Below are 122957 nucleotides of genomic sequence, written 5' to 3'. Positions count from 1 at the left end.
GTAATTAGTAAGGAATAAACAGACTGCTTGTGTGTCTGTGAGCGATGCTGTGTTGCATGTTGTTTGACTGCAGGTGGTTTAGTGTCTGTTATAGAAGGAACTGAGGTTTTGCTCAGTGTTTGTGTGTGATGGCTGTACATGCACACTGAGGGTCAGCTATATGGTCACTGTGGGCTCTTCACATTGGCCTGCTGAGTTTGCTTGTCCCTTTGTCACATCTGAGCTGATGCTACCATCAGCAGAAAAACACACACACACACACACACACACAGACATTTGTGACTCCCCTCACTCACATTCTGACCAGAGCAGAGCCACTTTGATCAGGAATGTGCTCACAAAAAGAATTTTACTGTGATATTATTTGCAATTTGTCTACGTGTATCTTGCTCTCTGTGTTGTAGAAGAAATCAAGGAAATCCTGGGCACACACACACACACACACACACACACACACACACATAGAGAGACAGAGAGTCTGGGCAATGTGCTGACCTCAGTAAGCCATTCCTAAATGTTTATTGTTCAATGCAGTTAGAGGAGAGAGGACGGGATACACTCAACTTTCTGTTTTGTTTGATGTATCTTTGCTTCCTTTAATCACACAATGAAGAGCACTTTAAAATAAACTATTAATTCAGATGTTCAGAATAATTTAAATAAGTGGTAAAATGCTTCAGAATAAAAAAAGAATACATCGAGGACAGTGGAGATAATTCAAATGGGAGGAACAAAAGAGCCTGGTACAGCTCAATCAAATGTATTAACAGCCTGACTCCCATAACACTATTTTAATCATCTATGCACATCGCTACCTGCCAATTACAGCCTCAGTGTTGCTAGTGCTGCCAAAGAAGCCTTTCAGTCAGTCCCACTTCCCCTTCACTGTTGCTTTTATTCACTCATAGGTTTTTCAAAAATAGCAACAGGTGCTTTCATTTACAAGTCCCAAAGTAAAAACCAGACAGATGCATCACCACAGCTCCACTTGGCGTCACCCAGAGGGTGACTCGGTTTTAGGTAGAAGACTGCTGCCATTTGCAAGTGACTCTACAGATTTGTTCCTCTACAGCCTCCATGGATTACAGCATTTTTAAAATCAATGAAGCAGCCTGATTAGATTTCCAACATGGCCACCCTCCTCCTACTGTATTTCAAATCCTGTGTTGATATCATTGATCCAATTTGTCTAATCACCATCACACTTGGTATTCAAGTTTCAGGAAATGAGATTACTAAAATGCATTTCAAATGAGCACAGCACAGAGTGGAGACACTGGACAATTAGTTGGGGGCACTGAGACAAACAGACAAAGTTTTTCTGTCTAAAGTAACATCAAATATAAACTGATAAAAACATATTTGAAAATGAAATAAAACCTCACCTGATACAAACACCACTGTACTACACAATAAAAGGCAGGAAAACAACATATATAACATAAAATATTTTTAGTTTTGACTAGTTAATTTTATTTTTCTGGATAGTGGCCCCTTGAGCACCTGCACTTCTCATTATGCCAATGAATTTTTGAAACAAATGTCATGCAAATGTTTCTACTAAATGAGAAATGGCTTTAGGAGTAACTTTTAAGTAACACATTTTCTCATTTATTAATTCTTGTGCCTTGATATTTTTTTCCAACATATAGACTTCCTACAGAGGCGTAGTAACACAGTATAGCTGTTTGCCCTCTTTGTGTTTGCATGAATCATTGTATGTCTGTGTGTTAACCCCTCTGTGGCTCACACAGCAAAACAATGGAGTCCAAAGCAAACTGCTGACATGAGTCCAGGCGTGGCTGCCCCCTGGCCCCTAACACCCATGGGTGTATATATACCGTTATACACACCATCTCTGCAGACCAATCACTGGACACCTGCGACACACAGCTCACCAGTTTGGGTAGGTCAAATTAGTTAAAGTAGTTAATACAGTACAGTTTCCCAACCTATGGACATGATGAAGTCTGGGCCTCTGATTCAATTTATGAAATAACACTGGGGAGATCAGAGAGAAGACAGAGCAGCATTTTTGTTACTTGTACTGGAAGTAAGAGTCATTTAAAATCAGCATGTTAAGACCAATCAAGTAAAAGAAACAGGAGGGTTGAGGTTATAGGTTGATATTATACTGTAGTATCATAGGAGCAACCTGGGAGTTAACTGTGCAACACAGGGAACAGTGAGTAAACAGTAGGTGTTTATTTGTGTGAAAGTAAGACGGTGCTTTAATTGACTGTGTGTTTCCCTGCAGGAACCGCTGCAAAAAAGGACAAAATGGCTCTGACAAACCCCATGCCCATGGGTCCTTGGAAGGTAAGCATTACATGATTAGGCACATATATGTGCAATTGCATCTTTCGAATCATTTCAAAGCTTCACTGTAAGGGTGTCCTGTTTACGTTTTACAGATCACTGTGTACGATCAGGAGTACTTCCAGGGCAGGCGTATGGAGTTCACTGCCAGCTGCCAGAACATCATGGAGTGTGGGATGGAGAACATCCGCTCCCTGAAGGTCGAGTGTGGAGCGTATGTATCAAAAACTAAATGGGATTCTGTAGGGCTTAAAGAGTCAGCTGAATTTACACTTTCCTTGGTTCCTGACCTTATTTGTTTTAACTTTCTGTGTACAGCTGGGTGGGCTACGAGCACTCCAGCTTCTGCGGTCAGCAGTTTGTTCTGGAGAAGGGCGACTACCCTCGTTTTGAGGCCTACAGCGGCAGCAACTCCTACCGCATTGAGAGGATGATCTCCTTCAGGCCCATCTGCTGTGCTGTAGGTTTAACATACAACACAGACACTGTCCTTAGCTCACTTTACGTGGAGCTTCATAACAAGCTCCTTTCTCCTCCTTTGTTCAGAACCATAAGGAGTCCCGCATGACCATCTTCGAGCTGGAGAATATGATGGGTCGTCAGTTCGAGCTGTGTGATGACTACCCATCTCTACAGGCCATGGGCTGGATGAACAAAGAGGTTGGATCCATACACATTCAGAGTGGAGCGTAAGTGTTGAGCAAAATGAGCAACAGCTACAAACTGAATGAAAATGCTGCACAAGAATCTGCAGTGAGAACTTTCAGCTACTTACATCAATATTTTCAACTGTGTTGATTATTGAAATGTTCCTCTGAAGATTAAATACAATGTTCTTGTTTATTTCTTTAGCTTTGTGTGCTACCAGTACCCTGGCTACCGTGGCCACCAGTACATCATGGAGTGTGACTGTCACGGGGGAGAGTTCAAGTGTTATCGTGAGTTTGGCTCCCACGCTCAGACTCCCCAGATTCAGTCCATCAGGAGGATCCAGCACTGAGAAGGGAGTGTTTCCTTTGCACCTCTTTATCTCCTCCTCCTTCTCTTCTCTTCCTCCCCCTGCATCTTCTCTTCCTCTCCCCCAACCTCCACCTCCCCAGCTCCATTGGTCCAACTAGTCAAAGCAGGATCCTGGGCTGGACTTCAGGTTCTAACTGGCATCAGTTGTTCACAGCACTTTTTGTATTTTAAACACAAAAGAAAGGAAACTTAAGAAAGACAGAAAATAGGAGTGACAGAATTGAGAAAAAAAGTTCAGGCCTCATCTGCAGAGGTTCCATGCAGAGTTGTGAAAACACCTCAAAGTGTTTGTGGTCTTCTACATCCACACAACAACCAGTTTTGCTGTTACTGTGATATCCATGACTGCCTCTGTTCAAGACTGAATAAAAAGAAGCAAAGAAACTATATTTACATGTACCTCAGTCACACGTGTCTTTTCTTTCTCCGATTAGCAGAATATTAATCAACAAGGGAAACATGAACTTATTAGGTGAAACTTTATTGTATGGATGATCTCTGGGACGAATGTGTAAATCTGCAGAGATGAGTTGAATGGAAACAACTGAAAATTAAATAAAAACAGATGTGTAACTGTCTGACATTAGCTCCAAATATATTGTGTCAGAGAGACAGCACAGTAGCTGAGTGGTTAGCACTGTTACCTCACAGCAAGAAGGTTCCTGGTTTGAAACCCAGAATGGCCCTTTCTGTGTGGAGTTTGCATGTGCTTGTGTGGGTTTTCTCCAGGTACTCTGGTTTCCTCCCACAGTCCAAAAACATGTATGTCCGGTTGATTAGTGACTCTAAATTGCCCATAGGAGTGAGTGTGAGTGTGTGAGGTTGTTTGTCTCTATGTGGCCCTGTGATGGACTGGTGACCTGTCCAGGGTGTACCCCTGCCTTTCACCCAAACAGATAGTAAGTGGGTGTAGATGATGGATGGATGTTGTGTACTGTAAATTTTATTCCATATAATAAACTCACAAAGCAAAACTCTCCATTTGTTCCACCTGCAGTGTCTTCTATTGCTATTTCACAAAACAATATTTTATTCTACAATCTAACAACTAGGATTACTTTAGAAATTAGGATTAAATACAAAAATATATGGTCATTTTATTAATTACGACAATACAAATGTTAATAAGATAATACACATTAAAAGTTCAATATTAAAAGTTCAATAATTACTAAATTAATTGGTAATTATTTTTATATTCGATTAACCTTTAGGTATTTGACTAGTATGTTATGTTTGGGGCTTTTCAAATGGAGTAATTAAATAATTTTTGTAATATATGATTCTAAATTTTATATATTTGAGTTCGGCGTTGTTTGGAAAATTGTAATAGACAGTTATTTATTATTTACAAGAAGGACACGAGCATAAATTGGCTCTGACCATTACCTACTGTCACCAATAGGGGTCGCTGTGAATTAAATGAGAATTGCGACAGTTGTTTCTTCTTGGCGGCTGCTGATGACTTGTCAACAACAAACATGGCTTCCAGTAGCAACTATTGGGAAGGTAAGTTATGTTACAGCATCTAAAACAAAACTGGAGCTTTAATGTACGTTTTTGTTGTTCCTCGCCGATTCCGGTCAGTCACATTGTGACATATTTTATATTACGTTAGGTTGAATAAACTTTGTTTCAGCTGGGAGGAGAAATCTTTACCCGTGTCCGAGCTAAACTGTTAGCCTGCTAGCCTTTAACGTCGAAGTTGTAATGGTCACAGCTGCACAGACAGGTGTTATAATTTGTCTCCCAGATGAAATTAATGTCAGACTGTGTAACCTAACTGGTTTGGCCCTTGGCTGTTTGCTGGGAAAGTGGGAACAAAGCAGTTCATATAGTCTGTGCATAGACGCATGATAAAATAATACAAGATAATGGATTAATCCAGACTGATTGACCCACAGAGAGGTGTTTAGAGCTTTCACAATGTTTGGAAATCGACACTATTATTAAAGAAATGACAGCCTTCTGTGACTACAACAATGTGGTCCAGTTTGTCTAGTTTCTTGTCTTGTTTGCCATCTCAAAAACAGTGTCAACCTGAAATCATTGATCAATCTGTTGTTCTTATGTGACAAATCAAATAAGAATATTTGTTTCCTTTTTCTGTCTGTTCGCTCAGATTTGCGTAAGCAAGCCAGACAGCTGGAGAATGAGCTGGACCTGAAGCTGGTCTCCTTCAGTAAGCTCTGCACCAACTACAGCAGCAGCAGCAACTGGGACCAGCGGACCAGAGACAGCAGGTGGGCAGCCCACTCCTCGCTTCACTTTAAAAGATAGATGTACTCTGGACTTTTTATTAACAATTGAAAGTTTATTTTTGGCTTGTAGTTGGGAAATGGAATATAATATAATAATATCATTTAGAACTTGGTTTTGAAATTTCAGCTTTTCTTGTGTGCTGCATTAGTATGTACACTGAATTTTCTTTTGTTTTTGTCTCATTTTTGAGATTTCACTATATTTTTACTTTAGCTTTTTTATAGTTAGAATGAAAACAAAACCTTTCTTGACTGTAGCATATGTTCCTTTTTATTCTTAAATCAGGTCAGACTCTGTTGGCTCCTCTCAGGACAATGTTCTCGTGGCCATGACTACTGAACTGGAGCAGCTTTTGGCAAGTGTAAGTCAGAGATCACACAATTGGTTACTAACATCCATAACTGAAGGTATTTTAGGGTTTTCATCAGTAGTCACTGTTGAAGCTGCAAGCCCAAGTGAAGAATTATAATTTTTCCATTTATTCATATTCTACTTGTGTGTTTTCAAATCACTTATTCCCTAAAAACATTGTTGTTGTTTATTTTATTCTATTTTTGGGACTACTTGATGTCGTTTTTATCCTTCTTTTTCAGCTTACAGCAGTGAATGACAAAATGGCAGAATACACAAACACTCCTGGGGCTTCATCACATAACGCAGCGCTGATGCACACCTTACAGAGACACAGAGACATCTTACAGGTGTATAGAGTTTCTTCATTTCTTCACCTTCTTTTTTTTACTTTGTTGTGATGAAAAATGTTTCAGCTCCACATGTAAGTCATTTCAAGAATTTTGAAAAAGAAGAAACATTTGTGAAATTGTAATAAGTTATGGCTTTGTGAATTCTCATCTGTCAGTATCATCATGTTTTGCTGACAAGTCAATGATGTTTTATCCTGTAGGACTACACTCATGAGTTCCACAAAACCAAAAGCAACTTTTTCAGCCTTCGAGAGCGAGAGGACCTGCTGGGCTCGGTTCATAGAGACATTGAGTAAGAACTTTCATACATCTCAACAATATAAAAATATGCAACATAATTCTCTAGTGTGTTTCTCACCTTACCATGACGTTTTGACAGAGTTGTGCATGATGCTTATTTAAATGTCTGTATCCAAAAAGAAAAGTGAAAGATTATCGAGCAGTTCAACAAACAACCAAACTTTTACTAGTGTAATTTCAGCAGGTTGCAGATTGTCAGTGTAATTAGTGATTTTATTGATTAATCTCTCAATAATTTTCTTAATTAATTAATCAGTTCCTGTTTAATGTTTGTGCTAAAAATTTGGAAAATGTTTATAATGTGTTTCTAAACATTTGAAAAGCTGGGACAATTGAGTTTTAACATTTTTGCTCATAAATTGACAAACTGTTAATTGATTATTCAAGTAGTAGATCTCTTTTTTTTGGCTCATCAGTCCATTGTGTCACAGATAAATGCCATGCAGGCGTTGTATGAGCCTCTGGTAATTAAAAAAGATGTTTAGATACTAGAAATTATGCTGTTTCTCTTGAGTGGTACTACAGTATAAGTCATTTAACATTTTTTTAATCTTCCTCTCTGAAGTCTGGAGTTTTATGTTTGCATTATGTTGGCAAAGTCTATCTTACTGTAACTCCTTCCATTTCTGTTTTTAATCTGTACGTTCCTCTGTATCTTACATTTTCTTCTGTCCTTCCTTTCCCATTTTCCCTTCTCTCCATCTCCATCACCTGTGTGGAACCAGTAGGAGGCAGAAATGTCCAGTCTGCTGCTGAATTTCCACACCCTTTAATAGCCTCTATTCTTTCTATCATGTTTCATCTGCTAATAAGAGGCACCTCCTCTTACTAGCCTGCCCACCTCTGTGTCTCTGTCTTTCTGTATCGCTGTCTTTCTCTGGGGATATCTTTCCTAAGTGCCTTCTACAGTAAATCAAACCACAAGGCTTTCATTCGGCCAAAGCTGCGGGAGAGTGGTTACATCTGGCCTGGCTGATACATCAGTGGAGGAGAGAGAGAGAGAGCAACCGAGTCAGACAGACACACACACAGATAGAGAGGCGACATTGTCCACAGTTGATGTTGACTGATTATAAAAATGATGAAAGTGACTTCTAATTATTACTCCACAGATGAGAGGTGTGGAGAAAAACAATGAAGGGAAAGGGGCAACGGAGGAGATAATGAATGATAAATTGAGGATCAGTCCAAATAGGGAGGGGCTGGTGTAAATATGAAATGAAGGACAGAGTTGTGGGTTAAGCAGAGCTAATCACTTAAAAGCCTTAACTCAGGAAGTACATAATCAGCATCCAGGCATCAGTTAATAGCAGGGAGTGAAATATCTTTTTCAGATTGAAGCAAAAACTTGTTTTTGAAGGCAACAACTTCTGTTAGCCAGCTGAAAGGTGCTTAAACTCAAAGGGTGGAGGGTACTCTAAATTTTCAAGACTATTTTTTTCTTGTTATTATGTAAGCTTAGGATGTTTTTCACATTACAGTAAGAAAACCTAAGTGGAACTCTAGAGTTGTCATTTGAATGAAAATATCAATTGATTGAATTAGTTATGATTTTACAAAAATTGGCACTTTTTGTAAAATATGAATATAAGATATTTAACAACTTTAAAATGTGTGGATCAGCCCTTTACACGTTTTTTACATTTAGTTTTGTCATTTGGAGTCTATGCCTTAATAAATGCACCTTCACAGATGCATTAGCATGGCTATAGTAGTATGAATTGGTAAAGACTAGTTTGACTCTGACCATTGTTGCATAATATGCCTCTCATCCCAGAGTTCCTGTCTTTATCTGTATGTTCTCTACTAAAAAAAAGTCAAAATATGACAAAAGGTGTTTTCCTTTGGTGTTTTCTGTTACTACTTGTCAATAAAGTTCCACATTATTTGATTTTTCTGCCCTGTCTTCTTGCTCAGGTCCTACAAGAGCAGCTCAGGGGTGAATAACAGAAGGACTGAGCTTTTCCTGAAGGAACATGAACATCTGCGAAAGTAAGAGATTTCTTTAAAAACTATAAACATGTTTCATATGAAAGTTTTTAAGGAAGATGTTACGTGTGACCGAGTGGATTGTGTGGTGTGAAACATGACACTTGGCACTTTCCTCTAACTGCATTCAAATCAAGATGTCGACACAAAAGTTATTTTCTTTTTTGGCCCCCAGAATCCTTTTAGATATCTTGTCTATATTGGGTCTGATCTGAAACTTACATTTACCTAAATGTTGATTAAATATGTATCTGACATATTTAGCATTATAGACCCCAGGTTTTGTAAACATGCACAGGACAGTAAAGACAGGATTTTGATCGATTAAAATAAGCCCAGATGAGACTGATGCTGAAGTTTGAAGAGTGGGACATCCCTAATTTTTTAGACGTCTTAGGGTGTTCCCCAATTACCTTTTTAGATCCTTCCTCAGATTTACGCTGAGGAGGCTCCTTGGAGGAGCTCTAACTGAGAATGGACAAGTGCTTCCTTTGTGGAAGTGCAGCTTGACACACCCCTTTATTGGAAATCACTTTATGATTAGATGCTGCACATTAAGGATTGACCAGCCGGGAGTTAAAATAGACTGTCTTTATAATGTAATGCAATACATGAAAATGATTTATTATGCAAACATGCCTCATGTATATACATATTCATTAAGTGTTGTTTTCTATTCTGATAACCATTTACCTAAATTACAATTTTATGTAATGAAATGAAATTAATATAATAACTCTGTAGTGGAAAGCCCCAGGGTTCAGTAGTATTGTCTAGAGACCTCAGTAATTACCATGTACCGTGTTTTATTAAACCTGAGCAATTAATGGAAAATGTGCAGGTATTACTGAAGTCTACAGAATAATGTGGCGCTAAACATAATTAACTAGTAATCCACTGTATCACCTTGTAAAATTCACTTCACCATGGACATTTAGAAATGTTAAATTTGTTTAACACACTACTGGTTCATATTTGTATTTCTACTACTAAAAGAACACAAACTTAATAAAATCACAAAAAAACAAACTGAAAACTTGGAAAGTGCTGATGCTTTTCACACTGAAGAAAACAGATTCCTGAAGAGCAACAATAAAAATTAAATGCTGTGCTGTGTGAGGACCTGAGAGCCAGTTTATAGTGTACTTATTTCATGTTTTTACTCATGTACCATCTGGGATGTGGAAAAGGAGGAGGGTAGAAAAGGAGACAAGGGAGGGGAGATTGCAGACCCTGGAGCAGCAACTAATGACTGCTATGTGTATATGGAGAGTGTTATATGCGTATGCTTATGTAAGAATATTTCTGTTCAGTATTATAAATGCATATTTGGACATGTTCTGATACATTCAGCCTGCCCTATTGTAGTGATACAATGTAAATTTAATCACAAAAGAGAAATGTATTTATGATTGATTGACGTTAAATTAAGCAGAAATATCACCAATACGCCACCTCAGCCTTTAATACAGTTTACAAACTTGATGCAAAACTGCATCAGTCTTCTTTGTGAAATTTAATAAGGACAGTAGGAAGGAAGTAAAGAAAGAGAGAAATAGGAACATGTGCAGAAGCAAGAAGCTGCCCAGCTTGTGGACTGTGCTAGAGAAAACGCAGGACAGCAGTAGATAAATAGTGGACGGATAGATGGAGGAAGTATAAAGCACAGTATTGATTTTTGGTCTCCAGTGGAGTCTGCCAGGATGCACACTGCTGCCCTTACATGCTCTGCTCAGCCCTGGACTGAACGCTTCATTTTTCTGTCACTTATTGAAGCAGCTAATGGCAGCTGACGTAAACCTCAAGCTCGGGGTCGTCCTCGTTGGTTCTGCACCAAAAAAACAAACAGCAAGGATCTGGTTACCATCCTGAAACTTTAGCTGTGGATCCACTTTATGTGTTGAGAGCTGTAGTATTATAGAGATTAACTGACTTCGGCTTCAGCTGCATTGGATTTGACAAATCAGCATCTGACTTAGCCAAAATCCTCCATTATCCAGCACTTTGTTCTCGCTCACAGGATTCACAGGAAGTGCTGTTTTATGATAATAGACCCAAAGAGATATGTGGTTTCTTGGCCTGGGCTTTCCCTGTGTAATGTAGGGCTATTTCAAGACTCTTAAACCAGGAGAAATATACATTATAGAGAATCTTTGACATTGTTTTTTCAGGTGCTTTGAATTTTCTCTTTTTTCTGTTTCATGTTCACAGCTCAAACAACCTTATTGACAGTGCAATAAGGTAGTCAACGCACACACACACACCATAATTAAGCAGCATGTTCTGATCTATTGAAACAGGCTGTCAAACCTGCACTACTCTTTGACTGCTTAGTTCAAACATTAAAATTATTATAATGTGATGCTGTGACGACCGCTGTATTCCTCATCTCCCTCGTGGTTTCTCTCCCTCCAGTATCGCCATGGCTACCAAAGAGAACATCACATTTCAGCGTGGGATGCTGAAGTCCATTCAAACCAGGGTCACAACTTTGGCTAGTATCCTTAAATCACTGTAACGGTTTCTCTTCCATCCCTCTTCACCTCATCGTCTTTACGTTAATTGAAATTTCAGTTTTGTATGTACAGTATTAGCTCAGATTTGTTTCGGTTGTGCAGAACTAGCACAGTACAGCCTTACAGTGAAAGTCTGTGTGAGAGTAGACTACAGCATTAGGCTCCATTTATTATCTTTCCTAGCTGTGGTAGGACGCCCGCTGATGTATTCTGCCTACTGCTTTCTGTCTCTTACTGCTAGGAAAGGAAACCCACCTTGGATCTTGATTATTTTCCTTCACCACATCGCTCAGATCGTTTCCCTGCCATCAACAGTCTCATACAGAAAATCAATTTGCGCAAGAGGCGGGACTCTTTAATTCTAGGTGGGGTGATTGGCATCTGCACCATACTCCTGTTGCTCTACACTTTTCACTGATCCATTGCTCAATTCACTATTTTATGTTTCTCCTATTGTAATTTAATATCCTTAAAACAATTTAAATAATTGAAGTATTTTATTTTAAAAGACAACTATATAATTAAAAATGTCTTAATTTTGAGTAAAAAAAAAAAAACTCTGTCTGGAGAGTTTGTTTTCTGAATTCTGAGAATATTCCCATCTGGGAATTTATATATTGCTGCTTATGTCTTGTAATTTTAACTCTTAAATATGATTTGAAATACAGTTTTATTGGGAATGTGTACTGTTAATGAAACGCTTTTTTATATAGAACATTTCGTGCCTAATAAAAATAACGGTGAGCTCGCTTTTAAGTTTGTCATGCTCATTCAGGTTTATTTCAGACATGCAGATCTATGGCACAGTAAACCATTCGTACAGTATAAATGTATAAACATCAACATCAGAGTGCCAAGAACAGTGCATACAGGGAGAACAACCCCATTCATATCTTGCAGTATACTGTAAACGTAATGAGGTGTAGAGATCCAGGCAGTTCATTAGAGTCTGAACAGGAATCGGTTCAGTTTATCAGAGTAGCACGCAAAGCAAGATATCACTATCACTGCAGTAGGGTATTGTTGAGAAACGTACAGGAGTTTTAAATGTGATGTAAACAGTGTATGAAATGAGCTTATACAACTTCCCACAGCCACAAAAATCCTGTGCTGAACAGAAAGAAGAGTCAGTCTGTACCTTGTTGCAAATGTTAAAAGAAACAGGGTCGGCGGTGGCTGCGTTACAGACTAGAGGTGCACTGATGCCTGTTGTTTTTATCTGAACACAAACTGAGTCTATGTGTCAGGTAGGAATCTTTGTTTTGTTTGTTTTTGGTGATTTTTATCATCTTCTTTAGTCTGTAGGACATTTCATCTAATGATGCCATGTGATTGTGTTGTTTTTTTTATTTCCAAAATTGAAAATGTAGTGCCATCCAATTGTCTGTGTCAGGCACACGTGTACTTCAGTGCACCGCTAGTTTGCACTATGAGTAGTTACACTTTCTCCACAGAATGTGCAGTCTGATGATCTGACACAATCACTGTGTGCAGCCTTCATTTTTCTTCCTTTGTTCCTGAGTTTGTGGGTTGGTTATTGAACATGAGTGTTGCCAGAAAAAGAGAATCAGCCTGCGACTTCTTTCCTTTTTCCTTCTTTGTCCTTCGTAGCAGAAAAAGCAATAAGTTGTACATGAGTCTCTTCGGCTTGTTTTCAACTCAGACTTTGTGCTTTTTCATCTTCGTAATGACGTCCCTCCTCTCTCTTCTGTGCAAATTTAAGATCAGATGAAGTTAAAGGAGACTCCCTCCTGCCCACTGTTCACTGCTGGGTCTCTGAGAAACGGAGAAAGGAGAAATTTAGTTTCACAGCTTTACATTGAGCTTTAGAGTTAGTTTCGTTTTGTCTTTCTTCCATACCTATTGTGAACACTATGAAGATGATGACAGCCACACCCAGCAGCATTGCCAGACAGCTGAGCACCATAGACAGGCGCCCATACTTCCTTGCTCCTTCAATATCTCCTGTATGGAGAACAGACCTTGACTAAAGGGAAAGAAGGGGAAACAAACGTGTTCAGCAATGAATTATTTAAATCCAGTGCAGCAGCAAAACACCTGTAGTGTTTGAAAAGACTATACTTCCTACTGTACTGGAAGGCATCCAAACACCTGAAGCGCGCACAGATGATAGTCTAATAATAATGTGCACTGTGAATACAACACTCACCACGTTTGCGTACCACAAGGCGCATATGTTGAGCGGCACGGCCGGACAGAAACAGGACAGCACGGCGAGCCAGAGATAAGTCGAGGGTAAGGACCCGGGTGGCACCGGAGAGGGCAGCGGTCCCAGGCTCTGCCGGGACGAGGATCTAGGTGGGGTCGTCAGCTCTCCGACGGAACCTGATTTTAGCGGTGATCTGTGCCCGTTCTGGTCCGCGTCCAGGGACCGGGCGCTCCCTCTGATGTTGAGGGAGAAGGAGTCGGACGATTTGATGTTGGTCTGCCCGGTGGGCTCAGTTGTCGCTTTGCTCAGAAGCTTTTCCGTGTCCTGGAAGTCGGTGAGATTTGAAACTTCCCTGTCGCCCAGGGTGTTTTTCCCAAAAGCAGCATCCGTGTTGATAGCCATCACTGAAATAAAGGAAATCTTCAAGTTTAATTTTCTGTGGGACCGAACCGCTTTCGTACGGATAGAGACGCAGAAGAACCTTCCTTCAGATGTTCTCCATTGGGGGTCATCAGATTAAATATTATGAATTCAGTGAGCCTAATACCTTCAAGGCAACCTATTTAATTAAGCAGTCTAACTCCATCAAAATTTCTTATTGATGAGCGAGTTGTTATTGATGTCTGAGTCCCTCTCGCGTTTAGTTGGCGGTGAGTGTCCGGACGCCCGCCTTCCCTTTTACCCCCCCTCCCCTCCCCTCCTATTATGTAGTGAGGAATTACCGCATCCTTACATCTTCACTGCACATCCCTAGTGTGTGAGGCCTACTTACGCACCAGGCAAGGCGTGTGACAAGGCAAAAACAACAATTAAACCTCTTGAACTGAGCGGTGCGTAAAAATTCCGCATTTACGCGCGGAGGCAGCAGCTGGATCCGTGCGAAGGACACCGCGCAGGGTGTGTGAGGCAGGCTGGTAGAGAAGGAGTAAGGTGGACAGTATGTTCCACACGCCTTCAGTACATGCACTCCCTGCTGACTCAAGTCCCACTGTCATATTACAATGTTTAACAGAAACCATATTATCTCTCGAGTTCAGACTACGAGGTGGTGTAACAAACTTTTCTCGACCCTGTTGCTTTTCCTCCCTGTTTATAAAGATATTCCAGAAATCAGCACAATAAATGGTTAATTGACATTTTGCTCCTCCTTTTCTATATCTGGTTATGACTTTCTCTGTAGGTTGTACTTGCATTATACAGTATAGTGTATATAATTGTATGCATCATTTTGTAACCAGTATCTGAAGCTGTCAAATTATAGTGGAGTAAAAGCTGTACCATTTCCATTTTTATTGTTCTAGAGAGGGAATAGAAATACAAGTACTTCAAATGTGTACTCTAGTTGCCCACTTAAGTAAATATCCTTAGTTACAATCCAATACAATAATCTGAAGCTTCATCGTAGATTAACTGTGCAACAGTGCATAAGGTTGTTAAAATTAGATCCACCTTTCCAATAACATAACACTCATTAGGACATTTTGCATTTTGCTTGTACTGAAATATAATTCAATCTGAAAACTTATTACAACTACGCCCGTGAGAGACTTGACAAGTTGTATTTGTCCAATTTTGCAGTTTATCTACTACAAGGTAAATTTGAATCTCTTTAACTATTACACATTAATGATTTAATCATCTGAGTTTTGTTTTTGATTGTTGCCAGATTTGTTAAATCAAGGTTAATATTAGAATAAAATGGCTTTCTATGAAAATTAACTTAACACTGAACTTCATGCAGTGACATGTAATTATTATCTAATAAAGAACAAGTACATTAAAATGCTACCTTAATATCATTAGGCACTATATCTCCTATACTTTTAACATATAGATTTAATAAGTGTCATTTGTTGTGATTAAATTCCTACCAACTCAAAATTAATACAATGTTCATCTACATGAGGTTCCAATAATCTCCCTCACTGTCCTGCAGTGAAACCTACGTCCTGTTTTAACTAGAGATTACCACGCCATCAAGTGGGGAATTTCAGAAACTGCATTGAGAGCCTGGAGTTATTGGTCGAATAGTGCAGCAACAAAGAAGAAAGTTCTTATTGGTGAGTAAAAAAAAAAAAAGTAATATCCATCCATATTCTGTACCCGCTTTTTCCTGAAAGCCAGGGTCACAGGGATCAGCTGGAGCTTATCCCAGGTCATCCCTGTGACCCTGAAAGCCAGGGTCACAGGGATCAGCTGGAGCTTATCCCAGGTCTCTTTGGGTGAAAGGCAGGGGGACACCCTGGACAGGTCACCAGTCCATCACAGGGCCACATAGAGACAAACAACCTCACACACTCACACTCACTCCTATGGGCAATTTAGAGTCACCAATCAACCTGACATACATGTTTTTGGACTGTGGGAGGAAACCGGAGTACCCGGAGTAAACCCACGCAAGCACAGGGAGAACATGTAAACTCCACACAGAAAGGCCGGGTTGCGAACCCACTAGGCAACAGTGCTAACCACTCAGCCACCATGCTGCCCCAAAAAGTAATATTATTTACTTATTATTATTATTTACTTATATATTTCAAACACCCACAGCTCAAATTTCTAAAGAAAAGTTTAACTGCACTGAGGGATGAGGTCAGACTTAAATCAGGATAATCACTTTAAAAGTACATGATTAGTCATCTTGTATAAACTGACTTCACAAAACTGGAATCTTAAATGTTTCCCCTTTTCAATGATAATTCATATTAATGTGCTTAAAGCTAAAAAGAAGAGCCATTTCTTCTGAGGACATGTCTGATGTCAAGTCGCAAGTCACCTAAGTGCAACTTGAGTCCAAGTCCCCATCTTCGCTTTACTGGAATAAACCGATTTTTCCAACCTGCTACTGAATCCAAAGAAATACGCTCAGACGCACAACTGTCAATATTGGCCAGTTAGATTCATTTCTTTTTATTCAGTGAATTATCTCAGCACCTCCGACAGTTTGATAATTTTGTGTTGTGTGAAATGTTATAGTTTGTGAAGCAAGAAGCTGGTAACACTTTCAGCCCCTGAAAAGCAGAAATTAGGCGCCCCCTTTTTTCTCCCTTTGGTTTAAATGTAACAACAATCTTAGTGGATGTATGCAGTCCTGACTAAATGTCGGCTTGGTGACTTGTTAATGTGGTGATTAGCCTGCCGGAGAACAAAGACCATGAAATTATTGTGTTCCTGGCACCATTAAACATGGACAGTTTTACATTTAAAGAGCATCTGAATTTACAGATCTTTCTTGTCTCCCTTTAAATGGATCACCAGAGACTTAGATAGTGAAGAAGATGATGTTATCCCACATTTGTTGTGCATGCTCATATGCATTTATTGCCAGTGGTGCAGTTTATTTTACAACAATAAACATTAGGTCTGAGAAAACATTTTGTACTTTATTATAAAAAAGAACACATAGTACACAAAATAGTGAATTTCAGACCTAGTTAATATCAGGGAGAGAATTTAATTCCATATCATTTTCATAATATTAGTATAAAATATGATGGAAAACCAGTATAAGATGATAATGTCTACAGTTACATTCCAAGTGAATTAATTTATTTACATTTATATCATATGTACAGCAGTACATAATAATTCCCCAATAGTATTAATTTATCATTACATGATCTGGATAAGCAGTGGACGGGCAGATTGATTAACCAAACACAAAATATTATTTATTTTTTAAAGGTTCAATGTTTAATATTTAGAGCAGTCTATTAGCAGAAAGAGAATATAGTGTTCATAAATATGTTGGGTTTTTGTAATCACAGGGAAATATCAAACTACTCATTTTCTTAATCTTAGAATGAACCTTAGGGGAGTGGGTCTCAGCCATGTTGCACCACCATGTTTCTACAGTAGCCTAGAATGGAAAATCTAAACACTGGCTCTAGACAGGGAATCACATTTTGTTCTAAAGGTGACAGCCACTGTACTCTCCATTGCACCTGACTGAGATGTAATAGGCGGTCAGAAGGTGCATTCTGTAATCTCACCACTAGATGTCGCTAAATGTTTCACATGTTACACATTGCACCTTTAAGAAATATTGGAATGAATCAATATATTTGACCTAATTTCAGGAATGAAATTACTTTCCAGCAATTTTTGCTAAAAATGACACAAAAACATTTTATACTTACATTCATACCTCTAGTAAATGTGAAAAACTATTCAAAACCTAAGGACATTCAATCTAAGGTTTTTTTCTGGCTTTAAGGTCTGCAGATAGTCTGTATGTGCAGGTTTCTATAAGAAAACAACACATCTCCACAAAAAAGACTGTTGACATTATTGCTGAAAGCAAAATATGATTGTGATTAACACAGGAATATAAACAATGACCTAACAGGTTATTAAACACATTATTAATGGGCAGTCTGACTTCTGAGCGTATGAAACATCACCTTCCTCAGTCCTTTTCCCACCACCCTCCCGTCCACTTCCTCTTCTCTTGTCATCCGGGGCAGGGCTGACCAGAGCAGTTCTTCAGCTGGCAGCTTTAGCATGTGTACAGGAACATAAAGCTTGCCAGTGAAGAACTGCTGTGTGTCAGCCATTTGGGGCCAGGGGTGAGGGGTGCTGGGAGACAGCCAGCGAGGATGAGGGTTTGAAACAGCCTGGAGTGGCAGACAGCCCAGTTTAAGGCACAAACAGTGATTCCTTCTCGACCCTTTATCTTCTTCAGGTGTACATATTCCTGCAGAAAGAGAAGATGAGATTGTTTAACTTCCCTTCTAAACTCCCTGCTCCAGTAGCGTGGGTGTGAGGTGGCCTGTAGCCAGTCACACATGAGCAAAGTAAGTGGGTGCAGTCGAGCCAGTGAGTGCGATCAGCTGCGAGTAAGTGGGTGAAATGAGCTGATATGTAAGAATGACTGGGGAGATGCACAAAAGATCATGCGTCAGATTACCCGGGGGAATGCATGCATCAGCAGCTCAGCTCTGCATGTTACACAGCGCCAGCTAGACATTCTTAGATATTCTCTTAGTTTTGATGCTCAAAATCACAGACTGGCCTCTGGAAAAACACTCTCCATTTTTTTTTTTTTGGTCAGTTACCGTGGTTACAAAGCATGAGCGAGAGGCAATGAAGAGGAGTAGAGAGTCTCTACATGAAAGCAGAGATCCAGGAATCCTTTCAGAAGTCCCGAGTTTGTTTTTAAAGTCGACTGTAAGTTATAAAGTGAAAGGGAATGTTTCTAGACGTACTTTATGTAAGTCATAGTTTTCCACAAATGTCCACATAATGTGACTGAAATATATCAACACCTATTAGGTACACACATTTATACCCCCTGCAGAATGAACTGTAATTACATTTATTACCCCTTAACTCTCCTCCAGTGCTGTTGTTAAACATCCATTACTTTATGGTCAAAAACCTGCACAACTATTGACATTCCCATCAACATTAACTGGATTTTGTGCCATACCAATTAGCAAATGTTAGCATGCTAAGTACAGCCTAGCAGCTGCAAGCATGGCTGCAGATTTCTGAACTATTTTTCCTCTTTTTTTCTTTTCATATTTTGTTCTGGGATTGTTTGTGTCTGACTGTTAATCATAGTGTTTATGAAAACACATAACTCTTTTCTGGCACTCCAACACTTGGGCTGCCAACCCAAAGATAGTGTTTGGGCCTGAAGTGGAAATAAAAATAGCAGTTCCCTGTTCACTGCATATGAAACTAAATATACAACATTCACAATGGGGTTAAACATACTGAAGGTTTTACCACAGTCTAATGCATGTAAAACAGGTCTGGGCTTTTCTTGTCTTCAAAGAATGTAATCTTGTGGTGATCTTGAGATATTGAGGACACGCTCCACTTGTCTGGCTGACAATGAGAAACACATGCTGTACATTCCTGCAGAAAGGAGACTGCACACAGCAGGGGAGGGTGGGTCACAATCAACAAGCCCTATTAAAATTTTATAGACACCGCCACAGGGAGAAATCATTTTGTCTTGCACTTAGTTTGGATTTAACTTCAGCATCATCCTGAGAACGTCAGTCATTTCCATTTAGCCATAAAACTGAGCATTAACGTGGAAAGTACGCAGGTAGTACATGGAAAAGCACTAATGTGAATTTCTTCCTCCTAACAAATTTATCTACATGACACATATCAGTCTTTCTTTTTTTTTTAGGTAGGTGAGTCATGGTGCAGAGGCCCTGGCAGCCTGTTCTGACTTGTGACTGAGGTGGTTTTTTAACGCACTAAAAGAAGTCTGACATAGCTGCTCCAGGATCAACATGTTTCCTAATCAAATCACAGTGTCACAAGTCTCTAAAATCAAGTCTTGATTTTTTCTTTTAATTAATGACTCATGTAACTTGATTTTTGGACTACAAAATGGCGATTATTCATCCCAGTGCAAGTTGCAGTTACATCCTTGCTGAGCAGGATTTTCATCTCCCCTCTCTTGAAGGAGTCTGACCTCAGAGCCAAGGCTTGTTAGCCAAATGCGCCGGCCCCTCGACTGGCTCAGCTCTAAATCTCTAGTATTTGACATTTTTCCTGTGTTTTTATGTAAACAGTTTAGTTTATTTATTTTTATTTCAAATGAAACATTCATTACCTGGTGGTGTGATGCTGCTTTGTGACGCTTTCACGCCCAGTACATACTAACACTATATGAATAAAATATGTATTACTATGATATATATATATAGGCCTCAATTATATACATATTCATATTCATAATCCAACAACTAATAAATGATCTACTTAAAAATGATAAATTATCCACTAAAGCGTCCAGTCATTTTTAAACTCCTACTTTTATAATGCTGATCTATGTGGGAAATGCTTTTTAAGCTGCAGTACCAGAGTTGGTCACATGTTTTGACTTGATTGTAATGGAGCTGAAGTAGAGTCACCAACATTATTCTAGTTCATTCTGAGAGGAACACGAATGTGTGCAGCTAATTTCAAGGCAATACATCAAATAATTGTTCAGACCCCCCCCCCCAACTAAGAGTTTGTTCCAATCCAAAGAGAAGCTGGGACACTTTACAGGGTGAAATGTAAATGAAGTCCTGGTATTATCAGAGTAATTAGGATTCATCCTCTGTGGATCAACACGCCCCCAGAACTACAGATTCATGAGACACCAGATACTGCCAGCTACTTTGTATTCGTCTGTGTGAACAGAGGGAGGAGGACATACTGTACAAGTCCTCAGGCCACACACCGGACCAGTAACATAACTGTTGACTAAGACTGTCACAACCTCAAACTAAGGCTGAATTAGTTATTTGTTTCATAGCGTGCCACTCCCTCCACAAACAGTGACTCTGTATCTTTACATTAACAATGACAGGCAGTGTTGAGCCCCCGACTCGTGCCGTGCCACTCTTTCCCATGTCTCTTCTTATTTTTTGTCTTTCCTGATGTGTCTGTCCTCTCCACCCTCTCTCACTCAGATCAGACTGTCCTGCATTCCTGACATTCCAGCTGCATATGTTAGAAATTCCACCCGGCTGCTGTGGGATCGCACGGTCTCGTCCACTCTTTCTTTTTCATCCCTCAATCCTTTAGCCATCCCTTCTTTACTTGTCTACATCTGGTCTGCACCGGAGGAAGCAAGTGAAGTGGACGTGGCTTTGCTGTCACCTCACCTCACCTCCGCTTCTTCCTCGTTCTGCACCTCCAACCTCTCCCTTTCTTTCTGTGTCCAGTGAGGGAGTCACAGAGAGCCACATGACACCCAGTGTGCAAGGCCTTGAGACAGGCTTTTATAGATGGGGCAGCAGCATGAAAACAGATAACACTCAGTCCAATACATTAGAAACTGAGCTTATCTGGGACCTGTGAGCGTACATTCTCAGCCACAGCAGGGAGGATAAGAAAGAGGAAGAACAGGCAGGATGTGCGTGTCAGGGAGAAATAGGAATGGCGGTGTGTAAACAGGAGGGTGTGAATGAACCATGCACAAAGCAAGCAGGCATTATTGACATTTTAATTCTTGAGGAGGTTGTTTTATTGAGCCTGAGCTGCGAAGGTGAGAAAGAGAAAAGGGTGTAACATGAGGAATGGGTCAGACACACGCCCCACTACGCTGCAAGCCCACTCATTTGGCCTTTTCATGTTTGAGGCCATGCTCCTCTGTGACAATATCATAAGGTGATGATATAAGGGACCACAGTCTTATGGTGGGTTTTAATCATACGGCCAGCAGCAATGAAAATAAGTGAAGAATGGGAGAATAATCATATGCATTGAGTTGCAAATGTGCACATTGCTGCTGCAGCTCTGTGGATGGAAACACACAATAATTAAATGTTATGTGTCTTATTACATAAATCAATTCAGGTACATTCCTTCTCATTCCCCTGTGGGTGTGGTCCAGTTGGACGGTGTTTACTGCCCCAGATTGTAGTCTGTTATACATACTGGTCATTTTGGACTGGGAATGGGGACAAAGACAGGGAAAGGGTGGTGGCTTTGGCAGCACTCTGATCATGGTGCAGAGGGCCTCTTCTTGTGCTCCACTGCTGGCTGACTGCTGGGCTTTAGAGGCTATCTGACTTTAACCCTGAGTTCACTGTAGATCGATGCTGCAGGTTGCTGTATTTGCTAAGATGAAAAGCTGAATGCCACTCTGAATTCATGGCATCCTAGGAGATGGTAATTTGCCGTTTGAGGCCTGTACGCTTGTCCTCAGGCAGTTTGTGCCATTTTGTTTGAAAGGACTGGATTTTCTTTTCCCTAAACGAACCTACATAACACATTCCTTCTTGCCCCATCTTCCTTTGACAAGGCACGCAATAGGAATGAAGGGTGTAACCCAAGTTGAGCAAGATGGCTTCACTTCTGCAAATGTAGGCAGTAAAGCAGCACGGCAAGGTTGCTTATTTTACTTGGATGCAGGGCAAACACATGTAGACAAGAAAGGCAGTGTTTTAATTGACACCCTGCCGTTGCCATGCGATCCTCATTGACAGGGCGGCTTATGTCACACTCCAGGTTGCAACGGCACGAATGCAGCTCATGACACAGCCTACTGCGCATTCCTACCGGCACACTGAACTCTGGCAGTACAATTATGTAAGACAAGCTCCATCGCTGTAACGTAAACTACAGTAAGCTTTCCCCCCACCAGCCATTTAGCCCTACTTACACACAATTTCACTCTACTTTTAAAATGTTTTGCAGATGTGTGAAAGACTGTAAAGAACTATTTATGAGGTGAAGAGACTTGAGTTTCCAAAGCTGGACATAAATGTCTAAATACTTTGTTACATTTACATTTAAACATTTACAGTTAAATACTTGTGTTCATAAACACATCTTTCATTCGTAGAATATTTCTTCTCTGCCAGGTGATGGCTGGTGTCACTGCATTTCTGTGAAATGACTGGGCCTCAGTTATCTTCCTGATTTCCACCTACCCGTACTTGAGCACAGGCTTTTTCCTTCAGCTGTTATGAACTCAGCAAATTTTAAGAGGATTTAATTGCTGACACCTTTTGACACGTTTGGATTACAGAAATTAAGAACTCAACATCTTGCTACAGCCTTTAAGTCCTACACCGCTAACAAATGACTAAATGAAACCTCTCAAGGCCTGAGATTTCCTTCTAAATGTGCGTCAGTCTGTAATGTGCTGTTAAAAACAGTCGTGTAAATCTTTTACTGTGCTGTCTCTGTGCCTTTGGTGGCCTTTCTGTTTAATTCTGACATATTTCTGACTTTTTAGTCCATTTCATGCAAACATTCAGCTGCTCTCAGCCTTTTAAAAAAAATCACTGCATGTACAAATAGTCCATGTAACAATTTTATAAAGCCTCTATTCACAGTTTCACTGTCAATCATTTAAATGTTGATTAAATGTCTGCAGGAGCAGGGAGGTTGTGGTGGGGTGACCGTAAATCCTCTCAGCTCCTGTGTCAGTGGGCCTGGACGAGGACACACAGCCAGGCCTGAAGCCAGGACTCCTATAACATCAAATCTATACCCCTGAGAATCTGACCAGGCCGAGTTGTGCAGAAAGCAGTAAGCTGTCTTAACACAAATCAGACACCAGAGGTTCATTTTACCTGAGCTCAGTCGTGGTAAGGACGGTTTCCCAGTTGCCGTTTCCACGCAAACTGGGTCATCAAGGCGCCACAGGCTAAGTCAGACTGACAGGAAGAGGAATTTAACCAGCAGAAACACACACACAGCCTCACAGACACTAAGTGATCGCCCCACCTTGACCAACGACCGGGTTGCTCCTGCGTGGCCAACCCGTCTGAACCGTCCAGCGGAGTTCAAGCTGCCTCGCCCACCGCTCGGCGGAGTCCTGGTCCTTCATCAGGGTGTGTCGGTGTCTCTTTTTTGGCTTTGGACGTCCACGATAAAAGCCCAGTTATGTATGTGGCGCTGAGCCTACTTTTTAACGCTGAGAGCAGCGCAGGACTTCAGCCCCTTTTACACAACTCCTGCTCGACTCCCCTCTCTCTCTCTCTCTCTCTCTCTCTCTCTCTCTCTCTCTCACACACACCCAAGTCAGACACACACCCGGCTTCCCACTCCGATCAGCTGGCAACGTAATGACGTAGTCAGCCACGAGAAACGTACGTCAGAACCTGCACGGATCTGACGTGCGCACGCAACAATCTGCTGGCAAGACCTCCGCGGACGTGCGCGTAAACACGCACACATATGCAAACAAATGACCGCATTAAAGCGCTTAAGACGCGTTATCGTGTAAAATTAATCAGTTAATCGCAGGTGATTAATCGCGTTAACGGGGATTATGGGTTATTTGTCTGGGGGCTACGCGTAAACGTGTACGCGCGTTAACGCACATGCGTGTAAACGTGCACGGTAAAGCTTCAGTGCCACTTGCTGATAATACAGTGGTCAAGCCTTTTTTAGGCGTATGGTGCAGTGTTACCACAGCAACATGACAAAACAAAAACATCACCGGGACTATGTTCAAAACAAACAAGCAAATGGTCAAATGACATAACAGAAATATTAAGTTATATAAGTCACATAAAGTAGTAAGAAATCAACACACGTCCAGCATTAAACTCATGTTACAGTGGTTTCCACAGTGCTGCCCAGGATATAAGATCATATGGAACAACTACACCTACTATATATCTGTTTCATTACTACTGGGTACTACTAATGATGAGTGAGGTATTATGGGAACCACTGTGAAGACCTAAGAAATAACTTTGCCACTGAGCTCCTCCTAAATCACATGTAAATGAGTTGCTTCCTTCTGTAGCTGTTTTAACACACTATAAATAGCCAGGCAGCAAAGATCACTGGGCACCAGGTTAACATGTTTATGATAACCAGCAGCACTGACAAAGTAAAAGAGCAGTAACACATTGTAGAAACAAATCTCAAAAAGGAAGTAAAACAATGACTACTATGCATTTTGCCAAAGAAGATTAAAAAAAAAAAAACTTAATTATTGCAAAACACATTAATACAACCTGCTGAGTCAAGTCTGCCACTGTTAGTCAGTGGGTTCATTTTCAACTGCAGCCCTTTAAAATTTATAGCTGACAGTAGGTGATTTGAAGACAATGCAGAGCAACAGGGAACACCAAAAACAGTCCAAAAACACAGCAACAACATCCACATTTCATGAGCAAAGGCAAGAGAACACAGCAAAACAGTTAATAAGAAGAAATAAAATACAATAACAATAAAGTTCTTGGTAAAACATTAAAACATGTAGTTACAGTAAAATGGTCATATGAGACATTAACACATAAACCAGGCAGCCCCGTGTTGTGAGACTGTAAAAGATGCACGTCCCTCAAAACTCCACCAGACTTCCTATTCTTTTATTGCATTTAGATTTTTTTGACATGTACAACTGCCAAACCACTGTGGTGAGCGGAAACTGAAAATGTAGGCTTCAAACCTCTCTTGAGAAAAAAAGAACTAACTAGCAGGAAAAGAAAACAAGCGCACAAGGCACCAGACCCCAAGTAAAAACCAAGGTCACTGCCTGGCAAATGGTTTGGCATCAACTGGCATCAGCTTAAAGTGACAGAAGTTTTCTTTCAATGTCTTTATAGAATAAATGACCTTCTTTTGCAAATGAAAAGCAGATTTTCCTACATATGAAAAACACCTCTTATGTTAGCTTAAGTTAGCTAATAATAGCTAAGCTGTGCATGCTTAATTGATGTTATAATGTTTGTTTATAGATTTATTTTATTATCACAAAAGTAAAACAAGATTATTAAAATGTATTCGGCTAATTAGAAACACATCACATTAACTGCAGCAATGCAATACAGCAATGATGTTTACTAACATTAACATACGAGTGTATTTAACTGTGCAATAATGCATTTTATTGCTTATTAACTGTTATTGTGTTATTTATTCTTTTTACATAACATACTCTCACTTTATAGTGTGTCATATCTCAGTAGGTTATCTTGAGGCTCTAAAGTTTTGGTTATTTCATTTATCATTTTTGTGTCTACATGTTACATATCTAAAAATGAATGTCTACTTAATTTTAGCAGTTCATTTCAGCCCAGGGACAGTGAACAGATTAATCTAAATATGTCCCGAAAACTGTGCAGCCTAAATGCAAATCCACATGGGACGTCTCAGGGAGAATAAAACTCATCAGCATTTAAAAGGTTCGGGATGAGTTTGCTGACAATGCAAATGTTACGGATTTGGTTTAAACCTGCACCTAATTGTACAAACATTGTGTTGTGTTAAGACAGCATTAAGATTCTGCAAATGGCCTCCAGAGACATCAGGTCTGATGCAGGCAGACACTAACCCGGTGAGGACTGTGGGGCCTGTCCCTCCCTCCTGGGCTTGTCACTCTGCAGGTTTAAGGCTGCTGCAGTTTGAGGAGCTGTGTCCTCGCTGTCACCTGACACAGTGAGCACACGCTGCAGATCCACACAAGGCCGAATGTGCTGTCTCATTCCCATATCTTCTCCTTTCTCTGGCTGCTTACAGAATATATGACTAAAGGCAGGCTTATTGTGAATATGATTCAGCAGAACCCAACACTGATTATGGCCTTGGTAAATGATTTTCTTCATTATGAATTGTTGCACATTGACCTCCTACTGCACAGATATGATGCTTTTCTGTAGAAAAGCTAATCACTCCTAAATTTTCCAGTGTGGGATGTTAACATTATCATTAGTAATCAGGTTAGATGATGTAAAAAAAAAAAACCATAACACTAATGCTAAAGGCAGTGTTATTTAGGATCAGTATTAAAACCAGAAAAGACAAATCATTGTTTCACTCACTATGCTATTTGGTTTGAGGAACTTATTGCCTCACAGTCATGTGCCTTTTATTGTTTTCATGTAGCCTGCTGTGAACATATTTGGGAATATTTTGTTACTGCATGAGCTCACTACTCTAATGTCTGGTGGTTGTTTGGTTATATATCATTGACTATTCCTGGAGTAAATCAGCCCAAAGTATAAACATATTACTTTTCCTATTTAACACAAACTTTATCATGTAAGATGACACAGCTGCTCTCTGAAAACTCTGTGTCCTACCTGCTTTACATATCTGCAGTGACTTTGGCACGTTGGCTGAACTTGTTGAGCCGTTGTTGAAAGCAGATGCCAATGCACTTACTGCAATTCAAGATAAACAGATGGAGAAACGCGTGAGTCACATCTTCCCCTACCATCGTTCGTGACTCGCAGGCTCATCAGAACAAGACATGAGCAGGGCCATGGTTCTCAGCTCATAAAAACTCAAGCAATCACATGACCAAGTAAAGGAAACGGTGAATTGTGGGTCAGAGGTTGTGTGAAAATATACAGCTAGCTCTTGATGTTACATGAGCTTTGTGTTTGCCACTATTGTCCACGAATCAAAGAATCACTTTTAAGAAGAGACTTAAAAAACATCTGTATCATGTCTTTATCTCGCTGTGAACTTTGTCAATCATGGGTAAATATGTGTCCTCTCTGACTCAGCATCATGATTTTTCTCTTCTTGTAGTTACTGGAAGAGTTCAACTATGTGGGGGAAATCCGGGAGCTGAACAGACTTGTTTGAGCCTATTCTTAGCACCAGTGGGTGTATGGTTTTAATAGCACACACACAACATAAAGATCCCAATTTAGTCAGTGATTACTAGAAGTTCAAGGGTATAGCTTGTGTGATACATTAGAAAATATCGTTCCATACTTTAAAAAATCAGCTTGTGTGTGTTTGTTTCTGCACATGCATGTGATTTTTTTTTTACATAAGGGACCAGTGGATTTTGTGGGACAGGAATAGTATGGAAACTCCCTGGGAAATACCATGCTGCATGCTGTGGAGGTTGTCAAAGGCGACAATAAAATCCCCATGCAGGAGTCTAAAAGGACATGGTTTCACAAATAGTCCCAGTAACAACACATTCACATGCTGCTCCCCCCTGTGTTTGCTTAAATAAATCAGTGTGGGATTTGGTTTTTTTAATATATACTGAAATACTAATATGAGAAATATCAATAGAGATGTAACAGTTTCCAAAATACAAATTTAAATGAAATTGAAATTGTTACATGAGTAGATTTGTTTTTGTCTCTTTATTATTGTGGCTCTAGCTCAAGGCAAGATGACTTCTGTCTGTCTTATAATATCATGCGATCAATGACTGAAGGATATTTGCCCGTATTTATTCAAGGGCTTAAGTGGTTTAGGTCTCACACTGCTCTGGTTTCATCTGATGATCATGCGTGCTTCCATGTACTGAGATTTATTTTCACAGTGATGACAGGAGACATGGAGCTGAAATGTTCCTTTTGGATTGATCAGGTGTGTTAACCACAGGCCTCCAGTGTCTGTCAAATCCTCTTCACCTTCCACAGACTCCACTTTACAAAAACAAGACGTAACATTGTGTACAAATCTCACATGCAATAAGGTCATTGTACACACGAGTATAATACAGAGTCCAAATTCAGAAAGGAGACTGGAAGAGACTACTTCTATAACCACTACTTCCTCTTTCAAAGTACTTCCTCCATACCCGGATCATCAAAGTACTTCTTCCATACCCGGACCATCAAATCACTTCCTCATACCCGGCTCATCAAAGTACTTCCTCTACACCCGGATCAGAGTACCCCTGTGAGGCGTGTCCTGTTGCTACGGTGACGCGGCGCTATGCAACGCGGCGGTGAAGCGTGATTGTCGAAAAGCTTGTCCCGGTGACCGGAACTGATAGAAAATATTAAAGCTAGCAATGTAGCATCCAGGGTTTTTGTCATTTTGCTGAATGTACAAACGTCTTTTAAACCACGAAAATAGTTTGTTTCAGGCTGAAGATCAACGGCTGATGTCGTTTAACGTCCCAGCCTCATTTGTTAAGAGCGAAGATTTGCAGGTGTTTGTGTTTGGGGTTAGCCTGCGAGAAGCTCGCTGTATATTTGTATATGTTCCAGTTTAAAGGTCTTTTAATGAGTAGGAGGATTCACCTGAGGAGCACTTTAAGACCACATCATGCCAGAGGACAAAAACTGTAAGCTGCTCCAGCCAGTCAAGCACTCAGACCAGAAAAAGAAGAAAAAGAAGAAAAGCAAGAAAACTTCCACCTCCCCTCCAGAAAATACAGGTAAATACACTTTTTATTTATTTATTAACGGGTTTGTTAACAAGTAGCAAAACCACAAGTTTTGCACAACTTTGTTACCTGTGGCTGGTTTAATCTGAAACAATGCATCATATTTTATAAACTCAGAATGGGACCCTGTCAAATAAAATGGAAACACTCAAGTAAAGTACTAATACCTTAAAACAAAGGCTTCTTTGGTAAAGAAGTTAAATAATTGTGGCATATTTTAAAATTAAACCCAGTCCCTTTAGAAGCAGACCATGAATTACAAATTCAAGCTGGAGTAAACATTGTCAACAAGCACATAAAGTCGTCTCATGGAAACTTTCACATAATGAAAAGTCTGAAAACCCTAAATCCTCCTCACAGCATATATTTATAATTAGTCATGCTATGGAAAAACAGTAGTTCACGCTGACACAAATCCATCATTACCTCAACAGTTCACATGAAGGGCACTGTAAATGTACACAATCTATGTAGTAGTTTGGATCCTGTGGTCGTGATGGTTGAATAGGCCCTTAAAGAACTGGCCTCCCATGATGCTTCCCCTCACCAGCCTAATGTATTGCAGCTCATTACTGTAAACCAAACCATTAGTCCAGCTCCAGGGGGACTCATTAGTAATCTAAACCCTCAGCGTTGCCTGGTTCTGTCATATGCTTATGTGTTTATGTTACCTTCCTATAGGGAAACCTCAGGCTCTAGCTTTGCCTCCTGAGAGCTCAACAGTTTGCCTGCTGGCTCCTCAAAGTCCAGGGCAGCTGCCCAAACTGGGAACCAGTAAGAAGGACAGAGAACAACTCACTGGCAGTAGCCGGAGGAGCAAAAAGCACCCCAAGGATTCACCGGTTCCACTCACATCAACAGACAAAATCGGTGATCATGGTGCGCTGTCGCAGGGGTACATGACAGAGCTCAACACCCGGGTCAGGGAGAGTCTGAGGTGGGAAGGAGAGCTGGATGACCGCCAGGCTGAGGAGAAGAGGCTGGAGCTGTACAGGGCCAACAGGCGGAAGCGTTACATCGCACACAGAGAGGCTCTGTTAAAAGAAGCCCAGGATGCCTTGAGACAGAATTTTCATAAATAGATCTCAGAGAAAAAGACTTTGACTCTGACCAACCAGAGAGTGCATCATCACTGCATCTGAATACAGACTAAATTAAGGAAAATAAGTCTTATGCTCAGGTTTCAGTCATCTCAGGTTTTATTTGTTTAAAACAGATTTTGTCACTTTAACCAAGATGCTTGGGTGCTGTTAAGATGTTGCCAGTTCAACACCCTTTAGAGCACCTGATAGAAACACGTTTTCTGCCAGGTGCAAAATACGTATCTACAATGCCACGATTGCCAGAACCCCTCCTGCTGGATAGTCCTGTTAAAATCTTAATAGAGGATTTCTCCACTTATCTTGTGCTTCTAAATTATGTAGGACTTCCACAAAAATCCAAAGTGGATCTTTCAAGACTGAAAGTCAATCAGGATTACACCACTGAATCCCCTTCACATTTGTGTGTCCACAGGTCAGTGAGGTAGAGGAGGGTGAAATGATGAGGTCACATGACTGTTTCTACCACCACTGCAATGTAAGGACTTTAAAATATGGGCTTAATAGAGTTTATTACTTAAAACTGAAATATGAGTCCAAGCTAGTGAGCAAATCAAATAATGAAGAAAAAGAAATACAACATAAAAAGTTTAAGTGACAAATACATCCATCCTCTCAGGCGTAACTTTGCATTAGGAACGAGGAATGATATTCAGCATCGTAACTTTTTTAATCCTGTAAGAGCCAAAATATGTTTTCAATTTAAATCCTCAGGAGATCAAAACTGATGTTTTTCTAAGCTTAAGAATTTCTAGTATGTTAAATTGCTTGTCTGTTCTTATTGATATGCAACCATAACATCTAAACAACAATTTTTGCATCAATGTGTTTAAAACAACCTTGGTTTGTAAGGTAAGGTGTTTTATTTAATGTTTCATCAAAAAATGAGAAAGAGTGTTTTTTTTTTTCCCATCAGCTATTTCCCCATTGATCATTCAGAACATCTGTGATATGACATATATCATGATTTAAAAACTATTAAACCTGCCCTTTGCAATGAAAAATTAAATTCTCACCATGTTTTGTTAAAGGTTCAGGAACATTTACATAAAACATTTGTATAAAATACAAGAAATTGGCACCATCAGTCCTAATATATCAAAACTGGTGCTGCGCGTGAAAAGTCTGCACCAGTTGAACCCTGAATAGAGTGAACATGAGGCATGTTGCTGAGAGTGGCACTAAAAATAAATGTTGCGATGGACAGAGAGGTGTGAAGTAAAGACAGTGATAAACCAGCAGAAAGATGGGGGGAGGGGGGGAACGCAGCATTTCTTTTGTGGAGGTTTGTCACGCTGCCTTTGTGTGCTGTTTGTTGAAAGTTTATTGTTCCCTGTTGGTGTGTTTTGTTACTGTTGCTTATTTCAGCATCTCTGCTCCAAAGAGCTGGACACTCCCCTTCTGTTCTCCTAATCCCCCTCCAACTCACTGGTCGGACCACGTACACAGCCGCAGTGGGCATTAAGGTCACTTGTGTTTTTCCAACAGCCCCATCCATGCAAAAGGCCTCTCACACCGACTTCTAAATATTGACAGCCAAGAAGGTGCAGTGCCATTTTAAATGTGACGTCTCTGGGCTGTTATGGAAATAAACCTAGAGACATAAAGCAATAAAAAAAAAAAAAATGTAAAAAACAGTTAGTCCCAAAGCTGAGTACATCTGAGGTATCTGTTGTTTGCACAGAGGAGTCTCACTATGACGTAGATTTTCAAACCTAATACACCTGTGTTAAAACACAGGACCCTAAATATACAGTAAACTTCAATGCGACTGGAGACATCATCAGTAAAGTCTGTCTCTTCTGATCATTTCTCTTTGGTGACGAAGAGACGGACAAACGACAAGCAACACTGCACAGAGAATGTGCTGAGAGGACGCGTGGTGAGGATCAGTTCAGATCAGGACAACTGTAGCCAGCTCAGGTCATCCGATCTGTCAGGAAGAGAAAAAAACATATGACATGTTTTTATATGGATTTGCATTATTTGGTGCACGTGGTTAGTCCCAGGGAGCTGCAGATTCAGGTGACAACTCTTTGTATGTTAGTGGATTATGTTTTTCACTTGTTTAATCTGTGCAGCCTAATCCAAAGTAGTTTGAAAGAGCCAGGGCATACATCATTTCCATTTTTCATTGTGCAGCAGACAGTAGACTCAAAGTGTCTGGAGTTGCAGTGGTCCCTGTGGGAGTCTAACTGGGAGCTCCATCTCCTTCATGTCAGCTCTCTACTGTCTCCTATCTAGCAAACGCTTCATCATTTCTGTCAGTAAAAAGTCATCAATGTGAGCTGCAGTTTTACAGCTATTCCCAGATCACTAGTAGACATCCACAAACGTTAAATGATACCTCACTCCTCTTTGTTTGTTCAAGTCAAATTTGAAAGTCAAAATGGATTTATACAGCCCACTATTACAAATCTGTACAGCATAGGACACAATAAATAAAACATGCTACATCTCTGTTTAAACTAAATTATCCAACAATAGAAAGAAAAACAAAAGTGATATAAAAACAGAGATGTTACTTACTGAGCTTCTTTTTTTGTAATCACTTTTCCTGCCATGAGCCTCTCAGCCACTGCAGATGCTGCTGGGTCATAGTTTAGGCTCGCTGCCGCTATAACCTCATCATTCCTATGGTTAAGAACATATGTTTTTAGTTATCTACACTCAGATCACATGTACAGATGTTTTTGTTAACAGCAGCTGTTTGTTTCCCCTTACTTGATATACAATGCCAGGAACTTCCTGTCTTCAAACTTTCCTTTCATTATAATCTCAGTGTATCCCTCCCCGTAGCCTAAAATAAAAACATGAGTCACATTTAATGGTGGGAAAATAAAAAAAAAAATCTACCACTGTGGGACTTGGTGTGTATACCATCAGGACAAACAGTTTGGGTAGCAGAGTCTGCGTATACAAAAAATATCCAAATATTTCATACAGGTTAACATGTGAGACTGTGGCTTTTGTTTAGCACTGGAACGTGTGTGTGTGTGTGTGTCCATGCCCACCTGCATATCGGATGGTTTTACCCGCTAGGACGGTCCAGTAGAAAGGAACAGAGTTGAGTTCAGTTGGTTTATCCAGCATGTTCAGAGCAATTATCCTCCCTAAAGAACAATAAAACAAATTTATCGTTTCACTGGAAGCAAAACTAGACAATATATTGTAAGTGCAGATATTGAACAGAAACATACAACAAAGAGTAACAGATAAAATATTATAAACAACGCTGAGGTATATCTCAACGACAGCCCTTCACGGTAATTTTTACAGATGTCCTAAAATGTATGTAGATATTTTATTGAACTCTAAACAAAACACAATTGCAGTCACAGTCTTTCAAAATGAAATATCCCTACATGACGTCAGAAAAAGATGATTTTTTTTGTATTATATTGCATTTACAGGTAGCGTTGATGGCTGTGTCACTACATTACCATGTGCTTGTGCCATCTGCCAGTGTCCGATGTTGACCAGCTGGTTTTTGGCCATTGCCAGGGGGAAGGTGGTCAGGTCTCCCCCACAGAAGACATCAGGGACATTGGTGCGCATATACTGCAGGAGGGAGATGCAAGCAGAGAGCTGATGACTAATGCTACTCAATTTACTGATTAATGTGAGTAAACATGTTCAGTGCTTTTGATCATGATTTTGAACTAATGACATGGTTCAGTAGTTTACTGTCATCTCAGAGACTTCGGGTGGAAAATCAAAATTAAATATACTGTATTTTAATATACTCTATATCTTTGGTACTAACAGGACTTTTTACAAAGCACTGCAAAAGTCATACAGAATGAGATCTGGATAATTGTGTGAGCAGCAGTTTATTAGCTGACCTTGTTGACTGTTACAAAGTTTTTGGAGTCCATCTGTATTTTACTGCCCTGCAGGAGCTCTGAGTTAGGGATAATACCTGGGGGAATCAAAAAAGAGTGTCAGAAATGAGTAGGTCTGATGGTACAGTGTTGGCTGATTACCAGAATTTTGACTTACTGGAAAAAAAAGATATTTCCCAGTGAAAATGAAATATTAGTTTTATTCAGTTATTAATGGAAATCAAAGATAGTTACTGATTTCACAAATGTCTTTAATCTCATGTTACCCTGTTCTCCCATGGTCCTCATAAGACATCTCATATGAAGTGATCATGAATTACATGAAAGTCTGGTCAGTGTTGTATGGAGATATATTTAAATGTGAAAATATTAAATCACAAAGACGTTTGCATTGCGCTTACCAATACCAACAATCAAAACATCAGCTGGGATGACTTTTCCACTTTTAAGCACAACCTCCTTCACCTTGAGGAATACAAAAATAACCAGACAAAGGACAATAAGTGATTTTGAGCGATAAAACAAGTTGGCACAATGTGCATTTCCTGACTTTACCTTGCCATTCGCACCTCTGACCTCGGTCACGTTATCATTCATGTGGAACTTCACATTTTCCTCTGACAGCATCTGTGGAACAACAGAGTTTAAATGACTGCACCAGGCGCTGAAAAGAAAATAGAAGTGATGTGCAGAGACAACACTGGAGTCTCTCTCTTTCTTACAGTCATGGTGACTCTGCCGATTTCAGGACCCAGTGTGTTCTGGTACGGCATCTCACTGCTGCCGATCACTGTGATACTGGAGGCTTTGTCTATCAAATAAGATGCAACTTCCATGCCTGTAGAAAAAGCATATCTTAATGAAGATGCTTTAGAATGTGTTAAAATAGAAATTGCCTCAGATGTACAGTATGAAAGCTCAAAACTGCTGCAAAGTAGTAAAATATCAGACAATGAATAATACTTTCTAGTTAGAATACTTAAAAGCAGTGTATGTATTCATCTAGTCATTGCCATAGAACATAACTGTTTCATTGGGCTAAAGGTTAAAGGAAAAAGGGGGAAATAGGGAAATTAAGCATATCTATTTATGTTTTACTATTAAATATTTAATTGCATTAGACTGGATTCTGTTACATAGTAATTTTACCATCTATTTTCTTTTTCTACACATCTCTAGCCATGGAAAATGTAAAAATATGTGAAGTCCAGGACCAACAAAGGAGGTTCCCACGAGGACAACGTTGCAGCCCTGACAGGCTGCGTGGATTTGCCGAGCGTCCTCTGGTGTCTCCAACATCTTGACATTGTCCAGCTTCATACCAGGCACATCCAGGCCCTTTGCTCTAAAGGACATTGTTCATAAGCAATGCAGTGTAGAATAGTTGTGTTAAATCAGTGACCACTTACTCAGACTAAGAAGTTAAAAGGTTATCTGAGCATATCTATGAGGATTTAAATTTCAACACAGGTTTAACAAAGCGAATGATTGAATGTGGATCTGAAGGTGGTACTGAACAATATTTAAAGTAGCTGCTTTTTTAATTAATCGTTTAGATTCTCGCCTGTTTATGTCACAGTGTTTGTGTATGCGTTTGTACCTGCAGCCTGTTGAGATGAGGAGCTGGTCATAGCTCTGGACTGACCCGTCGTCAAATGTGACCATCTTCCTGTCTGTGTCCACTGACAGTGCCTGTAAACACAGCGAGAGTTTCGCTATGTTGCATCTAAAGTAGCAGGTCAGTCCCAGGACAAAGATACAAATGTTTTGTTTGCTGTCTAGGGGAAAATGTAGTGCAGATAGCACTGATACACACATATCAAATGCAGAATATGGTCAGAAGAAAAATATAAAACTCACTTCCTTTCTGAGCCATACTTCAATGTCATACTGATGGAAGAACTCCATCCTCCTGAGCAGAATACTGTCACTCTCCACATTCATTACCTGTGAGGAGGGTAGGGTGTGTGTGTGCGTGTAAGTACTGGCAGCCAATTGAAAAATCCACAAATATTCATCACTTCAATTTCAGTGTATATGTGGTGGTGTTTCCTCTGCAGCACCTTGCTAAGTCTGGTTTTGTCGTAAGGTAAAAGGTCATCTCTGGTGGCCATGATGATTCTTCCTCTGAAGTTTTCCTGACGAAGAGTCTCAGCACAGATCAGTGATGTAACACCTGCGTTTACACAGCATTAACACACTATTATGCAAAGTAGCACATTCGATATGTTTGCATCAAAAGTGATTTAAATGACTATTATGAAAATATTGAGATTGCATGCTCTCCCCTGTGGGACAAGTGGTAAATGGTGAATGGATGGATTTATAAAAACACTAGTTCATTATTTTTTTTATAATTTTTCTGATTGGTTAGTTAGTCAACTTTAAGTGGTAGTAACACACATATATGTACAAGGTCAGAGAGTGGTCCACACTCACCTCCCCCTAGCAGCACAATTGTGTGAGTAACCCCTGGTAGTGCACCCACCATACTCTTTATTCTTTTTTCCTGCCTGAGAGCCTGGATCATGTAAAAAAAAAAACCCACATCATCATATGTAGAAATTATTTACAAAACATATCAGGGTTTTGCTGTTAGTCAACTACAAAAGGTCAAATACAGTATTCCTAGATACTATGTACTTTGTGTTATTGACTTTTAGTACATTACAAAGTGTAAATCACTTTATTGACATTCAACTTTGCTGCTATTTAAAAAACAGTCTTGTTTTTTCTACTGTTGATGTTTTTTACTATTCCAGTAATTGAAAATAAAGAACGTTGAGCCACTTACCTTTTTATTTACAGACACATAGACTTTATTGTTTTGAATTGTCACCTTCAAAAGAGAAAAAGATCAATTAAAATGAAAGCAGAGGTTGTTGTTGTAAGGTAAATACCTGTTTGTCCATGTGTCTGTCTGGTTTGTACCTTGTGGCAGGGTAAGCAGTCCATGCCTGGGTACTCCTCCAGATCTCCTGTTTGGGCATTGAAGCAGGAGCCGTGCCACGGGCAGCGCACTCTGTTGCCTGAAATAAACCCTAAACACACACAAACCTGTCATTCACTCAGTGCTAGTGTTAAGTCAATATATTAAACTTAAGAACATATTGAAAATTCTCATGTTTCTGCTTCATCTGCTTCAGTGACAGCCCATAGCTCCAGCAGATGAAAGTACCCCACCTCACCTCCCTCGCCTCTTTACCTTTACTGAGCGGAGCGCCGTAGTGCGTGCACTGGTTACCCATGGCACTATATTTGCCCACAGTGCGGGTTAACAGCACAGTGTGATGTCCCACATCAACTTCCATCATCCTGAGGTAACACACACACACACACACACACACACACACATAAAGACACTGCAAAAGGTTTTACACACAAATTAAATTTTTCTGTTTGTGCAATTTAATCTTATTCAGTTTAACACTTTAAATCCTCAAATGCAGCAACTACAATATTATACAAACATTGAATAAATAGTCTATAACACTCTACAATATAGTTGTAAGGAGAACACAGTAATATAGTTGTAAGGAGAACATAGTAAGATAGTTGTAAGGAGAACATAGTAATATAGTTGTAAGGAGATCTGTAAGGATTATTATTGTGAAGTTGTCTGTGATTATAAATTCTCCTCTGAAGATTATGTCTGTTTCATGGTTGCATCCTTAATTTTCAGTTTATACACCACTAATGAGTGTCTTCAGGATGAGCTATTGTTGATAAATTAATTAAATAAAAACGTATAACTGCTTACAACTAGATCTATTAGTGTACTACTACAGATGCTAAACAGGAGGAGTTATAGTGATGGATATTATTTGAAAGGTGTGTTTGAAAACAGAAATTTTATGTGCATGGCTTTTTTTCTGAACTGGAACATTAGGTTTTAAAAAGTTTGCCTGTTTGTTAGTTCAGTCTGAGCCATACGAGTATCATAGACCTATTTCAGGGATGACAATGTCTGTGTTTAGACCAGACTAAAATATCCAAACAGATATTTTACAACTTGCCTTGTAATGTTGTACAAAGCTTCATTTTCCGCTCATGATGAACTGCAGTAATTTTGGTGATCCCTTGTTCCCTTTTCTATCTAGTGCCATCATCAGGTCAAAATTTTAGGACGTCAAATACCTGCAGGACTATTGACAAACCCTTAAAGCTTAGCTGTATGTTGTTTACTGTATGTTAGCATGGTATGCTAAACAAAGGGGGTGAATATGCTAACCATTGTACCTGTTAATCAGCAGCATGTTAGCATTTATATAGCTCAAATCAACAATTAGCATGGCTGTAGACTCTGGTTAATGGTTCATGAATCATTTAAATGCTTAAATATTAATAATAAGTAATATTGTGTAAATTCACACAGTTTAAAGTTGTCAAATCCTGAAACTATTTGCCTCATATATGAATAGTGGTTTAAACATTGTTTTATTTAGCCTCAGTATTCAGGAATATTCGCTGATATAGAAATAAAAATGGTTTTAGGTTGCCAGGTTGGGAACACCCCTCCCTCCCCTCCTTACTGTCCATCCTGTAGGTCAGACTCCAGACACACCAGAGCCGTCAACTCCTCTGAGGTGTCCTCTGGATCAGTGTCTGGATATTCCTGTCGGGCTGTACACACACACACACACACACACACACACACACACACACACACACACACACACACACACACACACACACACACACACACACACACACACACACACACACACACACACACATTTAAACTAGCTTAACAAACCACATGATGAGGTTTAACTTCACTGCTATAATCTGAGATACTCAGAAAGTATAAACCACTTGGAAATTCACTGAAAAGTGATAAAATATTTGTCTTCCTAGGTTACTCACGTGGTTTGGCCTCACACATGTCTCTGATTTAATTCTAGCACCAACCGGATTAACAAAACCCCTCCAGAAACATGAAAAGTCTGTCAGATGCTGCAGTTGAAGAAGATTTTTCTTCCTTGTTCAGGTTGTTTCCTCCTCATCAGCTGATAAACGGGATACAGGTCTGTTTCCACAGCAACTGCTCCATCCCTGACCCTCATCGCTTCATCCTGAGGCTCTGAAAATGGGACGAATTAGGTTTGTTAAGACGAGCAAAATCAACAAAAAGTGACTTTTGGGACTCCAGCGAATGAGCAGTGTCGGTGATGTAGCTGATCATGTTCAGCCCCATTATTGTTCCAGAGAAAAGTGATCACAGCCTTTTGTGTGTCCACAGCATAGAGAAAGGCTGACGAGGCAGCAGCTGCTGACACTGAATGGACAGGAAACAAAACACAACTCACAACGGAGGTAGCCTGAACTATCATTCATACAAGATTCATCACAGAACGGTTCAAGGATTTAAAACACTATCATTAAATCCTAAACACCCCAATAATATACAGCGGTGGAAAAGCAATATCATGTTGTAGAAATATGTTAAAATGTTAAATGCAAGAAAGCCCACAGCTTGCTGACAGGAACATGGGCTGTTTTATGATGAGTGAAGACACAGGAGTCAGTGTTAGTGCTGTAATTTATCATTGTTGTTTCATATCATCTTTCTTTTGTTTTCTTGTTTTCTTGTTTTCTCCTTCCATGCAGTTTCTACCTCCAACCTCAGATGGTGGAGGACCTGATCTCCTCTCATTCCTTGCTCTCCCACAGCCTTGTTGCTGTGTCTACAGGTGACACCCACAAATTCATACGTTCACACACAGAATAACTTCAGCAGATCACAACACAAAATAAAATGCAACTTTTTTGGCAGAAACTTGGATCATGTCTTTCCAATCTGACTCTAGGCCTTTGCAATAATGATTTTCATGTATTGCAGCAATTTGCTTTAGATTGAATAAAGTGAAACCAAACCAAACCAAATATTAATCAGGCCAGGGTATATACAAACAATAAATAAATCAAAATATGAAAAACTGGCATACTGTAACATCTAATAAAGCATCTGAACAGACTTTACCAAAACCCTATAGAATTATTTATATAGAAGTATTTTATATTTTACAGTGCTTTGTGTATGAATGTGTACATGTGCTGCACACTTCCACTCAGCTTGTGTACTTATTTTATCTATGACTTCTTGGACATGGCCTTGAACCAGCCATTCAAACAGTCCTGGGAGTTGCTCTTCCACCACTCATCCTAACTTTATACTTAATGTGTTTGAACATGAGAACAGTAAAGTGGGTGAGAGAGTCAATACACTGCACCATGCATAGAAATAAAAATACAAGCATTCATCGCTTATTTTGGGAAATAGGTAAAATTAAAGTAGAAAAAAATAAAAAATACTCAAGTAAAGTACTTGAGTGAGTTTTTCTAAGATCAACATTGTGAGGTGTTTTTTTTTTTTTTTTTTTAGTTTGACAAACCTTTATCTGTGTGTTGTAATAATGAAACTGCAGGACATCTATTCACTGCTGGTTGTTCAGCCTTGATCTGTGTGACATTTCAGTCTCTGTATGTTTCAGAGGCAGCAGGGGTCGTGACCTGCTTCACCTCCAGCAGGCCAACACACCGCTGCCTTTTTTACTGCCACAGTGTCATTAAATATACAGGGCAGTGGCTGCCTTGTGTTTAGTTATACCTGAGCTGATATCTGTGCAGCTGCTAATTAAACAGTTGAGGTAGTGAAACCTTTATTTTTTAAACTCGGCATGTTTGACCGTCAGTACAGTTCTTTAATCAAGTACTTCATTCTCTAACATTAGGTTAGAGCAGGTTGTACAAGATGTTAATTAATTATTGATTAAGCCTCTTATCTGCAGAACTACTTGTTCCTAAAAGCAACCTCTGGGCAGACTCTTCATGTATTTGAATGTATGTTTTGCTTAAATGTGAAATTATGTTAAATAGAGGCTGAATAAAGTTTTGTTGTATGTATCTGTGTCTGCCTTAAGCTTTGATTCTTCTGTTCATATGTTTTTCTCAGGTGATCTCGTGCTACGGTTTGGCTGTAACGTCCTGCCTCTACCTGGGCTTCGCTGTGGTGTCTCTGCTGGTTGAGATCAACTCTGTTTTCCTTCATCTACGACAGCTCCTTCTGCTGTCAGGACGGAGGAGCAGGCCCTGGACTGAAATTACAGCCCCTCGACCCTCTGTGACCTACAGCATGACCAGCTGGCTCAATCTGGGAACGTAGGTGACTCAGTGATTTTCTTCTGGAAGTTTCACACAAACCACAAGCTGCTTCTAGGACAAGTGTGAGCATGTGAAAGTGCCTACAATACCATTTCAACCTAAATATGTGAACCTATGTATTTCTATATTTTCAAGTCATAGATTAATGTTCCTGAAACATGTTTCTGTCTCACTGGCAGGTTTTTGGTGTTTCGTGTCTGTAGACTGGGTTGGATGACCCGCTGGCTGGCGTCTCAGAGTGAACTTATACCTCGCTATGTCCTGATCATGGGGACAGCAGGCTTGAGTGTCATCTCCACCACGAACATTGCGTTGTTTTATAGATTACTCAGAGCAGATGTCCTCAGAAACACACATGACACCAGCAAGAACCACTAGAGGGAGACAGCACTGTGTTTCTAAATGGGTTCATAATGTGGTTGAACAGTGCAACTTGTAGTGTTTATGATTGTAAGAGCAAAGGTAATCAGTTTAGACATTGAAAGAATCACACAAAACCAGTTTACTTTCAGAGTTTTGCAAACCAGTTGCACATGTGTACAAGTTTTGACCAGTAACACCAATGAGCATTTTTTCCTCATGTCTTTTATTTTCTGATTCTGATGATTTTTGATAGAAGATTAATAATAAAAATAAGATTATTGTTTGATGACAAATATATATCACAGCAGTGGGCCGATCTAGTTTCATGTTATAACAGAGTACTCATTGAGAAGAAAGTATTACTTACTGTACAAGTATTTATTTATGTTTATTCATTCCAAAACCGTGTATTCAGTGTCTACAATGGGGAGGGCAATTGTGGTCCTGGAGGGCCACTGTCCTGCTTGTTTTCCACCTATCCTCTGGTGATTACATGGATCAGGTGTGTTCAGCCAATCAGAAGCTGGAAGATACCATCTCAGATGAGGGGGGAAGTGGGGGAAGAGAAAGTGAGTTGGTCACTTCCAGCTTCTTCCAGCTGATTGACTGAACACACCTGATCCAGGTAATCACCAATGGATAGGTGGAAAACAAGCAGTACAACTGCCCTGGAGGACCCTGGTCTGCAATAACAAGTTAAAAGTAAAAGTATTTCAAATGTATAAATACAATATTAGAACAGTTGTTTATGAAGGAAAGTGGTTGTTTCTTTTTTCTTAATTTAGTAAGGGAAGCAAGACTGTGACATTTTTATTTGTGCACACATTTGTGGTTGCAATAGAAAATCTTAATCTGAAAATACATTGTAATTGTAACTTCCTGGTTGTCTTTCAAGTTTTTGACATTTTTTTATAGAAATGTCATGTCATACAGAATGGAGAGGCACTGGCAAAGGTTTCTATGACCCAAACATGTCGAACAGCCTGGCAGCGAGACAGCAACATTAAAAGTTGTTACTATAGTTTTGACTCATTCGAATATTTGGACTCTTGTATTTTTAAATGTGAGTGGAAAGTGAAAGCAGCAACAAGGAGATAAGGTGATGCCTTGGTGCTTGTTTTATAATAAAAGATTAGGACAGCAAACAATAGTGTGTGAGTACTTTAACTACATCATGATCCTCTTCTGCTGGAACAAATTAACCAGAGTCAAACCCTTGCAACTTGTGTTGGTTTGGGCCTCATCTCTGAAACGAGGCAGGCGGATCTTCTCTGTTCTGGACTCGCTCTCGTAGTAGGGACACACCTTTAGATGCTGGGAAATAGGTGGTCTGTCTTGGAAGGACCAACTATCCACAGGAGAGAAAAAGGTGCTAAACTGCCATACCTGAAGTCAGAGAAAGAGACACTCTACTTTAAATGTGCCCTGAGCAGTCCAGTCGTAACTTATAAATTCTCCTGACAGACCCACTGGCTCTTGGCTCACCCGCTGCTTCACTCTCCATTTGGCTCCTCCGTCTGAGTCGGTCTTCCTCTCCCAGCGGAGGGTGACCATCCCTCTCTCCTGCAGCAGAGAGGAGCACACCTGCCTCATGAGCCGGGACACCAGAGCCAGCTGGGACAGGGACAGACTGTCCAGGAAACTGGCCATGTGGCACAACACCTCATACGGCAGTGAGCTCAGCCAATCCTCCTCCCCTCCTCCTGCCTGACCTCCTCTCTTCCTCTGGCTGGTGGAGGAGTCTCCTGAGCTCCTGGACGACTGGGAGTCATCACACAGAGATACCGGGAGAGTGGGATGCAGGCTAAAGCAGCCCAGGTGTTCACTGAAAGTAAAGTTGAAACTGTGTTTTTTTTAAAGGTAAAAAAGTTTCTTATTTCCCTCCTTGACTGTAATTTATCAGCACAGGATTAATGGGTTTATTGACAAGGTCCAGGGATTTAGTATTGATATTATTTAGCTACTGCTGTGACTTTTAAATTTCAACATCAGGCCCATTTCCAGTCTTCCAGTAAACAGCTTCTTATTACTTGTTGACCTCTCACCTACTTTTACTTCCAAGAGCTCTGTAAGCTCAGGGACGGCTTCCAACTCAACAGGACTTCAAGTAAAAGTTCAGTTTAAAAAAGGATCAGAACTGGGCAGAACCAAAGACAGGGTCATTTTTATCCCACACTTGTCTTCCTACATTACCCATAATTCATCTCAAACAACATTAATTCTGTCTGAGATTACTATTTATTCACTCTCAGCAGGGAAATCAGCTAAAGATTAAGTGAATGCGTTACATTACTGTCTCCTCCTGTCACAGGTAAAAATCAGAGATATTTTATTTAAGCACATACTAGATCTAATTAGAGAAGCGAGACAAAAGGTGCATCAGTGCTACACAAGGATAAAGATGAAGTATTCATGTTTCTCACTTATAGTTGACAGTGGCTTCATGTGTGGAGGGCTGAAACCTCCTCTGGCTGTAGGTGCAGCCCAGGTACGCCAGGGGGCATCTCTGCTCGAACCACCCATTCACACCCATCTGGATGTCACTGTGGATGTTCCTGCATATAGAAACATACAATACATACCAGTTATTAGAAAACTCAATGTGATGAAGCTTGATAGATTAGTTTTGGATAGACACAGTTATTTAATATTAAACCAGAGCTTATAGTTGACCTGATGATAAGCCTTTCATTTGTAGCGTTTGTTTTAATCTCTTAAAATACTTTTTGTGAAGGTTTATTTTATATATGTTCAGTTCATGTCTACCCCGACCCAGTATAAGATTATGCATAAAATTATCTTACAAAATTTGTTACCCTCCAAATACTTACAGGAATTTAGAAATGTATACATTCTAAAGCATTTAGAAAGAAACCCCACTTGTAATGTTTGCCGTATTCTCTGCGCTGGAAGGTTTGTCCGCAGAGGAAGGTGAAGGCGGAGCTGGCCTTGTGGTGTCGGCTGGTGACGCTCTCCACCTGCAGCTGGAGGTGCAGCTCCAGCGGTTTTGCAGTAGTCAGATCAGCCAGTGACGTGTTTCTCCGGAAAGGAGCAGATAGGAAGTTGTAGGTCTGTGCACCTTCATCTTGTAATAGACCATCTGAACATATACTTTCTGCAATAAGGTGACCCCGCTGCTCCTTCTCCAGGGAGCACAGCAGAGAGGCCTGAGGAGCAAATAATATATATATATAAGATTTACAGTTAAGCTGTTTTCATTTCTTGAAGAATAAATCATTTACTGGTGGCCAGAAAACAAGACTCTTTGTCAGCTGGAAATATATAAACAGTTTTTTAACTAATTTTAACTTCACTTTTAATTGATATGTCAGTGTTTAACAGCTTTTCTGTGCTGCGAAGAGGCCAAAGCTCTGTTCTTAGAGGGTTTTAAAAACACCATTTTACCAAAAGAAATGCAATAAGTTGCATTGCCATAGAGGATGAATTTCTCTCTCACCTGGACTTCCTCCCACACTGGCATCTCCTCTGGTGCCACCCCCAAGTCGCTGGTGTCCACTGCCTGACTTTCCCTCTTGTAAAAACCAGGGTTGCGGATGCGGCTCTGCTTGGCAGAGAAGCTGGTTGGGACTTTAAAGGTACGCACAGTGATAATTTTCATCGGCTCCAAGTATCCAGACACATAATTCTTCTTCAGCTTGCCAGTTAGACAGGAGGAGGAGGATGTGGAGGGGCCATTGCAGGCATGGGCCACCTGGTTGTAGGTGTTTGATGCTGTTGCACCCACAGAGCTTTCTGCTGTATCTTCCTCCAGCACAGTGCCCAGACGTTTTCCCTTCTTTTTAACAAGTCTCTGGCCTCTGCCTGCACCTGCTGTCCCTGCAGCTTCTCTGCAGCCGCCAATCTCCATACTGAACATGCGCTCCCAGGAGCTGTAGTGTTCTAATGAATCAGCATTCACACCTGTGGCCCTAGCAAGAGCCACTCTCTCCTCCTGGGTTAGTCCCTGCTCAGATACAACCTCGTCCTCGTCCCCTTCCTCATCTTCATCCTCATCTTCTTCTTCATCAGGAATTTGTACGTTAAACATGTTAAAGGGGTCCCAGATGTGAACAGCGGCTGCCCTTGCAGCTGCTCTTTCTGCTTCCTCTTTCTCCAGAGCAGCCTTTTTCTGCTTCTGCTCCTCCTTCCTTCTTTCCTCTTCTCTCCTCTCTTCCTCTATCTCCTCTTCGTCCACATTCTGGATCAGCTCAGGGAAAAGTTTCCTAATCTTCATGGAGTGAAACAGGTGGTCCTGGTCTTTCAGGGCCATGGCCAGGTCCAGACATCCTTTATGTTCTCTTTCTCTGAGCAGGTTTTCATGCAGCTCTGTGTTTGGATGGGAATGGGCGTCGTTGCATGGCCAGCGATTCCACTCCATGGAGCAACACACTACACTGGCCGGACACACCTGGAGGTGAGCTGCCCGCGAGGAGCGCGGCAGGTGGACCGGGCAGCCGTACTCTGCATTGAAGCAGGGCACCCTCACATTAGGGCACAGCAGCAGGTGATCCTCCTCTTTGCACAGGTGGAACAGAGCTCCACAGTTCAGGCGGCAGGGGATGACTGCACAGCACACAGAGACCTCCACCCGAGTCCTGCAGCGGCGGCTGTAGCAGGAGTCACAGTGGGCATGCTGTCGCACCCTGGATGCTCGAGAGCGATGACTCTGATTGGATTTACAGGGTAAAAGGGAAAATGAAGGAACTTATTGTCAAAGACAAGAAAGTGGCATTTTCAGTTGTATAGTGACATACCAGGTTTCTTTGCTACCAATTACATTTGCATGGCTAGTTATATGTATTAGCATTAAATTGTGCTGGCAACCAAATATTGAGACCAATATAATTTGTTATTTTCTGGAGGAGATTCTAAAGGTGCTAAAATTACCAAAATATGTCAGCATGTGGAGAGTATGTATAAAAAAAGATGCATCTAAAATATTTCAGTTTATGAATTTATTTACTTTATTTCAGTCATAAAAACAGGTCTGGGCTATATCCACAATATATTGTTTTAATGAGGAAACGGTAGTAGAACCTGTCAAACAGTGTGGAATGAAATATTACCAACCCTAAAGCTACTTAAGGGTAAATAAAACTTGAAAACTACTTTTATTTTTTCAGTGAAGTAAAACCATACCATCCCTCAGATCCTCTTCCACAGGTTCTTTGAGGTCTGCCTTGCAAACACAGACAAAACAATCAAAAGTCTCACAGTACAGTCAACAGCCCTCATGTAAATGCATAGTGGCAGGATACCAGCAGAGCATTGGAGTAAATGGGAACAATGAATTAGAGAACGTAGCTTACCACTGTAAGAGTTGGAAAGGAGAGAAATGTGCTCCTTGCGCTCTGTCTTGTGTTCTAAAGACCAAGTGTCTGTCTGTCTGTCTGTGCTATGTGTGTGTTATAAATAGAGCTGAGAAGTGACTGAGAAATGTTACACAGGTGGTCAGACACATGGTTTGGGTTACCAGCTCTCTCAGCCACTTTCAGCAGAAATCTCTCTGTTATTTCCCTGTGATTCATATTGTGCTGCTGCTTACAATTGTTTGCAACCTGAACAGAGCAGCTTAGTCTGTGTTAAAATCCACAGTGTCCTCTAGTGGAGATTTCATATTTAAAGCATTATTTGTGTGTATATTATTGCAGTCATTCTAGCAAATTAGCTGGAAACAGATGTTCACACACATTAACTCAGCCTCACTGACATTGACATTTTGGTGGTTGTGACATGAATCCACTGCAGCAGAGGGAGAAAGTGAAGGGGGAGTTATTTTCCTGCTGAAACTGCTCAGCTAATTTTAACCTTCCAGTTCAAAAAGCACAGGGACTGAAAGCAATGTAAAACCAATGAGAGGAAACAACATGTCTGCGGTGGCACCTTGGTAAGACCTCTATTTAAATAAGATTAGATCCAATTGTGAATATGCTGAAATACTTTGATACTTTTTGTTAGTTTAATTTGTAAGTAGTTCAACAAAACTACTCAGACTTTCAGCTGTTTAGCTGATGTATTTACAGTGCTGCATGACACTTTAATAAACAATACTACTCTAGGCTTATAGACTTTACAGTTTATGCTGAATGTCATCTCTTCATTTCATATTTATGAACCTGGAATAAGTATATTGTTATGCATGTGTTGGTTGCAGAAACATTGGTTTTATCATTAGTGTATGAAATTTTACCATATCAAGTGTAAAAAATCATTCAAATAAAACAGGTGGAAATGTGGTCACTTTTAATGAAAAGTACATTTTTTTCAGCCAAGCCAATAAAAATAAATTGCTGAGCTATTTGGGCCTGATGATACAGACTGAATATTAAATCTGTGAATCAACTTTCTGTATTTTTCTTGCAGGATTATAAAGCCTGTGCTGTAGAAATGGTGAGTCCAGATTAAATCAAAGATCAAGCCTTGATGATGTATGTTTAATATGCCATATTTCCACTTTCTCCTTAAATTATTTCATCAAAATTGGCTCTTCTTTTCTTTCTCATCCAATCAGAGTCATCGCTCTCGAGCATCCAGGGTGCGACAGCATGCCCACTGTGACTCCTGCTACAGCCGCCGCTGCAGGGCTCGGGTGGAGGTCTCTGTGTGCTGTGCAGTCATCCCCTGCCGCCTGAACTGTGGAGCTCTGTTCCACCTGTGCAAAGAGGAGGATCACCTGCTGCTGTGCCCTAATGTGAGGGTGCCCTGCTTCAATGCAGAGTACGGCTGCCCGGTCCACCTGCCGCGCTCTTCGCGGGCAGCTCACCTCCAGGTGTGTCCGGCCAGTGTGGTGTGTTGCTCCATGGAGTGGCTCCGATGGCCTACTGATGACACAAACCCACACAGTAACGTAGCCCTGCAGGAGAATGTGCTGAAGGAAGATGAGGGGCGGCGTGAGGCACTGGATCTTGCCATGGCTCTGGTTGACCAGTCAGACCTTTACCACCGCCTGAAAATGAAGCCCCTCTATCCAGAGCTGATGGAGCAGGAAGAAGAGGAAGTAGAAGAAGAAATAAAGGAAGAGAATAAACAGGAGATGGCAATGGGAGGGTTTGAAAATGGTGTTGCAAACAATGACGCCAATGAAGGTGAATTATTTATCCTTCTTCTGCTTCAGTCCAAAAAACGATAATCATATTAAAACACACTGATGCCTGGTATGAAGCAAATACTGTGTTTAACTTTGTATAAACTTTGTGATTTCTGCTCTTTTCTCATCTGTTTTTCTTTAAATGCCTTTCTCCTGGTATGGTCTCCTGTTCTCATCTATTTCTGCAGAAAATGTTGAAAACCCAGCACTAAACATTGTGGGCTCAGGCTTAGACCTCATCAAAGAGAAATGCAATCTGTTTGAGATGATGTTCAGCATGGAGAAAGGTGGCTGTGCTGTAGCCCAGGAAAGCCTAGACAATCCTGAACAAAATCCAAAATCTGGTGAGAAGGGGAAGACTCAGAGGGGGAGTGAGCTAACGGAGGCTGAGATACAGGACAGCAGGGTGAAAAAAACAAGCGAAGATGATCCAGGGAAGGACGGTGCAGCCACATCAGACGACTGCCCTCTACCAGACACAAGCAAGACAGGGCTGGCCCCATGGCAGGACGGGGTGCTGGAGCGTCTGAGGCAGGAGCTCAGCCCACAGGAATACAACATGTATATGGTGCATCATGGACGCATGCTGCTCGCCTTCGGACAAATCCAGGCCTGTACCCCGAGGGAGAAAGATTTTGTCTATGGCAGCCTGGAGCCTATTCCAGTCCAGAGCCTGCACTCTTTCAAGGTAATGATCACAAACTATATTTATTTCCCAAACAGCACAGATACTGATCTATCGTGTGAAAGCTGTTTTAACTTTGACAGAAACTAGCGTGCTGTTGTAGAATCCCATCACTCACAGTATGAAGTGGAGAAAACAGGTTTTCAGCCCTTTGAATATTGTGTATTTTGACTTCTCTCTTAAAACAGGATCAGCCTAAGAATCAATAAAATGTGCTGATTATTCCGCTCACTGTACTCACTTTTGGTTTCTAATGTAGTGCATTATGTTCTCATGTGTTTGTTCGATAAGGTTCCTGATAGTTATCACTACAGGAGGCGGGTTCATCTGTATGACACAGCTGCACGTGTTCAGAGCGAACCTCGCGGCGTGGACACATCAGACCTCGGAGTCAAAGAAGAAGATTGGTTCAGCGATGAAGCTGCAGCCACCCTGCTCGGCTACGCTGAGGAGGCCGTCATGGGTCACAAGGTCAGGCTGACATTGTTGACAGTCAAAATAAAAACATGAAAAACTGCACGTGACCAGATGAGGGAGTTTGGATGGAATTTGTTGAAGCTCCTTGTCTGGTGCTTTATTTAGTAGTTTCCTGATAAATATTACCAGATACTATTTGTATACAATACTTTTCATAACATTTTATGACAAGGTACACAAAATGGTGTAGTAATAGTTATCAAGGAATAAGTGAGTGATGAAATGTAGCTGATCATATATAAATAGTTCATGAGTGAATGAATCAAGGATTTTTGTAGACAATAAAAACCTAAAATAAAGTAGCTCAGTGTAGATAACGATGGTTTATCAGCTAAATAAGCTTTTCTTGTTTTTAAACAATAAATGCATTAAATGTAAGTATGTTAACATCGTCATGTTAACACTAACAGTGTATTGTATTTGAGAAGAGTAAGATGTTCACTGCAGGATTTATGACTTAGTAAATGATCTAAAACATGTAAAAACATTGGTATGGTCCTTCAACTACCATTCATCAGGTCCCACTTTGTTTCTATGCAGATCAGCGAGTCAAAAGCAGTTGACGGGCTCTACATTGATGTGGGCACACAGACACACTCATTCCACTCAGCACCATTTAAAAAGAATACGACCCTGGAGGAGGTCATGGGAGACAAACCCCTGAAGCTTCATCTGCAGCTGCAGGTGGACAGTGTGAACAGCAGACACAACAGAGCCAACTGTGCCTTCACATTCATCTGTGGTCACACCTTCCACCGCAGGGAGTTTGCCACACACGTCAGGTGTCATTCACGTCTACTAAAGTTTGTGTTTGTTTGAGTGTGCAACGTGACCCATGCAGACCTCCATGCTCTTGTCTCAGCAGTATCACAAGTTTGTCTCTCTTGACTCATTTCAGCTCTGCCTTCTTCAGAAAAGTCTTGCGTATTCAAACATTTGTCCACCACCTGCGAACAGCTTACTGAAAAGTGCCTCTTCATGTAATAATCATCATCTCCTTTCCAGGAATGTCCACAGTGACATCCAGACGTGTCTGAGCGGATGGTTCGAGCAGAGGTGCCCACTATCATACTTGGGATGCACCTACAGCCAGAGAAGGTTTCAGCCCTCTACACATAAAGCCACCATCACCTACAAGTGAGCACAACTCACATCCCTCAGTTCAGTCCAGTTATATTGATGGTTTATATATTTAATCTATCAAATAACAGTCATAGTTTTAGATCACCCAAATCAGCAGCATATGTTGGAGCATTTAACAGCTAAAGAGCTAGATATTTCCCAAGGGAAATGAAGTTAACTAAAACCAAAATGAAGTGAATAGTGGGCAGGTTGCCAGAAAAACAACTCTGATTTATGACTAATGTTCTGCATAACTGCTGGATGTGTAACATAGAAAGTGCCTGATGCCAAGTTTTACCTATCAGACACTTTATAATATCCCTTGTGTTGCATTTGTCCACAGCCTGACCCATATATGTCCACACTTCATAACAGTAGCATCTTGCTAACTTTACAATCTTTACTACACACAGTAATAAGTTGGACTTGGAGTTGTATTTCTTTTAGGACATAAAATTCTCACAAGTCTTTTTTTCATCACAGTCAACAGCTGAGGAGTTTCAACCTGCGTCCGGCCCTTGAAGCCTCACTAGATGCTGCCTCCCAGCCACCCCGGAGCTCAGGGAACTCCTCCACCAGCCAGAGGAAGAGAGGAGGTCGGGCAGGAGGAGGGGAGGACGACTGGCTGAGCTCATTGCCATACGAGGTCCTGTGCCACATGGCCAGTTTCCTGGACAGTCTGTCCCTGTCCCAGCTGGCTCTGGTGTCCCGGCTCATGAGGCAGGTGTGCTCATCTCTGCTGCAGGAGAGAGGGATGGTCACCCTCCGCTGGGAGAGGAAGACCGACTCACATGGAGGAGCCAAGTGGAGGGCCAAACCTGTAAATAATAAATTATGTATTTCATCCATCATTGTGTTTTTTATGATGCCAAATCCACTACTGTCAGTGATCCATGTTTCTGTCTCCACTCCTGTTTCGGTCTAGGTATGGGAGTTTAGTCACCTCTTCTCCTCTGTGGATTCGTGGCACATTGCAGACGCTCCTCCTATATCTGCTCATCTAAAAGTTTGTCCTTACTATGAGACCTTTGCACACAATAAGCCTGTTCCCCTCCCCATCATGAAGCAGGGGCACAGCCAGAAAAGCAGCCTCATCAACCATTTTTCAGGGAACCGCTGGCAAAAATGATTAAAAAAAAACATGTAATTCTTCCTGCTGTGTCTACTTCAGTATTTCATATTTATTATTGGCGCTGATGATGAGATTATACACCTATGGATGAAGTCTTATAAACTATATGCCATAAAGCACTACACAGAACAAAGTTAACCTAGGCTTGTACATCTTTTCTTCTGATATTTTGTATTTGCACTACAGATAAATAAAGAGTCTTGAGTTGTGTGCTTTGTGTTTTTTGTCTGCTCATATTTTTCAGTTTCAAATTTGCTCTGACCCTGTATCTAATAGATTTATACAGGGTCAAAACATTAATATAATATAAAATAAAATAAAATAAAACAGTCTTTATTCTCTTCTTCATTGGCAGCAGCTGGTTCTTCCATCTCCATGAAGCTCCACCTCCTGTTGTGTCGTGGCACTAATCGACCCTCATACAGGCCTGCTTTGTTGTGAATACAGCAGCGACTCGTAGTGCGCGTCAAAGCGGAAGGTTACGAAGAGGTTATTTCGACTGACTGCAGCAGGATTCATTAAGAAAAACGCCATCCAGCTGCAACAGTGAACCAGCTGACCGGAAAACAAAACATACAAACTGGCGTCGTTTTGCAGACTGGACGTTTTGCACGGGTCTTTTGTTTTCTCCGTCTCTGCCGCATCAAGGACGGAGACGCCAGGGCCATACGAGGATCCATGCGAAACGTTTTGATTCGGATACCGCTTCAGAATCACGGTAGGCCACGGACAGGGTGATGCGTTTACGAGGAGACACTGAGCACTAATGGCCAAGGCTGCAGAAATCAGAAACCTGGGAGAGAATCAAATCAATGAGATTAAATTAGAGACTAGGATAAAGCATACAAACTCATAAGATTATAACCTAATATACTTTTAAAATATTGTAGAAGAAGAACTGTAATATAGGTCGTTATGGTGTTAAATTACCATTAAATCAAATGTAATCTTGATATTGCGCAGGATAACTGGTGGATTAACATTTAATTTTGATACAGGATATTTTCCATGAAACTGACACTTAGTATTTAAGCACCACATTATGTCTGAGCTCAGACTGAGATACTACAACTACCAAATAAGCTGTGGTGTAAACGCTAGGGAGAAGCCCTCATCCTAAAAATCCCAGCTACCAACATCTGCATGCAGGTTTTCTGGGGGTTCGGCCATGGATGCAGAGAGGCTGGAGCAGCAGGTGGCCAGTGTGCAGAGAGGAATCGTCTTCCTGAAGCAGGAGCACCTGGCCATGCTGACTGGCCTGCAGCTGGAGATCACACACCTGAAGAGACGCTGTCATGGTGAGTTTGATGAAATGTGTCTATGTAGCTCAACCAGTTAAAATCTGTTCTATCTTTTTTTTTTGTTTTGTTTTGTTTTTTTTTGTCTCTGCCTTTGGTGCTTCTCGTTCTCTTGGTCTGCAGAGCTAAGCTGTGAGCTGGACTCCAGGTTTCCTGACAGAAACACAGCAGGTAAGACTCTACAACTCTTTGCTGATGAGGGCCAAAGTGATATGTGTGCTGTGCAGTGAGGGAATGAAAAATCACTTCACATTGGAAATGTGATGAGTTGTGCAATGTTGATGAAACATTATTTTGAAACATTTCCATAAAAATTATTTCTGATTTATATTTTCTCACTTTTTAGTGATAAAAGTTCCATCAGAAATAAAAACACACTTAGTTGCAGTATGTCAGTATATAACATTATTCAGAGAAAGCAGCAACATTTTGAGCTCAGCCATAGAGAAGTAATGTAACTGATCAAGCAGATAATAATATATGATGTATACTTCAGTGCATGCTGTGTGTGTGTTTGTGTGTGTTCCTCAGAAGAGGAGGCAGAGCTGGCAGCACGTTGCGAGGCTGCAGAACGCCTCCTACAGGACCAGCAGTGCATGATGGTCGCTATGCGTGGGGAGCTGCGGGCTGGCCAGGCACGGGCATCAGCACTGGGAAGGAGTCTCAGGGAAGAAGAGCGGCGTTTCCTGGACGAGCTGAAACGCCGCAGCCACAAGATCACGCTGCTGAGTCGTGAGCTGCAACGCCAAAATGTCACTACGTCGACCCTCTGTCAGGAGCTCCACATGGCACGCTTAAAACTGTTTCAGCAACGGCAGAGCACAGAGGCTGCTGCAGAACGAGAGGAGGAACCCACAGAAAAGGAGGAAGAGGAGGAACAAGAAGATGAGGATGATGAAGATGATGAAGGGGAGGGCTCAGAATGGCTTCTATCACCACCTCCTCCCGCTTCTCCCAGCCAACCAGAGTCGAGACACAGGAGGCGTGTCAGTGTGAGGGAGGAGAGGGTGAGAGCTTGCATCCCACAGGAGAGAGTGACATCACCACAGAGGCCACATCCCATGCCTGACCCTGCCCTCTTCCTGGTGCCACTTAGATACCGCCTCCTTCGCTTGAGTCAACCAATCAGAACACAGGATGGAGAGGAGCTGGAGGATGAGTGGGAGGATATAGAGGACAGCAGCATGCACAGGAGGGTGGACATGGGAGCAGGAGAAGGAGAAACTGCTCTGTGATGGGTGAAGATGGAGAGGGGACGTTGTCTTCCAGCAGGTCTCTGCCTACATCTGATGCAGTTCTACTAGAAAAAGCTTACGATGAGAGAGATGTAACGCTGTGATTGTCTGTAGATTGCAGGAAGTGAGTTTGATGTTTAGAAGTAGTTGCACAAGAATGAAACCTACACATGGATGTATTAAGTGAATTCGTCACATTGATGGTACAACCTGTACTTCAGAATGTGAAGAAATAAGGGGGTTAAAAAAAGGTGGTACTGTTACATATGGATGCCTTTTCATTTTAGCACTGTTGATCACGGCTTTTGCCTGTAATTAGCTTTGCCACTGGGTCGATGAACATTTACATCATAATGTCCAACATGGCAACCAGCTTTTTCACTGCACTAGCCTTAATCCAGGTTTAGAAGGTCACTCTGAAAGGTTTAGGGGCATTTTGTATGGTTTGCACTTTATTAAATTCATGCAGTGTGCCTAGTAATGGCAGAATGATGTTTCTGTTGTCATGTCTGTTTTCAATGTTTGAATAGTTTTTATAAGGCCTTTTCACAGAAGACATTTTGACTGATTCACAATTTTTTGACATTTAATAGACAGTTTGATTCATTGGTTGGTTAAGAAATTTATCTGCAGGTTACACAATGATAATCTTCAGTAGTTGCAGCTGCTTATAAAAACCTACACCCACTACACTGTCATTATCTGTTCATATGCCCACAGGAGGAATTAGTTCATACTTGTTAACATATAGATTAATAATCCATTAAATCTGCTCTCAGCTGTGGTATGTTATTAACCATTCGTCAAATTTAAATAAGAAATGAGAAATGCTTAGTATGCTTGCATGAAAATGCTTGAAATGCTTGTATAATACGTTTTTGTGTCAGATCCCAGCACTGGGTGGTAGTACAACCTTGACTGGGATCTGTTTCACTACAGCGGGGTCCAGAGAAATAAACAGTAAAACTCTTTTTATATTTATGCATTAGCTTCCAGTTCAGATAGGAAGAAGGGTTAGATGAACATATGAAATGGAATTCAATCAAATTTTATAGAACTGTTGCTATGATGTGAAAAATGAGCATTTTGAGATGGTAAACAAACAAAAAATATATATTGATAAATTAACAAAAAACCACACTTTTTGAAGTCAGAGATTTACTGGTTCATTTACTGACGATAATGAAGTTCTATTGTGTCATTCAATGATCATTTCTAAGCACTCACACAAAACGACAAACTACTGAATAGTTGTCAGTGTACCATACACCTGAAACTCGTCTCCTAGGAAACGTCCCATTCTAGAATGTTCTCACAGTTGTCTTGGAGACCGTGCCCAGAATGTTAATGTGTCATTGCAGTGCTGCCATGGCAACCTGAGAGCTGCGTTAGAGCTCATGCCTAAAAGTGTGTGAGGGGAGTTTGTGTCTGGGCAGGAGTGAGCTGAGTGATGCTGTGTGTAATTTTCACAAAGGGGGCAAAATGTGAACAGGTGCCAGATATCCTGCTATTTATACACCCTCTGCACATGCTCACAATCGAGGTTGAGCACATGGACCGGTCTGAAGACAGGAAGTTACATCACGAACAGCAGAGAGGTTGCCCTCTTCTGGACTTAGATGGGTGCTCAGTGTGTGAACAGAGGGCCTGCAGGCTCTCTCCCAGCCATGAAGGGCAGACACACACACATGCAGTGACACACAGTTTTTGTAACGTGGTTTCACAGCGAGAACAAAGACAGAGGAGACTCCTGCTCTAGAGGAAATCCTGGTGAACAAAGCTCCATGATTCAGAAGGATGAACAACAGAGGAGTCTGGGGAAGATGACATAGACTGGAAGACTCTCCTTGTTTCCAAACTGTGTGGTAGGACCCACTGATTGATTACACAAATGTCTTATTATTGCTGTTTTATTCTTCTGTCATTTGAGTAATGCACATGTTTTCAGCTGCACTTTGGAGTTCTCATAAGCATGAGAACTCTAATTAGGATTGAAGACATAATTTTATCTGTTTAGTTGTGTGGTGTTTTGACATGTTTATGTAGCCCAACTGTATTTTACTCTGAGCTTGCAAGTGGCATATCTTTTTGTCTGTGTTCCAGGATTCCCACATATCCAGCTTCATTCCAGAGTTCATCTGATGTGATTCAGTCTTCAAGGTTTTTCAGTCCACTGTAAGGTGACACCACTGCAGGAACACTTTGTAATCTCCTTTCATCAGCTGTTGTCTAAGGCTCATAGTGCCACAGAGTGACAAAGCCTTTCGCAGCTTATACTTTGCAGCTTATTTCACAGTGATCATGCATTTAAGTTTTGAACTGTGATTGTAGTTTACCTCTAAGTTTCTAAACTATAAAAACTGTGGTCTTTTCTCCTTTAGGCCACCTTCACAGTTTTATTGCAGTTTTGTGTACGAAGGCATCATGGGAAACATAGTCCAATGTTGTCACGCTCTGTCAAACTACTTTAAGTGTAAGGATGCAACACCCCAGGCTGAGGCAGAAAGATCCCCTCTGCTATCCAGCGAAGAGAGCGAATGTGACTCGCAGAGCCTGCTAGATGACCTGGAAGATGACGTGTTGACCGTCTCCACCAGTGTGACAAACCCAGCCCTCGAACCAGAGCACTTTCTATTTCCTGACATCATCCTAAGCAGCAGCCTGGGAGGCGACGTGACTCTGGTGGAGCCAATGGTGTGTTTGCTGGTGTCTGAGGAGGAAGATGGAAGAGGCGAGGCACTGAGGGTGGATGAGCCAGCTGGTGGAGAGAGGAGCAACACGGGGAGAAACAGGGTTCACTCCGAGGTTGAGACACAGACTGAAGCGGAGACACAGATCGGTATGGGGGTACAGACTCAGACAGAGTCAAAGGCAGAGGTTCAGACACAAACAGAAACACTTGAACACAATAATGAGACTGAGGAGAGAGAAGATAATACACTGATAAAAGAGATGACTGTGGATGTTAAAGAAAAAATCACTGAAAACTCACTGAGACAGGTGGATGTGCACACAAAGTCACAATCATCGCAAACATCACAATGGACACTCTCAGAAGTTGTGACTGATGGGCTGTCAAAGACGCAAAACAAAGACATGCTGGACTCTGCTCTGAACAGCAAGATGTACTTTGGAGATTTAGAGACGGAAGCTGAACAGGAAAACCTGGAAAAAAATCACATCCAGGAGCATATTTCTCAAAAAGAAGACAATACCAAGAAAAAAGCGGAGTTAGCCACTGATAAAGAAAACGTGTTTCAGTTGCAACTGGATACTGTTGTGGTTCAGGAAAACACATGCCACACCTTACAGATACAAGGCAAGGAACCAAATATAAAAAATACAAACAATATGGAAAAAAACAACGCTCTGGTGGAGTCACAGAAGAAGCCAACAAAATGCAGCATCAACAACGCTGATACTGTGGAGAACGTTGACCTGACACAGCAGAAGAATCTGGATATTGAACAGACTATGGAGACTGTGGTATCAGATAACAGTATCACCACAAAAACAAGCATACACTGGCCCGAGGACCCCTCCGTTCAGGCCGCGGATCAGTCTTTTTTAAATGCAGGTCATGTTCAATGCCAGGAGAACTTGTACCCACCAAAGGGGGACAGCAAGACTGGTCTGCAGCATGTTTTGGAGATGGAGACAGCATTGCAGCAGTTGGGGGAGGAAGAAGCTGAGATGAAGCAAATGACCTTGTTTTTAGTTGACAAGCTGTTTCTGGCAGCACCACATGTCAAAGGTGTGTCCAAGTCCTTCCTTGCCTGTTTTCTCTGTGTTTTCATGTTTATGCAGAAACGTTTTCCCAAGGCTCGGCTCATCACAACATAACAGATAAGCTGAATTTTATTATATCTTATATATGTTAGTGTAACTCGGCAATAATTTAAAAAACTAGATTAGGGAAGTGAATGTTGAAATTAGAAATTGTGTCTTCTCAGTTTCCCTTTTCTTTCCTGTCATCTGATTTTTCCAGCACTAAAATATAACTGTTTATTTTTTGTTTTTAGAAATTAAAAAAAAAAATTTTTATCCTCACACCTTATTTTTGTCTCTAGCACCTCTACGGCAGACTGAAGAAACTGAAGAGGATGATGGCCTGAAGCAGCCTGATGCTGATAAAAGGAAAGAACTTAGCCTCAGTGACCTAGTTGATCTGCAGCAAACAGACTTTACTGTCAGAATCCAACCTCCTGGAACAGAAAGTTTTGAGCTACAGGTCCTGCTGTACTACGCACATTATTTTCTTAAAAAGACACTCAAGTCTTTCTCAGCCACTTTAACAACTCTGTTTTATCCACACCTTCAGGTGTCAGGCCAGATGCTGGTGGCAGAGCTGTGCCAGGTGTTAATGGATCATGAGCTTACCTGCCACCGCACATGTTTCTCCCTGCAGATGGGAGGCTTCACCCTCGACAGCCTCACAGAGCTGTGCTCCCTGCAGGGCATCCAGGATGGAGCGCTGATCAAGGTGGTGGAGGGTAACTGCCTCATCCTTTCCTTCCTTCTATTTAAGTTCTCGTTTTTGATAATTGCATGACTATTTCCATGAGACAATTATCTGGAATACCATATAGAAATTCATAACTTAGATTTCACAGCATGGATTGATTTGTTTATGTTTTTTTGATGAAATGGAATATGGCATCATTCATTCATCATGCACTCCTGTAAGCTTGGATGAAACACTTTATAAGCCTCTTTTCTGATCTCGTTGCAGATTCTTACTCGGTGCGTGATGCACGTCTTCATCTCAGACATGTGCGTGACCTTCTGAGGAGTCTCGATCCTGCAGATGCATACAACGGTGTGAACGGCAGCTCACTGTCTTACCTCACCTTTTACACCAGAGGAGAAAAGGGTAATATTGCTGTCTCATACCTCTTCACATCAGACATTTCTGTCACTTCTCATTCAAAACTTCTAACTCAATAGTTTTCATTTCAGATAGTGAGAGGGTGGGGATGAGACGAGCCTCTGAGAAGGAGTCTGTTGACTGCAGCCCTCCAGAATACATCCTCCCAGGAAGTAAGGACCGACCACTTACTCCACTGCAGCCAATAACAAATGACTGGAAGGTGAGAGATTAGCTGTAAATACAAATATATCTTGTTGAATTTAACATTTTTTAAGCATTGAATGTATCTGTGCAGCCATTACAGTGTCTGAGGGTTCTGACCATGAGCAGCTGGAACCCGCCTCCAGGCAACAGGAAGATGCACGGAGACTTAATGTATCTCAATGTTCTCACTATGGAAGATAAAGAACTCAATATTACATCCTCTACACGTGGTTTCTACCTCAACCAGTGAGTGTGTCACCATTTGCAAATTTGCTAAGCTATGAGCTATGAGTTTTAGTCCAATTAACGGTGTGGCTCCAGCAATAGCTCTGTCAGGTGGTCTAATTTTCTGTCTCTCAAAGCTCCAGCGTAAGCCAACAATAGATATGTAGAACAAGGACTTCAGGACTTGCCTGAATTCAGCTTTTCAATTTTGTATGTTCTGATCCAGGTCAACTGCCTTCCACTTCAACCCTAAACCTGCAGTTCCCAAGCTCCTTTGCCACTCTCTAGTCGAGCTATTGAGCCAAGTAAGCCCTGCTTTCAGGAAAAACTTCAGTGCCTTGCAGAAGAAGAGGTGAGGACCTTATTCAATTGAGCTGTAAAATTCATTCTTTCAAGTGATACGCTGTATATATTAGTCCAATAGGTGCGTGGACATACAGGTATGAAAGATATAAATATGTGACAGAAACATCTGACTAAAACAGAAATCCTCATGTACTAACACAAAAATGTTTTTTGTGACTTCCTTTGAACCAGAGTCCAGCAACACCCCTATGAGCGGATAACAGCTCCTTTCCAGGTGTTCACCTGGACTGCCCGTCATGAAGACCACACTCTGGACTGTATCAGAGTGGAGGAGACACACACAAGTCACATGGGCCAGGACGAGCACACTGCTGGGCAGGTTGCAGACACAAATTTTGAAATGCAGAGAAATTCAGCATTGCATTAAAGTACAGACGTTATAGCACATAGAAAAAAATGCCTGAGGTCACCTGGTAGTGATGATGATGATTTTTAAATTGTGTGTTATGACCACAGAGTCGGGACTGGAATGAGGAGCTTCAGGGAAGCAGGGAACTCTCCAGAAACTCCTACCAGGAGCGACTGCACAGAGACAGGAGCCTTTTCAAGGTGAGACCACGGCTTTCTGAACATATTCTCTCCCTAAGAATGATGAATTAAAGCAGCAGCCTGAGATCAACAGTTTAAATCCCCGAAACCCAGGAGCCTAGGACTTTGTTGTATAAATTTGCCCTTGTCCTCCTATATCTCATCTGTGCTGATCAGTGTTTAATGAAACGATAATGATAATAATGATGATAATTAAATTATTCATTCCTGTTTCTGCTCTAACATTAGGTTGTGTTAAACTGTGTTAACCAAGAATTTAATCCCCCCATCCAGACCAACAGTGACTTTGTTGCTGCTGCAACACGAGGTGCTGTAGCTGTTATCGACGGTAATGTCATGCCCTTAAATCCAGGGGAGGCCCCTCATATGCAAATGTTCATCTGGAACAACCTCTTCTTCAGTTTGGGGTTTGACATATCTGAGCACTACCACCCACTGGGGGGCAACAGTGCTGCTCATGCTGCTGCTGTCTGTGACCTGAGAGGAGCACAGGTAGAGAACCTCTATGTTTGTCCCACAGGCAACTGTATCACTTTCAGTAGTTGTGTAAGGGTTTAATTATGTGGATATTAAAGGGAACATGATATAACCTGCCATAACCATGATAAGAATTTTCCTTGAAGTTGGCTACTTTTTTTTTTTTCAAATCCATCTAACCTGATCCATTCCCACACTATCATATCATTTGTAGATGTTCTTGCAGTCCCAAGAAAAATATTTATGTTACTCTGCTACAGGCATATGCATCTGTCGACACAGAGGGGCTTTACACACTTGGGACGGCCGTGGTGGATTACCGTGGTATCCGTGTTATTGCTCAGACAATTGTTCCTGGGATACTGGAGAAAAATGAGGAGCAGAGTGTGGTCTATGGCTCTAATGACTACGGGGAAACGGTTTTTACACACCCAAGGTAACTCACATGCTCACAAAAAATTATTATATGCTATATTTTAGATATTTAGATCTCGATTCATATAAATGTTCAAACATGCAAACCTGAAATGTTTATTTGATTTATTTTGTCCATACTGCATCTGATCAGAAATGTCTTTTATCACAGGTTTCTGGAGCTGCTGGATAAAACCAGTAAACCACTGAGACTCCAAAGACACCAGGTGCTTGACCACAACAACAGCCCAGTGGAGCTTTGCTCAGGCATAGAGACCAAAGGCATCCTGGGTAATGACGGTCGACCTTACATATTGGATCTTTTGCGGACCTTCCCCCCAGACCTTAACTTCCTTTTCTCAGAGACAAAGGTGAGGGGGGAGGAAGTGCCTAAGGAGTGCCAGAGCTTTGGTTTCCCACAGCGACATCCTCACAGCCTAGCCAGCCTCAGACCAGAGCTGATAGAGGCCTTTGTCCAACACAGGTGTGGGAAACAACTGTCACTCAATGTTTGGACACAAATGCAGACACAATGGTTCTCTTAAACCAGGAGGCTGAACGGAGCTTTGGAAAGACACTTATTCCTCTAACTTTGTATGTCCTGTTGCAGGTATGAACTTTATGTTAAGATGGTGTCCCCAGGGCTCAGCCAGCTGAAAGAAAAGAATAAATCCACAGATCATCCAGTCTGTGAGTCAAGAACTGGAGATACAGCCACAGCTGATGCCGACATGGGTATATACCAGTTAAATTAAGTGTAATGATAAAATCATTTTGCTAACAATACATGCAGTATGTACTCTATGAACTACTGTTTGTAAAATCTCACTCCAGGATGCATTTAGTCACTGTGTGAACTTTTAATTTTGAAAAAATGAATTCCTATTTTGCTCTATAGAATTTCAGAGAAGAAATATGATCATCAAAGCTTGCAAGGCTGTTGGATCAGTGAGTGACTCTTACTTTGACATCCGTTTCAATCCTGATGTTTGCTCTCCAGGTATTGAAAACACTCTGCAGGGACACACACATGGTCATGTATATAAAGTTTAACAAAACAAAACAAAAGACTGAACCGCATGTCTTTGCCACAGGTGTTCGTTTCTCATCCGTGTGTTTTGAGGATGTTCAGGGGCAGAGACAGTTGTTATGGGACGCAGCTGCTTTTCTGCTGTCCAGTCAGATTCCAGCTGTGGTTAGTGGAGCAATATTCAGGTGTATCTTGTGAATGAATTTTATGATGCAATGAAGATGATGATGTTTGCATTGGTGTGTGTGGTAGCTGAAGGACTGCCTCGACCACACGGCAGTGCCGATGGATGGAGCGACCCTGACATCAGTGCTACATCAGCGGGGCGTGAATGTTCGATACCTGGGCACCCTGCTGCAGGAGCTGGACAGGGTGGAGGAGAAAGGGAGACTCAGCCACATAGAGGTACTTACAGCAGCTGTTACAAACGAACGTGTATTACCATAATTGCTTACAGATCTCTATTGAGTTTATTTCATAAGATTTTTACTAAACTAGATGGAGTATTTATAATAAATTTAACTTTTCCCACAAAGCAACAATTGTTCTTAAAATGTTCTTTACAAGATGCTGAAGTTTTCATGATCAAATCAAATGTTCCCTCACAGAGAATTTCTGTCAGTGAAGTTATCATCAGAAGTGCAAAACACATCTTCAGGACCTATCTGCAGGTGAGATGCTCAAATATTCAAGCAAAATATTAAAATATACCATTTTGAAATATAGCATTCATTTTCAGATATCAATATATGTTGTTTTTTCTCCCAGGATGTGGAGCCTGCTGCTTTTTCAGCAGCTGTCAGTCACTTCCTAAACTGCCTCCTGGGTTCCTCCCCCTGCTTCCCTGACTCCTGCCCAGATGAACTGCTTTCTCGTCGCAGAAGCCGACGTCGTCGGAGCCACGGGAGTCGAGCCACCTTGCTGACAGACAACATGTGGGCTAGACTGACCCCTGGAGAGCTGTGGGGCAGGATCAGGACTGAGGCTGAAGATTATTACCACTACACATTGCACAGGTGTGTGTGTGTGTGTGTGTGTGTGTGTGTGTGTGTGTGTGTGTGTGTGTGTGTGTGTGTGTGTGTGTGTGTGTGTGTGTGTGAGAGACGGTGCATGTCTGTGTTTTTGTGTGGTTGGATATATGTAATAGGATTTTACACTTCCATCCTCTCTATGTTCAGTAAAAGTATAGATGAAGTAATTGAAAAGCACAACCTTCAGAGAATCTCCCTGCTGAGAGAGATGGCCATCAAGACAGGCATCCAGGTCAGACATCTACCATGCTTCACTTCAGAAAACCTTTACCTACGAAATTAATTTGAACCAGTCTCTCTTACAGCAGCATTAATAAAAGCCATTAAAAACTGGGCTAATCTTCAGCACTGACTTCTAAGTTGCCAAAATGCTAACTTATCCAGTGTGCCTTTAAATGCAGCTGTTTCCCATCTGCCCTTGCTTTTTTCTCTTTGTATGTAGGTGCAGCTGAGGGATTATGTGTTTGAGTCTCGACACAGGCCAGTGTTTGGTGAAGAAGATGTTGTCAACATGTTCCCAGTGGTCAAACATCTGAAACCAACATCAACAGATGCCACACAGCTTGTGCAGCATGCACAGGTGGCAGTACAGCAGGGTAAGAGACAGACTCAATACAAACACAACTGCATAAAATACAGTATACATGTTTTCACTGACGGCAGCAGGGAGGCTTTGCCTGGGTGCTTTAAGTGACTGATTAACTGGAAAGTACATTTGGAAAAGTATCTGCCTTGCTGATATGCTAACTAAACATACTGCTAGTGCTACAGTGTAAAAAATAGATCATGCATCCATTCACTGAGTATTTGCACAGATATGGATTTGCACATCTGGATTCCATGTAGTTTATGTGAAGACCAGACACATTAAATGTCTACCATTGTTTGTTTTTAGGACTTCTGAAAGATGGCTACGAATTGATTAGCCAGGCCCTGACTCTGTTCAGCAGTGTCTGTGGAGCCCTGCACGAGGATGTGTGCATGTGTCTACGTCTCCTTGGACGACTAAGCTACATCCTGGGGCAATATGCAGATGTAAGTATGTGATACAATTCGTTTAACAATCCATTCACAGTCATCTGAATCATCACCTTAACAAGTTTGGTTAAATTATATACCCTCTGACCTGCATTGTAAAACAAACAGAAATATAAACATTTGTGAGGTTTTCTAACATAATGTTTTTTCCATGTCTTGTAGGCTTTTAGCCACCAAGAAAAGGCTGTTATGTGTAATGAGAGAATACAAGGTATAGACCATCCACAGACCATACAAGACTACGTAAGTTCTCTTAGCTTTCTATTGATCCATCAACAAACAGGCTGTTGGATCAAAGGATTTTAATCCTGTTCTTTTATGACGTTTTTACTTTAGTAATGTATTATTTCACTTGTGTTATCATAGTTAGTAATATCCTCATTGTGTGTCAGACTTACCTGGCCCTGTACTGCTTTGCGGGAAACAATCATTCAACCTCCCTGCAGCTGTTGTATCGTGCTCGGTACCTCATTCTGCTTGTGAATGGAGCAGACCATCCACAAATCATACTGCTGGATGTAAGTGAGACCTCAACTTCAAAATATCTCTTCCTGTCTTAGTGCTTACTTAGTACAGAAATATGTTTATAGTGGCAGGAAAAACATGGACCTTTTGGATTTATCTGCATTTATGCATACATTTGTTCTTAAAATACATGGCCGGCTCTTCATCTAAGTTACAATAAGAAAAAAACACAATCTGTGTAAAATAAACAAATCACTGTATTTTTCTTCTACCTTAACTGCACTCCTGAAGTTTGCCAAACATCACCTTGCACTCCACAATGTTGCTGGGAAAATGTTCTGTGGACTAATGGATTCACTTACTTTTTCACCAGCACTATGAACATTTAATGGCTGTGTTACGTCACGATTGTTTTTGTGTTATTAGCGTAAGCACATTGTGCTTCTCTCTATTTGTGATTTAGATAAAGATAATATCACATTTAATGATCAATTACAACGTAGATGTAGAAACCCTGGTAATACTTTTCCCACTGTATATGTTATCTATTTTGAGCGCTGAAGTTAAACTTAGACTTTTGAGATTATTAAAACTTTGGATCAAACTAGGAGAAAGAAAAGTTCAAGCAAATAGGATGATACTGTGAAATGCAAATATTCTGTAGAAACCAAAAGTATCATCAGATTATAAGACTAACCACGGCCGTGACAAAGCTACCTGATAACCCACTCGAGAACACTCAAGCAAGGATGCTACTCATGGTAATAATGGGTTATTGTCCCTGTTGTGCTCCACTACATTAGAGTATGCTGGGTCTTGTACTTCATGGACTGATGGAGTATGAGCTTTCCCTGAAGTTCCTACAGAATGCCTTAAATTTAACTTCAAAATATCACGGCACCGCATCCCTCAAGCATGCACACAGGTAAAACTGTTTTCCTCTGTTTCTTATGTTCTTATATTCAGAAGCAGACAGAAAGACAAAATGCTTTTGTGTACAGTGTGCTGCATTCTTCTTATTTGTGTGGTGCTCCTTCCCTTTGTTTCCTTTATTTAAAAGTTTACATTACCTCTTTGCCCCTTCATGTCTGTCTTCTGTGCAGTCATCACCTACTCGCCACCGTGTATGAGAGTAAAGGAGAGTTTCGGTCGGCTCTGCAGCACGAAAAAGAGGCGTATTCGATATATAAGAGCCAGGTGTGTTTTAAAATGCTGGTACATGTCTATCATGTTTGTTGCCATTATGTTTATGTTATATTCTTATAATTTTAACTTAGACACTTCAATGTTGCACATATGAAGGTCGGCGTGAATCATGACCGTACAAAGGAAAGCTCAGAGTACCTACAGAGGCTGACACAGCAGGCTGTGATGCTTCAAAAAGCCATCAACCATATTTACAGTAACACCCCTGGTGCCTCGATTCCACCTCCAAAGGTTTGTACTGTCTGTTATTAAGTACATACATGCGTGCAAGTAAGACTATATGTCCACACGCTTGAATTTCTGGTTGAGTGATATTTTGCCTCACCTGTGTTTCTGTCCAGTTTTCCACACCAAACCTTCTCACAATCCTTCAGCAGCTCAACCTTATATGTGGAATCATTCTCATACCCCTCAGGTAAGCGCTGAAACAGTCTGTTATGGCTTCAGTAATAACTGCTTGTGTGGTTGTTGTAATGTTTATCTCACCTGATAAATGATGATTTTCTCCCACATACTGTAAATATTATGTCTTTCTCTCTTTAGTGCAAAGGAAGTTGCAGACCTGAAGACTGAGCTGAAAGGAAAGGAAAAGGTGGAAGAACTAAAAAATCAGTTATAGCAAAAAGCCTTCAGAACTGTGTGAAAGTCTACAACTGAGCAACTCAACTACAGACTAAACTTATGAATGACCATAGATGATGAAAAATAATGTTAAATGAATAAAGACATGTTGCTGGTGTTAATATGTAGGTTAGCATAGTTTGGACAATGGTTACTGTACATCCAGAAAACAGAGAAATGCAGCTGTCATCTTTTGGAAGAGCTTGTTCTATTGTTGTTTATAGAGGACTGTATGTTGACATTAACTTTTGCAGGCCTGCAGCCAGGATATATCTCTGGTGAAAATATATGGCATCCATGCATGAAATCTGGAAGTTATAACATTTATGGCAACTTGACAAGTATACACATCTGTACTCATTTTTATCATAGAATGCATAAAACTTACACACTTTAAATAAAAATGAACAATTGTGCTGCCAGATGTGTGGACAAGTACGGTTTATTTAGGAGTGCGTTTGCTGAGAAAAAAAAAACATGGTACTAATGTCTTGTTTTCTTGTTTTCCATGTCTTGCAATTCCCTGTGTGTCCACTGGGTTTCACACTTGTGCTATCAATGCTTGTCAGAACATAATCTATCATAATAATCTGATTCTAATCATATAAAATAATCATAATAATAATCTATCGAGTATTTGTCTGGGTCTAAATATTAAAATCATCTCTATTACGGGTTTGAATGTATACTAGCAGTCCATTATACTTCAAACCTCATTGTTTAATCTACACTATAATCCAGGTAATGGGGCGGGGGCGGGGTGGGGGTGGGGGGTTAAGCATTTGATGATTATCTCATGTCTTTAAGAGTCATAATAGGTGTCTGTCCAAGGGGCTAGTTATTAAGTGAATTATTGTGGAGTTGATCCACCGACACCAAATTACAATTGATTGTAAACTAAAAAAATGTATTTTACATATTACCTAAAAATCGCTATCTGAAAGCGAGGATATATATGTATATCGTGCAAAATCATTATAGGTGCTGTTATGAGTTGTTGACCATCTGCTGGAGTTTTGTCTAAACTTGGTATTAAATTCAAACTTATTTGATAATAAAAATATCTGGTAACAAAAATAATGTGTCTAACCTCAATAATGGTGTGTTTTCGTTTTTAATTACAAGAGCGTGTTGTGTGCACGATGCACGGGTCCGTTCATCTCGGCGTGCGCGCACCCGATATCCAATCCCGACCGTTAGCCGGGGCGAGTGCGGTGGAGAAAAATCTGACCGACCGTGCCGGGTGATGTGAAAAGTCACAATACCACAGCAAAAGTAGGGTTTCCATCGTATGCTAAGACCTGTCACGGGGATATGAGAATCAGAATTCATCAGAGGGTAAGTCGGTAGCTTTTGTACGCGTCTGTATTTTTGTTTTGGCACTTAGAAAGACTTGTTATTTTTGACGACGAATTGCCTGCAGTGTCTGCGCTCTCTCGTTCCGATCTCAAAATGGCGGAGAGGCCGAAAGCTAAGCTAAGTGACAAAGTTGGCATTGTCCAGGACTCCGATTTAGGTACTAGACCATGAATAAGATCAAAGTGATATTATTCAACTGTGCTGAATGTGAATGTTGTCCCAGAGGCAGGTCTATGTTTGTTGGTGAATACGTTGCTTCTATGGAGACACTTGTTGTGAGTCCTAGCTAACATTTGGCTAACGTTAGCTGCGTCTATTTATGGAAGTTCTGTGGGGATGAGCTAACGTTAGCCGGCTAAGCTAATCTGACAGCTAGTTGCGATAACCTTATTTTCCAGGCCTGGGTGCAGATATTCTCATGTTGCTAGAAATTGTATACATAAGAAGCTGCGTTATGTATTTGAAACGTGGACCTTGTTTCATGTGGGAACCTTTTAATTAGCATAGATAACATTGTTGTAGTTAATAGCAATTAAACCAGTGTTTTGTATTGGGGAGTGTCAGTTATAGCCTTACATTCAACGCGGAGCCGCTTTTTTAAACAAGGGGGTTGTTCCTTAAGTGCTTGTTGACGTAGACCAACGCCCTTTTGTGTTTAGCATGGAGGCTGTGTAATAGTATAAATCTAGGCTGCTCAAATTGACAGCTCCAGTTAACGTCTACATTATTGTGCTAAGCTAACGTTAGCTGGAAAGGGCGTTGCAGAGCCATTGCTGCAACTTTGCCCTTGTAGCCATGGAAGCTAGGAAAGACGTCACCCGGGCCAGATTTTGAACTCAGACCTGTCCTCCAAAAAATAAATCTGAATTTGAGTCAGTTTGGGTAGTTGTTACGCTTATTTCAAGCTCCAGTCATGTAATCCACCAGGGTTTGATGACTTACAATAAGGGTGGAGACTACAAAAGAATCAGCAGGAGATAATGAGTACGAATCTACACATTCCACGTGTGCTCTACAACTGTGTCATGAGATGAATCTCACATTAATTTAATACCTGCTAAGGTTCAGTAGCTGTTAAGCCTTCAAAATTACCTTTTATTATTATTATAGTATATGTGTATTATGTATTGGTATTATGTTTTGATAGTATGTCACTTCTGTTGCCATTGACAAGACATGCAGAATGTTTTAGATAAAGGTAGAGTAACTTTTGAACTGAGTCTCTTGATTTATTGTGGGGCAATAGGCTGTTAACATCACTGTGTCCTGCTCTGGAGATTATCATTGATTAAGAAAAGGTCATTAAGTACTGTAGGTTTCCAGTGAAAGTGAAGTGCGATTTGTAATCAAACTTTGCCTTATCAGTTTGTTCCAGCAGGAACTTGTTTGACCTGAAGGTCACCCATAAGGTGAGAAATTGCTTAGCAGCATGACACAAACATCATGACTGAAATCTTGATATGCAGCCAGAATTAATGCCCGTGAATGGTGTCACTGCCATGTTTTACATTTACCTTGATTGTCATTTCTAAATTAACTGCTACTTTTTGTCTCTTCCCACCTGCTTTAAAAAAAATATCACAAATTTGAAGTAAACAATTAACATACTAGAAATTTATTAGAATTCCATTTTGCGTTTGCTTTATCAGTAAGGCAGTTTTAGCTTGAGAGTAAAAGATCTATTTGTTACAGTGAGTCAGAGCCCTTACACTCTCTGGCTTTCTTTTTAATAATGATGGTAAACCCTCTACATTGTTAACCGCTTTAAAAAGTAGTATATATTGATATATTTGAATCATATATTCTTAAAACATTTCTGTAGAACTAACACATTTGCTTTACTGATTAGTTCAACTAATTTCTTTTTTAGAGAATGTTTTTGGAGAGTAGAGGTAAAGGCTGTGTCACAACACCTATATGCCTACTAACAGTTTTACGCTGTAACTGTTAGTGTTCTGAGAAAGATGGATGAAGCATAATTGACGTCACAGACTGATTTTGTAGCCTGGTGAGAGCTTACTCAGGTCATCTGTTCACCTTCATAATCGAAAGATACGGTATATGGTCATTTTATAGTGATTGGCTGAGCAGGAGAGAGATGTTATATCTGTGTTGTGATTTTAAGCAGATGTAGAGCGACAGGAGGCTGCTCCACCTCCTAGTGAGGCCTCAGCCACTGAGGCTGGGCAGCATGATTAAAACCTGTAATCTAAAAATAAAACAATTCCATTTATTTTATGCCTTACATTAGAAGAAACTGCACATGTAGATAAATGTTATTGTGCAATCATCATCTTGGACAACATAAATTGAACATGGAGATGGAGAGTTGGCAAATAAAATGATGAGCAATCATGAGGAGTAATCACTCTGCAGAGTATCACTGAGTTTTTTTTCTGTTGTGCATTTTAAGAACTACACATGATTGCTTACCCAGAACCATGAATTAGTTGTACCATCTTTCTGTGATTTAGTTTCCTGAATATCTGCTTGAGAATTTTAAGAAGTTCCTACTGGAATATTATAAAATGTCATCACAATTCACTGGCGTTCATACTTCCTTCAAGTCGATTTACCTTGAACCCTTCCTCTTCATATATGATTATGACAATATGAGTAGCCCTGACTAGATAAGTGCACATTTGCCTTTCAGTGTAATTTTTAACCAGATTTGTAAAGACTTGCAAATTCCTTCTCCTGACTGACACGAGGCCTGATACTTGTTTCCTTTGTCCACCCCTTCACCTGTGTTTTGCTTTAAGACTAATCTCAAATACAGCCCAGGGGTCAGGTGCAGGAGCTGCTGATACTGTCTTGGTTACGTAATTGTTGGTCTGCTTGGTCAAATAGCTATTTTTGAACTGCACTGAGAGTGCTACTCTGTTAAATCACTAGCTCTATTTTGTCAGCTTGGAGCGCTCACAAGGTTTGCAGGCAGGCAAGAGAAGTTGTTTCTAGGACAACTCAGGCGCGTCCTAAGCTGAATGTTTTGTTGTCCTCTGTGGCTGTCCTGCTTTCAGTGAAAAGAAATGCTCAGTTGCTCAACAGGGAAGTGGGAAGCTATGTAGAAAAAAATCTGCATATTATGACCAGATTCCAATTGATCATTGTTAATTTATTATATTGAAGGAGATGTTTGTGTTTAGATGCAGCAACTATCAACAGATGCTTGATGTGATGCACCAGACAATGGTACAGACAAGGACAGCTTACTGTTAAGGTCCTTTCTTAATGTCTGGGGTTAATCCAGTTAGCTACCGTCCAGTCCCTTCTTCACACTGCACAGTCAGCTGTATAGAGGACTTGTGGTCTCAGTCATTTAGAAATGCACACAGACTGTATGTTGTATAGTCTAGCCATTAAGCAGCTTATTGCTGCTGTGGTTCCAGGTGCCAGCAGAGCTGAAACTCAGGAAGTAATCTCTTATTAGCTTTGCTGTCACTGAGTGGCCTGTTTTGATTTTTCAATATTTGCTCTTGGTCACTGCACTTTTACTGGGATGTAAACATTTTCCTGAAATTGAGATTTAAAACTATACAAAAAATGTCAGCTCCCACAGTTAAAGCCAACCTTTGCCAGCAGTACAGCTGGTGAAAATAATTGATGCAAAGTCATGCAGCATAATTGACTCTTACCATAAAAATGATCTTTTGCTTATACAGCATCCAAAGGTTCAGATGACATTTGCAGAGGTTGCTGGTCAAGTAACTTTTATAATAACTATTTTCCCCCTGTGTCTGCAAATCAATATTTTGTTGTAACGTATTTAATGACAGGGTGCATGAATCAACATAAATGACAAACAGCCCCTAAGATGTTTTTCCCTGCTTTCTGCTTCATTTACCCTAAATTGTTGAACGTTACTGTAAAACTTTGTCACTTCTTGGGTGAATTTCCTTACTAGACATGTGCTGTATCACTCTTTCTGGGGTTTTGTTTTTTTTTTTTAAATATATGACTGACTTCTCACTTTCTCTTTTCTCTTCTTCAGGTGATGAGCATGTCTGATCAGTGAGTGAGATTTGGTCTACTTTGAAAGCGCGGGGAGACTTGTCCCAACAGTTGATTGACAACGGTACCTCCAACTACCCTCCCTCTGCGTGGCAGTCTTTTCGCCACCACTGAGTCTTCGAAGGAAAAGCATCACTAAGGGATCGCACAGCTCCCAGCCACACATACCACACAGACTCTTCCAGCACATCACCTCACCCTCACCTCCCCAAGAGGGAGAGAACAGCAGCCACCATGGTGCTGTCACAGAGACAAAGAGATGAACTGTGAGTGCCTGGATGTAAATATGTGGGTGTGTTCAGGCTCATTGCAGAGCAAACAAGAGCAGGCATGTAGATGAACATGAGTATTTAGTGCTCATGTAGAGGTGCACTTGCACATGTAGGATTTTTATGCAACACCTGAAAGTTTGTCTACAAGCACAGATGTACATTACGTTTTCTCTTGATAGGAGGCAGTGGAAAATAATCAGCTGTTTGGCGACGAGGTTAATGCAGATGTTGTTAGAAAGTGCATTCCCTTACAAAAATGTGTAATCCTTGAGGAAATGTGAAGAGATGTAAGCTTCATAGTGCATCACTTGATAGCTGCTTAGTGAATATTTCATAACCCACATGACAGCAGCAAAGAAGTGGGGGATGGTTAAGGAGAGGGAACTTTAAAAAAATAATGGTGGGTTAATGTGACTTGCTTTGCCTGGCATATTACAGCACAGTTCAGTCACCTCATTCCATGCAGTATAAAACAACATATACTAAAACCTTTGTCAAGTTTCTGTGAGTTAAAAAAATCAGGAATTTATTTGTTTTATTTTGTTGAGTTAAAATTGGTTTTATTGATATATGCTAGTGGCCTAATGTTCAGAGTTTATAACTATTGTCAAGGTTGCAAATATCACCTGTTCAAAGTAGCTCTGGCCTGCAGTCTAAATTTAGCACTGCTACTCATGAAATATTCACCCTTCATGTCATACAGTGGCTGTTCTACCCATTTATATAACTCTATGTATATACATGGTTAATCTGTTTCCATGGGCTTGTGGTCGCCCTGTCCTGGCGTCGGCAATGCTCCGTGTTCTCTCTTCATGGCGAGTCTCTGGTTTCCAAGCAGCACAAAACATAGTTTCCCATTGATTCAGTCCCTGCGTCTTGTTTTCTTCACTGAAGGATTGTAATTTCTTTTGGCACCTACTCAAATTTGCAGACATTTAAGGTGGAACTGTAGACTTGAATCTCATTGCTCCCATCTGTCAGACAGGGTGTGGTCTCATCTCTTAAGGAGGAACTGGCACTTCTTTTTAGGTGGAGCTTGCAATTAACAGATCACTTTATTAACATGTAATTAACTTAGCACAATCTTGGGAGTTAAGATTGACAGATGCGTATATGTTAGCATTTGCGTCAGTCTATAATTGGTGATGATTTCATTCTTGAAATCTTTGAAAAATCAGTTTTCTTCTACTTTTCTCAGAAACCGAGCTATAGCTGATTATCTCCGTTCCAATGGATACGAGGAAGCCTACTCTACCTTCAAGAAGGAGGCAGAATTAGATATGGTAAGAAGAGAAATGTGTGTGCACAAAAAACTGCTTCTATTTTATGTCCAGAAAGAGTAAGGTTCCCTCTTTGTGTCTGTGTCTTTTCTTTGTTTAAAGAATGAAGAGGTAGATAAAAAGTATGCAGGGCTTTTGGAAAAGAAATGGACCTCAGTCATCAGGTTACAGAAGAAGGTAAGGAATGTTTGTGTGTTAGCTTATGGTATATTTTTAATTTGCCTGATGTGCTGCATATTTCAAATGAATAAGACAGACTAATCATGCAGGCATGCAGTTGTTATATTTGCATGCCTTCGCTTTGACCTGGCTAAAGCAAACCCAAAGTTTATTTCAGGAGCTCATTAAACTCATCAGTCTCTAAAAGTCCTCCTTAACTTCCCACTCTGCCTCAGGTGATGGAGCTAGAGTCAAAGTTGAATGAGGCAAAAGAAGAGATGACACACGGAGGATCTGTGGGTCAGAAGAGAGACCCCAAGGAGTGGATCCCTCGTCCCCCAGAGAGATACGCCCTGAGTGGGCACCGTGCTCCAGTGACACGTGTCATATTTCACCCTGTCTTCTCTGTCATGGTCACAGCCTCTGAGGATGCTACCATCAAGGTATGTGTGTTCACAGACAGGGTTTACACACTGAGCTGTCAATGTGTGAGGTACAGCTAGCAAGATCTAATACAGTACTGTAAAACAGCCCTGCTCATATATCAGAAACTTGTTACTACTCTTACATTCAGCTTATGTTGAGACTGAAGGCCCACCTTTATATCAGTGGAAGGAGAAAAAAATATTAGCAACCAATCCATTTCCATGTGCAGCTCAGTTCACCACTACAGCCTCCAGAATGCCCATAGAGTTACATCAATATCTTCAATACAGTTCACACATACAGGTTTGTTGCAAATCATATTACATATTAGCTTTGTTAACCTACAAAACAGCTGGAAAATCTGTACAAATGTATCAGAGTACACTAGGAGAAGTGGTATTTATGCATTATTACACTGTATATTACATTAATGCATCTAGGTTTGTGTGCCTTTCACAATATATCAATGTCAAGAATCACACTAAAAGGTTTTGCTTCTGTTTGTCCATCATAATGTCCAGTTTTTGTTCTCTGGATTTGTCAAGGTCCCTTTTGCTTTTCTTATTATTGCATCATGTTGTATAATTGAGATGTCTTCTAAAATGAGCACTGCTTTGAAAATGTGTCTCTGGTGGGAACATTAGTACATTGATGGCTGCATGCAGCAGCGTTCACAAGCAAAATCTGTGTTGCACCACAACATAGCCTCTGCAGCTCTGACCCTTCAGATCAAAGCTGTACTGCAGATCTGAGGCTGCTCTCTCTTTCTTTCCTGTCTGCTTATGCTTCAACGGCCCCCCACCCACCCCCACCTCCTCTCTTTGTCCTCCTCCTCCTCCCTCCCTGCTTCTCTTCCTACCTCTCTGTTTCTTTTTTCTGCTTTGTCACTGCTCATCTGTGTGGAGATGGGCTGATGCATTTGTTGTCAGAGGCAACACTCCCAGAGCATAGCACCATGGGAAAGTCTTTTCTTTCAGCCTGTCCCTCTTTCATTTTAAGCTTTTCTGTTGATTAAACAACTGTCGGTATTTTTTGTTTTAATATAGCTTTCTTTGTTTGTGACTGCACAATTTTCAGTATTCACATTTGCGTTTTATGTCAACTAAATTATGTAACATCCCAACCTGCACCACAAATGATGTCCATGTAACGCTTTTTGTTAAGCAAGAAAACTTAATTAAATTGTTAACCAATTAATTTAACCGAAGTTTATATTGACTTATTACTGTCGCTCTAATTTTAGGTGTGGGACTATGAGGCAGGAGACTTTGAACGAACCCTAAAGGGCCACACAGACTCTGTGCAGGACATCTCCTTTGACCAGTCAGGAAAGCTGCTGGCTTCATGTTCGGCTGACATGAGCATCAAACTTTGGGACTTTCAGGGGTTTGAGTGCATCCGAACAATGCATGGTAAGACCTATTCATAGGAATAACAATGGGTTATGCTACTGGAGCACCTGTAAAGCTGGTGTAGCTGTTACACATATATTACTTTTGCTATGTACTCTGTGTTTACAAGTTTTAGCATTTTAGGAGTGCTTCTGATTTTTTTTATTTGCTCTGTTTGATATAATGATTCAAAACCATTTTCTTTAAAAATGGGCTACTAATTTTGTACTTTACAAAAGGTAAATCTTTGTAGTATGTTAAGTTAGCATGACAGACCATTCAAGTCTGTAGCTTCCTCAGGGTTCTCAATACAAGGATTTAAAGTAAAACAGAAAAATCCATTACGCTGCATGTTCACTCTCATAGTTATCTTCATTATACAAGTTCAAATCTTTTCTAAAGGAGGTTTGGCTTTATTTTCAGCTTTTTTGGACATTGACTTTGCATGCCTATAGCTTGGTGGTTTTGAAATTTTGCAAGAGTTTAATAAATATTAAGGTGAAAACAGACCACTTACACAGCTAAATCTTGACTGTTTCTCTCAGGACACGACCACAATGTGTCGTCTGTAGCCATCATGCCAAACGGTGACCACATAGTGTCTGCCTCCAGAGACAAAACCATCAAGATGTGGGAGGTGGCCACTGGGTAAGTGAGGCAAATCCTTGTTTTAACTCTTGTTACCACGAGCATAGTTCCACATTCATATTTTCACTCTTAATTTTAATGGTTTTACTTTTATCCTTCATAACATATTACTTTGATTATTTCACGCTCAAGACTTTCGCAATTTATCTTGAAATGTTTCCATCTGCAGGTACTGTGTGAAGACATTCACTGGCCACAGGGAGTGGGTGAGGATGGTACGTCCCAACCAGGATGGCTCATTGATCGCTAGCTGCTCCAATGACCAGACGGTGCGTGTCTGGGTGGTCACCTCAAAGGAGTGCAAAGCTGAGTTGCGGGAGCATGAACATGTTGTAGAGTGTATTGCCTGGGCCCCTGACAGTGCTCACCCCACCATCCTGGAGGCCACAGGCTCTGAGGTACATATGGCTGCAGCAGCATCTGACTTTAACCTGCTAACACTTGCAATTAGCTGTTAACACATATTAGGTATTTAATGATAAAGGAGAGAGTGTTAGTGACAGCCCAGAGGCTGAGATTGCCATCCCTAAAAAATTGTCACTTCTTACCTAATAAAGCGTCTTTTGGAAAATAACCTGTATCATTTTTTTTGTGCAGTCAGTTGCTGCTTCTTCCATCTTCACTCTGTGTTTGTTTTGCAGAGCAAGAAGAGTGGAAAGCCTGGTCCCTTCCTTCTCTCTGGCTCCAGAGATAAAACCATTAAAATGTGGGATGTCAGTACTGGCATCTGCCTTATGACTCTGGTGAGTAGTCTTAGTTTCCATTGTGAGTGTTTCTGCTTATGAGTGAGGGGGGTGGTGGCTAATCAGACTTGGTTCTTCAGGTGGGACATGACAATTGGGTGCGTGGGGTGTTGTTTCATCCTGGAGGAAGATTCATAGTGAGCTGTGCTGATGACAAAACCATTAGGATCTGGGACTACAAGAACAAGCGCTGCATGAAGACCCTCTGTGCCCATGAACACTTTGTTACCTCTCTGGGTAGGAAGGTTTTTATTGGATTTAATTGTGCATGTCCCATTTCTCTAACATTGACTTGCACTGAAGCTACTGAAAATACTGAACGTAAAGCTAAAACCCCAACTGTGTTCATCAGATGAAATTTATTTTAGGCTTGTGGTGAATTTGTTTGTTATTGAGCTTTCATTTAGCACACCTGAGCAAATGTTTACCTGTCTTGCAGATTTCCACAAGACTGCTCCCTACGTGGTGACAGGCAGTGTTGATCAGACAGTCAAAGTCTGGGAGTGCCGCTGAGACTGCCTCCATATCTTGCCCCGTCCTGCTCCCCTACCACCACTAACTCCAAAAGGTGCCCTAAATCCCCTCTCCTGCACCTCAGCCCTCTTCCCTCTGTCCTGACACCCTCACCTCTCGCACTCCATAGTTGACCATGGCGCTTTACTCCCCCTTGCTCCTCCCTTACATCAGTCCAGCCCTATTAAGATGATATTGTCCTTTTATGTAAATTATTCTGGATGTAGGGTACGCTTAATAAATGTCACGCAATCTCTGACACATAAACACATTGAAAAGATGAGAAGTATTCCTTGCATGGTAAATCAAACAAAAAAATTGTATATTGTAAATTTGCCGAATTTGCATACTGTTGTCATGACTTCTCGTCGGGTCAAAGGTAAATATCCTTGTGTGCTGGCGCAGGTGGATTCTGGTTAACTCACAGTGCACGAAAACCAATGGCACCCCTTGTTGAGGGGGTTTAGGTTTTGTTTAGTTTTATTCCATGCCTCCATTGTTGTGGTCTGTCTCTGCGTGGATAGTGATAGAGAAGATGTGAGGAAAATAAGCGTAAAAGAGACAATGAGCAGAAGCTGTCTAGGAGAAGATAATCACAAGTTGAACTAAAAATGAAGCAGGATGCAGCTCCCTGGTTGAATCCCATGAGGTTCTGTGGGCGAGTGCACATGTACATGTGTATACATGGTGTGAGTGTGTGTGTTTGTATATTATGACAGGAGAATCTGTCCACCGTCTTTGCTCTGATGATCAGAGGAGAGAGGGGGCGAAGTTTCTCACCCACTGTGTTCATTCATACTACTTCATCTTTTTTAACAAACTTGCTTTCTAGTAGACACTCAAAGGACCTTAATGATCCCTAAGCTGCTGAGAGCACAGACACACACCCCATAGCAAATGTGTGTTTTACAGAGGAAAATTTCTGCTCACCTTTTATGAGGTTTGTGTGTGTGTGTATGTTGCCCCAGAGAATCGCCCAGTGCCCTCTCGCTCGCTATCTCTGCCTTGTTAACCCATTGAGGACTCCCTCACACGGGATTTTCATTCTGCTTTCTGTGGTCTCACTGCTCTCTTTACACAAACATACACAAACACTCACAAATGCACACACACGCACAGTAAAAGTTGTGTATCAATATATCTGGATGTCATCGTTTGCAACATAATAAAATAAAATAAAATTCTGTAAATATAAGTTACCTATTTGTGTGTTTTCTTTGAGACTTTGTGAACCATGAAGTTTCATAGTGAGCCTCGCCTTCTAGCCCGTCCCACATAAAATACTCAGTGTAACTACATTTGCAGCAGCGAACGTGGTGGCATAGGAAATGTGATATGCTGCAATTTCTCTGAATACTTGTTTTGAAGAAGACCGTATACTGAAAAGTTTTGTTTCAAAGTAGACATGTTGAAATACTTCATTTAACTTCTGGGCAGCATTTATGGTTTGTTTGGGATTTATTAACGTTTGTTGATTCTGTTTTAAAACAAAATCAGTTTTATTATCTTCTCAAACATTTAATCACCATGTGTCATGTAATTCCTTTTCGTTCTGGTACTAGGAAAGTACAATTTGGTTTAATCAGGAAAATATTGTGGGGCACTGGAGACCAATGACAGCCCATAGCCATGAAATCAAATAGTAATTTTAATAAAGAATTCTGAGTGATTTTAATGAAATGGGCCACTAGACAAAAGCTTAAAGGCTGCTGCTCTAGACTGGAAAAAAGATTTATGTTGAAGTATCAGGCCCTGGTGCTACACTATGGTCTTGCATCTTTAGGCCACATCCATCTGAGCAGCAGTCAGACTATTGGATAAAAAGGGAAGCAATCAGTCCTGACCTAGTAGTTTTTTAAATGAAATATGTGGGGAAGGTGTCATACTAAGACCTTCGGATGACGTGATAAGTGTGATGAGGATCAAACAGTAAAATAACTTCTAACATTTATTCTTCAGGCACAGCCCATTGACACTGAGAGGCAGAGACATTGGGAAGCAGCAGGGACAGTTCAGACCCCCTTATTAATTATGTACAGTACCCCAGCCTACCTCTGCGCTCACACACACCTGCTCACTCACCCACACAGCTATTACTCTTTCTCTGTGCTCTGCAGTAACCTGGCAACAGTTACCAGGATGGTAAGTGTGTGAGCGCCACACCTTGCTGTCCTGCAGGTCTGAGTGCAAGGGCGAATGCTGATAGCAAGAAGGAAAGTGGTTAAAGCACAATGTTCATATCATAAAAAGGACATTTTGGTAGTACGAACACAGGATGATGAACTGAAGCTGGTGAGGTAGGTGTATGCACAGAGAAGTTCTTTAATGGTCCCTCAACCCATCTCAGTCTGAGAGTTCTGTTTCCACCGAGAAACATTTGCATCGGAGGCACTGGAGTAGAAAATCTGGCCTACATCTGCCTGCCACCACACTCGTGTCTTCTGCGGACTTCCATGCAAGCTAAAGAATTCAAAATTCAGTTTTTTATATTAATGTGTCGTGGCCACCCACTTCTCTCTTTTTCTGACAGAACCATTAAGACAGATTTATGTAGCAAAGAGAAAATCAGAGCACTGCTTCAGAGAAGATGGCATGATAAGAAAATGTGAAGAAGTTTCAAGGTTCGTGTGTGAAAGAGACCTGCGTCAGTAGCAGCATTGATTTTCTCACAAAGGAGTGAACGTTTTCATACAGTTAAATTTACTGGCAGCTGCAGGGTCTGAGTCATTACACAGGTCTCATCTCACGGTAGTTTACACTGAGCCTTCTAATCCCTGCAAAGCTTGAGGAGGATGATGGGGAGGTATGGAACAGCGGTGGATAAGGAATGTGGCGCTCTCTAGTGGTAGCATGTATTGAGAGGCCTAGGTCAGAAGCAAAAAAGCTGCTTCCTTCACTGTGTACAAGGCAGCAGTGGTCACGTGAACGTCAGGGAAAAGATAAGAAACCTGGAGATGTAATGTGTTAGAAGAGGAACCAGAGGAGAACCATTTATGTGAATTTGTTGCAATAGGAAAAGTTTCAAAGTGAAGACATTGTATGTACAGTACACTGTTTGTAGGACTAAGTTGTAATTAGAGTTGTAGGGTTATAGATGTGGTTTTAGCCTTTTACACATTAATCATATGGAATAAAAGAAAACAGCCAAACAATTACAATACCCCTTTTCATTTTTCCCTCATGATTCTTCGCTAAATGTTTGTTGAAGTCTTCTGTGTTGCATTTCTTCCTTTCTTTCTCTGCTGTGTAGATCCCCCAGTGATGCAGCACTTCTAACTGGGTCAGCCTGTCCCTGCCTCACAACCCTCCCACCCTCTCTGTCTCTCCTAGTCACCCCCACCACGTCCTTTGGTTCCTCCTTTTCCGTTTCCCTCTATATGCATACATTCTGATAGACTTTTTTTTTCATGCAGCTCATGTGCTTACCATGTGCTGCAGTTCTCTCTCCTGTTCTCTCCCTCCTCCTCCTTTTCTGCTTCATTCATATTCTCTCATAAATGCTGTCATTGTATCTCAGCCTGTTGCAAAATGACTCCCTCCCCCACACATACATACACTCAACTGCATTTGTTTCTATCACTGTTTTGGGGTTTTGTTTTTTTTTTTTTGGCAAATTCATTTGTGGCCTGTCCGTCTAAATAGTAATGGTGTTAGCAGGTTTGTATGTGCAGGGCAGGGCACATTGCATGGAGAAGGTTTTTAAGTTATTCTGAGTTGCTGTTATGATTGGCCTAAACTGTCACACCCGTCGATGTAGGGGAGGATATATATACGACTGAGGGGTGTCCAATCAAACACTGTTGCCATGCAACAAACAGTACATACATATAGACGATTACAAGATATAGATAAACACACTATTGTAACATAAAGCAGTAATCATAACACCAAAATAAGATTTATTTTTTCCTTTAGGTCTTGGCCAAATATGTTGGACACACAAGGAATTTGACTCCAGTACAGCGGCTCTCAATTTGCTTTGTAGGCAACACGAAAATAATTTAAATAAGAAAATTTCAGAGGAGATAAGGGCATATTACCATAACATGAACAACCACTGCTGTTACAATACACAATAATCATTGAAGGAAGTAGACTAGGACATAGATGGACTATACCAAATGGGAAGTAGTTACAGAGGAAATCCTTGTTATGCTATATATCACAAAGTCTTTTTTCAGAATGGGACACAGGAACAGTGGGATGAAAGAAATCAGTAAACTGTCTATAGTGGGCTTAGATGTATAAAAAAAGCTATAAGTAATAAGTATTTTATTCTATGGGAATGTGACGTGACAATTAACTTCCCTATTTACTTTTAGTTTTAGTCCCAGCAACATCCTAGTTTAGTTTTATAAGAAACAAAACATTTGTGTTTTGTAAATTGCAGTAGCCTATTTCACATAACAGTTGCTGATCTAAATGTTAATCTATGCTTCTAACATACCAGAGATTTCTATACACAAAATCATTTTCTTGTCATTACCCCACTCACCATTTGAACTGTAAGGCTGTAGTATCTGTGGTACAAAACACATCCTTAAAGATCAACATAATGAATATTAGCAGTAATACTACACTTCTTTCAGCTCCTCAGTACTCGCGCATAAATGCTGCTAAGCCCCGCCCTTCGCCGTGTGATCGACAGCTCTGATCTCGAGACAGGGTGGCCAGTCACGCTCTCGCCATGCAAATGAGCCGCGCTCGGGCCGGGCGGGTGCCCATGTGGACCAGCACCATGCCTTGTTGTTTTGAGCGCTGATTGGTCCGCTGGCGCCCGATAGGTCTTCATGCGCTGCGGGCCAGCGGCGGGAACGAAAACACGGGGGACGAGTACGAGCAACGAGAATGTCCTTTTCCCGGATCCCACAGAGATACGCGACTAAACCGTGAGCCCGTTTGGTTCCAGGAGGTTTTAGACAGGTTTTTCAGTCTCTGTAATGTCAAATGAAGTGAAGTGTTGTGGCATGTAGGGGCTAACGGTCGCTGAGAGACCCCGCGCGGAGGAGCAAGGAGTGGTGCGGTCTCCGGGTTTTGTCGGAGGCCGTAGTAACAGGGCAGGCCAGGAATCCGGCAGGGGCGGGTCTTAACGAGAACACGACTCGCCTTGTTGTGTGTATTCCAGTGCTCGCATCGCCATCTTGTTGCAATCCTATTTTTACGTATGCGAGGATCTACTTTCCGTTCGCCTGGATTAAAAAATCCCCGTCTGCTTCCAAGAAAAACACCGGGGACGAAAACCTCCCGGCCTGCAGGTGTGAACCGTGCACACGGCAATTCCTAGCTGGACTCTACCAACCCCTCGGTCTTTTTCCTCCTTCGTCCCGGGCCACCGGGTCGCCTGCCGTGAGGGTTTAACGTTACGCGCAATGAGCATCGATACACTTCTGGAGGCGGCCAGATATCTGGAATGGCAAGCCCAGCAACAACAGATCGCACGTGGTAAGTTGAACAGCAGACTGGTCCATCGTGCTGGACATACATGTCACCAAATAACACTGTGTACTAAACCCTAAACTGGCCTTTTCTTTGGAGAGGGGGGGGACCTTATCCCGTTTCTATCAACGGCTGGTGTTGCATTTTTAACCGACCCGCCTGAGAGGAACGGAAGCGTTTGTAGTTTTTGTTTATCGGCCTGGGTTCGTGCCAAAAAGAGACTGAAGTCACTGCAAACTATCAGCATTTCCCCGGTGGATCATTATTGCACACAGTGGTCTGCACTTTACACGGAAACGATCAGACTTGTTTTTCCGAACTACTTTGCGCGCTCTCGGTGTGTATGTATGTATGTATGTATGTGTGTGTGTGTGTGTATATATATATGTGTGTGTGTGTGATCTAGTGACTCACCGTGCGTGTGAGTCTGTGTGTGTGAGAGAGATACAGCAGAGGAGTTCCTGTCATTAACCGCAGTCTATTCATGTTTTGTATCTTTGTAATGCTAATAATAGCGTGTGCACTTTGCGGGACATGGAGGTAAAAGCTGAACACAGCTGTAAAAACAGGCGATGAGGGGAGTTATTTTCCACAGGACTGGACAGGTATCGGTTATAAAAGAGCCCTTTCAGAATCGATTTGCCCTAGTTTTCTTTTTTGCCCGTCGAGCACCGGCAGGGCGGTGGCGAGCAGAGGCAGCTCTTTACATAATACCCTGACATTGCTCAGCTATCTCATGACACACACTGGGGCGGGCCCTCACGCGCTTTTACCCCGTCTCATTTGTATATGTTCGCGCGAGCATATAAAATATTGTGTCTGTGTTTATAGGATTTATTTGAAACCGATGACCTATCAATATACATAATGATCACTGACTATTGGAAATAGAGAGAGAGAGAGAGAGAGAGGGGAGGGGGTTGCTTTTTGTGTTTCTCCCCTCTGATGACGTGTCAGACAAATCAAACCCCCTTCCCCCGCATACTTACCCTACCGCGTGCTAGGATCCGCCCACAACGACCACGTGCACACAATTCCCCCTCCTTTCCTAGATACACACCTACACACACACATATGCACGCACGCACGCACGCACACACTTGTACCCGCCCTTCTCATTCAGGTTCCTGACAGTGGCGGGTCAGGGAGAGGTGGGGAGGGGGGTAAGTAGGGCAAACCTCCCTGCTCACCCCCCTCCACCAACACAGTGCTCTCAATGCAAAAGTTATGTAATTTAAGTTTGTGTGCACTTGACAATGGAGTAGGGTGTGTGCTGTGTATGTGTGGATTGTGGTAGTGAAGCTATAAAAATAAGTTGGAGTATAATAAAATATGTCAGTGTCCATGTCCGCACGTCACGGATTATTTTTACGGCTGCTGTTTGCACTCTTTTTTGTGTGTCATATTAGCAGACAGAAAAAAGGAACAGGCTGTCCAGTTTTGCAACTGCATTTTTACTCCTAAGTGACACCAGTGCATCATTTTAACAGTGTGGTTGAAAACATGGTATATCACTGGAGCTGCAATAACTAGGCAATTTAATTAATTTTGATAATTAAATGTTCATTTCAGGCATTTTTATGCCAAAAGCTAACAGTTTACAGTTTGAGGCGTCTGACATACAAGGACTGAATGCTTTTCTTTGTCATCTATGACAGCAAATGGAATAACTTTACGTTTTGGCATCTGAAAACATCACCTTGGAAAGTGGCAAACATCAAAGACAAACTAATTAATAGGAAAAATAATAATATAAAATAATATTCAGATGGGCCCATAACGAGGACAGTCTTTAGTCCTGCATATTATAAAGCATATTTTCCAGTGTCATTGTTATATCACCTTGAGGCAACTATATGCAAGATCAAACTGATGTCCAAAGCAGTAGTGATGGTGTTTTTATATGTTACTGGAGCTGTTCATAGCTGTAAAGTAGAAACTGTCATTTAATAACTATTATTAATGATGTTAATTTTTAATTATAGCTGTCCTAGAACGTTGATGACAGAAATTTCTGGAATGATAAGGCTGCAGCTAATGACTAGTCTAATAATATTCAGCTGGTTATCATACATGACAGAAACGAGAATAAAACCTTCACACTGGAGGATCTGAAACCACAGAATGATGAAAATGACTGACGCAATTGAATTATTACCAAAATGTAATTGATCAGCAGGTGAGATATTGTACGTCATAGTATTATATTATAGATTAATTTCAATTAATCAACCACGTCTGATCTTTCCAGATCTAGATATAAGGTCCTGTCCCACCCTGTCCTCCACAGCTCTGCTGGAGTTTAGAAGAAATGTGAGCATATGAATAATTGAGTAATCACACTGTAACTCCAAGGTTGCACTATTAATAGTATGTAGTTGGATTGTTGTGTAATCCCAGAGATTCAAATTAAAAAGGACTTGCCAAAAGTGCAGAGAAACCATTTTGTTGTGCAGGTGAACCATTGCCCCTGGTGAAATGAAATGACGTCATCAGGTGTTGTCAGTCTCATGTAGAGAAGAGATGAAAGTGTTACTTAACACGCAGCCAGGCATGTTGGCATGTGGTATTTCTGTTTTTGTTTTATAATGGTGCTGAAGGCAGGGCCGTGTGTTGGCGTTGTGCAGGTTTGAGGAATCCCTGGGATCTTCTGTTTCTAATGTTGCTGTTTCCATGGTAACTGAGGGCTTTCCACATTGCTTTGAATCTGCGTGCTGCGGTGTGCTGTAACTACTCATTCGTATCATTGAGCGTGCATATGTGCTTGTGTCTGTGTGTGTCTCCGCAGCGTGGGAACACTCCTGTCCTACAGTGCGATTCCTTTTTTTTTTTAAATTTATTTTTTGATTTTGTGTGTGTTACATGCTCGCTTATATGTTGTCATCGTGTTAAGTCTGATTGATCCAGCTCAGTGGCTCCTTGACGACAGTCCACTGCTGCTGGCCAGACGGACCTGACGTAACCCAGAGATGGAAGCATGCTCTGTGCTGGACTGCACAGAGACGGGGAGGGGGGCTCTCTCTAGCCAAAAACGGATGCAGACACAATTTCTGTTGTTCTTTTACTCCTCCCAGCTATCTGAATCCCCGATGACATCATTTTTTTGTCTGTGTGCACGTAGTGTTGAGATTGTTGACCGTTCAAAGTGACATCAGCTCTGACAGAATGAAACACTATAGTGAAACACCTAAGCTTACCTGCAGCTAACTTGTGTTGATATATTAGTTTAATTAATGATTTTCTCCTTTCACAGTCGTTATTATTCTGTCATTCTAATGTCTTTGATCTTATTCATAATTTTTTTTTTTCACTCCTTTTTTAGTTTTTGTTGAATGTTTTATAGCCACAGTTCATAGAATTCAAGCTCCTAATGAATGTAGACAAAACCAAGTTAGTGTTATTTTTGGGTTGATGAAATAAACAGGTACTGCTGACATTGTGACTGGCAGGAAGAAAACAGATGGTATTTATTATAAATATCTTGTTGTGTGGCTTGATGAATGTCTTGTCTTTTAAGCAACAACCTTGTGAAGAAGGAGGCTTTTTATATGTGAATGTTTATCACAGTGCATTATGATTAGCTAGAGCCGTTAACTTATCATTGTCCCCTGTACTGCAAAGTGGGCTGGCTGTCACTATCTCTGTTTCTCTAGCAGACAGATGGGGGGAAAAAAAAACTTTTATGTTTTCTTCTCTAATTACTTGAAGTAATGTACCCTGTGAATTTAAGTTAATGAACTTGATATTCTAGTCTATTTAAGGCTGTCATAAAATCTGATTTCTTTACTAATTGTCTGTTCTTGTTTTTTAGCCTTTTTAATAAAGCGTTTTTTAACTTACTTCGTTCTTTCATACTTTATTTGGTTTCAGTGTTGTTTGTTTGTGTGTTTAATGTTGTGTTATCCTGTTTGAAACTTGCCATCTTTTCCAGGTTTTCACTTGAATATTGCTAAGATTGCTAACCTCAGTGGGATTTGCTTTGGTAAATGAAATTAAATTTCCTACCTCTTACAGAGGAAGAGCAGCGCAAAGAGAAGCTCATCAAAAGGGAGTCGGAGTCGATGTGTGTGGAGCTTGTGACCTCTCCACCAGTCAGAACCAACCACATTACTTGGGGTGATGACACTCACCAGCAGCAGTCGCATCACCCTCCTGCCCCTCCACCCCCATCCCTCCCACCTCCACAAGTCCCCATTGCCGTCATCCCAATGGTCCCAGTTGTTACTGCGACACCCTCAGTCCCGCCCCTTCCACTTACAACGCCAATCGCTGCAGCGGCAACGTCACTCAACAGCGTCCCACCAGTCACGAACACCTCCCCTCCTCCACAACAGCAGCACCAGCAGCCAGCCTCGCATCACCTGTTGTGTGCCTCCCAGATCAAGGTAGAGCCTGTTCAGCAGTTGATTGGTGCAAAGCCCAACCAATCACAGCCTCAGGTTCAGATTCAGTACCCACCTTCAATCAACACTAATGGCTCCAGCACTCAGCATGCACTGGTTCCCCATCAAGCTCCACTCACGTCTCAGCCACGACCGAATGGAGTCACAATGGAGGACATGAAGGGGATGGAAGGGAAGAGGAGACCAGGAGGGTCAGTTTAGTGTGTGTGCGGGCGCGTGCGTGTGTGCGTGCGCGTGTGTGTGTGTGTGTGTTGGTACAAGAGTGTAGATGAGAATATGGTTGTATTTGATTTTTTTTTTTTTTGTTTGTTTGTTTGCAGAGCGGGGACTAGAGAGGTGCATAATAAACTGGAGAAGAACAGGTTAGTCTCAATAATGTGAAGCATTGTTGTGGTTGGTATTAACGTTTTTTTAGTTTGACAGTCACACATTTTTGTGTGTACGAGGTGTGTTACAGAAGAGTTTTATATATATATATTATATAATATATATATAAATTCAGGGCACTTCCTGAACTTGGTTAGCCTTTCAAGAAAATGACAGATTTACTAATAATAATAGGTTTTACTCTCTCGTTTTTGACTGTTGGTCCTACAGGCGAGCGCACCTCAAAGAGTGTTTTGAGACACTGAAGAAGAATGTTCCCAATGTTGATGAGAAGAAAACCTCCAATCTTAGCGTTCTCCGCAGTGCTTTGCGTTACATACAGGTATGTAACGCAACTGTAAGCCTTAATATAACGGTGAGGTCCAACACTTTGTTTTGGTCACCGGTTGTTTCTTCATCTTTCTCCAGTCTTGAATCGATTGGTTCAGTTGTGGGAACAGCACGGACTGGTTCAGTGTAGCTGGTACAATGCCTGCTTTGTTGGCTGTTAAGCCGTTGTTTAGTCTCAACCAAATAATGGTTAATCAGCCTACAATAAAGTTGTGAATGCGTACATCATTTCTGAGTCTATACAATGTAATGATTTTTTTCATAACCTTGGAGCTTTTCTTGAGAACATTAGTTTGCATATTAAGCATTTTGGTTGGAGTCTTACGCAGTAGAAATGTTGTGTAACTCCATCCTGTAGTTCTGTGGTGTCATGCGGTATGAAACACAAAAGGAACTGGTTGTCCCAAGAAATGAAATAACTTGACAATGGAGAAAGGTTTGTAGGATATTGTAGTTATGTAGAGAAGTTATAATGCATTTATGGGATGGAGCTGAGGGCGTTGAGGGGGAGGGAACTGCCTGAAGAGGTGCGTTCTCAGTCTACTAAAGCAGATGAGGGAGGATTTTTACTCTGCGACAGAAGTGAATTGCAGCCTGCAGCCAGATGCAGTCATTCCTTTTTTGTTGAGTTGAAGCTTCATGATTTTGAGTTCAGTGGAATATTCAATGGGGAGTCAGTGAAAGGAGCTAAATTAGGCCATGAGATGGAAGAACTTGTTCAAAACAAGACTGGCTTCGAGATTTTAGGCAGTCTTCAGGGAGCAAAACAGGGATGTGAGACAGAGCCAAGCTGCTGATGAGGAAACACATACTGCACCGCTTACTTAAAGTTGTCATCTTTTAAAAGTAATCTACACAGGAAATTCACCAGTCACAAAAACTAATGGCAGCTACTAGTACTGAAACTAGCCTGTAATGTAATTTCAAGAGCAATAATCAGTAGGTTTTATTGTAGATGAGTGACTCGCCCCCGCTGTTTTCTCCCACCTTCTCATTTGCTACTTTTCCCTATGTAAACCTCACTCTCTGCCTCTCCCAGAGCCATGTGAGATCTGAGCACATGGCTAGCACAAGGCTGATGACGCACCTCACCCACTCTGATCTGCTCTGCACCTCTATAGACTACAGAGAGAGGGAGGTTAGCGAGTACAGTGAAGTGGCAGTGCAGCAGCGTTTCCATAGTTATAACATTGAGACAGATCAAGATTTAAAAGGAGTTTTATCAGAACTATTGTCTGTATCACCCTTTTTATCTCTTCACCCATCTGATCCTGTGTCACCCTGTTGTCTCTTGCCTTCAGAACACTTGGTAACCATAGCAACAGGCAGCAGGTGGCCAGGATACTGTAGTCAGTCCATTCCTCCATGTTTTTCTGCATGGGAGAGTGTGTATGTGATGTAAAGACTGAACCAGTTGAATTCTGGCTACATTAGTCTTTTTGTCAGAGGTTATGAATGATGGAACAATGTGAGGTTTCACAGCTTCGTTTTCAGTTTTACTAACTCTTACTGGAAATTCAGATGACATGTCTACTCAGATACATATGTGATTAAGGAAAATATATCTGGAAGATTATTATCATTCAAGTCATTAGCAGTGTTTTTATTAGAGCAGACGTTGAAAGAGGAAGGATAAAGGAGGCATAGATAAAGTGGAGGAGGAGGGGGATAAGGCACGTGGGTGAATGTCAAGGGAGCGATGGAAAGGGGACTGTGGGATGGAAGTATAGAGGGGGTGGGGGCTGGGAGTGATCTGAAGCACTCGACTGGCAAACGGCCAGTAATATCACTCCTTATATGTAATCACCTCTATGCATCACCCAGTTAGATGGCTCCTTGTGTTTTTTACAAACTGCTACTCAAGCAGCCAAATCCTCAGGGATGAGGTTGCCAAGGAAACGGTTATGGGTGGCAGCTGTTTCCTTGGTGATTTGCTGCAAGACTAACAGTGTCTGTGTTCATGTGGGGAGACCTTAAAATGATGTTCATGGATGCACATGCGCACAAACATGAGCAGTTACAGCCCTCTGTGTGGCCAGTCTCAGACAGGGAAGAACATCTATTGGTTGTGTGATTGTATGTGTGTCAGTAGTGTCATGCTTTGTCTTGAAGTCTAGCAGGTGTATTCAGTGATTGTGCACATGCAGTTGAAGCTACAGTTGGAAAGACTGTAACCTAGTAAAGACTGAAAGTTGCCATTCACAGATAAGCACTAATATTATTTAGCATTGTTAGGGCACCTGTATTGTCATTTGTAAAATCTTCTCATCCTTATCCAGAACCTCTTTAAAGCTTATGCTTTCAAATAATGGGAATTGGCTGCATGTTTGAAAGCACATGGTGGGCAGGGCATTGGATGAGAGATGGGAGCTGTTGTGAGATGGAAAAGGTCAACAGGTGTGTACTCGTTGCTGTTACAAAGAGTACTGTGAATTTCTACAATGGGTTCGCGTGTGAGGCCTTCACGTGCCTGTAACCAGCTTTACTCACTGAAGTGAGCATCCTGTAGTAGGTTCACGTGTCCCATATGCTGTTTTTCTGTCCTTGCTCTGGTATTTCTTCTTCCAGGTAGCACCAGCATCTCTGCCTTTTAGAGTTTATGTTGACTCTACAACAAATCAACTGAATATTCAGTTTCCAGTAATGTGGTGACATTAACCAGCTGCTCAAAACATAAACCAACCAACGTTTGACTGTTTGCTGACTGTTTTCCCGACTTTCCTGTTTTACCAAAGCATTTTCTTCCCGTACCTTCTCTCTCCCTCAATCCTCCTTAGTAATCTGTGCTAATGTTCTTGGCCTGTTGGACTGTTTGGTGTTCATGCGTCAGCTGATCCACACAGAATCTGGGTCACAGAGATGGTGTGGTGGAGCTGTGGAATCTGCGCTCCATCTTTTTTTTTATTGCTCTTAAGTTTTCTTTCGACTTATGTCTTCTGCTGTGTTTTTCTTCATCTCATTTGTAAATTTACAAACGCATATGCAGATTGCTGCTCAGGGCCTGGCACCACTATGCTGTTATTGAGTCATATCTGACTGTGATCCAGTGACGACAGAGTTGCTGGGATGTTGATGACCTTTGTGATTGGTGGAAACAGAAGACTGTAGGACATTCACTCCCACTCTGACTCTGTTCACTTGAAAAACAAGAATGACATCCAGGAAGTAGGAGGAACTTAAATAGATGACACAGACAAAAGCAATGTGAACATGCTTGAATGTTCATGCTTGGCTTCCTGCTGGTGTGTGTAACTGGGGTGGGCACAAGAAGCCTGTGATTCATTAATGCAAGCTCAGAGAAATGTGGGAACTGCCAACATATAAAGCTGGCCTTAATTCCTTTTTCTGTTGCAATGCCAGTTCTTTGAACTGTAGATTTTTAAAACTAATCCTTGCTTCATAACATGTCTATAATGTTTATTCTCAAATAGTGGCCAAGGTCTAATGAGAGACAGAACAAGCTTTTTTGTTTCCCTTTCCCCTTTTTTAAAAAAAGAATAATTTGACCTTTTACCCCCTTTTTTATGAGCTACGCTTGTCAGCTTGTAATTCACACTTTACCTCCTCCTTCTTTTTTTAAACTTGACTAGTTTTTCAGTATTTCAGGGGTCATCATTTCTCTAATTCCTTCACAGTCTTTGACTGAAAACTAATTTTGTAATAGACATCTTTTCATATTTGTGTTTTTAGCTTTATTATTTTCTATGAGAATATGCAGTGTATGTAACTCTGGGACATAAATTTTTTTAAATTATAGAATATGATTGTACCACCATTTACTCTGCTGTTTGTGTGTCCCCTGAAGACTCTGAAGCGGAAAGAGAAGGAGTATGAACACGAGATGGAGCGTTTGGCCCGAGAGAAGATTTCTACGCAGCAACGTCTGGCCGAGCTGAAAAATGAGCTCACCCAGAGCATGGATGTCATGGAGATCGACAGAGTCCTCCGGCAGACCATCCAGCCAGAGGATGACCAGGCCTCCACATCCACCGCCTCAGGTACAGGGATGAGCTGCAGTGCAACGACAGATAAATGTATATTTTTGTATAGCAGGAGAGGCAGAGGCAGCCTCTAGTCGCTCAGTGGACTATAAGGTTACATAAATGTAAAGTGTACATACATAATGGCATAATGAAGACTAACAGTTTCCTCTCTTGCTCACAGAAGGAGAAGACAACTTTGAGCAGGATATGGACGAGGATGTAAGCGCTCCTCCTGCTCCTGCGACCCTGCCCAAAACAACTCCCACCATCTTACAGGCCCAACAACTCCTCACTCCTCACCTGTCAATCCAGCACACCACCTTGCCCCTTTCTGGAGTCCTGACCACACCTTCTTCTGCTCCTGCTGCCCCTCAAACCATCGCTCCAGCCCCAGGCCCACCCTCTGCACCCTCGGCCCATCCCATACAGCCCCCTGCTGTACAGGTCCAGCCCACTGTCATCGCTCACGCCGCTGTCTCTCATCCTTCAGTCATCCAGGCAGTTAATCATGCTCTACCTGCTAATCACAAGCACCTAACGCACATTGCTCCATCACCTGGCCCCATTTCTAACCCTCAGCCAATCACAGCGGCTTCAGCTGCCACCGCCACTCACCAGCCAATAACCGCCCAGCCCATTGGACACATCACCGTCCACCCAGTAGCTCACCTGGGAGCTCCTTTGCCATCACACCTTCCGACTCTTTACCCCCAGGGCGTGTCTGTCTCCCAGCCCACTGTGGTGGGCCACATCACTCACACGTTCACCCATCACACACTTCCGCACGTCCAGTCTAATCCTCAAGCCAACTCTGGAGCCCAGGTGAACAGTGCGGCCGTGGGAGGACAAGGGAGTCCGTCGCTTGGGAAACCCACAGCAGTGCTGGCCCCCCACCCCCAGCTGGTTGGACAGGCAACTGTCCTCAACCCTGTCACCATGGTTACAGTCCCCACCTTCCCTGTCAGCACTCTCAAACTGGCCTGAAAGAGTGAAGAAAGGAGCAGGAGGAGAGAAAGATTCAGAACTTCTGAATGACATTTTCCCCTCAGACACATATACAAAAGAAGATCAACTTGAACAACTTGTGATCAATATCTCCAGAGATAGTTTGGTCACAACTCTGTTTGTGAACAATAACATTAAAGCAGAGTCAGGAGGTCGGGCCATTGTCTGTGAAAATGAGACTGTGACATTTGCCTTCGCAGCAAAGGCAGGAACTCGGCGTTACCTTCCGTCCTTTCCTTCTTCCTTCCTTCTCTCCTTCCTGTACAACCAGAAGCACTAACATAATAAGCTCAGCTCACACTCAGGCATCAAGGATTTAACTTAACTATTCACTCATGCATTGAGGGGAAACACATGAGAGCGAGAGTTGTTTGTCATCGGGCTGTTGTCATGGTAACGCAATTTGTACCCGTTCCATGTTAATGTAATCATAACGTCGTGTTAGACATTGTGGTGGAATAATGTCTCTGTTGTGTCTGAGAGCAGAAGGGGAGCTCAGTATTCTACCTGGTCTGGATACGAGGTTACTCATTTCAGACTTGTCATTTGAGGACACTGATTCCCATCACGTCTCTGTGCTCAGTTTGAGGCTAAGATGCTGTATAAGTGCTCAGGAAACCAGCCAGAGTCATTCCAGCAATATTGGTGTGTATTTACATTGTCACGCATCATACTGAATAAGAATCTGCATCGCAAATGACTGAAATGTGTGTGGTGATTTTAATTTGAAAGATGATCCCAGGGAAAGATGTCGACATCCTGTACAACCACCGACTGCTCTCAGAACATTCAGTGACAGGTTTCCTGCTGTGGATGATGTTTTCCACGTTTACATCCTCTTCACTCTAATGCAACAGCTCCCTCTGCTGCTTCATACTGATATTACACACAACATTTATGGATCAACATAAAGTTCCTGCATAAAATCTTGTGTGTTGAGTGGTAAAGTTCACTGTTGCTTGTAAAAAACAGTTCCACAAAAATTATTAATTTTTATTAAATAACCCTTCCTGAAGTTTTTTACCTAAAGTATGGAACTTTATGAGAAGATTGTGATGAAAGCTCCATAAAAGCTGATCTTGAGTCAAGATTTTTTTGGGGGAGGGGGGGGGGGATATTTCTTGGAATAGTTTGAATATAGCACAAAATATTATAAAAAAAAAGACTGGAAAAACCTAAGATCCCTTTGCTGTTTATTAAATCCACCAGGTCAGAAAATGAATTTAAAGTGGAAAATGTGTTGACGCCCACTTTTTGTGTGTATGTGTCTGTTGTGTACTTGCTCAAAAGGTTCCTGGCTTCACAGCCTTGTTGCCAGCCTATACATGTCACACCATTAAACCTCCCGTCAGTGGATGTGTATGTAGTCCGTGTTGCGTGGATCTGCTCCCTGCTTCTTCTGCTGTTTCCGTATGTTGTCTATATACGTGACTGTATGCAGTATGTTTTATATTCTGTACTATAGTTAATCCTACTGTTCCTGTAGCATGGCTCTGTTCTTCGGTTATAAACTTTGCCTGGTGCATGATGGAGTGTGAATGTGAAGCAAGCAAGCTATTTTTTTTACACAGAGGTGATTTATAGTATGAGCCTGTTTGGGTGCTGTTGTGTGTGCCTATACTCAGTTTTCCTGAACACTGTGACAACTCTGGCAAAACACGTAGACATTGAGTGAATGGAAGAGACAGAGATTTACTGTCATAATGGTTTTTTTGGGTTTTTTTTAAAATGTTTTTAAATTTTTCATTTTGTTAGTTGGACTGAGACATACAGTGGAAAAAGAAAAAAACAAAAAAAGTTGTTGCTCTTTTCCTAATAATATAATAATGTCTAATATTCAATTTAAGGTTTGTAATATTTGTATGTACGTATGAAAGTTTTGTAAATTTGTGATTGTATGCATGTTTCGGCATATGAGTGTATGTATCTTAAATTTTAAGTGCTCGTTTCTTTTGTTTTTCTTTTTTTTTTTTGCATGTAGATTGCTGTTTAGTTTCCATTGTTAAAATGTTTTGTTATTATGTTTGTTTGTTTTTTTGGGACCATGTACAATACTGTATAACATGGGCAGAATCTTGGACCTCATGCTACATTGATATTATATATGAATATAAAAATATGTTTTCCCTATGGAGAAAGTTTTAAGTTATATATCGCCTGTACACTTTGGGCTGCCTTTTAGATCTAACTGTCCACTGTTTATGATAACAATGATAATAATGAATAAAACATAATATTGATGAAGAATTATGCTCATGAAATAATAAAGATTCTTAATAAATCTTATTACATTTACAACACATATTGCTGCTGTGTTTCATGATTCTGTGGAAGAATGAATATAAAGACAAACTGCAGGAAGCTATTTTATTGATGTTTTTACTTTCTTGGTCTTACAAAACAGTAAATTTGAAGATTACAAATACAAAAAAATAATAAACCTTAAAAAAATGCAGTTTTATTTAAAACAACTCACTACAATGACCACTAGATGGCAGTGCTGTGCCATTATCAAACATATACACACATAGATGCCACATCAAATAATGAATGAATCAGCTGCAAATTCACTGATGCTGTGTCAGCGCATTCTTTGGCTCTCCGATGCTGGTTTAAAGTTTGACTCGTCTAATTTTTACAGTGAGCTGGATCACAAGCAAGAGGTTGTAGGGGTAGATCCCCAAGATGAACCTAATTTCAGAAAGAATGGCTTGACTTCTTTCAGATGCAATGAGAAAGTTTTGCTACTAAAACAAAAATAAATAAAACTGTGTAAGCTTTGAATAATAATCAGAAAACAGCATTAATACAATATGACTGACTTCCTTTTTGAGGTCAGGTTTAACAAACGGAGCTTCTGTGTTCCTGGGTGCTTGGGAGAATCAGTAGCCGCCTCTCTGGCTGTGCTGCATCTGCTCTTGAATCCTGTCCAGCACCTCCTGCATCCTCCTCAGCTACAGACAAGGATAAATCCATGAATAACTGATAATTACCTCTGTACCTCAGTGAGTGAGCAAGAGAATCCTACCTCTTCATCTTTCTCAAAGATGAGTCTTTCCTTCTCAGAGTCCACGACAGCCAGTGGCAGAGGAAAGTCTGTCTCACTCCCCTCTCGGTACTTCTCACGCAAACTAAACCCCAGACAGGTGCAAAGGAGAACACCATCTTCATGAGCATTGATCTCAATCATTATTGAAAATATTAATAAAAATCAAGTTAAATTTCAATTTAAAAAATCCTTTTATATCTTAAACCAACAATGTAAGAGGTAAATGTGCATTAATAATTATCAATCAGGTCAGTTAAACTTGCAATGCTCATAAATGAGACACTGCAGAGTCAGAATAAAACCGTGTTTGTGTGCATCCACCTGCGTTTCCTCTCCTGGACCACCATCCGCGTCATGTTCTGGATGCACTGTGCTCTGTAGTTTTCGTAATGCGTCTCCCGCGTCACGTCCTTCAGATCCTGCATGTGCGTCCTGACCAGCATGTTCCTCAGCAGCAGGAAGTCAGAGTGAGCTGGGTTCTCCACTGACCATGTAAAGACAGTGTGTGACAGGGATGTGACTCATCTTTCGTTGTTTTCAAAATGAACAACAAAAATGTACAACACTGATGCAAATCCATGAAGCTAAAGGCAGATAATGAAATAAAAAAGAAGCTAATGTCAAAGAAATGATAAATGATGTATGTTTTTGTCTAATACCTTCTACCACACCCCAGGGATAAACACGACCCCTGAACTTGCGACCTTTACTCTCCACCTGAACATTACTCCCAATCACTGCAAACGGGATGCTGTCCTACAGAGAGAACAAAACAATAAACCCTGAGTCTTGATGTGTCTTGATGCAAATGAAACGGCATATTTTACCAATGGGAAATGAACACAAGAACCTTTAGTATCTGGTCCTGTCTCTTAAAGTCTTCATCCTCATCTGAGTCACAGTCAGGAAACTGGTAAATGTTGATCCCAAACAGCTTGATGTCCTCTCTGATCTGGAATATAGAACATTTGTTGTCTGAGCAATGGTAAATCACTGAAGTACTGTTTTATCGGGTACAGTGCAGCGTTTTGTGTGTGTGTGTGTGTGTGTGTGTGTGTGTGTGTGTGTGTGCGTTGTAATACGTTCATACGTTCATCTTCTTTCTGGAGACCTCTGCTTGTGTCAGGCTGTCAGCTTTGGCCAACACGGGGACTATGTTGACTTTTTCATGCAAAGCCTTCATACACTCCACATCCAGAGGTCGAAGACTGACGGGAGAAAAACACACGTGATGTTTGTGTGTGTTAACGTACACAATGAACAATGAGTTTAAGTTCATGGGCAGGAGTGACACATGTTGTCAGTGTACCCGTGACCAAAGGGAGAGATGAAGTAGAGGCAACAGTGAACTCTGTTGTCCTGGATGTTTCTTCTGTTCAAGCCACTCTCATCTCTGAAGTAGTGTTCAAACTGCTGGTCGATGTAGTCCTCTATGTGCTTCCAGCTGATGCAAATAAACAAATCTGAGTGAGTGAAACAACGACCATGGCAGAGAACTTATTTCAAAATAAAAGCATGTTCAGTGTCATTATAAAGGCATGAGGCAAGTGTGGTTCATGACCATGGAGAGTGACGATGCTCAAACTTCCAGCAGTGTTGGACCAAGCTGGTCTGAGGATGAGGAGGAGAGCGACGCTGACCTCACCTTTCTGTGTTGTTGACAGCGTCTCCAAACCCTGGTGTGTCTATGATGGTGAGCCTCAGTTTGATTCCTTTCTCCTCAATGCTAACAGTGTGTTTGACGTTGCTCACTGTCTGATTGATCCGTTCTGCAGACATATACGTGTGTCACGTAACTACATCTGCACAGGTAAGTCCCTGTTTTCTACACATGGACCAGGTACTTTAGTTCATTAAAATGGACCACATGTAAATAAGAAAGTGACAGACAAATAAACTAATCCCACCTTCTGCATTAGGAACCTTCCTGTCTCTGTAAAGGTCCGTGAGGAACAAACTGTTGATTAGCGTGGATTTACCGAGACCAGACTCTCCTGCACATGGAAATAAAAACTCTTATTAGAAAGATGTGACATTCAGTCATTGAACAGCCTCAGTAAAATGTAGTAAGTGTCAGCAGACATAAGGTAGGACTCACCTGCCACCATAAGTGTAAATGTGAAACCTTTCTTCACTGTCTTTCTATGAACCTGGTTGGGCAGTGTGGCAAAACCCACGTACTCCTTGTCCTGATCCTGCAGAGTGAACAACACTGGGGTTATTAGTGTTTCCTCTTTCATTACAAGTAAAAGACACAAATATTATTTTGCCTGTTTAACCACATTTTTTTCAATGTCTGGAAAGCAATTTGTCATAAAGCAGTCGACAGCACAACAGATAAGGTAAGAAAAGCACCACAGAGACACACCTCTGGAGAGTCGTAGGGGTCAAAGCGTCCCCACGGACTGCGTGGACGGGAGGCTGGGCTCAGCGGAGAGTCCAGAGATACCTGAGAGACCAGCTGCCTCCTCAGCTGCAGGGGTTGAAACTCTGCATCCAACTCCACACGATTTGGTCTGTGAGGGACTGTCAGAGAGCCGGTGTGGTGGTAGAGGATGGGACGGGACAGAGGGGGAGTCCCAGGAAGACTGCCGAGTCTCCAGTTTGTTGTCCCTATTCCGTCTGCCTCCCAGTGGACAGGTGCCTGGTGCTGACTGGGCTGAGATATGGGAGGCAGATCCCTCATGGTGTAAGGAAACGCAGTGTCCTCCTGGTCGTCAATGGACAGACTGGACAGCTGGGACAGGAGTTGTGCATGGTTTTAAAAATAAAAGTAACTTTTAATTCACACTAAAATGAAGGGATCATTCTTACAGTATTTTTCTTTTACTTTTCCCCTAGACTGTGTAGTGTGTAGTGTATGAGACTGAAATATATATTCCCACTTATATAATTCCACATGTCATTTTAAAGCATCTGGTAATAAAGAGAAATAATAAGTGACTAACTACACGATGTGAGTGTAGTGGCTCCACTCTTTCTTCACTGATTAGCCCTGACCTGTGATCCCATTACAGCATTACCGAGGCCCTCGTCATCTGTCCAGGGAGGCAGGAGACAGTCTGGAGCTGGAGGTTTGCAAACACTGTGGTCAAACAGGATCATTTAACTGTGGTCATGGACACACAGCAGGTGAACCAAACATTTTCTTCAGGTCTGTTCAGGAATGACCATCCAGCTTGGACCTGCCTGCGTGGACTGAACCCACTTTGGTCACCTCCACAGAGCGACTTCACTCACAAGCATGTGCAGCAAAGACAAAGTGACAAACATGAACCTGCACATCACACTGTGCTCACACTGCCCTGCTCACCTGGTCTATAGGCAGCAGAAGAACAAAGCCCACACTAACACTGGCCTGATACGGATTTGTCTTGTGTCCCTCCACCCGTCAGCTTTTATTACCCACAAAGCTTTGCAGCAGGCTTAACCCAGCTTATAATACCCTGACAGGATGGTGGAGGGGAGCAGATGGAGATTGAACTATTAACACACACACGCACACACACATGCTACAAACACTAACATTAAACACTATCCTACAGACTTTTCCTACCTCCTTCTCTGAGAAACTTGCAGCTTTTTGAGAAAAGGACAAATAAATGGGGAACAAAATATATGGTTTGTTAAAAATTAAATATAAAAACACTTGTTGCATCAACTGAATAACTACAACAGAATATTATGATCATTTGTTCTCATGAAAGAAAAACAAATATAAGTAAGTAGCGTTACTTGGGTTTACATATAAATAAAGCTTTGAGCAAACTGCACCATCATTTTAACATAAGAAAGAAACGTAATGGTCTATAACAACACGTTCCCCCGTGGTTTACACAGAAATATGTTCTTACACAAACTGAAATAACCTGTAGGAGTATTTGCTGCGCCAACTATCGTGATAAAACGCACTATGTATAATCGCAGGTGTCCAGTGTTGCAGACGTACCTTTTTTATTGCTGCGGAACCTGACCGGAGAAGACATGTGCTCCATGATGCGGCCTGTTTCTCACAAAGTTCCCAAACTACACAGAAACTAATAAAACGGGTCGCATGAGGTGCGCGCAGGTCCGTGCGTTAGACTGAGCTCAGTGCGGGCACTGCTGTCGCTCCGACCTGGTGTTAAGCGCAGGAGTGAGCAGGACAGACGCAGCCAGGTTTAGGTTCACCACAGTGAAAGATGCTCAACAAATCAATGGCAGATGATTTTTCTTAAAGAATAATATGACAGTGGAACATGAGGGTGCAAGTTTTAGATATGAGTATTAAAGACTCCTCTGTCCTCAGGCTGAACAGGCTGGAAAAGAGGAAACACAGGGGTGTATATGTGTGTATGCAATGTCTACAGTCTGCTTAGAATAATCAAATATTCAGACTGAGATCTTCAAACTGAGAGTAATAATGTGTGGGCTATATATTTGGAAATTCCTGGTTTGTCCAGCCGAGGTCAGTGTAGACAGAAGGTGGATAGTGAGCCACAGGGGAGAATTTCAAGAGAACAAGAACTGGGAACGTGCTCACAGGTAACAAACACTAACTGTTTCTTAAAGCGTATTTACTCCCATAGAAATATGCACTTAGATGCCACATGGGGGCTTCTGAGATGTACAAGACCTCAGAGACATGTGTTAGTGCCTGGGTCAGTGTGGATGTATTGGCTGGATGAAATAGTAGAAAACACCTGGACTTTATTAAACAGGTAAACATTTGACTTATTAAAGTACAAAGTCACATCTGTGGGGATGAAAAAAGTGCAGAATGACACAACCCGTTGAATGACAGGTGAAAACGCATGTTTATCCCTTTACCTTCAGGTGTATGTATGCTAATGTGGTTCAGCTAAGTCCTGGTCTCTGTAGGCTACTGTGTTCTTGTATGTGGCCTGATTTAAAAACATGGTTTGAAAACATTTTTGCCTAAATGAGTCCAAATGTGTCTAAATACACCGTGCTGTGGACACTGTGCTACCTTAGGTTCTGGTCTGGTCGTGCTGTTGATTTTTGTTGCTCATTAATCAGCAAAGAGGAGTAAATTTCAGTAAATTCAGGTTAAAACATGACTTTCCAATAAAAAAAATGATATGATGCTTAATGAAATAATATAAATGCTTGTTTTTTTTTATTTCTGTAACTACATTTGTAGTTTATATGCTCACAGATCAGATTGCATGTGATCTAAACACTTTTTTTCTTTCTTTTTTTAAATACATGAGGCATTTTGATAAGTGCAGAAATAAAGCTTAGACTATAAAGTGCCATGTGTTTCACAGCTTCTAGGCAAAGTTTTGCCTAGAGCCCAACTGATAAATTGGCTTATCTTAGATATATTAATGCCATCATCAGAAATGTTTGAGGTGATTTCGGAAGAGTGTTGTCATTTGTCCACCAGAGAGCACTGATGTCTTTTAAAATATTCCTTTCTGATATCTGCTTATGGCAAAACACAGAAAATACTGTTTAGTAATGAAGTCTGTAATGACAATATGACCATCGTGAATACTAATTGGGCTCTAGTTAAAACATATACTGTGCTGGGCAATTCTTATCAAGCTAAAGTCACATTTTTACTTACTTCACTTACTCCAGTAAAATATCCTCTATACATTTTAATGTCTGCAGATTTCCCATGAACCCACATGCAGCCTTGTGGCTCTTTCAGTTCTCTTCCATTTGTTTGAAAATGTTCTATTGTCATCCCAAGTGTTTTACCCATGAACATTGGGGTTTGTGGATGGGTCCTGTCTAGGAAATGAAATGAAATGAAAGAGTCAGAGGAAAGAGCTGTCCTCTGTTGATCTGTCCCATAATGCTCTGTGTGTCCTTCCGGGCCTGTTTGATTGGCCTGGCACCTGTTTTCTAACTTGCAGCAGTTGTGAGTGCTTGTGTCTTGAGGGGTTACTGTGTTCATAGGTTTCAAATCCATTCCTGTCCTGTGAGTGGTTCTCACACTCTCTGCTCAAACAGGAGTGTCCATAGTCGGTGCTCATGGCCTGATCGTCACACACATGCTGCTGCGTTGTGTCCAGGTGGCTGTCAGGGGCACTATTTTGGTCTTGGCCCTGAGAAAGTTGATTATGCTCTATGTGTTTTTTTTCATTGTATGAATGTTGCATGTGGTCTGGGCTCTGTCTCTGTGGTGGTGAACAATGGGTGTGAAAGTAGTCATGGTGGTTATGCTTTTCCCAGAATGCTCTGCAAAGCTGCTCTAGCTCAGAAAGCAGAGGCAAACCAATGTTCAGATGCATCAGCAGGTTCTCCAGCCACTCCTCCAGTTTTGAAAAGGAAGGACTGTAAAAGGACAAAGAGCTTTGCTAAGGACCTTACATGTTCAACTGCAGTAGTGCATTGATTAAACATTTAATGGGATAAACTGCCCTGTGTTAGTTTGTGTCTGGTGCATTGCTTAGTATCATATTCGCTGTTTGTGCAGCACATAGTTGCAGAGACCTGCGTGTGACCTCATACTGATGAGATTATACCATGTATACACACAGCACATCAACCAGATTACAGTGGTGAAGGCAGCAGATGCATAGAATATTGCCACAGTACTTTAACATCATTGGGTCGAGTTGGTGACACTGCAGTGAGTCACAATAGACTGACTTACCCCACAATATCCAAACAACCTACTAGTTCTCTGTAAATTATACTTTAAGTGTTCTAACTGAAAACCAAAATAAAATGTGATAAGAAGCTAAATATGAAACAGAGGAGTTTGGAGTTTTATTTAAATCTTCTTTAGATTCCGTTTGTGCAGTCTTACCGCTTTTCAGCATCTATGTCACAACCGAGGACAGCCAGTGGCATGAAGGCCAAGGGGCACTGTGGAGGGAGGTACTGCTGCAGGAAAGCTGTTACGTTTAGCCCGAAGTCATTAGTCCGGGGAAGGTAGTCAGGGTCAGCACTCACTCTACCTATTATCTAATAAGAGAGACAGATACTGTACACACACATCTTTAAATTCAAAAAGATGTTGTATTAATAGAAACATGCAGATATTATGAGTTTGCTTCTTTGACATTTACACAACATTGTCACTCAGTTTGCTCAATCGACACCACATCCGATGTTTGGCAATACTTAACTCTGCTCAGTGTTCTTACCTCACATATCATGATACCAAAGGAAAAGATGTCCACCCTTTCATCGTAGCTTTTTCCTGAGAGATGCGGAGGAAAGATGTGAAAATGTGAATCACATCTTTCCCATTTTATTAGAGTGTAGAGTGATATCAGGTCTCCTACACAGGTCTTTTTTTCATGTTTTGTCATAGTGAAGCACTTGAGACATCAAGAGGCAAAGGAGCTGGTTATTTATGCTCAGAAACATAACTTTTAGTATTTGAAGTACTCTTAGTTGTTTTTAGTGACTTTTAAGTGTATTTACAGTGTACTTGTGTCAAACCAGATTGGTGGACGACATTATCAGCAAATTTTCATTCATTGAACCAGCAAGATTAATTGTAGGAATGGAAATATAGGCTTATCATGGATCTTCACTGATATATTGTGTACTTAAAATTGTGTGTGGGTGCCAAAGGGGGTCCTTAAATTAGAGATTGCTGATTCTCTACTGATAGTCTGGTACTGGGGGCACTCACCATGGATCATTTCAGGGGCCATCCAGTAGGGGTTTCCTACCACAGTATAACGTTTTCTCCGGTCAGGCTTGCGCAGCTCTGACAGTGTCCCCTTTGCGGGTCGCTCCATAGAGGCAGTTCTGCTCTGATTCCTGTCCTCCATCACAAGTCTGGCAAGTCCGAAATCTGCCACCACAACAGACTGGTTCTGATCAGGCAGAAAGAAAAGGATGTAAACAAATGAGGCTTTATTGTTTTTAGATGAAAGCTCAAACACACAATGTGTTTCACTGTGTGTTTACAGATTTTTTTTGTACAATTTACAACATTAATATATTTGGAACATGTAACACTCCGACACTTAACAGAGATACTGTCTTTGCAGGGCGAAAGTGTCATTTTTGTGTTGAGACGTGTTTACCTCTCTGACCAGGCAGTTATATGAGTTTAGATCTCGGTGGATGACGTTCATGGAGTGTAGATAGGCCTTAGGAGGAGACATGTTATATACATTGGGGAAGGTTTGTACCAGGTGAAGGATGGATGAGTTTTTATGTTTTGAATATTGACTACAGGTTTGACTAAAGGCCTCACCATTCCAGCTGCAATGTCTTTGGCGTAACCCACTCTCACATTCCAAGGAAAATCCTGGTCCTACAGCAACAAGATTGTATTCAACATACATCAACATACATTGTCTGTGTACTTGGCCAAGTTTTTACGTAGAAAATAAAAAAAACATATTTTTAACGTACCATTTTTATGATAGTCTCTCGGAGAGTTCCTCCCTGGATGTATTCAGAGACAAAGTTGATGCGTTTGTCTTTGTAAAACAGTCCAATGAACTTGAGAACATTGGGATGGTCCAGACAACGCATCACCTTCACCTGCACAAACAGAAATGTAGTTAAAGAAAATGCCAGTTGTTGTAGCATGAATTAGCTCATAGGTGACATTTTCCGTCACATGGCCCCTCCAACTTTGCTGGCCACTTACCTCCTTTAAGAAAGTCTTCTGTGTCTCTTCGTCACAACTTATTAACTCTTTAATCACCATCACCTCCCCTGTCTTCTGATGTGTTACCTTGGCAGAAACAGGTCCATCACAATGCTGGTTAAAACTAATCTTGCAAGAGCTGATAACTAGATGTTGAGTTGTTTAAAATGTTTTGAGAAATTCAAAATTCATTGGACAAAGTGATTAGAAAAAAATAACTATGGTACCTTGACAGCCTGTCCAAAGCAGCCCTTGCCAAGCACTTCTCCGTGAATGAGCTCTGAAGGTCTGAAGATGCGGTGGATCCGATCTCCAGGGTCCACACGAAGAGACTCGGAGCGAACCATGTCTCTCCTATGAGACAAAAGTGACAGCACTCCAGCGGACTGAGGACACTTATCTATACTACAGCTGCGCCTGGGGAAGAAAAGAAAGATTTAGAGAGGCAAAGATAGTAATGAACCAAAATAGGCCATGGGTCAGCACTTACAAGATGTGTCTTGATCGCATTCCCACGGTTCCTTGGTGCTGATCTGCTGAGAGGCTCAACTGGATGTGTTCCTCCTCCTCTGGACTTGGCTCTTCCTCTAGACTTGGGAGTTTGTGGGTTGCAGCAAGTTTGTCGTGGGCGCAGGGGCCAGGACAGCCGATGATGTCCTGGGGATTGTTGGAATGAAGGTGGTCATCAGGAGAGGGAGGGTTGTGTTCAATGGTCAGTTGCAGTGGTCTGCTTGTGTCCTGGATCACACGGATGATCTAGATGAAAGAATATCATGTTTGCGTTTACTGAGATTGTTGTGGTTTTTGAGTATGTATAAATAAGTCATATTTTTGTGGAGAGAGAAGTTGGAACCACTTCCCGTTGTTAAAGGCCTACCTCGTCTGGGGAAATGTTGTGGACTGGGATGCCGTTGACCTCCAGTATTTGGTCACCAGTGTGGACAGAGGAGAGCAGGTTGGGGCTGAGGACAGATGAGTCTAACCTGAAACGGAGTGAGAATGAATGACATTGGATCAGTTTTGGGGTTGAGCTTAAGATAAACACTATATTTCATGAATCTAAAGTTCATTCTTGTTCAGATATGCAGAGACTCACTCTGTCACGGTGACAATGGGGCTTTTGTCCTGGCTGATGTCAGTGACCACTTCCAGGCCTCGATGACCACCTAGACAGGGAGGGAGAGATACCAGCGCCACAATGTGGGGACTCTTGGTAAGTTGAGAAGCTTCTGTCACATTTGATACAACACCCTGAGAGAAACAGTGGCCACTGCAGAACAGAAAAATCAAACTGACTGAGCAGACGTGCACATCAATACCAGAAATCTGAATCATCAAGAATTACAGCTTTAGCATCTCTCATGCAGCTACAGTGCGTTTTTCCTTCAGCTTCAAATACCAGTAGAGTTTGGAGCGTTCGACAAGTGTGTAGGTGTCTCCTTCTCCAATGATCATTTGGCAGCTCGTACAAGTGAAGCATTCAGGATGGTACTTTGGCTCTCCAGCCACCTGTTTATAGAGGAAGGCAGTGTGGTGAAACACAATGCAGAGACCAAGGGAATTACATCATTTTTAAAAGCTATCATTTAGTGGGGTCAGCATTAAGGTCTTGTGGTGTCAGGATGCTTTCAGAGGATATCCTCCAATTTAGGAGTTGAAAAGAAAAAAAAACTTACTTTCATATCAGCAGGAAACTGAGAGGCAGGAAGACTTTGAATGCATGAATAGCTGCTGCAACATGCTGTAATTCTGCATTTCTCTCTGCATTTTTTTTATGATGGTTATATTTCAGTCTGTGAATATTACATAATGTAGATATTTGACATCTGTATGGCCACGTGTTAGTTTGAACAGCGTTGTTCTGTACGGATCAATAAAGCAGCTGTAAACTAGTCCACCATCGATCTGTTTGCTACTTGCAGGCCTCAAAAGGGTTTTGACTTAGCAGAAAAACAGAAAGGAAGGTTTTGTCCTGATGTGACCTTCGCTCTGGACTGTTTGTTGGTTCTTCAGATGGGAAGCTGTGAGTAATTACAATGGAATGATAGTCACCATCACAAAACAAGACCAGACTGGGAAAATTGGTCAGGAAATGTGGCTTTTGTTTTATGTAGTACATGTGTGGTAAAGTTTGGTAAGGTGTTGTATTACTGTGCTATTTTCCTTGAAGAGTCAGAACATAATGTACATAATACATGTATATTTTCATTGTTTTGTTGTTAGCGCTCTATTTTGATTGCCTTGTTTTTTAATGATTTAAAAAGTGATTGTCATGTCACCATAACGAGTCCTGTTGCGATGGTCTCCTTGCAGCCGTGGCAGTGCTCTCCATAACGGGCCCAGTAGTGCTTTTTACAATAGAGCTGTCCCTCTCTCTCGTAGTACCATCTATACAGGATGCAGCTACATTCACAACACCTAAGAAGAGAGGGAAGCAGGGAAGAGAAAGTTGGGTGGAAAACGATGAGATTTCAGAAAGATGATACAGGAGAACTAGATTAAAACAGGCTCTAAGATATTTTAGAGGTTCAAGTAAAGTAACGTGACCCTCAACAGTCGCCGACACTTGAGACTTGAGAAAAGCTGACTGGTTTAGCCTATTTTTTAACACACAGTATAATATGTCAGTGATATCCAACTCCCCACACCTCTTGACTCGATCAACCCTGCCTGTGCTGAATGGCAGTGGGATCACTTTATTAGTCCCAAAGCTGTGGTTATGACACTAAGCTGCTGCTGTTTTTCCAACATGCCTGGGAGAAGTACAGCTATTTGTATTTTAGTGAAGGTGTTGAAATGAAGCAGAACAAGTCTGATTTCACCATGAAAGAGCATTTTCAGCCTCTTGCCAAATTGGTTTTGCCTCTTACTCATAGTCTCATTAGTCCATCAGGCCTTCACAAAAACATTAGCCTAATGTTATATTCCCATGGGCCCACAGAAATAAAGAGAGCAAGAGAAGGCTAGAATGCTATTAGTGCAAATATTATTTCTACTTCTAAAACACTCCTCCTTTAAAAGCAGGGCAGCATGTTCACTGTTACTCCTTTAGAATCTGCAAACAGAAACTTTCAGTGGTGTCTCTGCTAAAGCTGGATATGAGTATTACCTATGTACAATAAAAACCTGCTTTCTTATCTTTCCAACACTACAACCGGAGTGGGAGGTGACTTCCTGGACAGAATACGGGTTTCCTCTCTTCCAGCCTCTACACTAAATGCCATGCTGCTCTGATAATAAGCATTGAAAGGCTTGCCTTACTTCAGAGAATAAAGTTGGAGCAAGAAAGACTCAACTTTCCTCCATTATTAGAGACACTTACTGACAGCATTTCACTGTCTGTGTTTCTTCTCTTTCCATTGTTGCTGGTGTTGGCAATGTAAAACATGTCACTTTGCACTTTAAATGGCAGAAAATGGAAAGATGTTGCCATTGGTTTACAGGGAGGAGCTCCTCTGTCATCTGTAGCTAATACCTGAGACCTCTGATAGCTGTAATTATGAACTTAATAGGACATGAATAGAATAAATACTATTAGTTTGCCAATACTATATCTGCTAGGGATCCAGAGCATTTTGGGAAGTGCTGGTAGACCTCTACAGACCTGCCTCACATTTGTCACTCAGAAAATAATTTGGTAATAAAACCCTTGGACATCTGCACGTTTATTTTTGAACTCCTCCCTTTGTTATTGTGCTGCTGTGACGGATGTGGAAGCTTCTAGCTTCACATTTGTGATTCTGCTTAACATCTGGTCTCAGGAAAACCCAGGTCTCAGCATATACTTTATATCCACTCGCTGTGTCCAGCTGCCACCCATTTCCTCCCATCTCTCTATTCCTCCAGCTCCAAATATCTGTCTCGTCTGACATGTCTTATCTGTAGTTATTCATAAACTGTTCTCTGTTCCTGTTCACTACAAGTGGAGCTGGGGACACCTGGTGTACATGAAAACAAAGATGTCAGGAAATGAACTTGGGTCAAATGTTAATATTCTAGTTACGAATCCACACTGGTTTCCTCCCTTTTCTGTCTGTTTTGCTCTGTTGGACTTCCTTTAAAAAACAACAAAAAACTGTAGAATTTACAAAAAAAAAAAAGTTTTTTATCTAATTGTTTTGTGTGGAAATGTAGCAGGAGTATTGCCTCAATAATGTATGTATCTAGTATGGAGTTTATTCTATATGTTTATCACGGTGCTGAGGAAGAGTTGAAGGGTAAAAGAAATGAGGATCAAAATAAACAGAAACTGAAAATATGTAATTTTACTTTGCCCTGTCCGGTGTTTCAATTCCTGGCAAGGAATGAGCATTTCCTGATATTGGAGGGGTTTCACAACAGCTTGTACACATACTCATGTCTGATGTAAAAGTAAAGAGAATATTGAAGCACAGGTTGGTCTTGTGTCTGTTGTGGGAGACTTCTGTTTGAGGAAGTATTGCAGATGTTGATCAACAACTTACTTAGGTTCTATTTTACTAACTTAAGACCCCTCTTTCGTACTCTCTCTTTTTCGCTTCCTTGAACATGCATTTCGCCAATTACCAACAGCGGCTCTTACCGTCCTTTCATTCCCCTTCGAAACCTCTGGTCCCTCCGTGACATTCTGCCCTGGCAGTTCACAGATAGGCAAGTGTGTCTGAGAAGTAATCCAGCTAGTTAAGAAAGGAACCTGAGCTGCATGAATACATCAGCAGCTCATACATTTGCGTTGCTGTCGTGGTAGCAGGCGCAGTCTCTTCTGTTTTTACACTCCATGAGCCAAAAGGCTTCCTGTATTTGAGCTCATGCTGTGCTATGCAGAGTAGCTGTGCGACAAAAAACTCAGACCCACTGACACCAGCTGGCCAGCCTGCTGGCAGCCGAGAAACAGACCTATCCCAGTAAAGAAGTTCAGCTCCACCCTCCTCCTGTTCCTCACATTACGAAGACTTCTTATGGATACAGTTACACTCCAATGCAGAGTATGAGAGAGGTAACTTTACAGACTGGTAGATGATTACCTGCCTGTGTGTTTATATGAGTTTATATATGCAAGTGTGTGTTTTTCTCTGAAGTGGTGTGAGTTTTGAAAAGAGCTTTGTTCCCATTCTTACAGGCGTAATCTCTTTATGAATGCCCCAATTACTGCACTGTCCTGATCCTGCAGTAAAACACTATTCATCACAATAATCCCAGAGGGAGCTCTAAGTTAGAGCAGAAAAGAGAACAGCTCAGAATTAGATTAGATAGATTAGAATCAAAAAACATAGTAACAGTCAATCATGTATTATGGGGTGTACTTTTTTCACGTTGCATTTTTGGTAATTCATCCACTTATAAAACTGAAGTATTTGTTTGCATCCATGCATCTCAGCTGTAAACTACATAACACATTTTTTATGCATGTACAACCTAGTCAGTCATTGTAGCTGTTTTAAAATAACACGTGAAACTGTTGTCATAGGTCATTTTGTTTATTTGAGAGAGAAATGTCAGAAGCGTACAAAAGTGCAGCATATTCTTTATGGGTGACATTCAAAAAACACAGATGTTAAAAACCCATTGAGCTACATGAGAGGAAACACAAACACAAGGTCAAAATGACATTCAATGTTTTTTTTATCCTAATGACATCAGAGAATATGTTGTGATTCAGCACACATTCATTGTCAATGCAGTAACAGAGCACTTATATTTATCACAATAGTACACACACAAAGGAAAAAACTGTAAAAGCCCACACAAAAACATCTCAAATATTCAAAACTGTATTCATTCACTTTAAGTAGTAACATGAGATTAAATAGATAAATGTAGCTGATTCTGCTTTTTCAGCATAATTTAAAAATACTAATAAATGTGAACAATGTTCCAACAATGTGAAAGGAGGCACATAAAAAAAAAAAGAAAAACACAATAATCCACACTCCTCATTTAAATGCACTATCATGTTTTCTTATATTACCTCACATTTAGTTTAGTGAATGTAAAAGCTTAAAGAAAAAACTTAAATTAACCCAAATTTTACACTAATACCAATTAGTGTTATATAGCTACAAAACAGCATCTTTAGAGTTGTGAATTGTGTATTAAAAGGTGAGGACCTTCGGTCTCTACATTTAATAATGCTGCAGCCCAAGTACAGTTAAAATGAACAGACTGCTTTTCAGTGATCAGATAATAGCCAGTCAAAACCCCTCGCCATTAAAAAAAAAAAAAAATCCATTTGAGTGTCTTGTTCCCTAAAATAGCATCTGTCCATTTCTCTGTCCATACACATTACAGGACAGCCAATAAATGTGAGTAATTGAAACAAACAGTACACTCTGCAGAGCCAAGGAAAACCCAGCCTAACTTGATAAGAATATGGCTTTACAGAATCTTTTTAAAAAGTTGTCAGCATGCAGACAGGTCTGAAGGAGCTGCCCTGAGGAAGCCCCTCTTATCAGTCTTCACCCAGAAGATTTGTGGTAATACTTGAATAGGAACACAAATGTTGTTCAACACAACAACAATATGAAAAAATTGTATTATAACAGTGTGATCTCACAATTTAAGTAGAAGTCGATCTTTCAGTTCAGTAGGTCACAGCCTGGACCCCCAGGGAGTCACGAGGTGATTAATGGGGCGGTGGGTGACTATTACAGCGAATGTATCCCCATATACAGTTACAATAACTTGTTCTTCTGTGAAATGGTGAATAATTTTAATTTTGACTAGTCTGTTTCTAATATTTCAAATTCTTTTCACCTGTCGCTCCTCACCACTGTGTATGGCAACCCTGCAACTGAGAGTTTAAGAAGTGATGACTGTAGCAGGCTGAGAACCACTGAGCTTTTCTGAAAAGACCCCTGGACAAAGTCTAAACAAATAACATTGTAACATGTGCAATGTGTTAAAGCTTTAACTTCTATGGCAAAAAAGACATTTACTATCTAAAGTCATGCAATAGCACCACTGTTGATGAGGTCACTTTCTGTCTGGTCTCTCACTTCCTCCTTCGAGCACAGTATTTACCCTGACAGCCAGGCCCTAAATACCAGAACAGAGAAAATGACTCTTCACTTTGGACACCTTTAGACATGATATGGGTAAACATACATGCTACTGTGACACCTGAGTTAACTGAAGACTTTCAGGTAAAATTAAGGCATTAGGTTTAGTTACACTTCACTCTAAGAAGGATCATATTGAGAACAGCTTCACTGTGATGTTATCTCTGTTATAGGGGTATTTCTTCATTTGCATTTGCTTCACACCCACATAGTTCCTGTATTTTTACTGGCATGTGTTAAAACATCACAGTTCTGTGGAACCTCCTTTTTTCTTTTGTACCAGAGTTTTAGAGAAAAAGGTGTTTTTACAAGAGAAGCTTTTCCCAGTGCCTCTGTTGAATTTAGTGTGTTCAGGCATCATATATGAAAGCGATAATAACTTTCATGATAGTCAGCATCAAACGAAATGTATAAAATGTCTTTTCTTTTCTTTAAACCAGAAGGAAAAAGCCCTTTAAAGCTTTGTTGTGTACTAGTCTTTCTTAACTTCATCTGATTTTAATTTTATTTATTTATTTATTTTTGGGCTTGTATAGATACAATTTCCTAAAACAACGACGTGTATGATTTTTACCTCGGTAGCCACCAGCTCCCAGTAAGGCCTGCATGGCTGCATATTTGGCTGCCTTCTGTGCCTTGGCTGTGTAGGCCAAGAAAGTAAAAAGGAAAGATATTCTGAGTCAGCATTGAAACTAAATATTAAAAAGTTGCTTTACTAAACAGTAATTGATGATCATCCATATCATGACGTGTGTTTGAGATATCTGTGCATTGATTCAGGACATGCAGTATGTGTGTGAAACAACTGAGGCTAATTTTATGTTTATTCCAGTGGACATTGTGAGTTCTTACATTTTTGCCCGGCCCCTGTATATCCTAGAGAACAATAATAGGAAAGAAACTCAGGATAAAGGCTTCTGCTTCGTGTGTGTACAAGGTTTGTCAGAATTTTCAATGTTTTGCTTATTCGGTTGTTACATTCGGTTGAATGTCAGAAAGAGAACAAAAAAAAAAACAAAGTTTGTGTCTTACCTGGATAGCCTCCACCAGCTGGCCCACCATAGCCAGTGCTCACACCCCCTGCTGGAACAATGGCCACATTACAGCTTGCATCACCTGGTGCACTTTCTGATTTAACTGATTCACCAGCAGGTAGCTATAATGCATTTACTGTCCAGTTGTCCGAATTTGTTTTCATGCCACAAAATGTAAAAAAAAAAAAAGCTAACTGTTACACATTGAGGTTACTGTGCTGTGCTTTGTTTAAACTGACCTGGCAAGCCACCTGCTCCTCCTATTCCCTGGCCTGTTCCTGCAGGACCTCCAGCCCCTCCTGTTCCTGCTACACTACCTGAACAGGTAAGTGAGTATAAACATTTAGAAATTAATCAAGCACCTAAAACCATAAAAGATTGTCACATTTTTGACAGACTTTTACCACATTTTTCACCATTCTGCAAAAACACCAGACAGATTGTACAGGATGTGACCTGCCACAGTCATTAAATCATCTGAGTAATGTAGTCATATTTAATATAATTGAAACTGCCTTCATATTTTAATTATTACACCTGTTTTGTATTTTCATTAACTAGAAACTCACCTGGGCCGCCTCCAATGACACCTCCCGTTCCTGCACCAGGAAGCCCTCCTACTCCCGCACCAGGAAGCCCTCCTACTCCCGCACCAGGAAGCCCTCCTACTCCACCTAATGAACACAGGTGTGGTTGAGCTGTATTAGCTCACATAAATGACCAGTAACATAAATACAATCCAGTTAAATTAATTACAGTACTTTGTGCAGAGGAAAAAGGAACACAAACCCTCAAATTTAGAATCCCCCAAATTAAGGGTTTCCTTTTTATTGCATCTTTTGTATTAACTTGTATATCAGTGCTCTAATATGGAAATGTTGCTATTGTTTATTATTTTGCCCTCAGTAAATTAATCTTTTTTTTTTTGTTTGTTTGGTGCAGAGATCTATTTCCATCTCCAACTCAGAGGATCCTAATGAAATGTTTTGGAGCTTAAGTCTAGAAATAGAAAGGTAATGTTATTATCTACAAGGTATTTATTTCCTGAGAACTAGTTTAAGCTGCCACTAACTATCAAAACTGTTTGATAAGTATTATATACACTAGAGGATTTTACCTGGTCCAAAGCCAGTTCCACCCAATGATGAGCCATAACCTGGTTTAAGAGCCTTCCTTGTGCCAGCTAATTGGCCACCAGCTCCATATCCACCAGCCCCACCGGGTCTAAAACCCCCTGGTCCAGTTCCAGCACCCCCTGGTCCAAAGCCACCAGTTCCAGCACCTCCCGGTCCAAAGCCACCAGTTCCAGCACTTCCCGGTCCAAAGCCACCAGTTCCAGCACCTCCAGGTCCAAAGCCACCAGGAAACAGATCTAAATATATAAGCACTACTATACACTACATATATATAGTATTAAAGAATGAATGATGAAGAAAGTTTTGCTTTTAAATAGTCACATTTGAGCTTTCTCATGTCTTTTATTCTCGTTTGGTTGTTTGTGTCTGATTGTAAACTAATGTGATGTGTTCTAATGTAACTGTGCAGCATCATTTTGGCCAGGTCTCGCTAACCACAACCTCGCCTGATCATCCATAACCTGGGTAACCAAGAATGAGAAACACTGTTGTGCCAATAATGCTTCTTATAATGAAATCAATCAGATTTCATTATATCACTGTCTCCATCACTGTAGTCAATATTTGTGTATATATCACATGCCTTATTATTTTAATTACACAGTACGTTCATTACCGGATTTAGAAGGTTTTCTTTTTCCTAATCCAGGTCCAAAGCCTCCAGGTCCAAAGCCTCCAGGTCCAAAGCCTCCAGGTCCAAAGCCTCCAGGTCCCGTGCCGACACCACCTGGTCCCAAGCCTCCTGGTCCCGTGCCGACACCGCCTGGTCCCAAGCCTCCGGCTCCTGTACCGGCACCACCTGGTCCAAAGCCACCTGGCCCTGTACCGACACCACCTGGTCCCAAGCCTCCTGGTCCAAAGCCACCAGTTCCTGTGCCGACACCACCTGGTCCCAAGCCACCTTGTCCTAAGCCTCCGGCTCCTGTACCGACACCACCTGGCCCTGTGCCGACACCACCTGGTCCAAAGCCACCAGTTCCTGTGCCGACACCACCTGGTCCAAAGCCCCCTGGCCCTGTGCTGACACCGCCTGGTCCAACACCTCCAGGCCCATATGTTCCAGTGGCTGTTCCACCTGTTCCAAACCCTGCACCTGAAATGCAGCTATAGACTTTTAATAATCCTAAGTAGTTTTACACAGTTGATCTTAAAACACACGGTCATTATACCTGATTTAGGTGGCTTTCGTATCCCCACACCAGTATAAACACCAGGAATGGCCCCTGCTCCGCCAGGTCCTGTGCCAATACCACCTGGTCCAAAACCACCTGGACTGGTTCCAACACCTCCCAGTCCTGTCCCAGCAGTGATGGGTCCATATCCACCTGGTCCAGTGCCACCAGGTCCATAACTACCAGTACCAGGACCACCAGGCCCAAATCCACCTGGTCCAAAGCCACCTGGTCCAGTTCCATAGTCACCAGGCCCAAGTCCAGTGCCTGCTCCATAACCTCAAAAGAAATATTATTTCACTTTCACTGTTCTGTGTAAACTCTTGTATCAGTTTGTGTAGATTATGCTAGATATCTCAGTTCTTATCATACTTTTTGGTGGTTTGCCAGAGCCAAGTCCGAGTCCTGGACTTGAACCTGCATAACAAAACATATAAAATAAAACGCTGATCAGTATTTTAGTTGCAAATTGCATATGCAATTTAAATGAGATGTGTTCTTTTTCCATCAAAATCAAATTATTCAATTTTTATAGAGTGTAACTCACCACCAGGACCCACACCACCACTATATCTCCCTAGTCCACTGGGACCTACACCCAAACCTCTAGGACCAATTCTAACACCCCCGGGACCAACACCAATGCCTGTGCCTCCATAGCCTCCAGGCCCAGCACCATATCCACCTGGACCAGTACCATAGCCACCAGGACCAACTCCGCCTTGGCCTCCTGCTCCAAGAGTCCCATATGCTGATAGAAAGATAAAGAAAATTCTTTCACTGCTGAGTCTGAAAGTTGTTTTTGCTAAGAAGACGACTACATAGTTAAGTTTATAGAACCTTTGCCTGGTTTTCCTGCTCCCTGTCCCACTCCAGCTCCAGTTGGGTAACGTATACCTGAGAGAGAAAAAACATTTCAGGCATGATTTTGCTGTAATTTAGACTCATACTGTAATGTAGCATTACCTCCACCTGGCAAAACTCCAGCTGCACCAGCACCATAGCCTATGAAATGTATAAATAAATGTATCAGCATAAATGTTTGAGGTGAACAAGCAAACATTTCAGAAATTAAACATCATAGTAGCTCACTTTTTCCAGGTTTAAAGCCTCCTGCTCCTACTCCGCCAGGCCCACCTGCTCCAGGCACCAAGCCTCCTCCAGCACCTCCTGGACCGCCTCCAACTGCGCCAGGACCGCCTCCAACTGAGCCAGGACCACCTCCAGCTCCTTGTCCTACCCCACCAACTCCGGGTCCACCACTTACACCACCTGCTACCGACCCATCAGGTCCGTATGCTGCATTCAAAACATAAACAACAGGTCTTTTTCCTTGGGTGATAGGGATGACTATTTTGTTAAATTAAATTTTGATACACATTTATATAGACTGAGCGTTGTAAACATGGAAATAGCACCTTTGGGTGGTTTTGGTGTTCCTCCTACTCCACTAGTTGCACCTCCTGGTCTAACTCCAGTTCCAGTAGCAGGACTGTCCCCTCTTCCCACACCTGTTACACCACCTGATACTCCTCCGTCCCTTCCTGCACTGGTAGGACCCCCTCCTACTCCTCCTGCTCCTCTGCCTGTACTACCTCTTTCTCCATCAGGGCCTCCCTCTCCATCTCCCTCACCTGGTGTGTCACCTCTGGGGACACCTGTAGGAAGAACACGGAAGGACATCAGACCTGTTTAAAATGTAGGATTAAAACTGGAACTGAAATGATTACATCCGAACCACCTTTACCGAAGAGAAGCGTGATGAGTACAGTCCACAAGATGCCATTTTCAAAACAATGAAACATTTGTCAGTATTGTTTTTTAAAATCTTAAAGGCATAATGTCTTCTGAGAGTGTTGTGAGACTTGTGTAAGTAAGGGGAAAGGACACCATTTAAGTGCTGCTTTGGATATAGAATAGATTATCTTTGTATAATAGATGTTGAAACAGGGATTGTGATGATCACTCAGTGGAGATCTTATCTTACTTGTGTTTTTGTAGCATTAATCAGCTTTTTGCTCATGGCACTTTAAATTAAATTGTAAATTGCTTAAGGGGAAATTTCAGTTTATTTTATTCACCTGGGGGTTTGAGAGGTTTGGGTCCAGGCAGTGTCCCGCTTGACAGATCACCACCAGAACCTGCAAAAAATGAACTGAATTTTAAGGGATCAGGAAATATATTCCTTGACTGGAGGCTCTTCCTATCATTGTGAAGCAGAATTCACCAAGCGTTGGATTGTTCACCCACTAATAGGGAACGTGTGCTGGGTTTAGACCGTCGTGAGACAGGTTAGTTTTACCCTACTGATGATGTGTTGTTGCAATAGTAATCCTCAGAAGCAGGAATTTTAGTTAGAAACAACTAGGCCATGAATTCCTCTGTAACTGTGTCTGTCCAGTGGGAAATCTCACCTCCAGGTGACCGAGTGACATGTCTAAGTTAGCACTCAATTGACATGACAGGTAAGGCGTTTGTGTGTGTGTGCATGTGTGCGTGTGTGTGTGTGAGAAACATAACCCTACTTACCAACACCTGCCCCAGCTGTTTGAAACAAGAGTAGAAATAGTAGTAAGAGAAATCGTAACGATAACACGTATCCTTTAACAGTTTATGGAGGTTTACATACCACTTGGTGGCACAGCTCCACCAGCACCTGTAATGACAGAAATGTTGTCGTCAATCAGAAATAATGTGAAAAATACAATATATTTTTATGCATAAGAAGATAAATCTGATTTAAATGACATCACACACTAATATCAGTGCTTGGGATACTTTATACCGACTTACCAGGAGCAGTTCCCGTGGAACCTGAAGAATATGAGAACAAAATTGTTTTGTTATTGAAAATACAAAGTACATTTGTTGAGCCTTTGTACATAATTGTATCTGGGCCAGATACACAGTTCCCCCCAAAATTCATCAGAATTACCCAGAGTGAGGATATGGTGGCCTTTCAATATTGATATATAATATAGTCTCCTTCAGAACTTCTTGAATGTTTTGTTTGTATATTGCCTCTTCACAATTGAGCTAATTTAATTTAATAAAATTTAATTCTAACACAGTTGAACAGTCTTTAATGAGTTCAAATGCTTTATAACACAGGTGCATTACAAAGATCCAGCTCATTAGCATTTTCATGACTTTGCTTTCTACCAGATTAATTTCAAATCTGTTCACTTGGATAATAAGCTAGCAAGAATAATGAATAATAATAAAAAGTCAGCCTTTGGTAAATGAATAAACACACAGTGCTCACAAATATGTCGGAGCTCTGGGTAAGAAACAAACACTGACCTGGAAGTTCAGTCCCATTCATTCCTGTTTAACAGAAGCATTTTAAAGAACATTAAAGTGGGACAACAACAGCTGAGACTACACCACTACTGCTTCCAAAACACTCTTGATTTAATTAGCAGTCAAATAAATTAACAGTAGCATAAATGACCAAAATACCTGGCCTTGCTCCAATGATGGGGATTCCTGTTCCAATCAGACCATCTCCATCACCTCCTGTGCCCACGGGTCTGCCAGCTACACCAGTACCTCCTGTTTAAATATTGACGTTTTAGCCTTTTCACATCTAGACCGTTTTTTGCAGTGCAATGTTAACAGTTTTGTGTGTTTTATATTTTAGGTAATATTTTTGTCTCCTGCTATGATTGTCATTTATGTATAAAATCTGCAGGAATTCAAAGTAAGAAGCGACGAGTTTAAACACACCATCTCCACCTGAACTTCCAGACCCCTCTATCACACTACCAGCACTACCATCACCTGAAATAAGGAAAATATGAGATTTAAATTGAAATCATATACATTGTAATTGTATTGTAGTGGTAATATATTACTAAATATCTTTTTTTTTTTTTCACCACCATCTTTGTACTAACTTTGTGCACATACTACCTTCTGTTGCTGGGACTGGTGTGCCGCCTTTGGCTTCAAGTCCTCCTCCTGATCCAGCAGGCACAGATCATCACTCATAATTTGTCTAAGTAAGTGACCACTATCAAGACATGTTTTCTAGGTAATAGAAAGCAGAATCTTACCTCTGGGTCTAGCTGTTGTCCCTGCAGTGCTGCCAGTGCCAGTGACATTTACCAAAACAGCAGTGCCGGTCCCTGCTCCTGCCCCAGGTACAACTCCACCAGGTTGCCCTACAGTTTATAAAAAATATCTCACCTAGTAAAGTCCAAATGGTGCCTCATGTCAACCAGGAGCAGTTCCCATGTCAACCAGGAGCATAATATAGACAAAAAGTTAGACTTTACAGAGTTAAACTGCTGTAAATACTGACTACTCAATTAATAGAAACTGTTTTTAAAAGACATTTGTTGGGATAGATGGGTCTAATAAAGTAAACTGGGTCAGTTGTGCTAATCACTTTCCAGCATGGTTGAAAAAAAATATTTTTAAATAAAATGTGTAAAAGTATTTTACCATACTGAAATATATCAAGATGTAAGATAGAAACTTTAAAACCTCTTTTGTCCTCCCCCATATTTACTCATATTTGCTCCTCATCTGCGAAAGTGTTAAAACTACTGAAATAAAACAAATATTAAAAGTATACTGTATTTAAAGTATTTAAAATGTTACTTTTTACATATAGTTTTTATTGCATTTTTAATCACAGGCCAGGTGTAGTGCAAGGGTCCTACGATTCCTACAAACCACCAGCAGAGGTCGGTGAAGGAATAGTGAAAATTGATTTAAATAGATTTCCAGCATGATTCAGATTTAAATAGTAACTCTCTTCTGAAAACCAACCTGGACCACCAGTGCCAGTTCCAAAGCCTCCTGGTCCATCACCCCCTATGAAATTACACAAGATGACAAATGGACTGTAAGAAACTTTGAAGATGGTGTATCATTAAAACAACAAACTGAAAAAAAAATCGGTGCCAACAGAAAAAAAATCTGTATTGCTCCCATTTTGCAATTCTCAAGTATCATACATGAATAACTCACCACCTCTTCCTACTCCACCTCCAAGAACCCCACCTGTTCCACCTTGACCTACACCAGGATTATATAAAAAATGGGTTTTTTTGCTGAAAGTTTGCTGAATCATCTATCATCTTGCTTTAATGAACAAATACTGAACATTCTGGTACCGTATTTAGGAGGTTTTGACCCGGTTCCATAGCCTGTAAATAACAAAAATCCTTTAGGGATTACACCAAATTAGGATTTAGTTTAGCTGGACTTTGGTAAAATCTGTCTTGTACTAAATTCAGTTTTTCACCAGAACCTGTTCCATATCCAGCTCCCGGTCCAAAGCCCGTCCCAGGCACAGGTCCAACTCCAGGCACATATCCACCTGGTCCATATCCTGTGACAGAAAATAAAAGATGTGCTCATCACAAAATGATTGAGTTCAGTAACACCTTTGTCTGCATCCAGAACTATCCATTTCACCTTGTAATAAAGCTGTTACAGCAGAGGTATTCTGGAGGTTAAACTTCACAAATCAGTATTTTTGTATTAACAATGTGAAATTAAGATAAGCAACTGTGAAAAGGTACAGAAGGAGGAAAGCGTAGAATGTTCATGATTAGTTAGTGCAGGTGCATAATATGTGAAATAGTGTTTCTTTGTTTTAAACAGTTTCTGGGATATTTTTGTTATTCTCTTTGAACCTTCAGCACTACCTGTTCCAAAACCACCTGGTCCACCTCCAGTTATAACACCTGTCCCACCAGGTATCCCACCGGTCCCCAGTCCTGCTCCAGGTCCACCGCCAGTTGTTATGCCAACCCCTCTTCCTGGGACCCCTCCACCTACTCCAAGCCCTGAACTTGGCCCAACTCCACCAAATCCTCCTGCACCTAGAGTACCTGCAAGTTGACCTGTAGTAAACAGCATATTACAATATATAAACTAGTTGGGTAGCACACAAAACACTTCTGACAAACAACGGGTCATTTTTATAGTAGACATATTAAGCACAGTTAGATATTATTTGTATTTAATTATGTTTGTTTGTTGAACTAAATTACGTGAAATCACAGATTAAATGAGTTAAAGTTATTATAAACTGAACAGGTCTGGTTGATGACACACACATAGATCTGACTTTAGTAAATCTTTTAGAAAGTAGTTTCTTACCATATTTGCGGGCTTTGGCACCAGCATAACCTGCCAAATGCAGACATTTCAAGATCTTGTCAAGAGTACTGTCTCAGACATGTCTCTGTATTTAAATACATCTTACATCGTACCTCCAGATCCATAGCCAGTGCCAGCTCCACCTGGTCCAACTCCCCCTGGTCCATAGCCAGTGCCAGCTCCACCTGGTCCAACTCCCCCTGGTCCATAGCCAGTGCCAGCTCCACCTGGTCCAACTCCCCCTGGTCCATAGCCAGTGCCAGCTCCACCTGGTCCAACTCCCCCTGGGCCATAGCCAGTGCCAACACCACCTGGTCCGACTCCTCCAGGTCCAACACCACCTGGTCCAACTCCTCCTGGGCCATAGCCAGTGCCAACACCACCTGGTCCGACTCCTCCAGGTCCAACTCCACCTGGTCTGACTCCTCCTGGGCCATAGCCTGTGCCAACACCCCATTGTCCAACTCCACCTGGTCCAACTCCTCCTGGGCCATAGCCAGTGCCAACACCACCTGGTCCGACTCCACCTGGTGCGACTCCTCCTGGGCCATAACTTGTACCAGAACCACCAGGCCTCACTGCTCCAGTGCCTGTTCCTGTACCTCCAAGTGCTCCACTTAACATGCCTATGATGAGACAAGTCAGTTTTATTGATATTGTTTGTTAAACACATTTATACATTAATAAAACAAGTGCATACATTTTCCCAATTATTTGACTATTCTTACCATATTTACGAGCTTTGGCACTGGCATCATAGCCTAAAATACAAACATAGTAATTATGCACGGGCTGGCATTGCACAATTATGAGCAATCCTTTTCAACAACCTAAACCTACGGTTTCATAGTTACCTCCAGGTCCTGTTCCTGGTCCTACTAATCCAGTTCCAGTGCCTCCTGGCCCATAACCCACTCCTCCAGGGCCGGTTCCAGCACCACCTGGCCCAAAACCCACTCCTCCAGGGCCAGTTCCAGCGCCACCTGGCCCATAACCCACTCCTCCAGGGCCAGTTCCAGCGCCACCTGGCCCATAACCCACTCCCCCAGGGCCAGTTCCAGCGCCACCTGGCCCATAACCCACTCCCCCAGGGCCAGTTCCAGCACCACCTGGCCCATAACCCACTCCTCCAGGGCCAGTTCCAGCACCACCTGGCCCATAACCCACTCCTCCAGGGCCAGTTCCAGCACCACCAGGGCCAGGTCCCATACTTGGGCCAAAACCAAGTCCTCCTCCTGGTCCTCCTCCTAGACCTCCAGCTACACCAGTGCCTGCACCAGCTGGCTGACCTGGGGAGATTAAAGGAATTTGTGTTTCTCCTCAGTAACTAAAAGTTGTTAAATACACCAGTCATTTTGTGTTTCTCACCATATTTGCGTGCTTTGGCTGAGCCAGGACCATAACCTGTGGCACAAGTAAACATTTCATAAACTGACCGGTGTAAACATACTTAAAAAATCTAAGTTAATATTTATATGGATATTTGTTATATTTTCATGGGTGCACTCCATAAGGTATATTAAGGTCACCTTAATAAATATGCTACTCTAGATTTACCTAAACCAGGTATACTGCTGGTTATTCCAGGCCTGTTACCTATTCCGACTCCGCCTCCAAATCCAGG

At 41.3% G+C, this 122957-nt stretch overlaps 15 protein-coding genes and 1 long non-coding RNA gene across 22 annotated transcripts; 9 read left to right on the top strand and 7 right to left on the bottom strand.

Moving 5' to 3' along the window:
• Positions 1 to 2280: 2280 nt before the first annotated feature.
• On the top strand, positions 2281 to 3319 carry cryba1b (crystallin, beta A1b). Its single transcript, XM_026328639.1, has 5 exons — positions 2281 to 2319; positions 2415 to 2533; positions 2638 to 2779; positions 2866 to 3008; positions 3172 to 3319. The coding sequence occupies exons 1-5, from the start codon at positions 2281 to 2283 to the stop codon at positions 3317 to 3319; spliced, it is 591 nt and encodes a 196-aa protein (XP_026184424.1).
• A 1463-nt stretch (positions 3320 to 4782) lies between these two features.
• Positions 4783 to 11866, top strand: LOC113143494 (Golgi SNAP receptor complex member 1-like). Its single transcript, XM_026329145.1, has 9 exons — positions 4783 to 4848; positions 5462 to 5582; positions 5887 to 5962; positions 6195 to 6302; positions 6506 to 6597; positions 8523 to 8597; positions 10806 to 10835; positions 11010 to 11092; positions 11404 to 11866. The coding sequence occupies exons 1-9, from the start codon at positions 4821 to 4823 to the stop codon at positions 11526 to 11528; spliced, it is 738 nt and encodes a 245-aa protein (XP_026184930.1). The 5' UTR covers positions 4783 to 4820; the 3' UTR covers positions 11529 to 11866.
• A 15-nt stretch (positions 11867 to 11881) lies between these two features.
• Positions 11882 to 14187, bottom strand: trarg1b (trafficking regulator of GLUT4 (SLC2A4) 1b). Its single transcript, XM_026329146.2, has 3 exons — positions 13281 to 14187; positions 12971 to 13097; positions 11882 to 12886 (listed from the first exon to the last, which is right to left on the bottom strand). The coding sequence occupies exons 1-3, from the start codon at positions 13680 to 13682 to the stop codon at positions 12873 to 12875; spliced, it is 543 nt and encodes a 180-aa protein (XP_026184931.1). The 5' UTR covers positions 13683 to 14187; the 3' UTR covers positions 11882 to 12872.
• A 2455-nt stretch (positions 14188 to 16642) lies between these two features.
• LOC113142694 (uncharacterized) lies at positions 16643 to 23761 on the bottom strand. Its single transcript, XR_003296978.1, has 2 exons — positions 23478 to 23761; positions 16643 to 17976 (listed from the first exon to the last, which is right to left on the bottom strand). It is a non-coding gene; the product is annotated as an uncharacterized LOC113142694 (long non-coding RNA).
• Positions 23762 to 28337: 4576 nt separating this feature from the next.
• LOC113142690 (protein LIAT1) lies at positions 28338 to 35121 on the top strand. 3 transcript variants are annotated; one of them, XR_003296976.1, is made up of 4 exons: positions 28338 to 28848; positions 29539 to 30435; positions 33371 to 33579; positions 34982 to 35121. XR_003296976.1 is itself a non-coding variant. In XM_026327832.1 (2 exons), the coding sequence occupies exons 1-2, from the start codon at positions 28737 to 28739 to the stop codon at positions 29937 to 29939; spliced, it is 513 nt and encodes a 170-aa protein (XP_026183617.1). In that variant the 5' UTR covers positions 28338 to 28736; the 3' UTR covers positions 29940 to 31038. The 3 variants fall into 3 exon arrangements, 1 of the variants encoding a protein (XP_026183617.1); XR_004463205.1 differs by lacking the exon at positions 34982 to 35121 and adding an exon at positions 34427 to 34531; XM_026327832.1 differs by lacking the exons at positions 33371 to 33579; positions 34982 to 35121 and having other exon boundaries at positions 29539 to 31038.
• aifm5 (apoptosis inducing factor mitochondria associated 5) lies at positions 31573 to 38687 on the bottom strand. Its single transcript, XM_026327623.1, has 19 exons — positions 38669 to 38687; positions 38335 to 38425; positions 37008 to 37117; positions 36734 to 36843; positions 36597 to 36641; positions 36242 to 36323; positions 35866 to 35978; positions 35663 to 35749; positions 35403 to 35494; positions 35017 to 35147; positions 34525 to 34640; positions 34358 to 34429; positions 34204 to 34267; positions 33803 to 33879; positions 33401 to 33518; positions 32972 to 33070; positions 32682 to 32757; positions 32487 to 32591; positions 31573 to 31890 (listed from the first exon to the last, which is right to left on the bottom strand). The coding sequence occupies exons 1-19, from the start codon at positions 38685 to 38687 to the stop codon at positions 31857 to 31859; spliced, it is 1641 nt and encodes a 546-aa protein (XP_026183408.1). The 3' UTR covers positions 31573 to 31856.
• On the top strand, positions 38526 to 41884 carry LOC113142691 (TLC domain-containing protein 2-like). Its single transcript, XM_026327833.2, is given in 6 exon segments — positions 38526 to 38905; positions 39045 to 39118; positions 39413 to 39496; positions 39887 to 39986; positions 40758 to 40963; positions 41146 to 41884. Coding segments are annotated over 4 exon segments (570 nt in total). The 5' UTR covers positions 38526 to 38905; positions 39045 to 39118; positions 39413 to 39431; the 3' UTR covers positions 41345 to 41884.
• A 593-nt stretch (positions 41885 to 42477) lies between these two features.
• Positions 42478 to 46705, bottom strand: LOC113142689 (F-box only protein 40-like). Of its 2 annotated transcripts, none has more exons than XM_026327830.1 (7): positions 46639 to 46705; positions 46469 to 46508; positions 44787 to 45995; positions 44210 to 44496; positions 43753 to 43884; positions 42815 to 43154; positions 42478 to 42715 (listed from the first exon to the last, which is right to left on the bottom strand). In XM_026327830.1, the coding sequence occupies exons 2-7, from the start codon at positions 46469 to 46471 to the stop codon at positions 42497 to 42499; spliced, it is 2190 nt and encodes a 729-aa protein (XP_026183615.1). In that variant the 5' UTR covers positions 46472 to 46508; positions 46639 to 46705; the 3' UTR covers positions 42478 to 42496. The 2 variants fall into 2 exon arrangements, with proteins under 2 accessions (XP_026183615.1, XP_026183616.1); XM_026327831.1 differs by having other exon boundaries at positions 46469 to 46504; positions 46639 to 46704.
• LOC113142688 (F-box only protein 40-like) lies at positions 43091 to 52044 on the top strand. 2 transcript variants are annotated; one of them, XM_026327828.2, is made up of 9 exons: positions 43091 to 43189; positions 47693 to 47719; positions 47841 to 48414; positions 48605 to 49104; positions 49393 to 49572; positions 50119 to 50360; positions 50584 to 50715; positions 51184 to 51520; positions 51626 to 52044. In XM_026327828.2, exons 1-9 carry the CDS (start codon positions 43127 to 43129, stop codon positions 51827 to 51829), a joined length of 2259 nt encoding a protein of 752 aa, XP_026183613.1. In that variant the 5' UTR covers positions 43091 to 43126; the 3' UTR covers positions 51830 to 52044. The 2 variants fall into 2 exon arrangements, with proteins under 2 accessions (XP_026183613.1, XP_026183614.1); XM_026327829.2 differs by lacking the exon at positions 43091 to 43189 and adding an exon at positions 46850 to 47216 and having other exon boundaries at positions 51626 to 52042.
• A 169-nt stretch (positions 52045 to 52213) lies between these two features.
• Positions 52214 to 54838, top strand: ccdc92bb (coiled-coil domain containing 92Bb). Its single transcript, XM_026328565.1, has 4 exons — positions 52214 to 52550; positions 52982 to 53130; positions 53254 to 53301; positions 53662 to 54838. The coding sequence occupies exons 2-4, from the start codon at positions 53001 to 53003 to the stop codon at positions 54363 to 54365; spliced, it is 882 nt and encodes a 293-aa protein (XP_026184350.1). The 5' UTR covers positions 52214 to 52550; positions 52982 to 53000; the 3' UTR covers positions 54366 to 54838.
• A 1155-nt stretch (positions 54839 to 55993) lies between these two features.
• Positions 55994 to 67501, top strand: LOC113142516 (clustered mitochondria protein homolog). Of its 2 annotated transcripts, XM_026327534.1 has the most exons (30): positions 55994 to 56230; positions 56469 to 56540; positions 56747 to 58119; positions 58436 to 58596; positions 58687 to 58858; positions 59098 to 59238; positions 59325 to 59455; positions 59531 to 59685; positions 59891 to 60016; positions 60202 to 60349; positions 60487 to 60579; positions 60853 to 61071; positions 61317 to 61492; positions 61643 to 61954; positions 62081 to 62205; positions 62369 to 62470; positions 62565 to 62665; positions 62753 to 62905; positions 63109 to 63171; positions 63269 to 63516; positions 63679 to 63763; positions 63974 to 64127; positions 64427 to 64566; positions 64732 to 64812; positions 64962 to 65087; positions 65838 to 65959; positions 66138 to 66231; positions 66337 to 66471; positions 66582 to 66655; positions 66784 to 67501. In XM_026327534.1, exons 3-30 carry the CDS (start codon positions 56790 to 56792, stop codon positions 66857 to 66859), a joined length of 5043 nt encoding a protein of 1680 aa, XP_026183319.1. In that variant the 5' UTR covers positions 55994 to 56230; positions 56469 to 56540; positions 56747 to 56789; the 3' UTR covers positions 66860 to 67501. The 2 variants fall into 2 exon arrangements, 1 of the variants encoding a protein (XP_026183319.1); XR_003296964.1 differs by lacking the exon at positions 66784 to 67501 and having other exon boundaries at positions 66312 to 66471.
• A 549-nt stretch (positions 67502 to 68050) lies between these two features.
• On the top strand, positions 68051 to 78858 carry LOC113143250 (lissencephaly-1 homolog B). The gene is made up of 11 exons (XM_026328770.1): positions 68051 to 68199; positions 72212 to 72497; positions 73702 to 73786; positions 73886 to 73960; positions 74179 to 74385; positions 75612 to 75780; positions 76305 to 76407; positions 76577 to 76805; positions 77049 to 77150; positions 77231 to 77387; positions 77590 to 78858. The coding sequence occupies exons 2-11, from the start codon at positions 72466 to 72468 to the stop codon at positions 77661 to 77663; spliced, it is 1233 nt and encodes a 410-aa protein (XP_026184555.1). The 5' UTR covers positions 68051 to 68199; positions 72212 to 72465; the 3' UTR covers positions 77664 to 78858.
• A 3650-nt stretch (positions 78859 to 82508) lies between these two features.
• mntb (MAX network transcriptional repressor b) lies at positions 82509 to 93907 on the top strand. 2 transcript variants are annotated; one of them, XM_026328183.2, is made up of 6 exons: positions 82509 to 83105; positions 87114 to 87693; positions 87823 to 87864; positions 88091 to 88211; positions 92025 to 92217; positions 92384 to 93907. In XM_026328183.2, exons 1-6 carry the CDS (start codon positions 83033 to 83035, stop codon positions 93184 to 93186), a joined length of 1812 nt encoding a protein of 603 aa, XP_026183968.1. In that variant the 5' UTR covers positions 82509 to 83032; the 3' UTR covers positions 93187 to 93907. The 2 variants fall into 2 exon arrangements, with proteins under 2 accessions (XP_026183968.1, XP_026183969.1); XM_026328184.2 differs by having other exon boundaries at positions 82510 to 83105; positions 88100 to 88211.
• A 1846-nt stretch (positions 93908 to 95753) lies between these two features.
• LOC113142833 (septin-5-like) lies at positions 95754 to 100431 on the bottom strand. Its single transcript, XM_026328140.1, has 13 exons — positions 100206 to 100431; positions 99813 to 99835; positions 98625 to 98993; positions 98355 to 98451; positions 98164 to 98250; positions 97902 to 98025; positions 97566 to 97700; positions 97347 to 97464; positions 97107 to 97208; positions 96916 to 97012; positions 96578 to 96740; positions 96236 to 96338; positions 95754 to 96161 (listed from the first exon to the last, which is right to left on the bottom strand). The coding sequence occupies exons 1-13, from the start codon at positions 100249 to 100251 to the stop codon at positions 96090 to 96092; spliced, it is 1536 nt and encodes a 511-aa protein (XP_026183925.1). The 5' UTR covers positions 100252 to 100431; the 3' UTR covers positions 95754 to 96089.
• Positions 100432 to 101242: 811 nt separating this feature from the next.
• Positions 101243 to 109681, bottom strand: LOC113143169 (LIM domain kinase 1-like). Its single transcript, XM_026328646.2, has 15 exons — positions 109396 to 109681; positions 107114 to 107252; positions 106234 to 106343; positions 105931 to 106104; positions 105712 to 105817; positions 105325 to 105590; positions 105062 to 105251; positions 104835 to 104921; positions 104594 to 104725; positions 104433 to 104492; positions 104260 to 104325; positions 103860 to 104046; positions 103363 to 103418; positions 103023 to 103180; positions 101243 to 102544 (listed from the first exon to the last, which is right to left on the bottom strand). The coding sequence occupies exons 1-15, from the start codon at positions 109437 to 109439 to the stop codon at positions 102025 to 102027; spliced, it is 2295 nt and encodes a 764-aa protein (XP_026184431.1). The 5' UTR covers positions 109440 to 109681; the 3' UTR covers positions 101243 to 102024.
• Positions 109682 to 111261: 1580 nt separating this feature from the next.
• Positions 111262 to 114654, bottom strand: LOC113142584 (glycine-rich cell wall structural protein-like). The gene is made up of 8 exons (XM_026327622.1): positions 114642 to 114654; positions 114023 to 114247; positions 113475 to 113579; positions 113145 to 113222; positions 112904 to 112951; positions 112724 to 112747; positions 112446 to 112511; positions 111262 to 111848 (listed from the first exon to the last, which is right to left on the bottom strand). Exons 1-8 carry the CDS (start codon positions 114652 to 114654, stop codon positions 111805 to 111807), a joined length of 603 nt encoding a protein of 200 aa, XP_026183407.1. The 3' UTR covers positions 111262 to 111804.
• Between the last annotated feature and the right edge of the window lie 8303 nt (positions 114655 to 122957).

This window comes from Mastacembelus armatus, chromosome 14 (genome assembly GCF_900324485.2).
Source record: "Mastacembelus armatus chromosome 14, fMasArm1.2, whole genome shotgun sequence".
Lineage (NCBI taxonomy): Eukaryota > Metazoa > Chordata > Actinopteri > Synbranchiformes > Mastacembelidae > Mastacembelus > Mastacembelus armatus.
The sequence above is the reverse complement of the archived record's forward strand: the minus strand, read 5'-3'. Positions and strand labels throughout refer to the sequence as shown.

What these genes read in the sequence shown, in the direction of transcription:
- aifm5 (XM_026327623.1), bottom strand. An exon ending in CGGCGCTCCGCTCAGTAAAG is followed by an intron (nt 36,844 to 37,007) that starts GTAAAGAGGCGA and finishes GTGTGTGTTTAG; the next exon opens with GGTTTATTTCAGGCAACAGA. An exon ending in ATGTGTCTGTAAATAAAAAG is followed by an intron (nt 36,324 to 36,596) that starts GTAAGTGGCTCA and finishes TACATGATCCAG; the next exon opens with GCTCTCAGGCAGGAAAAAAG.
- LOC113142516 (XM_026327534.1), top strand. Translation starts at nt 56,790, where the DNA reads ATGGGAAACATAGTCCAATGTTGTCACGCTCTGTCAAACTACTTTAAG. An exon ending in GGCAGCACCACATGTCAAAG is followed by an intron (nt 58,120 to 58,435) that starts GTGTGTCCAAGT and finishes TTTTGTCTCTAG; the next exon opens with CACCTCTACGGCAGACTGAA. An exon ending in CCAGTCAGATTCCAGCTGTG is followed by an intron (nt 62,666 to 62,752) that starts GTTAGTGGAGCA and finishes TGTGTGTGGTAG; the next exon opens with CTGAAGGACTGCCTCGACCA.
- LOC113143494 (XM_026329145.1), top strand. Translation starts at nt 4,821, where the DNA reads ATGGCTTCCAGTAGCAACTATTGGGAAG. An exon ending in TGGAGCAGCTTTTGGCAAGT is followed by an intron (nt 5,963 to 6,194) that starts GTAAGTCAGAGA and finishes CTTCTTTTTCAG; the next exon opens with CTTACAGCAGTGAATGACAA. An exon ending in TCGGTTCATAGAGACATTGA is followed by an intron (nt 6,598 to 8,522) that starts GTAAGAACTTTC and finishes CTTCTTGCTCAG; the next exon opens with GTCCTACAAGAGCAGCTCAG.
- LOC113142688 (XM_026327828.2), top strand. Translation starts at nt 43,127, where the DNA reads ATGCAGGCTAAAGCAGCCCAGGTGTTCACTGAAAGTAAAGTTGAAACT. An exon ending in GAGTTTGCCACACACGTCAG is followed by an intron (nt 50,361 to 50,583) that starts GTGTCATTCACG and finishes TCTCCTTTCCAG; the next exon opens with GAATGTCCACAGTGACATCC. An exon ending in AAAGCCACCATCACCTACAA is followed by an intron (nt 50,716 to 51,183) that starts GTGAGCACAACT and finishes TTTTCATCACAG; the next exon opens with TCAACAGCTGAGGAGTTTCA.
- trarg1b (XM_026329146.2), bottom strand. Translation starts at nt 13,682, where the DNA reads ATGGCTATCAACACGGATGCTGCTTTTGGGAAAAACACCCTGGGCGAC. An exon ending in CCTTGTGGTACGCAAACGTG is followed by an intron (nt 13,098 to 13,280) that starts GTGAGTGTTGTA and finishes CTTTCCCTTTAG; the next exon opens with TCAAGGTCTGTTCTCCATAC.
- LOC113143250 (XM_026328770.1), top strand. Translation starts at nt 72,466, where the DNA reads ATGGTGCTGTCACAGAGACAAAGAGATGAACT. An exon ending in CAGAGACAAAGAGATGAACT is followed by an intron (nt 72,498 to 73,701) that starts GTGAGTGCCTGG and finishes TACTTTTCTCAG; the next exon opens with AAACCGAGCTATAGCTGATT. An exon ending in ACACTTTGTTACCTCTCTGG is followed by an intron (nt 77,388 to 77,589) that starts GTAGGAAGGTTT and finishes CCTGTCTTGCAG; the next exon opens with ATTTCCACAAGACTGCTCCC.
- LOC113142833 (XM_026328140.1), bottom strand. Translation starts at nt 100,251, where the DNA reads ATGGAGCACATGTCTTCTCCGGTCAGGTTCCGCAGCAATAAAAAAG. An exon ending in CAAGTTTCTCAGAGAAGGAG is followed by an intron (nt 98,994 to 99,812) that starts GTAGGAAAAGTC and finishes CTCCTGTCCCAG; the next exon opens with CTGTCCAGTCTGTCCATTGA. An exon ending in GTCCAGGAGAGGAAACGCAG is followed by an intron (nt 96,339 to 96,577) that starts GTGGATGCACAC and finishes TCTGGGGTTTAG; the next exon opens with TTTGCGTGAGAAGTACCGAG.
- LOC113142689 (XM_026327830.1), bottom strand. An exon ending in CAGTGTGGGAGGAAGTCCAG is followed by an intron (nt 44,497 to 44,786) that starts GTGAGAGAGAAA and finishes TTTGCTCCTCAG; the next exon opens with GCCTCTCTGCTGTGCTCCCT. An exon ending in GAAGCCACTGTCAACTATAA is followed by an intron (nt 43,155 to 43,752) that starts GTGAGAAACATG and finishes CTTTACTTTCAG; the next exon opens with TGAACACCTGGGCTGCTTTA.
- LOC113142584 (XM_026327622.1), bottom strand. An exon ending in TGGAACTGGCTTTGGACCAG is followed by an intron (nt 113,580 to 114,022) that starts GTAAAATCCTCT and finishes TGTGTTCATTAG; the next exon opens with GTGGAGTAGGAGGGCTTCCT. An exon ending in TACAGGGGCCGGGCAAAAAT is followed by an intron (nt 112,512 to 112,723) that starts GTAAGAACTCAC and finishes TGGCCTACACAG; the next exon opens with CCAAGGCACAGAAGGCAGCC.
- LOC113143169 (XM_026328646.2), bottom strand. Translation starts at nt 109,439, where the DNA reads ATGTCACGGAGGGACCAGAGGTTTCGAAGGGGAATGAAAGGACG. An exon ending in GAACGCTCCAAACTCTACTG is followed by an intron (nt 106,105 to 106,233) that starts GTATTTGAAGCT and finishes TCTGTTCTGCAG; the next exon opens with TGGCCACTGTTTCTCTCAGG. An exon ending in ATAACTGCCTGGTCAGAGAG is followed by an intron (nt 104,047 to 104,259) that starts GTAAACACGTCT and finishes CTGCCTGATCAG; the next exon opens with AACCAGTCTGTTGTGGTGGC.
- cryba1b (XM_026328639.1), top strand. Translation starts at nt 2,281, where the DNA reads ATGGCTCTGACAAACCCCATGCCCATGGGTCCTTGGAAG. An exon ending in TGCCCATGGGTCCTTGGAAG is followed by an intron (nt 2,320 to 2,414) that starts GTAAGCATTACA and finishes TACGTTTTACAG; the next exon opens with ATCACTGTGTACGATCAGGA. An exon ending in TCAGGCCCATCTGCTGTGCT is followed by an intron (nt 2,780 to 2,865) that starts GTAGGTTTAACA and finishes TCCTTTGTTCAG; the next exon opens with AACCATAAGGAGTCCCGCAT.
- ccdc92bb (XM_026328565.1), top strand. Translation starts at nt 53,001, where the DNA reads ATGGATGCAGAGAGGCTGGAGCAGCAGGTGGCCAGTGTGCAGAGAGGA. An exon ending in CCTGAAGAGACGCTGTCATG is followed by an intron (nt 53,131 to 53,253) that starts GTGAGTTTGATG and finishes CTTGGTCTGCAG; the next exon opens with AGCTAAGCTGTGAGCTGGAC. An exon ending in TCCTGACAGAAACACAGCAG is followed by an intron (nt 53,302 to 53,661) that starts GTAAGACTCTAC and finishes TGTGTTCCTCAG; the next exon opens with AAGAGGAGGCAGAGCTGGCA.
- mntb (XM_026328183.2), top strand. Translation starts at nt 83,033, where the DNA reads ATGAGCATCGATACACTTCTGGAGGCGGCCAGATATCTGGAATGGCAA. An exon ending in GGGAAGAGGAGACCAGGAGG is followed by an intron (nt 87,694 to 87,822) that starts GTCAGTTTAGTG and finishes GTTTGTTTGCAG; the next exon opens with AGCGGGGACTAGAGAGGTGC. An exon ending in AATAAACTGGAGAAGAACAG is followed by an intron (nt 87,865 to 88,090) that starts GTTAGTCTCAAT and finishes TTTTGACTGTTG; the next exon opens with GTCCTACAGGCGAGCGCACC.
- LOC113142690 (XM_026327832.1), top strand. Translation starts at nt 28,737, where the DNA reads ATGCCAGAGGACAAAAACTGTAAGCTGCTCCAGCCAGTCAAGCACTCA. An exon ending in CTCCCCTCCAGAAAATACAG is followed by an intron (nt 28,849 to 29,538) that starts GTAAATACACTT and finishes ACCTTCCTATAG; the next exon opens with GGAAACCTCAGGCTCTAGCT.